The sequence below is a fragment of the Rhipicephalus sanguineus genome, chromosome 4 (assembly GCF_013339695.2).
Source record: "Rhipicephalus sanguineus isolate Rsan-2018 chromosome 4, BIME_Rsan_1.4, whole genome shotgun sequence".
NCBI classification, from domain to species: domain Eukaryota; kingdom Metazoa; phylum Arthropoda; class Arachnida; order Ixodida; family Ixodidae; genus Rhipicephalus; species Rhipicephalus sanguineus.
The window spans coordinates 65,066,627-65,209,734 of record NC_051179.1 but is presented as its reverse complement, the minus strand read 5'-3'; the positions used below and the strand labels follow the sequence as shown (position 1 = coordinate 65,209,734).

General features: G+C 46.7%; 2 protein-coding genes and 14 non-coding genes across 19 annotated transcripts; 11 read left to right on the top strand and 5 right to left on the bottom strand.

The window, feature by feature from the left end:
• The first annotated feature begins 477 nt into the window (after nucleotides 1-477).
• Nucleotides 478-550, top strand: Trnak-cuu (transfer RNA lysine (anticodon CUU)). Its single transcript has one exon. It is a non-coding gene; the product is annotated as a tRNA-Lys (tRNA).
• Nucleotides 551-4,922: 4,372 nt separating this feature from the next.
• Trnay-gua (transfer RNA tyrosine (anticodon GUA)) lies at nucleotides 4,923-5,013 on the bottom strand. Its single transcript is given in 2 exon segments — nucleotides 4,923-4,958; nucleotides 4,977-5,013. It is a non-coding gene; the product is annotated as a tRNA-Tyr (tRNA).
• A 24,803-nt stretch (nucleotides 5,014-29,816) lies between these two features.
• Trnay-gua (transfer RNA tyrosine (anticodon GUA)) lies at nucleotides 29,817-29,907 on the top strand. Its single transcript is given in 2 exon segments — nucleotides 29,817-29,853; nucleotides 29,872-29,907. It is a non-coding gene; the product is annotated as a tRNA-Tyr (tRNA).
• A 773-nt stretch (nucleotides 29,908-30,680) lies between these two features.
• Trnak-cuu (transfer RNA lysine (anticodon CUU)) lies at nucleotides 30,681-30,753 on the bottom strand. The gene has a single exon. It is a non-coding gene; the product is annotated as a tRNA-Lys (tRNA).
• Nucleotides 30,754-37,156: 6,403 nt separating this feature from the next.
• Trnay-gua (transfer RNA tyrosine (anticodon GUA)) lies at nucleotides 37,157-37,247 on the bottom strand. The gene is given in 2 exon segments: nucleotides 37,157-37,192; nucleotides 37,211-37,247. It is a non-coding gene; the product is annotated as a tRNA-Tyr (tRNA).
• A 15,325-nt stretch (nucleotides 37,248-52,572) lies between these two features.
• On the top strand, nucleotides 52,573-52,663 carry Trnay-gua (transfer RNA tyrosine (anticodon GUA)). Its single transcript is given in 2 exon segments — nucleotides 52,573-52,609; nucleotides 52,628-52,663. It is a non-coding gene; the product is annotated as a tRNA-Tyr (tRNA).
• Nucleotides 52,664-53,438: 775 nt separating this feature from the next.
• Nucleotides 53,439-53,511, bottom strand: Trnak-cuu (transfer RNA lysine (anticodon CUU)). Its single transcript has one exon. It is a non-coding gene; the product is annotated as a tRNA-Lys (tRNA).
• Nucleotides 53,512-56,804: 3,293 nt separating this feature from the next.
• On the top strand, nucleotides 56,805-56,895 carry Trnay-gua (transfer RNA tyrosine (anticodon GUA)). Its single transcript is given in 2 exon segments — nucleotides 56,805-56,841; nucleotides 56,860-56,895. It is a non-coding gene; the product is annotated as a tRNA-Tyr (tRNA).
• Nucleotides 56,896-61,219: 4,324 nt separating this feature from the next.
• Nucleotides 61,220-61,292, top strand: Trnak-cuu (transfer RNA lysine (anticodon CUU)). The gene has a single exon. It is a non-coding gene; the product is annotated as a tRNA-Lys (tRNA).
• A 5,239-nt stretch (nucleotides 61,293-66,531) lies between these two features.
• On the top strand, nucleotides 66,532-66,622 carry Trnay-gua (transfer RNA tyrosine (anticodon GUA)). Its single transcript is given in 2 exon segments — nucleotides 66,532-66,568; nucleotides 66,587-66,622. It is a non-coding gene; the product is annotated as a tRNA-Tyr (tRNA).
• Nucleotides 66,623-71,079: 4,457 nt separating this feature from the next.
• On the top strand, nucleotides 71,080-71,169 carry Trnay-gua (transfer RNA tyrosine (anticodon GUA)). The gene is given in 2 exon segments: nucleotides 71,080-71,116; nucleotides 71,134-71,169. It is a non-coding gene; the product is annotated as a tRNA-Tyr (tRNA).
• Nucleotides 71,170-72,389: 1,220 nt separating this feature from the next.
• Nucleotides 72,390-72,461, top strand: Trnak-cuu (transfer RNA lysine (anticodon CUU)). The gene has a single exon. It is a non-coding gene; the product is annotated as a tRNA-Lys (tRNA).
• Nucleotides 72,462-78,400: 5,939 nt separating this feature from the next.
• Trnay-gua (transfer RNA tyrosine (anticodon GUA)) lies at nucleotides 78,401-78,491 on the top strand. The gene is given in 2 exon segments: nucleotides 78,401-78,437; nucleotides 78,456-78,491. It is a non-coding gene; the product is annotated as a tRNA-Tyr (tRNA).
• Nucleotides 78,492-80,906: 2,415 nt separating this feature from the next.
• Trnak-cuu (transfer RNA lysine (anticodon CUU)) lies at nucleotides 80,907-80,979 on the bottom strand. The gene has a single exon. It is a non-coding gene; the product is annotated as a tRNA-Lys (tRNA).
• Nucleotides 80,980-81,580: 601 nt separating this feature from the next.
• Nucleotides 81,581-84,964, top strand: LOC119390144 (zinc finger protein ZFP2). 3 transcript variants are annotated; one of them, XM_037657705.2, is made up of 2 exons: nucleotides 81,581-81,701; nucleotides 82,874-84,964. In XM_037657705.2, the coding sequence occupies exon 2, from the start codon at nucleotides 82,880-82,882 to the stop codon at nucleotides 84,833-84,835; it is 1,956 nt and encodes a 651-aa protein (XP_037513633.1). In that variant the 5' UTR covers nucleotides 81,581-81,701; nucleotides 82,874-82,879; the 3' UTR covers nucleotides 84,836-84,964. The 3 variants fall into 3 exon arrangements, with proteins under 3 accessions (XP_037513633.1, XP_049270631.1, XP_037513632.2); XM_049414674.1 differs by lacking the exon at nucleotides 81,581-81,701 and adding an exon at nucleotides 82,040-82,136; XM_037657704.2 differs by lacking the exon at nucleotides 81,581-81,701 and adding an exon at nucleotides 82,652-82,696.
• Nucleotides 84,965-86,724: 1,760 nt separating this feature from the next.
• Nucleotides 86,725-122,632, top strand: LOC119390145 (peptidyl-prolyl cis-trans isomerase FKBP8). 2 transcript variants are annotated; one of them, XM_037657707.2, is made up of 12 exons: nucleotides 86,725-86,949; nucleotides 87,101-87,474; nucleotides 90,689-90,836; nucleotides 93,682-93,769; nucleotides 96,032-96,142; nucleotides 99,427-99,501; nucleotides 101,340-101,370; nucleotides 103,353-103,439; nucleotides 104,243-104,332; nucleotides 112,263-112,340; nucleotides 115,988-116,128; nucleotides 119,558-122,632. In XM_037657707.2, exons 2-12 carry the CDS (start codon nucleotides 87,121-87,123, stop codon nucleotides 119,645-119,647), a joined length of 1,293 nt encoding a protein of 430 aa, XP_037513635.1. In that variant the 5' UTR covers nucleotides 86,725-86,949; nucleotides 87,101-87,120; the 3' UTR covers nucleotides 119,648-122,632. The 2 variants fall into 2 exon arrangements, with proteins under 2 accessions (XP_037513635.1, XP_037513634.1); XM_037657706.2 differs by having other exon boundaries at nucleotides 86,726-86,949; nucleotides 87,098-87,474.
• The last annotated feature ends 20,476 nt before the right edge of the window (nucleotides 122,633-143,108 follow it).

Here is a 143,108-nt window from a genome sequence, read left to right as displayed (position 1 = left end):
GAGATGCTTCTACCACATTGGAGTCGACATTCACGCAAGCGATTTTAAGTTTATTGCATGTAACGCAGACAGGAATATGTCTCCGGAGAAAATCTTTAGTAAGAGGAAAAAAATTGGGAAATTGTGCCACGGGTAAATTTTCGTTGAACAAACGCTGTCCGAACGTTTGGTAAAATTATCGCGAACGGCGCTTCTCTCGTCCACTTCAGCGTTGCCATGCCAACCGCGAGAGTTGCTGAACACGGTACACGTTGGCGGTGCTCTTGGCACGCTGCCACGTTCTCTGTGTTGGCCTCGAACTACGTCATACGCTTGAACATCGGCGACTACTGCACGGGACAACGAACTTGAGCCACGTGGTCGAATAGTTTCAAGATTAGAGTACATAAATAGAAAACCCAGTGCCTTTTCACTTAAAACTTAGAGATGCATAACGCAAGCCCACAGAAGTGACATTCGGGTGTCGCGGCAACTGTCGCCCGGCTAGCTCAGTCGGTAGAGCATGAGACTCTTAATCTCAGGGTCGTGGGTTCGAGCCCCACGTTGGGCGAGTTTTTTGCTTCACTGTTTTATTCTTTATTTTTTTAAGAATAAAAAACAGAGACAAACACTTCGTTGTGTGTTCCGCTTGCAATGCATAGATCCACTTCCAGTAATCTTGTGCGTCTTTGTAAACCTTATATTGCATGGTCATTTAGGTCTCAGCGTCTCCAGACCTCATTTTCTGAAGATGTCATATCTCACAGAGAATTTTATTTCTTTCGTGATACTGTCAATTCTATCTGTGATTTTTACAGGGATATGTTGAAAGGGTCTACAGACATTGTGATACATGCTTTCACACAGGTGTACAATACGTAAAAAAAGGTTACATAACAAAATAATAATAAATGATAACAATAATATTGGAGCCATACTATGAAGCAGGGCAGAAAGATAACGCATAATCGCCTTTTATCAGTTACATATATGAATCATTGTAAAGAAAAAGAAAGCCAATCATATTTATTTCATATCATCACATAGAGCCTTATAAGTGTAATCAGCGATATTATCAGGGAAGCAGGGGACACTTGCATCAGCAAGGCATCTGTCTTACTCACTGATGCTGAGATTGAATGTATCAAAAGAATCTTTTTGTACAGGGCCTCAAACATGCGGCTCGCGGACCTTTCGCTAGTGGCCCGACCCGCACGTGACGGTCTTCGTCCCACATTTCCTTTACATTTTCTTAATAAGTATCCTCATGAGCTACAAAGATGGGACTGGTGTCAAGCATTTTTTTTTCGTGAGGAAGCTTTATGTGATAAACGATAAGCGTGGAACAAAAACAGTAAATAGCATAATCGGCGTCGAGCTTTCGGTCATTCCGGAGATCAGTTTCAATGTTTTTCTCGAAACTTGACATCAAATCCCCTTCAGGAATTATATGAGATATGGCAAGGGCCTTCTTTCAAATGAGAACTTTAACTGACTGACATTTCGCGCAAACCCCGCCCCCCCCCCCCCCCTCTTCCTATCTCCGCCCATCGGGAGACTAAATTTCGTGACTGCGGCCCGCTAGCTATGCTTAATAAGAGGCCCCTAATTTAGTACATTTCCTTGTTGGTCATTCCCTAATTTTATCGATTAACTTACATGCAATGTCGAAGTTGGGGTATCTCTTCTTCAAAATGAGTTTGCTGATTGTTAATCGTCTTCTTGATTATTTATATCTCTTCGTTAAAGGGGCGGTGCCATCAAATTTCGAGGCTATAACAAGCCTTCTGTGCGTTTCCTCTGTATGCAAGGACGCTCCACACGAAGGGTCGGACACAGCAAACGTTAAGAATATATTTTAATTCACTTCCAAAGTGTACCTAAATGCCCATTCTCCCGATAGAAACCCATCGCTAGCGCGCCAACTCTGACGTAACTGTATAGGAAAGGCAACGAAAGTTGTAGTGACGTCGCACCAGGTCTGCTGTAGTGACGTGAGTGACATCCGGACCTCCGCCACCTCCGCAACGTACGTACCGGCTGTAGTGAACTAGAATATATTCTACATCACTATAGTACCGGCAAAGCATCGGTTGCTACATCACTCGCCGAGTTTCGATCGCTTCCTGGCTAAGTGCATCACAGCATTGTGCGGTCACGTGACCAAGCCTCCTACACTTCTACGTCACTGCCCAATCTCGGCGCCCAGAAACCGAAACCGAAAGTTGTCCACATCAAAAGGCGATATTAAATTATTTAGCGAGAATACATGAATCTTAGTGCGTGCATCATGCTTCCTGGAGCTATAGGAAACGCTTACAGCAAAGAACGCGCAAGCCACAAACATGGTGGCACCACCCCTTTAAGTCCTTGTATCCGTTTCACTTTGTTGCCGTTTTCTTGAGCGTCGTGATTGCGCACGCATGGTGACATTCAAGTTTACATGTAAACGTGGGGTGATAACATAGATTTCTTTTCTGCAGCTTTTTCACGTGGCAGTTTCGTATGGAGATGTGGCACGTTGCTGTGCACTGTAAAAATGAGTGGTGGCTGCAATGAAAGTTCAGATGTAAGTTCAGCACTCTTCGAGTGTATTGTGTCTTCTTTTTCCTTGTCCTTTCTATGCAGCTTTTCCCTAGTTATCTATAAACCAACTAAACCAAGTCTTGTTTAATGCCCATGTCTCGTCAACAGAAAGCAAGGTATTCTCCACGAGCTTATAGGAGGTACGATTTTGAACTGGTCCATCGCAGTAGGTAAAGAGGGCGTCATCCGCGGCCTCTTATTCCTGGTTGTATAAGAAAGGTAGTATAAATAATGGCAACCTAACTACAAAATCCTGCCGACTCAATCAGTAGTCCTTCCTTCCTGTATGCAAGGGTCATTACTTGCGTTTTACGAACTCCTCATTGCAGCGTTGCAGCTCTTCTTCAACTGTCTGATAAGTTATACTTTTCCTGTTCCATTATAACTAATGAGGCACGCGGTAGTTTTGGTTCAAGCTCTACTAAACCGGAGTTCACAAAATGAGTGTTGTTTAAAGGGACACTAAAGGAAATATTAAGTCGACGTTGATTGTTGAAATAGCGGTCCAGAAACCTCGTACTGCTACTTTTGTGCAAAGTGCTTCTTTTGAAATAAGATCACGTTTTAGTGGTACGCATCGCGTTAGCGCACTTCAAATCACCCGCCTGAAAGCGATCTTTCTCACGTCACTGTTGCGGTGCCCAACGTTGCCCGCCTTCACTGCGCTGCGGCGTGCACTGGGGGCGAGCCCCATTCGGGCATCCGGCAATATCACATGCATGCGGCATTTTGTCCAACTTTCTGTCAGAGCGACTTTCACGAGTGTGCAAAACACACGCGGCAGTGCGCGATACCGAAACTACCACTGAGTCGCGACCGCGTGAGCGAAGCAGGGTGCCGGGCGAAGCGCAGTTCGGCGAAAACGGACCTTTGGACCACGCGTGCCGTTCCCCATGGCAATGCAAAGAGGTTCTTTTTTCCATGAATCAAACAGAAACCAACAAGCAGTATTTTTTACGCCTCTTGATGCACGGAAGGTTCTTTTTCTTTATTGCAGCTAGTTTGATTACTAGTGATTAATTGTAGTCGGTCTCTCACACGTCATCGGGAACACTTCCAAAATGTCCCACTCGTGGCGCTCATCGTGTGATACATTTAGCTTAATTTCTCGGTAAGTACAGCACTGCTGTTGATAATATTGCCGTTTTAGACGTTGTCATACATTGAGCTTTCACTCTGACATAAATTGTTATTTGCCCTTAGTGTCCCTTTAACTAAAAGTCGTTGCTATGGTGCCCATAGATGGTCAAGCAATCTCGATAGCATCGTTCAGGTTAACCGGCATTTTTTGTTCGGGGTTTATATGGTGTCTATCGTACAATCATTATCGGCTCCTCAATTCCTCCGTGGTACAGGAATGAAGATGGTGAACCGTGTGCGGGATTGACGCTGAGTGGATGGCACATTGCATGTCTTGCTCAAGTTGAAATTTACCCTCGCTTAGAGTGATCCCTCGTGTTTTTAGATGCATATCATATATGGCCTTGCATTTCCGGATATAGCATGACGGCACTCAGATTCTATGTCGCACTTGATGAATAATGCACTTGCCGACAGTTGCAGGCTACTTTTGCGAAGCTTCGGAAGACGACGTTCATCCCCCTTGTTTTCAACTGTTAGTCTTCATTCCGTGATGCATTCATACAGGGTTAATTGGGCTGCTCCTTTCCATTAACGACAGCAACTGCGCTTTTAACGGAGGGCTTCTCGTTCGCCAAAATGGCGCTACTCTGAGAGAATAGATTGAAATACGTGGCGCCATAATAATAGCATAAATAATAATTGCGGGGGTTTTCCGTGCCGAAACCACCATTTGATTATGCGACGCGCTGCAGTGGGGGACTGGGTTTAATTCCGACCACGTGGGCTTCGTTAACGTGCACCCAATTCGAAGCACACGAGTGTTCTTTGCATTTCGCCGCCTTACAAAGACGGCCACCGTGGCCCGCAATCGAAGCCGCGCCTTCAATGTGACGCCCTAATGAATAAATGTGCTGATGAGGTAATGGAATCGAACTTAAGGCAAGTTTTCTTTTCCTGATTTGCAGTAAAGTTCGTTTCTTTTTAATTGCGTGGTGTAAACTCTTTTTAAAAGAAATGCTGTACCTGCGTCAAACTACCTTCCGTTTATAAAGACGCTTTCAGATGATTAATGTAGCATCGGTATAACATCTTGTGGTCCTCTGAATTTACAACTGGAACCTCTTTGTGTTCCGCTTTTCATTCAGCAAGTTCCTCGCCATTAGAAATCTACTCCCACACCAGATACCATTTTTGTCTCTTTCTTTTCCACTTCTCCAGCTCCAATCAAAACGAAATCTTTTTTAGAAGGCTCACCTTCAATTAAAAAATATTACTCCGTCGAGCCGGATTCGAACCAGCGACCTATGGATGCCGATAGCACGAAACCTCTACAGTCCACCGCTCTACCAACTGAGCTATCGACGGGGCATGCGGTCGCCGATGCTTTCCTGCTACCGCTACGCCGGCAGAGCCCCCGCGTTGCATTGTATACGTACGCGGAAGCCTGCGGCGTTACGCAAGACAAGTTCGACTGGACAATGGCCTTGCTGCGGCTTGCGTCACAATTTCTCTGTGCGATTGACCCCGTTTCTCGTTTATTATTATTGCTACTTGCACCAATTCACAATATTCTGTGTCTATATACCCCTTTCTCATAATCGTTGATTTACAAACAATTCTAATTTTCTTAATTTTTATGTTCCATGAGTAAGGCTGACAGCTGCTCATGCGCAAAGGTTTTAGCTCTTTTACTTTATTTACCTGTTTTACCTTTGTGCTGGCCGAACGCAGACTCAAACAAATGCAAAGAGGCTGAAATAGAAGTCTATCAGTCAGAGTGTAATGCTGCAGGGCGAGTTGGTGCGTAGCTTAATGAAAGGCTTGTGGCGCAAATTGAGGGCGAGGAAAAAACGAGAGGAGACATGATAGTCGGCGCCTCAACCTGTCTTCTTTCGTTTTTTTTTCCTCGTTCTCAGTTTGCGCCACAAATATTTCGTTAGTCTATCACTCGCATCATGTTAATTCCTAAACCTCTGCAATACACACGTCTGTGCTGCTTTTTGCACTCTCCTCATGACATTTCTGGTGTTGCGGTTTCTATTCTAACTTCTATTCTAACCTAAAGCAAGGAGATAAACTGAGTTGCGCGCTTGAAGTAATTCTGCCGCCCTTCCCGCAGCTTTGTGAATGAGGTGTTCGCGCTAAGCTTGTAAAAGGGAGCGAGTGAGATGGAGAAAGGTCGACTAAATGAGCGCCGGTCTGCTACCCTGCACTGGAGGTAAAGGAATGCAGACAACTAAATAGAAAAAGAGGGAGAGAGTGAGAACTGTAGTCGCACAGCCTTCACGGCGGTGTACAGCCCGACTGCAACCAGTATCTTAAGGAACACATTTTTTTTAATGATTCTCCCCTCAGCCCCCGTCCTCCCCACAAAAAAAAAATGACGGAAATAATGTGTAAGTGGCGTACGAAAGGGCAGTCGGGCGGATCTCCGAGCACCGAGAAGAGAAGAGGAGCTCAACAGAATACGAAAAGGAACTAATAATAATATTGAAAATAATACGAATAATAATACTACTACTGCAATAAAAATAATAAGAAGGAGTAGGCTGGGGCGCCTAATAGTGCGAAAGACCTACCGAGCAAAATGTTAAGCGCTACTCCACAGCACTACCTGCTAAGAATGCAAGACAATGTCGTCAGTGCTACGGACGCATCGCAAAGAGAAGAAAAGAATGTCATCGGTATATACTACCCTATTCTTTATTGGTCGTTTTCCCTGGGCATTCCAAATTGTACACCCATCCTAATCGCAGAATTTTTAGCGGTAGTATTGGCGCTTCGTAAACTGACCACACAAACAAACTCCGCAGTAGTACTAACGGACACTTGATCCTTGTGCAGTGCGCTCAAGCCATCTTGTGACTCGAAAGTATTGAAAGTGTTCCGATCCCTAGTACCGGATCATTTAACCTATGTTCGCTTAGTATGGGTACCTGGCCATTGAGGCCCATAAGGCGGATGCACTGGCGAAGGTGTCGTTAGAAGGACCAGCTATTAATATTCTCCTACATCAGCTTTTATCGTATATGGCAGCTAAATTTCGGAGGCAAATGATGATGCGAGAATTCAGTATATCGTCTCTAAGAAATTCCGCGAATTTCAATCACTTATATACGCTCTGTAAAAGTACATTGTGTCATACTCGAGGCCTTGAAGTAATGATTGCTATTGCTTGGGTAACAAGTCGTTTTGGATTATAATTACTAGGCTACGCTGACGTATACCATCACTGAGATTTTATTTATACAAAGCTCGTTTCGCACTCTCCCCATTTTGTTCTTATTGTAGGGAAGATGAAACAATGCAACACTTTCTGATGTCTTGTCGAAGGTTTTCCACTTTAAGAATGAGATCTCTAGAAACGTCGTCGCGCACCATTGGATTACACTTAACCCCTTCGAACTTACTATACCTAGGTGCACTGCAACTTGGGAACAGCGACGGGAAAGTCTGCGAGGCTGTTCTAGATTTCATAGCACAGTCAGTGAGATTTACACAATAACCTCGAATTCAAAACTTCATAGTCAACCAAAATAGGCTCTGTTATATTTTCTTTTGTGGTATTAAAATAATTCCATTTCGCTAAGAATCGATTCGACCCACCTTTTCTTTTTTAAAAAAATAATTTTTAATAATCAAATCTTATTAAACAAAAAAAAAAAAGTATGCTCTTTTCTATATTTTAAATATTTTATCCAAACTACCCGATTCTTGGCGAATCCCCCAGGGTGGGTGTGAGCCAAACAATTTAGGATCTACATCGACATTCACTAAACAATAAATGTGGCGCAAGCTGGCACCGATACCACGCAATGTCCAGTCAAATGTAACTATACGAATTGCACGTATAACAGGCTTTATGCAGCGCACTAGCTGTGGCGGTGTAGCGGTAGCAAGAAGGCATTGCGGAGTTATCCCCGTCAATAGCTCGGTTGGCAGAGCGGGGGACTGTAGAGGTTGCCTGCTATGGACATCCATAGGTCGCTGGTTCGAATCCCTCTGCGTTTTGAATAGATAAGCTTTGTTTGAGGCTCAAAATTGGGCACAAACGTCCATAATAGAAGAGTGGCAAATGTATTGCCGAAAAATTGCTGCGTAAAAAAACAAAAAGAAGGGTGAATCCACAAATGCTGACGCCCACCAATCTCTATACAGAGACTAAACTGCCCCGCTTTTAAAGTTCATTTCCAAAAAAATGATCAATCAGTTGGTTAACGGTGTATTGTTTAGGGCCCTCTTAATTTAGGAGAAAGGATGCTGATTGTTACTTGAAACATCGAAATATTTTCAAACGTTGTAAAAAAAAAATACTCGAAGTCTGCGTCGAAACCGTAGAGCACTTGCACGTGAAGTGTGACGTCGCTGTACTTAATTGCATTGTTTTCACGGTATTGCCATTGCGGCGAAGGAGGAGCTATCCAGCTTGCTGCGCTGTCGTTGTCAGTAATGGAAAAGAATGGCGCAGCTGGCATTGTTTCATTCCAAGATGGAATGAAGACTGATTTAGTCCAAAACGATGAACGTTGCTTGCAGAAGCCTCACAAGAGGTATCGACAACTGCGCCGCCTGAGGGCCAATGAGGTGTATAATTGTCTGAAGCTCGCTAATACACATCTTGCACCACATCTAATATTACAATAGAATGGTTAAAATTCATTAGTTGTCTAACTAGAACGGAAACTTGGGCTAGTTGGTGATTCATCATTGTGAAGGAAAAAAACAGCGCTAAAAATGGACGATAACTAAGGAAGAGAACACGACGCAGCCCCTGTGTCGTGTTTTCTTCCTTAGTCCTCGTCCATTTTTAGCGCTGTTTTTTTCCTTCACTATTTATAAAATTTAGAGAATTTTATGTTACTTCTTCCAAGCTTTAACGAGCTGTTGGATCCGCGTGCAGAAAAAAAATGCCAGATGAACTTTTAAGTTCGGCCGTTTTCCGTGCCAGAACTGAAACAATTCGATTGAAGTTCAGGGGATGGATACGTGTAGTGATGAAAAATAGTAGAACGGGGAAGGTCACTGCTGCCAACGCTTTCACAATGGATTCGTCTTCGTCATGGCAGCAGCCCGACGAAGACAAGACCAATTGCAGAAAAGTCGGTTCCAGTGACGTTCTCTGCTCAACGATTTCTAATAGCAACCTGACTGTGAGACACAACATTGCTGTAAGGGGGCTCCCGAATAATTTTGAACAACCGGGTTCACTTAATGTGTCATAGTCCAGCCATAGTCGCAGCTTCGATGGCTTCTTTCTTCATAGTAGTGGAAGAGCTCTGAATTTCGTAAGCTGTAGCTACTTACAGGTAAATCTTTGGCATGAGAAGAGCTTGCGTATGCAGGAATATTGACTTCGCGTAATCGATCTTTGGATTAATTTCTGAGTTTTCGACAAAAACTTCCGTGCCTCATTAGATAAGTAGCCTTGTGATTGCTATGAATACAAATATATTCGAGGTTTAGATGGCTAGATCAAGAACAAGTTAGGGGAAAACCTTGTCCCACTTGCGTGTCTTAAAGAAGAGAGCTGTGTTAATGAATCCACATGAAATTGGCTCCAACAGCACTGCTGCCGTGGGTGCTTGTTTCATTACCCTCCCCCCCCCCCCCACCACTTGTACTCATGGTGCGCTAAATAGTCTCCGTTTTTTCTAAACACGCAACACCCCGAATCTGTGAAACTCCTGTCACGTGCGGCATGCTTCCCGCTATTGTTGCTGCTAGCGCTCTACAAGCTTAGTTTAACCGCGTTAAGCCATGGCATTTCATGCTTTGTGAAATATTCAGCGAACTGGCGTAGAGTTGCAAATGAAACGATGAAACGACAGTTTATATATATATATATATATATATATATATATATATATATATATATATATATATATATATATATATATATATATATATATATATATTGTCGTACGACGATTTATTGTGCGACGGCGACGTCTTAAACAGTCGAGGAATAGCACCGGCAGAAGCCGAAGGTAGATCGCGTGCACAGCAACAACAGACGCGGAAGCTCTTCTTTCTCTTCCTCACTACAATGGCCAGATGTCGTACGACGATTTATTGTGCGACGGCGACGTCTTAAACAGTCGAGGAATAGCACCGGCAGAAGCCGAAGGTAGATCGCGTGCACAGCAACAACAGACGCGGAAGCTCTTCTTTCTCTTCCTCACTACAATGGCCCCGGGACTGAAAAGGAGCCATCCTGGCGACTACGGCGCAGGTAGGATCAAAGGGTCGTAATATGGCTTGAGTCGGCTGACATGCACCGTGTCACGACCGCGATGTCTGAGGTCGTGGGATGGCGTCACAGGTTCAACGACGTAGTTAACAGAGGATGTGCGGTCGATTATGCGGTAAGGGCCATCATAACGAGGAAGAAACTTCGTTGAAAGTCCAGGACTGTGAGGTGGGACCGACAACCAAACGAGTGAACCGGTCGCAAAATCTTGTGTAGACAATTCGTTGTCATGCCGCAGCTTTTCGCGACCTTGAGCGGTGGTCGTAAGTGTACGCGCAAGCTGCCTACAGTCCTCTGCGTATTTGGCCGCTTCAGACACCGTTGTGCACTCGGAAGTGTCGGGTCGGTACGGAAGCAATGTATCCAATGTGCAGGAGGGCTCTCGTCCATATAGTAGAAAGAACGGCGAAAAGCCAGTGGTAGTTTGTGTGGCAGTGTTATACGCGTATGTTACGAACGGCAAAACAGTGTCCCAGTTGCTATGATCCGAGGCGACGTACATAGTCAACATGTCGCCGAGAGTACGGTTGAACCTCTCCGTCAAGCCGTTCGTTTGCGGATGGTAGGCTGTAGACTTGTGGTGGACGATGTTGCATGCAGCGAGAAGGGCTTGTATTACTTCGGAAAGGAACACGCGCCCTCTGTCACTGAGCAGTTCGCGTGGTGCTCCATGCCGAAGAACGAAGTTCCGCAAAATGAAGAATGCGACTTCGCGCGAAGTAGCGGCTGGAAGTGCTGCGGTCTCGGCGTAGCGCGTGAGGTGATCGACTCCTACAATTATCCATCGGTTACCCGAGGAGCTGCAGGGAAGAGGACCATATAGGTCTATGCCGACGCGATCAAAGGGACGAGCCGGACAGGGCAGCGGTTGTAACTCGCCAGTAGGCCGCTGGTGAACTTTTCGTCGTTGACATGCTGTACAAGCTCGAACGTACTGGCGGACGAAGCGATACATTCCGGCCCAGTAGAAACGTTGTCGTAGCCGAGTATACGTCTTCAGCTCACCGGCGTGCCCGTTATGAGGGGCAGCATGAAAATATTCGCATATTTCAGAACGCATGTGCCGGGGAATCACGAGTAGCCACTTGCGACCGTCGGTTAAATAGTTTCGCCGATAAAGGATGCGGTCATGCAGAGCAAAGTGAGCGGCTTGGCGACGAAGTGTTCGAGAAGAGGGTGTAGTGTTTGGGTCGTCGAGGAAGTTTATTATAGCTGAAAGGGATGGATCCTTTCGCTGCTCGACGGGCATGTTAGCGACGTTGATGGGGGACACGGATGCAAAAGACATCGATGCGGAGGCCACGTCGACAGGTATCGGCGATCGGGAAAGCGCATCGGCGTCAGAGTGCTTCCTTCCCGATCGGTAGACAACGCGGATGTCGTGTTCTTGTAAGCGAAGCGCCCAACGCCCGAGCCGTCCTGATGGATCTTTTAACGAGGACAGCCAGCAAAGGGCGTGGTGGTCGGTAACAACGTCGAAAGGGCGACCGTAGAGGTATGGACGAAATTTGACGAGAGCCCAAATGATGGCTAAACATTCCTTTTCTGTGACGGAGTAGTTTCTTTCCGCCTTCGTTAAAGTGCGACTGGCATACGCCACAACGTACTCGTCGTAGCCGTCTTTCCGTTGCGCTAGGACTGCACCAAGTCCGATGCCGCTGGCGTCCGTGTGTATTTCTGTAGGGGCTGTGGGATCGTAATGACGAAGGATCGGTGGAGAAATTAGTAGGCGACGTAGTTGCTCGAAGGCTTCGTCACACGAGGTTGACCACGCGGAGATGACGTTGCTTGCGGTAAGCAAATTGGTCAGTGGCGCGATGATGCTTGCAAAATTGCGCACAAAACGCCGAAAATAAGAGCAGAGCCCTATGAAGCTGCGGAGTGCCTTAAGAGTAGTGGGCTTGGGGAACTCTGCGACCGCACGAAGCTTGGCGGGATCAGGAAGAACACCATCCTTTGATACAACGTGCCCTAATATTGTTAACTGACGGGCAGCAAAACGGCACTTTTTGATGTTCAGTTGGAGGCCTGCAGAGGAGAGGCAGGTAAGTATCTCACCCAAGCGAATGAGGTGCGTTGGAAAATCGGCCGAAAACACGACGATGTCATCAAGATAACAGAGGCATGTTTTCCACTTGTAGTTGCGAAGGATTGTATCCATCATACGCTCGAAGGTTGCGGGCGCGTTGCACAGGCCGAAAGGCATGACGGTAAATTCGTACAAACCGTCAGGTGTGACGAAAGCTGTCTTTTCGCAGTCATTTTCAGCCATGGGCACTTGCCAATAGCCCGAGCGAAGATCCAGAGACGAGAAGTACTCCGCGCCTTGCAAACAGTCGAGGGCATCATCTATCCGAGGCAGCGGATAGACATCTTTGCGAGTGATCTTATTCAGCCGACGATAATCCACACAGAAGCGGATTGACCCGTCCTTCTTGCGTACTAGCACCACAGGAGACGCCCAAGGACTGTGGGAGGGGCGAATGACGCCACGCTGCAGCATATCGTCGACTTGCTCGCTAATTACCCGTCGTTCCGCTGCCGACACGCGGTATGGGCGCTGGCGTAATGGAGAGTGGGAACCAGTGTGGATGCTGTGAATGATGCTCGCCGCACGTCCCAAGGATGGTTGGTCGCAATCAAACGATGACCGAAACTTTTGAAGCAGGGCGAGGACTTGGCGGCGGTATGAATCCGGCAGATCGGCGTCCAAGGCGGCTTCAAGAACGTCTGACGACGGCGAAGACAGTGATGGTGAGGTGCAATGCTCGGAGGAAGTAAGGGCGTCGAGCTGATAACAGGGCGTGTCGTCAGAAGTCTCAAGGATGTGAATTGGGTCAATGGGCTGAACACGACCTAGTGATTCTCCGCGCAGTAAGGTTACTGGGTGCTTAAACGGATTGCAGACAAGCATAGATGATAATCCGGATTCAGTGGCAAGAACGGCAAACGGGAGAGGTAGAGCCTTCCGACGCAGAAAAATAGGCGACGGCGTAAAGAGTACGGTGGCGTCGGTCGCGGCGGAGCAAGATACGGGCACAAGGACCGACATTTCGGGCGGTACTTCCGTGTTGGATACAACAGTGAGCTTTGCGGCTTTAGTTGCAGAAGGGTCGGGCAGTACGGATCCAGAGAATGGGAAAAGCGCCACTTCGGCTCTGGCACAGTCTATGATGGCCCGATGTTGCGACAAGAAATCCCAACCGAGGATGAGTTCATGGGAGCATGAAGAGAGCACGAAAAGTTCGACAACGTATACAGCGCCGTCAATGACCACTCTCGCGGTGCACGCAGCATGCGGTGCTACATGCTGTGTACTTGCAGTGCGCAGTAGCATGCCAGATAGCGGCGTGGTGACCTTATGCAGTTTTCTACAAAGCTTCTCGTCGATGACAGAAACGGCAGCCCCAGTATCAATAAGCGCTATTGCGGCAGTTCCTTCAACTATAACGTCCAATAAATTGCGCGGCGACTGTGCAGGCCTTGTAGAAGTCGCGAAGCTTGCAGTTCGTGCCTGCGGAACTGCAGCAGCTAGTTTCCCTCGCTGGGCGACTGGCGACGACGTAAGGGCGAAGGCGAGCGACGACGTGGGGAGGGTGATCGATGGTTGGCGAAAGGACGTCGCGGTAGCGGCGAAAAGTCTGGGTTGGAACGCATGGCATTAGCGGTATCATCATTCGAGTAGCCGTATCCAGGTACTGCAACAGTTGGATGAGCAGAAGGCATGCGACGATTGCAGAAGCGTGCGACGTGGCCGGCGAAACCGCAAGCGAAGCATATGGGTCGGTTGTCCCGTGTGCGCCAGGGGTTCTGAAAATGGCTTCGAGGTGGAACTTGGGGCGACAAAGGAGGGGGAGATGTTCGTGGTCGCATCGCGGCAGGAAATGCGACGGTCTGATGCGCAGGTCGCGCTGCGACTGCAGCATAAGTCAGAGGTGCAGCTACGGGAGCGAATGGTTGAGCCAAAGGTAGAGACTCGGCAAGCTCCTCGCGAATGGCCCTTCTGATGGGATCAGCCAAAGGTGTGGCAGGCTGTACAGGGCGATCTCCTAGCGGAAGCATGGACAGTTGGCGCGCCACCTCTTCACGAATGAAGTCCTTAATCTTGTCGGAGAGGGATATATCGGACGCCGGGTTGGCGGCAAGCGTGAGACCCGAGAGCGAGTTGGCAGGTGCAACAGCGCTGCGCGCAAGGACCCTTTGTCGACGCAACTCATCGAAGCTCTGGCAAAGGGTGACGATGGCCGCGACAGAAGTAGGGTTTCGCGCAAGAAGCATCTGGAATGCGTCGTCTTCGATGCCTTTGAGGACATGCTTCACTTGGTCCTCTTCGCTCATCGAGGAATCGACGCGGGCACAAAGGTCCACGACATCCTCTATGTAGCTGGTGTACGTCTCACCAGGCAGTTGAGCGCGTTGGCGTAGACGTTGCTCAGCGCGGAGCTTTCTCAAGGTGGGGCGGCCGAAGACTTCCGTGAATGCTGTCTTGAAAGCGGACCAGGTCTGTAATTGACGCTCATGATTGTGGAACCAGAGGTTCGCAACGTCAGCGAGATAGAAGATGACCGCACGTAGTTTGGCCGGGTCATCCCATTTGTTGTGCTCGCTGACGCGCTCATAGATGGAAAGCCAGTCTTCTGCGTCAGTCTCACCTGCTGCGCTAAAGACTGGAGGGTCGCGTTGCCGCTGGACGGCGCCGCAGCTGGTGGGAGGGGCGGCGGCTTCAGGCTGATTATCAACAGCGTCGGTCATAGTGCTTGAAACAGCTGGCAACGTTCGGTTGCGAAGTTCCAGGTTGAGGCCAGGGATTCCAGCAACCTCCACCAGATGTCGTACGACGATTTATTGTGCGACGGCGACGTCTTAAACAGTCGAGGAATAGCACCGGCAGAAGCCGAAGGTAGATCGCGTGCACAGCAACAACAGACGCGGAAGCTCTTCTTTCTCTTCCTCACTACAATATATATATATACAGGGCTGGGCAAAGATACTTTGAAATTGTATCGCGATACGATACAAGATACTCAGGCAAAACGTATTTGAGATACAGATACAAGATACTGCCGCAATAATTGTGTCCGATACGATACTTGCCAATTGTATCTTAAGATACTTCGATACATTCGCAAATTCGTTATTATAGATCCATATAATGTAGCAGCAAACTGAATGCAGAAAAATGTCTGCTTGAAATGTATTAACTGTGACCAACCTTGTTCAATATGAATGAAATGTCTCTTAGTATCCTAAAAGTTTTGTCCTTCTTGCTCGATATTCGGACTCCGAAAACGAAGAGGAGCCAATACCACGAAAGTACTCCGACATGCTCGCGCACTACAGAAAGCAACGACGCCACTATCCAGCGGCTCATAAAAGGCTTACTAGAGAGGAAGCAGTGACTTGGAGAAGGCTACAGGCGGGTACCTACCCGCACGGTACACTACTCCACGCAATGTACCCCGGGAACTTTAACAGGCACTGTACATACTGCCCGGCCTCTGCTAACACCCTCTACCACATGGTATGGGGATGTCGCAACAACCCAAGTATCCCGCCCATAGATGAACTGAACGTGGACGAAAATCCGGAAGACCAGTGGGAGGCGCTGCTGACGTCCGCGAACCCTGAGGACCAGCTCCGGTTGGTGGACAGGGCTCGAGCGTCAGCTGCAAGCCATGGCTACCTGGAATGAGGAAGTCACCCACCTCTGGGCGAAGAGCATGCGCGCCTGGTCCCTCAATAAAGTTTAATTCTCTCTCTCTCTTCTTCCTCAAAGTACATTAGCTCAATTACGAAATAACTTACTGGGGTTTGTTTAAGCTGCTTAACAGGACACTACTTTATAAATTTCGCAGAGGGCGATTCTTGCTTGTTTTTTTTTTTTGTAATTGATGGGAGTCGCTGCTCAGCCTGCCGACCAGCTAGCGGGTTGCCATCTAATCACAAGAACTTCAATAAGAAGCCTTGTCACGATGGTACAAATACAGGCGTGGACGTATACCTTGTCCGTAAGCCACCGCTACGCAATACTGGATCCCCGGAGAGGTGTACAGCAGCAATAAAGCTGCTGTCTACATTTTTTTATGACACACACTGTATAAGAGGACATAAAACAGAAATGACTGTTCATGTTCTACGTATCTCCTAGTGTAAAGCGTTTGTTATCAATATGCTCATTAACGTGCAATTTTTGAACAGTTTTTCTTCAACGAAAGAACATGTGCAACAAGGAAACGTCGCAGACGTATTGTATTGTCACGTGGTATAGTGTCGATTATGAAGGCGGCAGTCAAATTGTAGAAACGAAACTCTTTACTGAGCTAACTTGAGCCAAGAAAACTAAATAACTGAAAGTAAAAGCAAAGCATGCTGCTCCACGGTGATAGCGGCGATCACATTCGTCGGTCGTCGGTAATCTTATCATCGGCGGAACGCATCGTCTTTCAAACATCAGGAATCAAAGCTTCGAGCGTTATCACAGGAGCTCGCGCAAGCTCCCGATTAAACTAGACTACTCTCGTCCTGCGCGTATTTTAACAGAAGAATTGGAAAAAATTGCGAAGCTTCCGAAACATTGCAGGCGCGGCTTGCGCTGAGTGGTGCTAACCGCTTTTTTTTTGCGGTTTAAACCCAATCACACCAAAATAAATAAATAAGAGCGCATGGCAATATAGTTGCACAAAGCGTCGCAGGACACCACCGCTATTTGCGCTATTGCCACTTACAGCTCCGATGATCTGGCGACTAGTAATAGTAACAAAAAACAGGGAGGCCTAAAAAAGGGGGAAAAAGAAATTATAAATAAAAAAGACAGGGAGTTCTGTATCAAACATTCAATGTGAATAAGTATAGAAACCCGATGCAGGCGGGACCACTATTAGCTATACCAATTAAGGATGAAGTATCGTCAGCTTACTTGTTAAGGTAAGACAATAGAAAATTACCTACCCATGCAAAATTGCCTGAAAATACTAGTTCGGACGCTCATGAGAAAAACGGTGCATTTGGTATAAATGTTTCTCGAATCCCTCATCTAACATCGATAAGATAGCTCCTAATAATTTCCATTATTATAATTCAAACTCAATTTCACTATTTTATTAAGCGGTAAAGTAGAATGGTTTGTACTGTATACTCAAAGCCCGTCGCGGTGGCCTAGTGGTTATGGCGTTCGACTACTGACCCGAACATCACAGGAACGAATTCTGGCCGCGGCGGACTAATTTTTGATGGAGGCAAAAATCCTTGAGGCCAGTGTATTTAGGTTTAAGTGCACGTTGAAAAACCCCAGGTGGTCGAAATTTCGGACGCCCTCCACCACGGCGTCTCTCATAATCATAACGTGGTTTGGGGACGTTAAACCTCAAATGTTATTATTACGGTATACTCAAGGCACGCCCACATGACTATGTTTGTTTTCAAAATCTCGTTGGCGGAACAGTAAATTCAAGTGAAGTATAAATGTGTAAACAGTAGCAAATATACGCAGACATTTAAAAGTAGCAGCAAGGCAGACAGCTTCTTTTGGCAGCCCTTTACAAAAGAGATATTGCAGCGACAAGACCGGAAAAAGCAATAGAGACCTAGGTAATGTATCATATCCAAAAGAAGCGCAGATAAGAAAGCGTTGTGCTAACAATCAAATTATGATTTCAAAAACTCTTTGAAAAAAAGATAGCAGGAAGAAAAAGATACGGTACACCGAGATATCTTTTGCTAGGTAAAGGCTTGTTCTCATAGATCGAACATCGATATCGGTGGAGCTATAGTTCTTAGAACATTATCTGCATGTAAACCAATGTCGTCGTATGTAAGGCAAACTTACATCCACAAAGTCCTTCAAGTCGCTGGTGTGTGAAAGCCATGAGACGCGAAGCAACTCCGTTCTTGCATTCTTCAGATTTCGTAACGAAGCACCACTCAAGAGAATCTTCAATAACGACACGAAAGTGGCATAAGGATTTCCGTGACAGACGCTGCGCTCATTAGAGTGCGCAGCGCAGGACCGTGGCTAAGAGAAAGTATCATGGAACTGACAAAAGTAAAACAAAAAAAATCGAGAATACAAGAACTACGTGGGCTGGGTGTAGACGTTCGCGCGCATGTTTGTGTCGAGACTGTGCGAGCGCTGCCACTTGACTCTTTTCCACCAATAGGGACGCGCAGGCCTCACCACCTGCCTTCACTAGAGGACTCTTGCAGAAAGATAAATTTATGTCGCTGCCCTTAGTTTTATTCAGGTGGCTTAGTGGCGCCAGTACAAGCTTCAGAAGCGGAGTTCAGCCAGCGATAATTGTTTCGCACGGTAGCGTTGCGATAGCAGTATCTTGTATCTTAAGATACACGATACATTATTGAATGTATCGGAAATACAGATACAGATACTCGTTTTGCGAGACGTATCGCGATACAGATACAAGATACCCAAAGAGTATCTAAGATAGTATCTAAGATACATGTATCTTCGATACTGCCCAGCACTGTATATATATATATATATATGGTAGAAAAACAGGTCGACAAACGTGCGAAACACAGGTTTTACTAACGTTTCGGCAGGAGGGCCTGCCTTCGTCAGAGTGATTCACTCTGACGAAGGCAGGCCCTCCTGCCGGAACGTTAGTAAAACCTGTGTTTCGCACGTTTGTCGACCTGTTTTTCTACCGCATTTTCCACCGAATCCATTGAATTTCGCCCCACCATATATCTATATATATATATATATATATATACATATATATAGTGTCCATATATATATATATATATATATATATATATATATATATATATATATATATATATATATATATATATATATATATATATATGGTACGTAGGTTCTGAAGAGTCTGTCTTCCGTTGCCGTAAAATAATTAGGAAACAGGTATACGCTTCTAAAAAACTATTTGTCGACGTTTCGATCGGTCTCCGATCGAAACGTCAAGACCGATCGAAACGTCGACAAATAAACAGTTTTTTAGAAGCGTATCTGCCTCGTGCGCTGCTGCTTTCAGTGGTACTGGTGGCGATGGGTGGATATGCGAGGCTCAGAGAAGCCGTGGGTAAAGCGCCTGTTACTCTCCGTTTTTCTATTCATGTTTCATTCTGGTTTGATATTTGTACTGCCGACGCTGCTCCACTAGACAACCATGCCGTCTGTTACGTCCATTGTTCTATATTATTTGTTTTAAAATGACAGGCCCGTTTTTTTATGCGTGCGCGCGATGCACTGCGTACGTTTCTTACGTGCATGTGTCCAAGTTGTTTGCGTGATCTGTTAACACAGATGAAATAAAAATTGTTGCAGTACAAAACAGCATTCTTGTTTTATTGAACACCCCAAACAGTACAACAATGACTATTACGGCTGTATGCCTGCTTAAGAAACGCACAAAAGACACGCGATTTTATCTTCGCCCAACACTCGTAGCACTCAACTAGGCCAAGAAAACCAAAATCTAACTTGCTGGACGTTTTAACAGCCGTCACACAGCTGCATAATAATGCGTGAAAGTACTGTAGCAAATGACCAACAAACATTCACACAGCGTTTTTTTTTTTGTTCACAGACCGTATTATCATATGAGGAAGTTCTAACTGCATTGCAATCACATATTTCGGAATATCTAATCACTTTCACCATTGAAGCCACAATCCTCTAACACATGCGCTTTAAATTGAGCATGGCATTACTCAGACTTATATAGGAAATGCGCACGCGTGGCATTACTCAGATTTATATAGGAAATGCGCACGCGTGCAATGTATCTCGTATGCTAGATTCTCCTCTCCTTTGGTACGTGCAGCTCAAAATAAAATGCGATTCTAGAAGTAATGTTCGTGGAGTAGCGAGCATATAGCAGAACAACTACTTACAGCTTCACTTACCTTTGCAAAAACGGTATTCCAATTGCAATTCAATATTAACCGACGCAACAACGATAACAAGACGCTTGTTGCACACAGGCGTACCAGGTTGACGCTCGAGGCCAAGCGAGGTATTTTAAGTGTAGCACAATCGTGCGCGTACAGTACGCTAGAATATTCTGGCACAATGTCGTCAAGCTTGCAGTCACTTCAGCGGTTCCCACGATGTAGCACCAGTTGACGTCCTCGCGTCATCAAACTTCTACGACGCCGAGAACTACGCACACAGCTGACTTGGAAAAACTACACTGTAGAAAAAACGCCAGGCCTGCGCTAAAACCGCAGCACAGTCACAGCGAAAGCTGGAAGAGTGGCGTTTCTAGAGCCCGTTAAGCTCTCTTGGGGCTACAATACAAGTACACTAGAAAGGTACCCACTACGCCATAAATCACAATTTTTGTGAAGTTTGGAAGCACCTACTAAGCCATTATTCGTCATTCTGCGGGAGAAGCGAGGCACCAGCTACACGTCTGTAAGGCATTATGTGCACTTTGTTCACGCGACGACTGATGACGATGAAGAATTATGGCTCAGCCCTTTGTAATGGGTTGGAATCTTTAAACGGCCCACCAGTTATGTAATTTGCATTGGGTGACGCCCGGTCGCTATTTCCCTCTCCCGTCATGCTGTATAACATACGTTGATGTGGGAAAGAGACGGGGGGGGGGGGAGGGGGAGCGAAGAACTTTACTGAGACCCCGAGGAAATGGATCATACGCTTATGGGCTTCCTTGGCAACCAATACAAGTGCCCTTGCGAGGAACCCACTACGCTATAAATCATTGTAATTTTACTGAGACCCACAGGAAGTGTATCATGCGCTTATGGGCTTCCTTGGCAACCAATCCAAGTGCACTTGCGAGGAACCCACTACGCTATAAATAATTGTAATTTTTGAGAAGTAGGCCAGCAGGCACTCTGCCATTTTTTGTCATTCTACGGAGAGCGTTGGTACCTGCTAAACCCATGTAAGGCATTATGCGCACTTTGTTGATGCTGTGCCTGATGATGAAGAATTATGGCAGGGTCCTTTGTAATGGGTTGGAAGCATTCAACAACCTGCTCGTTGCGCAATTCGCATTGTGTGACGCCTGGTTACAGAATTCGCGTTGTGCTACGCTCGGTGCTTATTTTACTCTTCTACCACGCTATATTGCATATGCTAATGTGGTTCCTTCCCGACATGTAGCCTGTGTAGGACCTTTTAGCAAAGCAGTTTCAAGCACCGGCATGGCTCAGAGGTTGAATACTGGGCTCCCACGCAGAGGACCCAGGTTCGAACCTCGCTCCATCCTGGGATTTTTTTCTTATTTAGTTTTTTTTCTTATTTCGAGCGATACTGGTTACGGACACCGGCGGCGGCGGCGGCGGCGGCGGCGGACAACTACGGCGCCAAAAACGGCCGGTGAAACGATCTCATAACAGCTTTCGCTGTAAAACGCGGTCTTGCAGGAGGCCATCTTGTCCCGCAACCAACGGACAAAAGTACACAACTGAGGCGTCTGAAACATTGCGGTTGATGAGATGGCAGCTGAACGAAATCAGGGCTCATCGTCCGGCGTGTGGCCACCGCCTTAACACAATATTAACGTTGCAACGTTCAAGGAAGACGCGACGAAAGCGACGAGCCCAGCCGGTCTTGTCGGGTGCGCTACAGCACAGTCGCACAGTGCACAGCGCGCGCTCTCACGGCCACCGAAAGAAATAAAAGAAAGTGGAGAGAGGAGTTAGCTTGGAGCATGGCCAGTCGGTGGAAGCAAGAGGACGTGTTGCGTCGTCGGTGTGGCGTATTGTCGAGAGATGGCGCTAGTTTGTTTTACAGCGAAAGCTGTTATGAGATCATTTCACCGGCCGTTTTTGGCGCCGTAGTTGTCCGCCGCCGCCGCCGCCGCCGCCGCCGGTGTCCGTAACCAGTATCGATGGAACGAGGTTCGAACCTGGGCCTTCTGCGTGGGAGCCCAGTATTCAACCTCTGAGCCATGCCGGTGCTTGAAACTGCTTTGCAAAAAGGTCCTATACAGGCTTCATGTCGGAAAGGAACCACATTAGCATATGCAATATAGCGTGGTAGAAGAGTAAAATAAGCACCACGCGTCGCACAACGCGAATTCTGTAACCAGGCGTCACACAATGCGAATTGCGCAACGAGTAGGTTGTTGAATGCTTCCAACCCATTACAAAGGACTCTGCCATAATTCTTCATCGTCGTCAGGCACAGCATCAACAAAGTGCGCATAATGCCTTACATGCGTATAGCAGGTACCAACGCTCTCCGTAGAATGACGAAAAATGGCACAGTGCCTGCTGCCCTACTTCTCAAAAATTACAATGATTTATAGCGTAGTGGGTTCCTCACAAGTGCACTTGTATTGGTTGCCAAGGAAGCCCATAAGCGCATGATGCACTTCCTCGGGGTCTTAGTAAAATTACACTGATTTATAGCGTAGTGGGTTCCTCGCAAGTGCACTTGTATTGGTTGCCAAGGAAGCCCATAAGCGCATGATCCATTTCCTCGGGGTCTCAGTAAAGTTCTTCGCCCCCCCCCCCCCGTCTCTATCCCACGTCAACGTATGTTATACAGCATGACGGGAGAGGGAAATAGTGACCGGGCGTCACCCAATGCAAATTACATACATGGTGGGCCGTTTAAAGATTCCAACCCATTACAAAGGGTTGAGCCATAATTCTTCATCGTCATCAGTCGTCGCGTCAACAAAGTGCACATGATGCCTTACTGACGTGTAGCTGGTGCCTCGCTTCTCCGCAGAATGACGAATAATAACTTAGTAGGTGCTTCCCAACTTCACAAAAAAATTGTGATTTATGGCGTAGTGGGTACCTTTCTAGTGTACTTGTTTTGTAGCCCCAAGAGAGCTTAACGGGCTCTAGAAACGCTGCTCTTCCAGCTTTCGCTGTGACTGTGCTGCGGTTTCAGCGCAGGCCTGGCGGTTTTTTGCGCAACGAAATCGCAAACTTGATTCAAAATGCATGGGATCCTATGGGGGGTTGGGAGAGCGTACAACCGCCGTAGCCGAGCGGTGGCGCCACCATACCGATGCACGAGGCGGATAGCGTTACAGTAAAGGAGAGAAGCGTCGCCTGTGTCAGTTTCAACAGACATTGGCATACTTTTCTCCGCGCAGTCTTATGCACACGTATGATCTGATTTCGAACCTCTATTTTGCTCTCTGAAACGAATTGGGGCAGCTACATATTAGTGGTGCGAAGAATGAGGCAACTGCGATGCTGGTTTCGTTCCCCTCCTCCCCTCCCTCCTCCTCACTCTTACTCCTCTTTCTCACCGCTTGCTATACTATTGGCCACGAGATCAACCTATAGGTGGCAGTACCGTAGCTGCGTTAGTGTGGATACGTCGCCCGTGCGCTGTGTGGAAGTGCACGGGATTGGTGTTTTATAGCGAAGCTTAAACCTCCTTGCTTCTACCCCGTAGCGGTTTCGTTTCCGTGTGCTAAAGACGAAAAGCCAGGCCCCTAAGCCGCCAACGGACACTCGTGCTTGCCTCCTCCTCTGCTAGCAGATGCTCGCGTTCCCTGTGTTTTCACCTCGGACGCTAAGGAGGGGCATTCGGATGAGTGGACAGGCCAGCCGACGAACGCGTGCGCGGTAGACTCGTGCACAACTGCAACGCCACAACTGAGTTTCGAACTCTGAGTGGTTTAGGGGGGCCTCTAAACCGTCCAATACGTCGAAATTTAGTTGTGGCGTCGCAGTTGTCCACGAGTCGACAGCGAACGCTAACAGAGTTACATGCGTTTGCTCGTTTCGCTCATTCCTTCACTCCGCTGCGTTCGAGGGCTCGTCTGTTCGCCGCTCCGAGTGCACTTCCTCAGTGTCCAAAGTGAAAACGCAAGGAGCGTGTGCACCTGCTAAGCGAAAACAGGCTCTTGTTCGCCAACTGACGGCGTCTGTTGCTCGCATCATCACCTAATCGAACAAGTGACGTGACGACGGCCGTTGTGGATAGCAGAAACGCATGGAGAGGAGCACGCGGGCGTCTGTGTGTGGTTTAGGGGCCCTTTAACAACTGAAGGCAGACGGCATATCTTTCTTTGCAATCAGGCATACAGTATATAGCTTAGTATTCGTTTCAATTAAGAAAACCACAAAACAAGCATCAAAACCGCATTCTGGATGAAAAGGCGCCTGTGAACAATGGGAGAACCCGTCCACGCGTTCCCGGAAAAGATTAGGTTGCAGCTGCTATGCACTTCACACGAGGGCTTCGAATGACGTCAAACGGCCCTTCCTTCTTACCGCACGTGTTTCCCGCTTGGATATATAAAAGGGAGATAAACTAAAGGAAGACCCGTCTGGCAACTCATTCAGGTCATCCTAAGACTGCCATGGGTAGAACACGGAAATGAAGGACACCAGAAGAACAGCGTGAATACAATGCTGTCCGAAAGGAACAAATTCGTCTTGCCGAAAACGGTCGCGGAACCAATCACGGTCTACCACAGCAACCACAAAGAGATTATCACTACCGTTATACTAAAGTAATAATAAAAAAACAGGGTTGATCCCTCCGTCATAGGAATCGGAATAACACGAAAGTAAAGCGTGCCCTTACAGAAGTAAATGAATGCTTACTGTACATTCATATAAGAGAGTTTGCACAATGTATATTGATGTCTGGCCGCTAATCGCGCCTTTTAACGTGTATGCACCCACTTTCATGATTGGTGGTACATCTCCATCCCGACGACTAACGTCCATGTTAAATGATTAAACAAACCCTTGTGGCAGCTGTAGTAGTTAACGGTGTAAGCGTAATCAGAGAACTAAGTTTGACAGCCATAACAGCGTCGCATTTTGGATGCAGAACTTGGTCGCCGTCCCGCGGCATGTTAAAATGTGATTGAATACCACGGCCGGACTAGAGGTAAACGCAAAGTGCGTCGTGCCGCTCCGGTAGCCCGGCCTCGATTTTTCTCGAGGCGAGCGCGTGAGCATGGAACGCGGTGTTACAGCCAGGTGAGGCAGGCGCGCGTCGCAGAGCTATTTTTGGTTTGTATTAGCGTGATGCTGAACGAGGCCGACGCTTTTACGACGCTTGGGCAAAGGTCGCCACCTCGCGGTGTGTTAAAGCATTGACAAAATTCAACTTCTGTTGAAAACGCACCGAATGGGACGGACGCGTAACGCGTTGCAGGCGCTAGTCGCGGGGCCACAGAAATGACGAATTACTTCACCTTACCACCCCCAGAAGTCAACGCCACCCAGCCGACCGGGAGAGTGGTAGATATAAAAGGCGCGTTCGTATACGGCCTCCAGAGTGTGACCGTGGCGCAGTGGATAGCGTGCCCGGCATCTGTTGTTGCGGACCGAGTGGTCGTGGGTTCGATGCCCGTTGCCGGGTACCTTTTTTTCTTTGCAATCTGATTGTGTATATTTTTTCGACGTCATTTCCGTGACGGAAATACGTCACTGAAGTCTTGGTGGACCCCGGCATAAAACACTTTCGTGTTAAAAATTACAGCATATCCACGGGCGAATGATGAAGAGCTTGGGCGAAGCTCCTGAAGCAGTCATGGTTACAACGTGAAATGTTCAGTGGGTTCGCGCAGCAGTAATCAAAGCGATACGCCGCTTTGATTTTCTTTCCCTTTTCCTTTTTTTCTTTTTTATTTTCCTTTATTTTCTTATTTTATTTTTTTTATTCTTTATTTTTTTATTTTTTTTCTATCTCCATGGGACAGCGCCATCTAGTATATCGTCACCCAACTGTAGTTTGCTTGCATATGGGACAGCGCCATCTATTGAATGATACGGGAGACGCGACGGCGGGGACACGCCGGATGGAGCGACGACCGACCAGGTGATGCTATAAGGAGCTCCGCTCCTAAAATTCCACGCATATCCACGAAGTGAATGATGATGAGTAGGCGAAGCACATGGGAGATCGTTCGGTAACCGTGAACCTCCCGTGGCATTGCCCACTCGCGCATGTAAATGAGTGGCAACGCGTGTGTACAGTTATACACAATGTGTTTTATTGGTCTTAACTCGTATGTCGTGTTCAGTTGTGGATTGCGTTTTGCCTTCATTATTACTGCTTTGTGGTCCGTGAAATGTAGCGCCAATGGTTCTTCCATCGGATCTAGCCTGAAGTTGGCAAAGACGAGGTCGCGCGGCGCCGCGTGCGAGAGCGGTCTATTTTGGGACCATGTGCGCGCTACGCGTGCTCTATACACGGTTTTGCCAATGTTGTCACTTGTTAATCGATGCGCTTGTTCTCGAGCAGCTTTCGAGCGACGCCGCGCCGAGTATGGTCTATATTTAAACCCTATGCGCGCTATGCTCGCTCTGTAGACGGTTTATGCACAGCTGTTTGCACCTGCGCTTCGACTGTAGACTACGGCGGACGGACGGAAATTGTCAGGTCTTACGGTGCTTTGCCCCTAAAAATTACCCCCCCCCCCCCAACAACACCCCATCAGCATGTGTTCTGTTTGATACAGCTTCGCCGGACATTGACGTTCGCTGGGCGAGATGGCGGACATTCTTTTTAGGCTGTAATCAGTTATAGGTAAATGCTCTGCGTGAAAATAGCATGCGTATTTAGGAATATTAACTTTGCGCATTTTGTTAACGTTACCATTTTCAACAAAAACTTGTCTTCCTGATTAGAAAAGTTACCTTGTGATTGACATGGATGCGAATGTATTCTTAATTTAGATAGCTCGATCAAAAAGAACTTCGAGAAAAACCTTGCCCCACTTCTGCGTCTTATACAAAAGACCACTGCTAAGGAATCCTCATATAATTGGCTCCGTTTGCAGCGCTGCGATGCATGCCGCTGCCTATCGTTTCGTTTCGTTACTCTCCACTGTTAAGTAGCGGGACGGCCTAGGGCTCTCCCATAGTAGAGTACACAGTACGCTAAATCGTCCACTATTTGTAATAACTTAGGTAATAACTTGTTTAGGGCCACCACGCCGCTCTCCTATAGTAGGAAGTCATAGGGCTCAAAATAGCCTCCATTTTTTCTAAACGCGCAACGCCACGAGCCTTTCAGGCAAATGACTTTTGTTGGGGGGTTAAGCGACCGTTTGCATACGGGTATCCGGTAAGTAAACAGGTCTCTCACGGTAAACATGCAGCCTGATATATATTTATCGCGGCGTCCTAACAGTGAAACCTCGCCCATTAGCTCAGCGCCTGTGTCTCGTCTTTCTGTTCTCTGTTCTTGTGAAGCGCGCGCTGTATTAGACTCCTCCCGGTACAATCCCATAAAACGACTAAATGCATGCATTTGACCTTCCAGCTCAGCCACGCTCGATTTCCTCCACTTGCTCCTCGCACTCGCGTCGTCTTGCAACGGACATGCGCAGTGTCGGTCTGCGCTCTTCTCCCGCGCATCCCTGTCCATCCAGGGTTGAGGTTGGTGGCTAGATTGAGCCAAATTGGCTACTTTTCGACCACGTTTGGCGGCAAAAGTTTCCGGTTCGCTCCGTGGCTACTTTGTGGCTACTTTTAAACTTCTAACTTGGCGCATTAAGTAACCATTTTTCTCATTATTTTCACCTTTCTCAGCATCAGAAAGGTAAAAAATTTCGCGAAAAGTGCGCCTGAAAAGAACAAATTTCAAAAAAGGACAGCCACATAACATATCGCAATTCCAAAATGCCAGAGTTAATAAAAATCGCAGCGCCTTTTAATGCACATACCGCGTCTAGAATCCAGCTCATATATAGGGAAATAAACCGCGCTGTACAGTCAAGGTATGACTGCCCGTGTGTTACCTATGTATGAGCAATACCAACAAGTCCGAATTTCTGTTTATGTGAAGAATGTTGCCCTTCATTCAATTCCTCTGGGCAGGAGTACAATTCTGCGAGGCATGTGACGTGGTCGAAAACCCCGGATTATGTTGCGCCACATCGTTATCTTAACGATGCAGGAAAATGAGCACTCAAGTGATTCTAAATCTCGATGAGATCATAATTTAACCAAAGCAATGACCTATAACATTACCCGCGTGGCGGGTAGGCGGGTAATGTCGAAGAATTAAGAGCCGACTGCCAATGATTTATTGCTATAGATGTGGTATCCTTATGGTTAGACCCACCCCGTTTACCACGAGCAGAAGTGATGTTACTGATATGCATGTAATCTCAACTGAATATTTGAGTTACACATATGACTTCAGGAGAGCACGACCTCCCATTCGTGAAATGTGCACCTCCACCAGTTATCGATTGCAGTGTTCGTGTGAGACAGGGTAAAACTATATCATTATGTTCCCGTTCTATATCCGCCAATAGCACTCCGCTTGAGTAGTTGAAATATTCCGGGTCGTGCCCACTGCGCCTGTCACACGACGCGAAGATTACCGCGAAAACTCTCCTTCGAATTGATGTACCTAACAGCGCGTTGATGAGCCGAGCAAAAGTGTCTTCGGAAGAGCTGGAGAGTGTACTGTCTGGAGTGGAGAGTGTCCCGTTCCGATTGTCCTGGCGCAAAACAAAATGAATAGGAGGAAGGGCGCAGAAAGGAAGAAGGCAGGGGGGTTAACAAGGAAGACTTCCGGTTGGCTACATTGCACTGAGGATCAGGGAATGCGAATATAAAGATGAGAAATAGAGAGGAGGAGGGAAAAAAGGAGAGAGGCAGTGAATTCATTGCATCGTGCAATGAATTCACTTCACCACAAGTCAGGGGCGTTCCCACAAGCCCGTCGACCTCAAGAAGCCCAAGCGTGCTTTCACTGCCTTGTGGGCAGTCTAGAGAAGGGGACGGTGCTCTAGTAGAATCTGCACGGTAAGTGGCTGATCATCCAGTCGCCGCAATGCGTTGGAAAGTACTTATCACTCCGAGGTTAATCGAGGACAGTGGCACAGCAAGTGTTCGATGTTTTCTTCGGTGCCGGAAACATCGCCTGCCGCACTGTCAATAATTCCGATTAATGTTGTATATGCCTTCGTGAAAGCAACTCCCAACCAAAGGCGATAGAGAAGCGTTAAACCGGCTCTGTGACATGTCCTTCCACTGGCGTACAATGCGTACAATCATTCTCTTTATCTTTTCATCTTTCCAGTCCGCATTTCCTCGTAAGCAGTGTTTGGTAACTAGCCGACGTTCATCAGGTTGGCTTTTTTACTACTTCCTTACTGCAGTATTCTCTCTCCCTTCAGCCTGGTAGGAGCGAGTGAAACAACTTCTCTAAACCACATGAAAGGCGTCAGTGTTGCACTGGTCAGTTTGCTACTTGTGTAAAAGTAGAATAGCTCATGAGATAATTTGTTGCCTGCAGTGAATTTACAGCTAAATTAAAGGTTGTTATCGAGATTGATAAACATAAAAAGCAGTTGAGACATACAGCAGAACAGTACGGCTTATCTCGAATAAGACAGGAATACAAGCACAAGACAGTGTGAATAGGGGCAAGAAATTAAGGTCTCATGATCCCTTATGCATTTGCCTAAGGAGAGTCGAAGACAATAGTCAATCTTTTTCTTCTCAGTCGAGCCACCCCCCCCCCCCGCTCCTTCCCCCCAGAGAGACATTTCTGCCCCCAACGTGGTTTTGCACTGGCTACGGAATCGGAGGCATCGGAGTCTTTCTGAATTTCACGTGGTTCTGCTGTGCTTCCGGGATCGGCCCACCTTTGACCAAGCGACGATGTGATGTGACGACGTCATCGTGTGGCTTTACGTTGTGACGTCACAGTGACAAATTTCGGCGACCTGTGAAGTCGTGATGACGTCACCGGGTGACGTGATCACGCCATGATATTTTTTTGCATCAGTCGTGTTTACGCCGACAGTCACTCTTCACGTTTCATGAGACATCTAAGGCTTTCGCCTTAATGGTGTAGTAATACTGAAGCAGAGTTAATCGTGTAGAAGTTGTAACGCCGACCACGCCGAGAACACTGTCCTGTCAAACGTGTCCAGCACAGCACAGGCTTCATGCAGTGCACGAACTGTCATCGTGTGGGGGTTGCAAAAACACGACAGCAGCGTGCCCGTCGATAGCTCAGTTGGTAGAGCGGTGGACTGTAGAGGTTGCTTGCTATTGACATCCATAGGTCGCTGGTTCGAATCCGGCTCGACGGAGTAACTTCTTTTAAAATTTTGTTCTCGCTCATGAGACACGAGAGAGAGAGCAGAGCAGAAAAGTGACCTTAGTGGGCATGTGGCAAATCTGCCACCAAGAGATTTGCTTGCTGAATAAAAAAGCAACAACAAGGATGAAAAAAATTAAGCATGAGCTTGATGAATTGTTTTAGCAAGCCGCTTATTGAATAAAGAACACATTGTTATTTCGTGTAGTTTTCATTATTAACTTTCTTATATTTTCAGGAAAGCTCGAAGATTCCTCAAGTTCTGGTTCAATGTTGTAAAGGAATTTTACTTAAGGAAAAGATGCTGAGCAATTACAACGTGATCAAAAATGCGAGGTGGAAAGGAGTGAGGGGAAAGGCATGCAAAATTTGCGAACACTTTATTTTGAAGACATTAGTAAAAGTATCTTTTTTCTTTATGCTATGCACTTTTTCAAGCTATTTTGACCTAACCGGTTCGTTGCAGAACAAAAAAGAAAGGCTAAACTGTTTTTTAGTTAAATTTTGTTGTTGCACATGCCAAAACGACAACCTTGCGTCATACACAACGTGATGGATAGGGTGGTCTGGATTATTTCGGTTTACTTAACGTGCACCCTAAGAAGTACAAGCGCGTTCCTTTCTGTCATTTCCCACTTAGTTTTCTTCAAAATGAGCCATCCGCCGCCGACATGGAACCCGCTACTTCCAGCTCGACAAGGCGATTAAGCTGCAATTCCGCATTCCAGCTATTTATTATAAGAAAATAAATAGAAAAAAATTCGACGCCCAACGTGGGGCTCGAACCCATGATCCTGAGATTAAGAGTCTCATGCTCTACCGACTGAGCTAGCCGGGCGACAGTTGCTCATCCGTTTTTTTTTTCTTTATTACCTGTTTTCAGACACGAATTCCATCACAATAATATAACAATTCCATCACATCATAAATAACAACAAATGGTGTCCGTCCTACTGGACAGACATCAATTTTTAAATTCCCTGAGCACTGTCAAGGGTTTCACCCTCGACAACCACTCAGGTACCGACTCCTGCGTTTTCTGCAATTCAACAAATTTCGACATGCACTCTCGAAAGTACATTATTGCGGGCCTTGCATCTGAATCGCGGTGAAATCCCGCCATACGGACCCGCCATGGACAGTGGAGGCCGGTTAACATTATTAGGTCTAACGGCGATCCATCCTCATTACCTACTGGGAGAAACCTGATACCGTATGGATCTAACGGGAATTCCTTCTTGATTGTCCTCTGTAGTACATCCCAAAAGTACACGCCCTCCCAGCAATGTAAAAAAACATGGTCAATAGTTGCTGGCTTATTACAGATAAGGCAGTCGAGCCCCAAGGTAAGAAAAAAGCACGCTCCTCAATGAATACCTTGGCATGGAATGTGCCTGTGTGAAGCTTAAAAAAGAAGGACTTCGTGGAAGGTGCCACTTGCATTCTTTTAACCCTATTTAGCACGTCCTGCCCTTGGCCTCTACTGTGCATGGCCCTGTACAGAGGGACGGGTAAAATTGCATCACACACATCTTTGTACAGCTTCTTAGGTGTCACTGAGAACAGATACTCATTAGAAAATCTAACAGACAAAAAGCGAATACTTATAACCACCTCCTTGAGACATCCGCAGACTGCGTCATTCATGTGATCTGTACCAACTACATATCCAGGTAGAGCCCTCATCAGCCTCAGTTAGCACACCGTGCGCAGAAAAGGGTCACTCACATTACAGAAGAAGAAGAAGAACCTGTTTATGATTTGCCGAATGAAAAGATGTGGCAGTCCCAGACCTCCTTTCTTTACTCGTCTAAACAGATTGGTTCGACTGCATCGTTCCTAACTAGAGGCCCACACGAAAACTGCGAAGACAGGTTGAAATTTCTGTATATTTGCCCGTGAACAATGCAATACCTGCATCTCGTGCCACAGTTTCGACGCGAAGAATAAATTGCAAACCGTAGCTCTTGAGAACATTGATAGGTGATTACCCTTCGTCCTATTCGCTTTCAACTGAATCGCTCTTGCCTGTTCTTGCCAATAGTTATCATTGTCTTTGTATAGTATTCGAGCAGTACACATTTGGCAGGTATCCGTACGAACAACATCTAATCTCTAGGCATGTGTTATGCTTTCCTGCTTCAGCTGTAAATGAAACGAGCCTTCGCATTGTATTTTTCACACTATTTCTCTTGTAGATTTTCCACCACGTGGCTAAAACTCATTGTGTCGCACCATTATAGGCGAGCTTCGAAAGCGCATCGTACCTCAAAGCAAACGTCGAGAGCATGGCATCGTGCTAGCAGCACCGACTGCTTATCCCCAGTGCGCTAACACTAGCAGTAAGTATCAGTGCGTTCAAGCCAACGAGAAAACCACCGTTAGGGTAATTTCAAGGCGTATTGCCATGGTTTTGTTTGTTTCTTTCCTCAAAATTATGACACATACTGCTGTGGGGTATTGGCCAAGACTTCGTTTCGTAACTTCTCTCTGATAATTTCAGGAATGCATATTAGCGGAGTCCTTCAATGCTCTGAAACTTACAAAAGCGTTGAAGGACTCTGGTATTAGTTTAAAAAAAACTAAATATAAGAAAAAAAGATTCAAAGAAAAATAGAGGAAATGACAGGTAATGTATTGAAAACTTGTGCAATTTCGAGCAGACCGGACAGCTGTATTCCTCTGAGCAGAACAATTTGGAATTGATTTCAATTTAGACTGTTAGGTGCCATGGTTTCCTTAGCGAAATCGTCCACCTTCTTGTTCCACGATGGGTCATACCCCCTACGTGGAATGGTCGAAAAAGCAGCTTGCTTTACAGTTGTTCTTCGCGAGTTCGTAGTCGCAATATTCTACATTGTAAAATCTTATTCTCGACTTCTTTTTCGGAAGCGAGGCTGAGGTGTGCGTTATATTAATTTACAGTAGCTACAGCACCCGCGGAATCATCATTTTAAAAAAATTGGGGGGGAGGGCGCACTGTATTGTTCAAAATACAGAGTATGCGTACGCACCTAAAACACTACTTGGCAAGGGTCTTGTACAAAGAGCAGCGCAGCAGGGACGGGAACACAAAGCGTATAAAGTACACAGCACATGCTCTGAACAACTGACATTTTTATCGCCATTAGGAAAGATTACGTGCATGAAAGCTAGTCTATGCATCTGAAGTAGGAAACAGATTTCGCCTGAATTTTCGATGATGTGCGAATACATATATATGTCACTTTTGTGCTTATTGCAATTGAAACTCAGCGCTCGTCCTGCTTTCATGTGTATCTCGTTCTTGTCTTGTTCGCAATGCAGAATTTCTTTTCTATAAACCGACTAGCCAATTCCAAGATCCTTCCATACTGCATCGTCTACTTTGAACGTACTGTCTTACGTCAACGTCCAGCAGTTACGTTTTTATGGAAGGCAGATCAATAAGATCTGACCTCGTCAATGCTAGACGGTGTAACGATGTTCTTCTGTATATACACAGTCCAGTCCGTATAATTTTAACATTATTGGTCCGGTCTCTCAATGGGCAGATCGAAAATACAACCTGTACTTACTGTTTTGTTTTTTATAAGTTTAGTTTTGTATGCCATTTTGTCATTTATATAAATACATGTTTTATTTTAATTATATCAAAATCACAAACGTGCTTTGAAATAAAATAAAAAAGAAACAAGCATGGGCCACGGTGCCTGGTCAGGGAGCCTAGCCAAACAGCACTGAGCAGCCAATAGCAGAAATGTACGCTGGCAATGTTGCTTTCTAAGACTTGCTCGTAGGTAGGCTCTAGCATATTTCGAGCTAATGTATCATTCGGGCTAAACCACCAAACGAAGATGCTAACACATATTTGTTATAAGTACATCTTTTCTTTAACTGCAGCTCCATCTCCCATCGTGTATACCCGTTCCAGCGATTTACTCCTGGAACCTTTCTTGTAAAACAACTTTATGTTCACTGGTGATTTCTTTTTTAAGAATACAATCATAGTCGAACAATCACGCACATATTTCATTGTCAACGGCTTCCACCAGATTTTCTACATAAATAAATAATGTGAAATGATGGAGGATTCTTTATATACTTTGCATTTTAAAGCCCAGCATAACAAGCATTTGCGGCATGTCAGAAGCAACCATCAGGGTTCCAGAAACCTTGTGCTCTGCAGTGGCTTTTGAAACGAAAAACAGCTTTCACTTTTGCACTTGGTTTCTGCTCGTTGGAAGGGTTTGAGATTTCAGAGTTGGTTCTACGGATAGCGCGCAATACCTGTCAAGCAATTCAAATATGTATATCTCAAGGGGAGGCACTTGCAAGGGGTGTTTGCCCGCAGCCTGAACCCAAGTTGGGTCAGGACTCCCATGACCCGCCATTATTTACGCCACTGGTAAGATTATACTTTTGCCACAACAACCACGTATTCTTATTGTATTCCGTTAGAAGAAGAGCTGAAACTGCTGAAACCACTACATACGTTGCCACCAAAAGTCCCATCTAAAAAAATTTTTTTAAGGAATCATGTACAAAAAAACAGCATAAACGTTCGAAAGACCTAAATTCAGCGAGACAGCAAAATAGACACAAAACAATGTGGACACCAGAGAGATAATGGTAATTCTAAGACGAGTGCCATTGTAGAGAAATTGTGATGCAAGCCGCACGGAGTCCATTGTTAATTCAAAAGCACAGCGCCTACTTCAGCGTACAACGCAACGCACGGCCTGTGCCGGTGTAGCGGTAGGAAAAAAACGTGCTCGGATTCATCACCGTCGATAGCTCAGTTGGTAGAGCGGTGGACATATATAGGTCGCTGGTTCGAATACGGCTCGACGGAGAAACTATTTTTTTTATTTCTGTCTTGCCCATCTAGCCTTATCAAAACGTAGGCTTTTGTCGTAGCACTAAGAGGGGAAGAATGGAAATGTTCTTAAAGGGCGAGCGATAAATGCATGGCGAAGAAATTTGCTGCGTAAGAGAAACGGTAAATAGAAAAAAAAAACACAATCTCCCGCTAAAGGGGACCATGAGGCGATGCGAAGCGGTGTTTCGGCATGTAGAACCCGCGTTTCAGAGGTGGAGTGGTGAGGGGGAAAGGGGAGAGGGCAGTGGACAAGGGCGATGGGAAAGCGAAAGGGAAGGGGGAAGGGGGAGGAGAGGAGAGAGGGGAGTGGAGAGGAGGTAATGAGAGGGGGATGGGAAAGGGAAAGAGGAGGGGGAAAGGGGAGGGGAGGAGAGGAGAGACGGAAGTGGAGAGGGATTGCGCATGCGCAGTAAGGGTGGTCACGCCGCACACCACCACCACCACCACCACCACCGGATTGAACTCCGCTATAAGATGCTTCACATCTAAAATCGTACTGTAAATGTGAAGAGTCGTTGACTTCTGAAACCGTCCCTCTGAAACTTGAAAAGCATTCCTTTGAATGAGCACATTTAATTTGTTCACGCTGGCGTTCCTTGAAACTCCGGTCACATTAGTTTGGTGAAGAAGTACTGGTGAACAATGAAAAAAAGAACAAAGGAAATCTTGAAAAGAAAGCTTTCCCTTTTTTTTCCAAATTGCGGCCCCGAAGCTTCAGCATCTACACCAAATACGACGTCACGTGTTTTGTTTGCTTCTTTGCGCCTTTGATACGTCGTGCCATTTTGGGCCCCCCACACGCGGTAGTACGCGATACCGAAACTACCACTGAGTCGCGACCGCGTGAGCGAAGCAGTGCGCCGGGCGAAGCGCAGTTCGGCGAAAACGGAACTTTTGAACCACACGCGCCGTTCCCCATTGCAACGCCAAAGAGGTTCTTTTTTCCATGAATCAAACAGAAACCAACAAGCAGCATTTTTTACGCCTCTTGATGCACGGAAGGTTCTTTTTCTTTATTGGAGCTAGTTTGATTACTAGTGATTAATTGTAGTCGGACTCTCACACGTCATCGGGATCACTTCCAAAATGTCCCACTCGTGGCGCTCATCGTGTGATACATTTAGCTTAATTTCTCGCTAAGTAGGGCACTGCTGTTGATAATATTGCCGTTTTAGACGTTGTCATACATTGAGCTTTCACTATGACATAAATTGTTATTTGCCTTTAGTGTCCCTTTAACTAAAAGTCGTTGCTATGGTGCCTATAGACGGTCAAGCAATCTCGATGGCATCGTTCAGGTTAACCGGCATTTTTTGTTCGGGGTTTATATGGTGTCTATTGTACAAACATTATCGGCTTCTCAGTTCCTCCGTGGTACAGGAATGGACGTGGTCAACCGTGTGTGGGATTGACGCTGAGTGGGTGGCAAGTTGTACGTCTTGCTTAAGTTGAAATTTATCCTCGCCTATAGTGCTCCCTCGTGTTTTTAGATGCATATCATATATGGCCTTGCATTTTTGGATATAGCATGACGGCATTCAGATTCTATGTCGCACTTGATGAGTAATGCACTTGCCGACAGTTGCAGGCCACTTTTGCGAAGCTTCGGAAAACGACGTTCATCCCCCTTGTTTTCAAACGTTATTCTCCATTCCGTGATGCTTCATGCAGGGTTAATTGCGCTGCTCCTTTACATTAACGACAGCAACTGCGCTTCCAACGGAGTGCTTCTCGTTCGCCAGAATGGCGCAACTCTGAGAGGATATATTGAAATACGTGGCGTCATAATAATAGCATTAATAATAATTGCGGAGGTTTTACGTGCCAAAACCACCATTTGATTATGCGACGCGCTGCAATGGGGGACTCGGTTTAATTCCGACCACCTGGGCTTCGTTAACGTGCACCCAAATCAAAGCACACGAGTGTTTTTTGCATTTCGCCGCCTTACAAGGACGGCCACCGTGACCCGCAATCGGAGCCGCGCCCTCAATGTGACGCCATAATTAAATAAATGGGCTGACGAGGTATTGGAATGGAATTCAAGGGAAGTTTTCTCTTATGATTTGAAGTAAAATTTGTTTTTTTGAATCGCGCTAGTGTAAACATTTTTTAAAAGAAATGTTGTACCTGCGTTGAACTACCTTTCGTTTATAAGGATGCTTTCAGATGAACAATCTAGCATCTGTATAAAATTTTGTGGTCCTCTGAATTAAACAACTGGAACCTTTTTGTGTTCCGCTTTTCATTCAGCAAGTTCCTCGCCATTAGAAATCTACTCGCACAAAGAGACCATTTCTGTCTATCTGTTTTCCAATTTTCCAGCTCCGAGCAAAACAAAATCTTTTTAGAAGGCTCACATTCAATTTAAAAAAATTACTCCGTCGAGCCGGATTCGAACCAGCGACCTATGGATGCCCATAGCACGAAACCTCTACAGTCCACCGCTCTACCAACTGAGCTATCGACGGGGGATGCGATTGTCGATGCTTTCCTGTTAGCGCTACGCCAGCACAGGCCCTCCGTCGCATTGTATACGCAGGTACGCGGAAGTATGCGGCGTTACGCATAACAAGTTCGACTGGAGAACGACCTCGTTGCGGCTTGCGTCACAATTTCTATGTACGATTGAACCCGTTTCATGTTTGCCATTGTCATTACTTTCTCCAATTCACATTATTGTCTCTGTACCCTTGTCTCATAATCGTTCATTTACTATTTTAATATTACTTAATTTTTGTGTTTATGAGTAAGGCTGACAGTCGCTCAGGCGCAAAAGTTTTACCTTTTTTATTTTATTTATCGGTTTCACCTTTGTGCTCGCCTATCACTCCGCTGAACGCAGACTCAAGCAAATGCAAAGAGGCTGAAACAGAAGTCTATCAGTCAGAGTGTAACGCTGCGGGGCGAGTTGGGGCGAAGTTTAATGAAAGACTTGAAACGCAAGCTCAGAACGAGGAAAAAACGAGAGAAGACATGATAGTCGGCGCCCTATCCTGTCTTCTTTCGGCTTTTTTCCTCGTTCTCAGCTTGCGCCGAAAATCTTTCGTTAGTGTATCACTCACATCAGATGAATTCCTAAAACTCTTTAGTGCGCGCGTCTCTGCTGCTTTTTGCACTTTCTTCTTGACATTTCTTGTGTTCCAGTTTCGCTGGGAAGGCGTGTTCATTTTCTAGCAGCTTCTATTCAAACGTAAAGGAAAGAGATAGTCTGAGTTGCGCGCTCGAAGTAATTCTGCCGTCCTTCCAGCAGCTTAGTGAAATCAGGTGATCGCGCTAAGCTTGTAAGAAAGAGCGAGTGAGCTGGAGAAAGGTCGACTAGATTAGCGGCGATCTGCTACCCTCCATTGGAGGCAAGGGAATGCTGACAACTAAATAGAAAAAGAGGGAGAGAGCGAGGACTGCAGTCGCACAGGCTTCACGGCGGTGTACAGCCCGACTACAGCCAGTCTCTTAAGGAACACATTTTTTTAATGATTCTTCCCTCACCCCCCCCCCCCCCCCCCGCAAGAAAAAAAAAAAACTTACGGAAAACTTACCTAGAAAGAGAAGCTCAAAACGATACGAAAAGGAACTGTAATAATAATAATAACAACAATAATAATAATAATAATAAGAAGAAGAAGAAGAAGCAGAAGAACAAAAAGAAGAATTAGGCAGGTGCACCTAGTAATGCCAAAGGCCTACCGAGCAAAATGTTAAGCGCTACATTACAGGACTACCTGCGAAGAATGCAAGACAATGTCGTCAGTGCTACGGACGCATCGCAGAGAGAAGAAAAGAATGGCATCGGTATATACTACCCTATTCTCGACTGGTCGTTTTCCCTCCGCATTCCAGATTTTACACTCATCCTTATTGCAGAATTCTTAGCTGTAGTATTGGCGCTTCGTCAACTGACCACATCAATAAACTCCGCAGTAGTACTAACGGACACTTGATCCTTGTGTAGTGCGCTCAAGGCACCTTGTGCTTCGAATGTATTGAAAGAGTTCCAATCCCTAGTACCGGATCACTTAACCTATGTTCGCTTAGTATAGGAACCTGGTCATAGAGGCCTATCTCTAAGTGAAAAGGCTGATGCACTGGCGAAGGCCTCGTTAGAAGGATCAGCTATTAATATTCTCTCTACATCAGCTTTTATCGTATATAGCGGCTAAATTTCGGAGGCAAATGATGATGATGCGAGAATTATGGATATCGTCTCTAAGAAATTCCGCGAATTTTAGTCACCTATACATTCTGTCATCCTCGAGGCCTTGAAGTTATAATTACTAGGCTGCGCTGTCGCATACCATCAATGAGTTTTTATTTATACAGAGCTGGTTTGGCAGCATCCGTGTTTTGTTCTTATTGTAGGGAAGATGAAACAATACAACACTTTCTGATCTCTTGTCGAAGATTTTCCGCATCAAGAAAGAGATCTCTAGAAACACCGGTGCGCATCATTGGATTAGACTTAACACCTTCAAATTTACTATCCCTAGGTGCACTGACCCTTGGGCACAGCGACGGGAAAGTGTGCGAAGCTGTTCAAGATTTCGTACCACAGTCAGTGAGATTTACAAAATAACCACGGATCCGAAACTTCTTAGTGAACCAAAGTAGGCTCTGTTATATTTCCTTTTGTGTTATTAAAATAATTCCATTTCGCTTAGAATCGATTCGACCCACCTTTTCTTTTTAAAAAAATAATTCTGATTATTCAAATCTTATTAAACAAAAAGAAAAAGTATGCTCTTTTCTATATTTTAAATATTTTATCCAAGCAACCTCCGAAAAGGTCGGACCAAGCCCGTCGCCGGTCCCACCCGGCACATCGGCTTCCCAGTGCCCCGGCGCAGCCGGCAAGACCTCTTTCGGAGGCTGACCCACCCCGCTTCAGGGACATTCTCTCCACCTTTAACGAGATAACTAGCCACTACCAGATGAGCCGCAGGGCTTTCCTTTTGCCACATCGAAATCTCACGAGGCCCCAGGCCGCGACTCTCACGCTTCTGCGGACAAAGTCGTATCCCACACTCTCCGTCTTCAGTAGGTACACAGAGGTCTCCGCTCTGTGCCCCGACTGTGGGGCGGTTCGCGACTTTAAGCACATGCTCTGGGCGTGCCCCTCTTTGCAGCGCCACACAGATCACGGCTTGACGGAGGAAGCCCTTTCTACTTTCCTCACGAGCCACGACTGGTTTGATCAACTCCGGGCTGTCCAGAAGGCCCACGATGCGGCGGTGAGGCTTGGACTCCCTGTCCCAACGTGGGAGCGGCCCGCAGTCTTGCCCCTATAAAAACGGGGTGAATATTCTTCCGGACCCGAATAAAGTTATCTATCTATCTATCTATCTATCTATCTATCTATCTATCTATCTATCTATCTATCTATCTATCTATCTATCTATCTATCTATCTATCTATCTATCTATCTATCTATCTATCTATCTATCTATCTATCTATCTATCTATCTATCTATCTATCTATCTATCTACCAAGCAACCCGATTCTTGGCCAATCCCCCAGGGTGGGTGTGAGCCAAGAATTTTAGGATCTACATCGACTTTCACTAAACAATAAATGTGGCGCAAGCTCGCACCGATACCACGCAATGTCCAGTCAAATGTAACTATACGTATTGCACGTATAACAGGCTTTATGCAGCGCACTAGCTGTGGCGGTGTAGCGGTAGCAAGAAGGCATTGCAGAGTTATCCCCGTCGATAGCTCGGTTGGCAGAGAGGGGAACTGTAGAGGTTGCTTGCTATGGACATCCATAGGTCGCTGATTCGAATCCGGCTCGACGGAGTGTCCTCTTTTTTTTTTTATTTGCCCCTCCGCCTTTTGAATAGATAAGCTTTGTTCGAGACACGAAATCAGGGAGAGGTTAGAAATGTCCTTAATACAAAAGCGGCAAATGTGTTTCCGAAAAATTACTGCGTAAAAAAACTAAAATAAGGATGAATTCACAAATGCAGAGGCCCACCAACCTCTAGACAGGCACTAAACTGCCGCGCTTTTAAAGTTCATTTCCAACAAAATGATCAATCAGCTGGTTAACGGTGTATTATTTAGGCCCTCTTAATTTGGAAAAGGGATGCTGATTGTTACTTGAAACGTTGAAATATTTCCAAACGTTGTAAAAAAAATACTCGAAGTCGTGCGTCGAAACCGTAGAGCACTTGCACGTGAAGTGTGACGTCGCTGTACTTAATTGCATTGTTTTCACGGTATTGCGGTTGCGGCGAAGGAGGAGCTCTCCAGCTTGCTGCGCTGCTGTTGTCAGTAATGGAAAAGAATGGCGCAGCTAACACTGTTTCAATCCAACACGGAATGAAGACTGATTTAGTCCAAAACGATGAACGTTCCTTGCAGAAGCCTCACGAGAGGTATCGACAACTGCGCCGCCTGAGGGCCATTGAGGTCTATAAGCGTCTGAAGCTCGCTAATACACATCTGGCACCACATAATAATACGATAGAATACTATAAATTCATTATATATCTAATTAGAACGGAAACTTGGGCTAATTGGTGATTCATCATTGTGAAGGAAAAAACAGCGCTAAAAATGGACGAGGACTAAGGAAGACAACACGACGCAGCCCCTGTGTCGTGTTTTCTTCCTTAGTCCTCGTCCATTTTTAGCGCTGTTTTTTTCCTTCACTATTTATGTAAATTTAGAGAATTTTACGTCACTACTTCCAAGCTCTAACGAGCTGTTGGAATCGCGTGCAGAAAAAAAAATGCCACCTGAAGTTTTAAGTTCTGCTGTTTTCCGTGCCAGAACTGAAACAATTCGATTGAAGTTCAGGGGATGGATACGTGTAGTGATGAAAAATAGTAGAACAGGGAAGGTCACTGTTGCCAACGCTTCCACAATGGACTCGTCTTCGTCATGGCAGCAACCCGACGAAGACAAGTCCAATTGCAGAAAAGTCGGTTCCAGCGACGTTCCCTGCTCAACTATTTCTCATAGCAACCTGACTGTGAGACACAACATTGCTGTAAGGGGGCTCCCGAATAATTTTGAACAACCGGGTTCACTTAATGTGTCATAGTCCAGCCATAGTCGCAGCTTCGATGGCTTCTTTCTTGTTAGTAGTGGAAGAGCTCTGAATTTCTTAGTTTGTAACTACTTACAGGTAAATGTTTGGCGTGAGAAGAGCTTGCGTATGTAGGAATATTGACTTCGCGTAATCGATCTTTTGATTAATTTTACATTTTTCGACAAAAACATCCGTGCCTCATTAGATAAGTAGCCTTGTGATTGCTATGAATACACATATATTCGAGGTTTAGATGGCTAGATCAGAAACAAGTTAGGGTAAAATCTTGTCCCACTTGCGTGTCTTAAAGAAGAGAGCTGTGCTAAAGAATCCACATGGAATTGGCTCCAACAGCAGTGCTGCATTCGCTGCCTGGGTCATTACCCCCCACTGAACTCATGGTGCGCTAAATAGTCTCCGTTGTTAGATGTGAAGCATCTTATAGCGGAGTTCAATCCGGTGGTGGTGGTGGTGTGCGGCGTGACCACCCTTAATGTGCAAGCCCTCTCCACACACCTCCTCCCCCTCTCCACTTCCCATCTCCCCTTTCCCCTCATTTCCCTCTCCACTTTTCCTTTCCCCTCCTCTCCACATCACCTCTCCCTCCCCCTCTCTTCTCCCTTTCCCCCCTCCCTCCCCACTCTCCCCTTCCCCTCTCCACTATCCCTCTGAAACGCGGGCTCTACCGCTCTACATGCCGAAACGCGGCTTCGCATCGCCTCATGGTCCCCTTTATTTCTAAACACGCAACACCCCGAATTTGTGAAACTCCTGTCACGTGCGGCATGCTTCCCGCTATAGTTGCTGCTAGCACTCTACAAGCTTAGTTTAACCGCGTGAAACCATGGCATTTCATGCTTTGTGAAATATTCAGCGAACTGGCGTAGAGTTGCAAATGAAACGATGAAATTCCATTTGATGACTGCCGAACACATGTCTAAAGATCGTAGTCCTGCATATTCTTCGTAGCTTCGTAGCTCACAACAGACGAAGAGGTTCTGGCATCGTGCCAGCAGCTCTCACCGTCGAGAATCTCGCGTTTCGTAGCATTCGTCCTGGCGTTACAGCAAAGGAGAGAAGCGTCGCCCGTGGCAGTTTCAACAGACATTGGCATACTTTCCTCCGCGCAGTCTTATGCACGGTATGATCTTATTTCGAACCTCTATTTTCCTCTCTGAAACGAATTGGGGCAGCTACGCATCAGTGGTGCGAAGACTGAGGCAACTGCGTTGCTGGTTTCGTTCCCCCCCTCCCTCACTCTTACTTCTCTTTTTCACCGCTTGCTATACTATTGGCCACGAGATCAACCTATAGGTGGCAGTACCGTAGCTGCGTTAGTGTGGATACGTCGCCCGTGCGCTGTGTGGAAGTGCACGGGATACCTCCTTGTTTCTACCCCGTAGCGGTTTCGTTTCCGTGTGCTAAAGACGAAAAGCCAGGCCCCTAAGCCACCAACGGACACTCGTGCTTGCGTTCTCCTCTGCTAGCAGATGCTCGCGTTCCCTGTGTTTTCACCTCGCACGCTAAGGAAGGGCATTCGGATAAGTGGACAGGCCAGCCGACGAGCGCGTTCGCCGTAGGCGCGTGCACAACTGCAACGCCACAACTAAGTTTCGACCTCTGAGTGGTTTAGGGGCCCATGAAGGGCCTCTAAACTATCCAATACGTCGAAATATAGTTGTGGCGTCGCAGTTGTCCACGAGCCTACAGCGAACGCTAACAGAGTTACACGCGTTTGCTCGTTTCGCTCTTTTCTTCACTCCGCTGCGTTCGAAGGCTCGTCTGTCCACCTCTCCGAATGCCCTTCCTCAGCGCCCAAAGTGAAAACGCAAGGAGCTCGCGCATCTGCTAAGAGAAAACAGGCTCTTTTTCACCCACTGACGGCGTCTGTGTCTCGCGACGTCACCTAATCGAACAGGTGACGTCACGACGGCCGTTGTGGATAGCAGAAAGGCACGGAGACGAGCACGCAAGCGTCTGTGTGTGGTTTAGGGGCCCTTTAACAACTGAAGGCAGATGGCATATCTTTCTTTGCAATCAGGCATACAGCATATAGCTCAGTATTCGTTTTAATTAAGAAAACCACAAAACAAACATCAAAACCGCATGCTGGATGATACAATGGGAGCACCCTTCCACGCGTTCCCGGAAAAGGTTAGGTTGCAGCTGCTATGCACTTCACACGAGGGCTTCGAATGACATCAAACGGCCCTTCCTTCTGCCCGCGTGTGTTTTCCGCTTTGATATATAAAAGGGAGATAAGCTAAAAGAAGACTCGTCTAGCAACTCATTCAGTTCATTCTAAGACTGTCATGGGTATAACACGGAAATTAAGGACACCAGAAGTGCAGCGTGAATACAATGCCTTGCGAAAGGAACACATTCGTCTTGCTGAAATCGGTCGCGGAACGAATCACGGCCTACTACAGCGACCACAGAGAGAGTATCACTACCGTTACACTAAAGTAAATAAGAAATGTTCCACGCATATCCACGAAGTGAATGATGATGAGTGGGCGAACCACTAGAGATCGTTCGGTAACCGTGAATCTCCTGTGACATTGCCCACTCGCGCATGCAAATGAGTGACAACGTGTGTGTACAGTTATATACAATGCGTTTTAGTGATCGTAACTCGCATGTCGTTTTCAGTTATGGACTCCGTTTTTCCTTCATTATTACTGCTTTGTCGTCCGTGAAATGCAGATCCAATGGTTCTTCGATTGGGTTTAGCATGAAGTTGTCAAAGACGAGGTCGCGCGGCGCCGCGCCCGAGAACGGTATATTTTGGGACCATGTGCGCGCTACGCGCGCTCTATACACGGTTTTGCGCATGTTGTCACCTGTTAATCGATGCGCTTGTTCTCGAGCAGCTTTCGAGCGAGGCTGCGCCGAGTGCGGTCTATATTTAAACCCTATGCGCGCTACGCTCGCTCTGTAGACGGTTTATGCACAGCTGTTTTGCACCTGCGCTTCGACTGTAGACTACGGCGGACGAACGGAAATTGTCAGGTCTTACGGTGCTTCGCCCCTAAAAATTACCCCCCCCCCCCGACACCACCCCATCAGCATGTGTTCTGTTTGATACAGCTTCGCTGGACATTCACGTTCGCTGGGCGGGATGGCGGACATTTTTTTAGGCTGTAATCAGTTATACGTAATAGGCGTGAGAAGTTATAAGAAGTTATAGGCGTGAAAATAGCATGCGTATTTAGGAATATTAACTTTGCGCATTTTGTTAACGTTACCATTTTCGACAAAAACTTGCGTGCCTGATTAGAAAAGTTACCTTGTGATTGACATGGATGCGAATGTATTCTTAATTTAGATAGCTCGATATAAAATATGAAGTAGCGCCAACTGCGTCCCTTCGCCTCTGCCTCCTCTCCAGCAGCTGCAGCAACGCCTCTAGGGTGTCCTCCGGGAAGCTACAGATTTTACCCGCTGTAGTGAAAACCTCTTCTTTCTGCTCTTTTACCGGTGGTTGGTGCCACTGGCACAGCAGGTCGGCATCCTGAAGCATCCAGAACCACCGTACGAACGGACTCAAGCGCGGTCGACCGGCACTTATCGCGCACTTATCTAACTGCAGTAGACAAAAACAGCTGGCAAGTTTCATAGCGTTACATCTCTTCCTTCAGAAGTTATGATACTGTACTTTAGAAAGTACGCTGGGCTCTTGCGATAGCAATGCAAGGTGGCTCGGCACACGAATAGCCAGCATTCTTGGGCCTTGCCATACTAATACAAAAATTGTTTTGGCACATGCAACTTGTCCAAGCAGCGACGCATCATGCAAAGCGTTGCACCATACTTTTCGCAGCATCATTTCTATTTATCACAGACAGTGCACTTCAACCGTTTTTCAATCTTCTTGTGAAATGCCCATATGGATGGAGTATTAATGAGAACTAACAGACAATAATGCCAAGGAAAGTATAGGGGATGTTTTTAGTAGTAAATGTAAGGTAAATGTGAAGAAAGAAAAGTGGACGAAAAGATAGCTTGCCGCGGGCAGGGACCGAACCTGCGACCTTCGAATAACGCGTCCGATGCTCTACCAACTGAGCTACCGCGGCGGCCATCCCCCCGTCCACTTTATAGGGTATATATGTACATTTAAACGTGGGAGCGTCAGTCAGCGCCGCCAGTAGCCATGACGGCGAGTGTGGAACACTCTTTTTCTGCCTGTTGGCGTCACGTAGCACGTGAACTTATTACGAGCTGGCAGCTGACCTATAGTCCCTCGCATACTACCTGAAAGCATCAAGTCTGCCAGAGCAGGTTCGGTCCCTGCCCGCGGCAAGCTATCTTTTCGTCCACTTTTCTTTCTTCACATTTACCTTACATTTACTACTAAAAACATCCCCTATACTTTCCTTGGCATTATTGTCTGTTAGTTCTCATTAATATTGTGTATAACAAAGAAAACGAGCCCTTGAAATTAACACTTCTTTCCTTCATTCATAGCGAGGGCCTCGTTCTGGCAGACTTGATGCTTTCAGGTAGTATGCGAGGGACTATAGGTCAGCTGCCAGCTCGTAATAAGTTCACGTGCTACGTGACGCCAACAGGCAGAAAAAGAGTGTTCCACACTCGCCGTCATGGCTACTGGCGGCGCTGACTGACGCTCCCACGTTTAAATGTACATATATACCCTATAAAGTGGACGGGGGGATGGCCGCCGCGGTAGCTCAGTTGGTAGAGCATCGGACGCGTTATTCGAAGGTCGCAGGTTCGGTCCCTGCCCGCGGCAAGCTATCTTTTCGTCCACTTTTCTTTCTTCACATTTACCTTACATTTACTACTAAAAACATCCCCTATACTTTCCTTGGCATTATTGTCTGTTAGTTCTCATTAATATTGTGTATAACAAAGAAAACGAGCCCTTGAAATTAACACTTCTTTCCTTCATTCATAGCGAGGGCCTCGTTCTGGCAGACTTGATGCTTTCAGGTAGTATGCGAGAGACTATAGGTCAGCTGCCAGCTCGTAATAAGTTCACGTGCTACGTGACGCCAACAGGCAGAAAAAGAGTGTTCCACACTCGCCGTCATGGCTACTGGCGGCGCTGACTGACGCTCCCACGTTTAAATGTACATATATACCCTATAAAGTGGACGGGGGGATGGCCGCCGCGGTAGCTCAGTTGGTAGAGCATCGGACGCGTTATTCGAAGGTCGCAGGTTCGGTCCCTGCCCGCGGCAAGCTATCTTTTCGTCCACTTTTCTTTCTTCACATTTACCTTACATTTACTACTAAAAACATCCCCTATACTTTCCTTGGCATTATTGTCCGTTAGTTCTCATTAATATTGTGTATAACAAAGAAAACGAGCCCTTGAAATTAACACTTCTTTCCTTCATATGGATGGAGGGGACTGGCAGGCACACTGGACACGGAAGACCTATTGATAGTTCTATTGTGTACACGGCACAGGTAGGGTCTTGCAAGTGTGCAGGTGAATGACAGCAGTCGACTCATAGAGGGTCTGCTAACCTCCAGTAGGTTGGCAGATCCTCTATGCATTCAGTGCAGCAATGTTGATGATCTGTGTAAATAGGTGCTTCCATCTCATTTTCCCACGAATGAAAATTCTGAAGTTATACGCAGCTTGATTGTGGAGGTGAATCTCTCCCATGCCAATATTCCTCTAGCTGCTGACGATGTTTCGTGATGGCGCTACGTTTTTCTTTTGAGTTGATGATCATCTGCCTACAGAGCGTAGTGGCTCGACTGTGTCATAGTTCATCGCCATAGCAACTATGCTATTGTCTTTGCCCTTTACGAAAAGAAACTCGTTTCCCGGATCGAAACAGAAGCAGTCTTCCCGATTTCTTTCGTTCCATCAGGCAGAAGGCATTCATTTGCGCAGCCGTCTTCCCCCTCCTCCTCAGCCGTTTGGGAGTGACAATTACTTCCCCAAGAGGCTCTCGTATATCTCTGCCGGCATCTGTTGCAGTCTCCCGAGTCTCAAATGACCGTAAAAACGGCATTCTTCTGAAGAAAATACCTGGTTTGATCTCTGAGGCAACCTACAACGCAATGCACATGTAAGATCTCACAAAGGCCCAGTGTACTATAAAAAGTACACCAACATTTGATTACCCCTCAGAGCAAAACAGTGCACTACAGCTGATTCTTGCGCTTCGCCGTGATTATATTGCTCCTTTTGAAGCACAACCAATCTGTTTTTTTAATATATACAGTGTGAAACCTTAAATTATTTAAGAAAGTGTAGTAGTCGTCACATGCGTTCGACTGGCGCTCGTTTTTCAAAAGTTTAACAACTCGTAGCACAGAAAAAATTGACCTGAGTCAATATGTTCCATTAGGAGTGTCTTGCTGCAACCTTTAGCATCAAAAATGCTAATCAGAAAAATTAGAATATTGGATAGTGTATTTTCTATTCCAAAAAAACGAAGTGTACATTGTAAAGTACGCTGGGCGCTAATGGGTTAATAGGCAGAGAGATGGACCGTGAATTTATATATTTTTTGTATAATAACATAGATTTAATCAGTGTGGATAAGGTATTAAGCCAACGTGAAACAAGGAAGTTTTTTTTTTCTTTTTTTTCTTCGAGCCTAGTGGCAGACATGTCACCGCCCCGTTATAAAGGGGACGCTCATAGCATCCATCCATCCCCCCATCCAGCACTTTTGCGTACTAAAAGATCATGTACCGTAAAATGTTATGCTGTCGGACACCATGAAAAGACGCCACTTGCTTCGGTATACATTACATTGCCGTATTTATCGCTATTAGGTGCTAGCTCGCCAGGTTCTTAACCTGGGGCGAATTTCCGCGCCGTAACCTGCATCCATCCATTCAAAGCGTCGTGGAACGCGAAGAGGAACGCTACCCGACTCGTGTGTTCCCTTTAGCTTGGCCATTAATTCTCACAGGGCGAGCGGGCAACGCGGTCGACAGCCAGGTGAGCGTCGGACAGCTTATATTTAGGGTCACTTTGTCGTACGCGTCTAGTGAGCGGTTTTCAAATTAAAAGAACATTAGGAGCGTTGCGCCTGCAAGTGTCGACAATGGAGAATCAGACGCTCTTAGATTTTTCTTGTACATAGACTTCATCAATATGTATATATAATTGTAAATTGTGTGTATAGTTCATCAAGATTGTAAATTAATCAAACCTTTTGTATATATGTATATATAACAACGTGTGTCACGTGTTCGTATGATGGTACAGGACTTGTACGGAAGATTCACGGGTTTTTCCGATCTTCTCCGAGCCAGCTCCTCAATCATCATTCACTTCATGGATATGGCGTGATTTTTTTTTTATACCCTTTATTTCGCGGACTTTTCCAACAGCGTCACTAAGAACTCCAGCGCCCTCGAGCGCTCTAGCGGAAGAATTGCACAAGCCTCTCTTTCCGGCCAAGAGCCATGCTCTGCGAGCTTCTCAGCTCACTTAACTTCAACTGCAATCTACAAAGCGCACGAGTGAGGAGGTGCCTGTACACTGACATGAATGGCGCTACTTTAGTTATTTTTCAGGGACTTTATGCCACTACCGGATACTTTCCACTGTTAGCGGGACGGCGTAGGGCTCTCCCATAGTAGAGTACACAGTACGCTAAATCGTCCACCGTTTGTAATAACTTACGTAATAACTTGTTTAGGGACACCACGCCGCTCTCCCATAGTAGGAAGTCATAGGGCGCAATATAGTCTCCATTTTTTCTAAACGCGCAACGCCACGAATCTCTAAGGCAGATGTCTTTTGTTGAGGGGTTAAGCGACCGTTTGCATACGGGTATGCGGTAAGTAAACAGGTCTCTCACGGTAAACATGCAGCCTGATACATATTTATCGCGGTGTCGGAGCAGTGATACCTCACCCATTAGCTCAGAGTCTGTGCCTCATCTTTCTGTTCTCTGTCCTTGTGAAGTGCGCGCTGTATTAGAGTTTTCCCGGTACAATCCCAGAAAACGACTAAATGCATGCATTTGACCTTCCACCTCAGCCTAGCTCAATTTCCTCCACTTTATCCTCGCACTTGCGTCTCCGTTGCAACGGACATGCGCAGTGTTGGTTTCTTCTCCTCCCCCGCTCATCCCTGTCCATCCAGGGTTGCGGATGGGGTCTAGTTTGCGCCAAATTGACTACTGTTTGACCAGCTTTGGCGGCGAAAATTTCTGGTTGGCTGCGAGGCTACTTTATGGCTACTTTTAAACTTCTAAGCTGACGCATTAAGTAACCATTTTTTCTCATTATATTCACCTTTCTCAGAATCAGAAAGGTGAAAAATTTCGCGAAAAGCGCGCCTCAAAAGGAACAAATTTTCAAAAAAGGACAGCCACATAACATATCGCAATGCCAAAATGCCACAGTTAATAAAAATCGCAGCGCCTTTTAACGCGCACACCGCGTCTAGAATTCAGCTCATATATAGGGAAATAAACCGCGCAGTGCAGCCAAGGTATGACTGCCCGTGTGTTACCTATGTATAAGCAATACCAACAAGTCCGAATTTCTGTTTACGTGAAGAATGTTGCCCTTCATTCGATTCTTCCGGGCAGGAGTACAAGTCTGCGAGGCATGTGACGTGGTCGAAAACCCCGGATTGTGTTGCGCCACATCGTTGTCTTAACGACGGAGGAAAATGAGCACTCGAGTGATTCTAAATCTGGATGAGATCATAATACAACCAAAGCACTGACCTATAACATTACCGCGTGGCGGGTAGGCTTTTGAAGAATTAAGAGCTGACTGCCAATAATTTATTGCTATAGATGTGGTATCCTTATGGTTAGACCCACCCCGTTTACCCCGAGCGGAAGTGATGTTACCGATATATACGTAATCTCAACTGAATATTTGAGTTACACATATGACTTCAGGAGAGCACGACATCTCATTCGTGAAATGTGCACCTCCACCAGTCATCGATTGCAGTGTTTGTGTGCAACAGGGTAAAACTATATCATTATGTTCCCGTGCTATATCCGCCAATAGCACTCCGCTTGACTGGTTGAAATATTCCGGGTCGTGCCCACTGCGCCTGTTACACGACGCGAAGATTACCGCAAAAACTCTCCTTCGAGTTGATGTACCTAACAGTGCGTTGATGAGCCGAGCAAAAGTGTCTTCGGAAGAGCTGGACAGTGTACCGCCTGGAGTGGAGTGTCCCGTTCCGATTGTCCTGGCGCGACCAGTCCAATCACTACGAGAGGGCTCAAGGCGAATTCGGAATAAAACAAAATGGATAGGAGGAAGGGCGGAGAAAGGGAGAAGGCAGGGAGGTTAACAAGGAAGACTTCCGGTTGGCTACCCTACACTGGGGATCAGGGAATCGGAGAAGAAAAATTAGTAATAGAGAGGATGAAAGAAAAACAAGGAGAGGGGCAGTGAATTCACTGCAGCGTGCGGGTGTGCACCGCAAGTCAGAGGCATTCGCACAAGCCCGTCGTCCTCAAAAAGCCCAAGCGTGCTTTCAATCCCTTGTGGGCCGTCTAGAGAAGGGGAATTTCGCGACTGAAACTTTCTGTTCTAGGTGGAAACGTTAATTTCAATGTCCATGGTTTCTCCTTTAAGTGGCCGATCATCCACTCGCCGCAGTGCGTTGGGAAGTACTTGTCTCTCCGAGGCGAATCGAGGACAGTGGCACAGCAAGTGTTCGATGTTTTCTTCGGTGCCGCAAACATCACCTGCCGCACTGCCAATCATTCAGATTAATGTTGTATATGCCTTCGTGAAAGTAGCTCCCAACCAAAGGCGATAGAGTAGCGTTATACCGGCTCTGTGGCATGTCCTTGTATTTGCCTACAATGCGTACAATCATTCTCTTTATCTTTTCATCTTTCTAGTCCGCATTTCCTCATACGCAGTGTTTGGTAACTAGCCGACGCTCTTCAAGTTGGCTTTTTTACTACTTCCTTACTACAGTATTCTCTCTCTCTTCAGCCTGGTAGGAGCGAGTGAAACAACTTCCCTAAGCCACATGAAAGACGTCAGTGTTGCACCGGTCAGTTTGCTCCTTGTGTAAAAGTAGAATAGCTCATGAGATAATCAGTTGTCTGCAGTGAATATACAGCTAAATAAAGTGTGGTTATCGAGAATGATAGACATAAAAAGCAGTTGAGACATACGGCAGAACAGTACGGCTTATCTCGAATAAGACGACAGGAATACAAGCACAAGACAGCGTGAATAGGGGCAAAAAATTAAGGTCACACGATCCCCTATGCACTTGCCCAAGAAGACTCGAGCACGACAGTCATCTTCTTTTTCTTCTCAGTCGAGCCCCCCCCCCCCTTCCTTCCCCCCAGAGAGAGCTTTCTTCACCCAACGTGGTTTTGCACTGGCTACGGAATCGGAGGCATCGGAGTCTTTCTGAATTTCACGTGGTTCTGCTGTGCTTCCGGGATCGGCCCACCTTTGACCAAACGACGATGTGATGTGATGACGTCATCGTGTGGCTTTACGTTGTGACGTCACAGTGACAAATCTCGGCGACCTGTGAGTCGTGATGACGTCACAGGGTGACGTCATCACGCCATGATTATTTTTTGCATCAGTCGTGTTTACGCCGACAGTCACTCTTCACGTTTCATGAGACATCTAAGGCTTTCGCCTTAATGGTGTAGTAATACTGAAGCAGAGTCAATCGTGTAGAAGTTGTAACGCAGATCACGCCGAGAACACTGTCCTGTCAAACGTGTCCAGCACAGCACAGGCTTCATGCAGTGCACGAACTGTCATCGTTTGGGGGTTGCAAAAACACGACAGCAGCATGCCCGTCGATAGCTCAGTTGGTAGAGCGGTGGACTGTAGAGGTTGCTTGCTATTGACATCCATAGGTCGCTGGTTCGAATCCGGCTCGACGGAGTGTCCTTTTTTTAATTTTTTCTTGCTCATGAGACGCGACAAAGATCAGAGCAGAAAAATGACCTTAGTGGGCATGTGTCAAATCTGCCGCCAAGGGATTTGCTTGCTGAATAAAAAAGCAAAAGAAGGACGAAAAACAATGTTTTAGCATTGAATTGTTTAGCATGGTGAATTGTTTTAGCAAGCCGCTTATTCAATAAAGAACGCATTGTTATTTGTATAGTTTGCTTTTTTAACTTTCTTATATTTTCAGGAAAGCTCGCAGATTCCGGCAAGTTCCGGTTCAATGTTGCAAAGGCATTTTACTTAAGGAAAAGTTGCTGAGCAATTACAACGTGATCAACAATGCGAGGTGGAAAGCAGGGAGGGGGAAGGGCAAGGAAAGTTAGCGAACACCTTATTTCAAATACATTAGTCAAAGTATTTTTTATCTTATGCAATTTTTCAAGCTATTTTGACCTAACCAGTACGTTGCAAAAATAAAAAGAAAGGCTAAACCGTTTTTTAGTTAAATTGTGTTGTTGCACATGCCAAAAGGACAACCTTGCGTCATACACAAGGGGATGGGCAGGGTGATCTGGATTATTTCGGTTTATTTAATGTGCACCCTAAGAAGTACAAGCGCGTTCCTTTCTATCATTTCACATTTAGTTTTCTTCAAAATGAGCCATCCGCTGCCGTTATGGAACCCGCTGGTTCCACCTCGACAAGGCGATTAAGCTGCAATTCCACTTTCCAGCTTTTTATTATAAGAAAATAAATAGAAAAAAATTGACGCCCAACGTGGGGCTCGAACCCACGACCCTGAGATTAAGAGTCTCATGCTCTACCGACTGAGCTAGCCGGGCGACGGTTGCTCAGCCGTACGAACAACATCTAATCTCTAGGCTTGTGTTATGCTTTTTCGACTTGAGCTTAAATTAAACGAGCCTTCGCACTGTATTTCTCACACCGTTTCTCTGGTAGATTTTGCACCACGTGGCTAAAATTCATTGTGTCGCACCATTATAGGCGAGCTTCGAAAGCGCATGGTACCTCAAAGCATACGTCGAGAGCATGGCCTCGTGCCAGGAGCACCGACTATGTATCCCCATTGCGCTGACACTAGCAGTAAGTATCAGTGCGTTCATGCCAACGAGAAGACCACCGTTCGGGTGATTATACGGCGTATTTCCATGGGTCTGTTTGTTTGTTTCCTCAAAATTATGACACATACCACTCTTGGGGATTGGTCAAGACTTCGTCTCGTAACTTTCCTCTCTGATAATTTCAACAATGAATATTAGCAGAGTCCTTCAATGCCGTGAAACTTACAAAAGCATTGAAGGGCTCTGGTATTAGTAAAAAAACTAAATATAAAAAAAAAGATTGAGAGAAAGAAAAGGAAATGACAGCTAATGTACGAAAAATTGCGCAATTTCGAGCAGACCGGACAGCTGTATTCCTCTGGCCAGAACAATTTGAAATTGATTTCAATTTAGACTGTCAGATGCCACGGTTTCCTTAGCGAAATCATCCACCTTCTTGTTTCACGATGGGTCATAACTGCTACGTGGAATAGCCGAAAAAGCAGCTTGCTTTACAGTTGTTCTTCGCGAGTTCGTAGCCGCAATTTCTTAACGCGATAGCGTTAAAGAGCTCGTATCGCAGAAATTCCGCCGTCGGCGTCGGCACCGTTGGTTGTGAGCGAAAAATCATCATCTTGTACGTGATCGAAAAATCGAAAGAGCTGCAAATAAAATAAATAATAAAAATGTTGGGTCCGAGTGAGAATCGAAGCCAGGCCGTCTGCGTGGCAAGCAGGCGTTCTACCACACAGCCACGCCTCTGCTTGGAGCCGCACTGAAAGTAACTTTGATGCTTCACAAAAATACGCGTCTAGTATACAGCTGTCACAGTCCGAGATGTAATATGGAAGTAATATTGCGTGGTACAAGCGTACATTGCCATCGGGCGTCACACCACGTCAACATCATAAAGACTTGGTGGTTTAAAGACAGCCACCCATTACAAAAGGCACACACATTACTGCGCGTATTCCCTTAAGACCACGTGGGTGCATCGCAGCTTCGAAAAAGGTTCTCGCGCATAATTGCTCCTGGTTTAAAGCATGCTACCCATTACATGAAGCACACACCTTATTGCGCGCATTCTGTTAAACACTCGTAGCGTTCGAAGTGCGCTATCGCGTTCAACTCTTAAAGCCGAAGCTTAAGCGTCCCCCAAATTTTTGCATTGTAAAATCTTATTCTCGACTTCTTTTTCGGAAGCCAGGCTGACGTGTGCGTGATATTAATTTATAGTAGCTACAGCACCCGCGGAATAATTATTTAAAAAAAAGGGGGGGGGGGGGATGGGCACTATATTGTTCAAAATACAGAGGATGCGTACGCACATAAACACTAATTGGCAAGGGTCTAGAAGAAAGAGCAGCGCAACATGGACGGGAACACAAGGCGTAAGAGTACACATGACATGCGCGGAACAACTGAGATTTTTATCGCCATCAGGAAAGATTATACGATGACAGCTAGTCCATGCATCTGAAGTACGAAACAGATTTCTTCTGAATTTGCGATGATGTGGGAATACATGTATGCATGTCACTCTTGTGATTATTTCAATTCAAAGTACGCGCTCGTCCTCCTTGTCTTGTTCGCCTGCAAAATTTCTTTTCTATGAACCAACTAGCTAATTCCAAGATCCTTCCGCCCTGCATCGTCCACTCCGTACGTACTGTCTGACGTCAACGTCCAGCGATTACGTTTTCATGGAAATCAGATCAATAAGTTTCGACCTCGTCAATGCGAGGTGGGGTAACGAGCTTCTTCTGTATGCACGATGTTCAGTCTGTATACATTTAACATTACTGGCCCGGTCTGTGCATTGGCAGATCGAAAATCCAACTGGTACTTGCTGTTTTTTTTTTATCAGTTTAGTTTTGTATGTCATTTTGTTCTTTATATAAATACATGTTTTATTTTATTTATATAAAAATCACAATGGTGCTTTGAAATAAAATAAAAAAGAAACAAGCATGGGCCACGGCGCCCTGTAAGGGAGCCTAACCAAATAGCACTGAGCAGCCAATAGCAGAAACGTACGCTGGCAATGTTGCTTTCTATGTCTAGCTCGTAGGTCGGCTCTAGCATATATTTAGCTAATTTATCATTCGGGTTAAACCACCAAACGGAAATGCTAACACATATTTGTTATAAGTACAGTTTTTCTTTAACTCCAGCTCCATTCCCCATCGTGTATACCCGTTCCAGCGATTTACTCCTGGCACCTTTCTTGTAAAACATCTTCATGTTCACTGGGGATTTTTTTTAAGAACACAATCAGAGTCGAACAATTCCGTTCGTACTTCATGGTCGACGGCTTACACCAGATTGTCGACATAAAGAAATAACGGCAAATGATCGAGGATTCTTTATACACTTTACATTTTAAAGCCCAGCCTAACAAGCATTTGCGGAATGTGAGAAGCAACCCTTAGGGTTCCAGAAAGCTCGTGCTCTACAGTGCCTTTTGAAACGAAAAACAGCTTTCACTTTTGCACCCGGTTTCTGCTCTTTGGAAGGGTTTGAGATTTCAGGGTTGGTTCTACGGAGATCGCACTATACCTAACTGTCAAGCAATTCAATTATGAAGTTTCAAAGATATATCTCAAGGGGAGGCACTTGCAAGGGGCGTTCCCCCCACCCTGAACACAAGGGGGGGGGGTCACAATTTTCATGGCCTGCCCCCATGATTTACGCCACTAGTAAGTACTTTTTCCACACCAGCCAGTTATTCTTATGGTATCCTGTTCGAATAAGACCTGAAACCGCTGAAACTCCTACTTACGTTCCCACCAAAAGTCCCATCTAAAAAATTTTTTTTTCAGGAATCATGTACAAAAAACAGCGCAAACGTTCGAAATATCTAAAATCAGCGAGACAGGAAAATAGACATAAAACAATGTGGACACCAGAGAGATAATGGTAATTCTAAGACGAGTGCCATTGTGGAGAAATTGTGACGCAAGCCGCACGGAGGCCATTGTTAATTCAAAATCGCAGCGCTTACTACAGCGTACAATGCAACGCACAGCCTGTGCCGGTGTAGGGGTAGCAAAAAAACATGCTCGGATTCGTCCCCGTCGATAGCTCAGTTGGTAGAGCGGTGGACTGTAGAGGTTTCGTGCTATGGACATCCATAGGTCGCTGGTTCGAATCCGGCTCGACGGAGAAATATTTTTTTTTATTTCTGTCTTGCCCATCTATCCTTCTCAAAACGTAGGTTTTTGTCGTAGCACGAAGAGGGGAAGGATGGAAATGTTCTTAAGGGGCGATCGGTAAATGCAATGCGAAGAAATCTGCGGCGTAAAAGAAACGGTAATAGAAATGAATCGTACTATGAAAGAAATACTGGTGAACAATGGAAAAAAAGAACAAAGAAAATGTTGAAAAGAAATGTAGATAGCTGGGCAGTTGGTATGGTTGAAAAGAAAGCTTACTTTTTTTGTTTTTTTTTTACATTTCGACCCGAAGCTTCAAAGTCTACGCCAAGTACGACCTCACGTGTTTTGTTTGTTTGTTTGTTTCGCCTTTGATGCGATCGTGCCATTTTGGGCACAGAATTAATTACCGGTTTGATTTCCTAACCCAGCCGAATTTGGTACTCCTTTTTCAAAGTGCAAGCTACGTCTCTGTCACTGTTGTGCTACCTCTTTCAAGAAAAAATAAAGCAAGGAAGCAAAAGACGAGCGCTCAACGTGGGACTCGAACCCACGACCCTGGGATTAATAATATCATCCTCCACATACTTAGCTACACGACCTTTTTTCTCTTTATCGCGTTTTTGACATGTCAAGAACAAATGGTCAAACATTATTTGCAACACATTCATTGATCGCATCAGAAACACCAGCCTAACTGGGACCAATGAGTACATTCCAAAAAGCGTTTCATGTGTAAGAGGAGCTCTGCACGAGCTAACCAATCTGGAACACTTTCAGCAAGTTCTCGTTCTTCAACAAAACGGGTTATACAGGCTGTCTGACGTATTGACGCGCCGGGCGTGAGTCCAAATCGGCGTGCCGAACGGCCGCCCTTTACTTCAATAAGCTATGGAGTGCAATCGACATATTTAAGTAGAACGGTGTCCCGAGCTAGATGGGCGACGGCTGAAGCATTGTGTGAAAAGCATCTCTTGGCATGCGTTTATTCGTTGCTGCAAGTTTCAAGTGAAACGAAACTTGATTTCCTTTTTCTTTACTCTACTCCGCCTAGAAATTTTTCGACCACGTGGCTAAAGTTTGTTGTCGCCACGCAATAATAGCTGAGCTTCAAGTGTCATGTTAGCTCGAGGCGAACGCTACGAAATCGTGGCAGCATGCCAAGAACACCGCCAACTTGTCTCAAAAGCATCTCAAGTTCAGGAGCACTAACAGCATAATATCAGTACGCTGAACTGGATGAGAGAAGCTACGTCCGTGATAATTTTAGCAGGCATTAACACCGTTTCCTCAGCGAAGTTTAATACATGGGGCAACATCCCGGTATTTTTTTTCTTTGTGCAGACTTTTACGAAGCCACGCCGCTGTGTGTTAAATACGGGATAATGGTATTAGACATTAATGCTCTTGCGTTAATGTCTAACTTCATAGCGGCAACTGAGAACGGCATAGTAGAAGATGGAGAGAGCGTGAGACAAGCTTTATATTGAGTATAGTAGCTTTCAGAGTCAAGCTGAATCCTTGGTCCTGGTGATCAGTCCTTTTGTGTTAAAGGGGTACTGACACAAAATTTCGCGGCCGAGATAGCCTGCTGGATCGATTCCCGTGTAAGTGCGTGTACCATCTGCAAAATATCGACAGCGAATAAAGCTTGGAAGGTATTTTATATGAATTTTGAAGTTCGCGGGCGCGATCCAGCATTATAGGCCGTACCTGGTGCATTGACATCCTCGGAGGTGACCCGAGGTGACCCCCCTACTTCCCCTACGTAATCGTTTCAGCCGGTACAAGTTATGATGACGTCGTAGCTGCCATTTCTGTTTTGATGCGCTTCCCGACGAATCGCTCCTCGCCAGCGGGACAAACCTGAAGTGATTCGCCACGTCGAAAATTCCTTCCATCCCCGCCGCAAGAAGATCGTCGCCATCAGACGACAATGAGCCCGACGACGACAGACCGCGCGGAAATGCGTCATTGTTCTGTGTGCTCACGTGACCGAGCGTTTCACTCGCTAGGTGGTGATAGTTGCACCCGGCGGCTTGTCGTTTTTGGAGCTCTGTCAAACCGAAACTGAGGCTGTGTCGGTAATGAGGAGCTTGTAATTAATTATCTGTCGCGCGCTACAGCAAACGATGTGCCGTGTTATGACTAACAGGCCCCCAGCAACACATTGCTGCAAAAAAACGCGGGGCGAAAATTTTTGTGTCAGGACTCCTTTAACCTATCAAGGGTGCAAGGGCATATGTGGTATCAGTACCTTACATATTTGAAGGTTTTGATATGACCTAATATGGGCTCGAGGCCCACCACTGGAGACGCGGGCGCTGCAGTCGCTGTGACGTGTGGTGCTGGATCACGTGGTCTCACCTCTCTCTGGTGAAGGGAAGCGGTCGGTTGAGTGCGTTGTTTTTAACCGCGATTTCGTGGCGTTTTTTTTTTTTCTCTCTTTCTGCAGCGTTGTTTTGCTCTCACTTCATGTGTGCGGACCCCTAGAGACTACACAATATGGAAGAGTGCTGTAAAAGTTATCGACGTAACCATACTTTTCTGCTCCGTGCCACGGTGCGCTACATACGTGCGCAAAGGAGACAGGCGTGAGGTTTCACTTTTCCCCGTACCCTACTTTGCAAGAACATGATGCCGCTATCACCAGTCTTTCTTTTATTGATATTTCAAGCCCACGGTGTTAAAACGGACACCGACCACGAATATTCGCATAAATGCAAGACGTTACGGCTCCCACACAGGAGCCTTGTTCACAACGAAAAATGAATGCGCAAACAGTCTGGTTATGTGTGTTTTAAATTATGACTTAGACAACGTGCGTACATGCGCGGAAAGTTGCCGTCATGACGGTTAAGCATGTGCGCCTTTGTCTGTATTGTCATAGATTCAAGATAAAGCCGAGAAGCCCAGCTCTTTTCTCCTCCCGTTATCTTTGCCATATCCCAGTCTATTTCATGGCCAGTTGCTTCTGCGTGTTCGGCAACCGCGTTCGATGAAACCTTCTTTCTTACGCCATGCATGCACTGCTTGAGTCTTTGCTGAAAGTTACTTGTCCCGCCGACGTAACTTCTACCACAGCCCGTAGCCAGTGTCATTTGCTCTTCTCTATGTTGTTTTACGCAGGCGAAAACGTGGCCAGCCGCGAAGTGCTTATCAATGAAGCTGTAAAGGCTGGGCGCTGATTTTTTCACTGAAACATAATATTGTCATTTAGGCCACGGTAAGCCACACCTTGCAGCATGATAATTCAAGTGCGCAAAGTAATACGGCCGGCTGGCACACGGTGCATTTGCTGTCGCAATCGAGCCCGATGGGGGCCGTATTTTTCGGTCACGATTGACACCTTTGTGCAACCTGGAGAACGGAGTTAATCGTCGAAAATTTTCATCCTGATGTGGATCGGTGGCGATCAAAAATGCATCGTGTGAGAATCTTAGAAAATTCGCGCAATGAGAAGCAACAGATAGATATTAATATCGCACCGCAGACAAACTCACGTGAAATGTTATCTATAGTTACAACTCTGAATGAGCAGCGCGCGTGCATATGGCTGTTATGGGTTTGACTCCAATCATATGAGAAAGGTTGCGGCTGCATGAAGCTCTAAGCATGCTAGATTGCTTCCCACAAAGCGGAGAAACCGCTTGCGTCGTGCGTCATAGGGCTATGTGTACTAAACAGGAATGTAAATTTGCCCATGCTTGTCGTGTCAATCGCTGCCCATTTTTTGATGCAAACCTACAATGAATGAAGTTGCACGGTTGCACGCATTTCTTGCAGCAAAAATATGTTTCTTTGCGGTAAGCATGCGCTAAAGTCCATTTGATGCTTAGTTTTAATTGGACGCAAAATGATTCGTTACCTTTTACAAAAGCAGCGTGCTTGGCCCATGTGGCTTCCATATCAGTTTCCATAGCAGACGACGCCAGCAGTCAGGGCGTTGTCTAACGCATTATGAGTTACGTAACATTTTTTCTCAGCAGTTATTTAGCATCTCGTGCAGTCAGTGACCGAGCTGCAGCACTATTTAACTGCCTTCGTTAAAGTGAAGTACAACAATAATAATAATCAAGGAGACGCGAAAGCGGCTGCGGGCTGAGCGGTAGAGGGCTGGCGGAGCAATCCAACCTAGCACGTCACAGGGATGCCTCCGCATGGCGGCGCCACGGTATGTCCTTGCGACCATGCCATTGGCCACGACATTGAAGCAGCACGAGTGGTTCTCGGGCAGGGCAGAGACGAAGATGACGATGTTGTCTATCCCACGTCGTTGCAATATATAGCACTTCGCACGTGCTTAGACGTTGGCACCTGAAGTGCCAACCACTGCCCGGCTAGATCAGTCGGTAGAGCATGAGACTCTTAATCTCAGGTTCCTGGGTTCGAGCCCCACGTTGGGCGTGCGTTTTTTTTTTTTTTTGCTTGTTTGTTTCTCAGTTATTCTTAGACAGGTCTCCCCTGTATTCAACCTGTTTTGCAGAATGGTAAAGAATCTCCTGTGTGAAGACAGCGTCGCGTCGATATTTCACGGCGTGTATGGAAATATTCCTGGAATAAAAAGATGGAAACATAAACCTTCGGCGTAATGCGTGCCTGGTTATGGGCAACCGTATTGTAAAGAAAGAAAGCCTGTTGAACAAATGTGCCAATATCTAAAATATTCATCTTCGCATGGGCTTGTCCTCGATGTTACATCGTACGTACAGTCGCGAGCAAAACTTTAGAGATCAACTGGTTCCACAAATAATTTCTTTTTTCTCTGCAGCCTGTGTATGTTGGTTGAAAACGAATGGCGCAGCCTAGGTGCACATGTTCTGCCAATGCAATGCGTTAAAGCAATCCTACGCTGTGAATCTGTGCTAGGAGAAACTTTTACTTTTTGCTGGTGTCGTGGTCTCTAAACATTTGCTGGCGACTGTACGTTTTTTTCGTTCTTCACGTTTTTGTTAATGCTAGCTTGAGACAAATTTTGTGTTCATGTTGAGCATTTGACAATTAGAGAACAAAATACCAAACACTATTTACTACAGAATCATTGATCGCATAAAAATACCAGCCTAACTGCGACAAATACGTACATTCTAAATGTGTTTCACGCGTAAGAGGAGCTCATGCACGAGCTAACCGATCTGGAACACGTTCAACAAGTTATTGTTCATTAAAAAAAAAAAGTGTTATACTCTCTCTGATGTATTGACGCGCCGCACGGGAGTCCACATCGGCGTACCCAACGGCCATTCTGCACTTCCATATGTTATGGAGTGCAATCAACACTATTAAAGTCGAACGGTGTCCCCAGCTAGCCGGGTGACGGTTGAAGCATTATGCGAAAGCATCTAATCTCGAGACGTCCGTTTATTCCTTGCTGCAAGAGTTTCAAGAGAAACGAGACTTGGTTTTCTATCTCTTTTTTTACTCTATTCGCAATGCCCATAGACTGTCGCGCCGCCAAGCGGAATTCAGGAGCGTCCTCTCGAGGAGGGTTAGTAGACGATAAAATGGCAGCACTACGCAGTCGGTCCCTTGTTCGGCTGTGCTAACCTCAGTGTTAACGCATTGGCAAGGAAGGAACACTACGACTTTGCATGTTCCCTGCATCAGTGAACAAACCGGGCCCTCCGTGACATGAGAAATCTGATTCGTTCTTGCGAGACGCGAAGTTTTCGTGAAAATACGTGGCAACTTGCGCTTTCAATGCTATCCCACAGCGTACGCATACTATCAGCTTCGCGAGGCTTTCTGTAGCCACGCAGGTTAGTTAAATGTTATCGTCTGACATATTCAGTTGAAGCTCACCCTATTTTACTTGTATATAGCATTGGTCAGTCTTTCTTGTAGAGCATGAATCCCATAACACTGTACGCGGGAGGTCGCGCGGGCTCACGATGTGCTCTTGTAAAACTCGGCGATCTCAAGTTGTCGCTACATTAAAATAGGGCCTCTATCCTTTTGTCAGCAAAGCGCTGTTACTAATCGTGCGAGCGACGTTTCAATCATTTGAGGACGCGTCTGCTCCACGCCTTTCGTGAAGCGAACGCTTTCCACACCGTCCTTCGCCAGTTTGTTGGTGTTGGTTTCACAGCCAGCGCTGCGCCGCTTGTTTTTGTACGTTTGTTGATAGGTGGCAGCACACTGCAAGCGATTTGCTCGTTGACCGATCCGAGGGTAAAGGGTAATGTTCTTCGCGCCCAGACCAGCCCAGACGCCGCAGACGTCTCTCTAATTGTAAACGTGGTGACGCGGAGTGGTCGAAGTCGTTCGCCGAAGGAATTTCTTCGGATTGCTTTCAGCAGTGATGTTGAAAGAAACCATCTTGACGACGAGGATTTTTCACTGGACGTAGAAGACTGTGAAGGCACCGAGAATGTAAGCTGTGACAGCGACGATGAACGATCAGCTGAACTCACGAGGAGCGAGTTGCACTTCACGTCCCCTCGTGCGTTAATGTTCTTTCACGCTTGTAAGTCACTTTGATTGTATTTAACGTATAATATCCTTGAGCGAGATCACAATAAAAGCATAGTTCCTCTTGTGCATTGCATGTATCACAATTATTGTGGATATTATGGAGCGCCGCATCGCAAACACGCTCGAGCTTGACCAGCGAAGCGAAATGGTTAGAGCGATGGAACGTGCAGTCACGGCCACAATCCACGCCTCTCGGCTAACTTCTTCGACGTTGCGAAAAGCATACGTGTGCATTCTTTTCGATATTCATGTTTGGATCGTGCTGATCGAATCTGCAACATGCGAGTGAAGTGAATTGCACGCGGCTAGAGTCTCAGCATGGCTGTGACACAAGCGCTACTGAATGGGATGTTAAATGCTCGTGTTTCGTTGGAGACGTAATACCGCGTTCCCCACTGCGCAAGTAATGACGACGGCGTATTATGTTTGCAAACCATCACCACGTTAAACGTGCGGTCCCGTGCAGCAGCGATGACGCTACTCGCTGGCGGCCTACTACTGCGGCAAATCCGTCAGGCAGGCTCGGTACGTACTACCTCGCAGTGCCGTTCAGCTCATACGTCAATTTTAGTTCATGCAGTTTTATGTAGCACGCACAGGATTTCGCAAAGCATCGTTATGCACGGTAACGGAGCTGAAATATAACCTTTCACACCACAGCAAATAATTAGGTGGCGAGTACTTTGCACTTTCCATGGTTTGGGAAAGTATTTTAGTCTCATATCCAATTCAGCGCGGCTCATGACTTCATCCGGTGAAAGTGGCACGGGCCGTACGTCCGCACGTACTATCTGTTCCTATGCTAACAAACGGGTTGACCCTCCTCCCGGCGCCATCTTGAAAAGCACGGCGCGCCACCTATAGTTCGTGGGCATTGCGAATATACTACGCCTCGAAATATTTCGACCACGTTACTAAAGGTCGTTGTCGCCGCGCAGTAAAGCTTCAAGCCTAATGTTAGCAAGAGGCGAGCGTTGCAAAATCGTGGCAGCATGCCAACAGCACCGCCAACGTGTCTCAAGTCTCTCAAGTTCGTCAGCACGAGCAGCGCGATATCAGTACCCTGAATTAGAACAAACAAGCTTAGTCTGTGATAATCTTAGGAGGCATTGACACCGTTTCCTCAGCGACGTTCTATACATGGCAGTGGCGTAGCCAGGGAGTGGTAGTCAGGGCCCGTGTCCCCTCCCTCCGAATTTTTTTGCTGTCATGAGATACAGAGCACAAAGTGACACACGACCACACTTAACTGCCCGGGCCCCACGTCGGATCAGGGATATGCACAAAACAACAACATGCACAAAACCGTGTACAGAGCGAGCGCGTATAATATATATATATATATATATATATATATATATATATATATATATATATATATATATATATATATATATATATATATATATATATATATATATGTATATATATATATATGTATATATATGTATATATATATGTATATATATATATATATATATATATATATATATATATATATATATATATATATATATATATATATATATATATATATATATATATATATATATATATATATATATATATATATATATATATATATATATATATATATATATATATATATATACACGCGTGCTCTGTACGTAGCGCGCACATGGGCCCAAAATAGACAGTTCTCGCGAACTCTTCTTTGCCAACTTCAGGCTAGATCCGATCGACATTGTGTATAACTGTACACACGCTTTGTCACTCATTTACGTGCGCGAGTGGGCAATGCCACGGGAAATTCACGGTTACCGAACGATCTGCTGTGCTTCGCCCACTCATCGTCATTCATTTCGTCTATATGCGTGGATTTTTATTATTACTTTAAAATAACGGCAGTGATAATCACTTCTCGGTTGCTGTGGTAGACCTTGACTGGTTCCGCAACCATTTTCAGCAAGACGAATTTGTTCCTTTCATACAGCATTGTATTCACGCTGTTCTTCTGGTGTCCTTAATTTCCGTGGTCTACCCATGGCAGTCTTAGAATGAACTGAACGAGTTAGACGGATCCTCCTTTAGCTTATCTCTATTTTATATATCAAAGCGGGAAACACACGCGGGGAGATAGGAAGTAGGAAGGGCCGTTTGACGTCATTCGAAGCCCTCGTGTGAAATGCATAGCAGCTGCAACCTAATCTTTTCCGGGAACGCGTGGAAGGGTGCTCCCATTGTTCACATGCGCCCTATCATCCAGCATGCAGTTTTGGTGCTTGTATTGTGGTTTTCTTAAATGACGCAATTGGGACAAGATTTTCCGTCTGCCTTTCCCACAGCACTGCCGCCATTACCTGCCCGAGTTTATTTTTGCAAAATGTAACACATTGTATGTCTTGCGATTAACATACATGGTTAGCATTTTTGTATAATTTGTATGAATGTTCGTGCGTGCGTTTGTATGTGTGCGTGCCTATATACGCAAGCAAAACTGAAAAATTTCGGGGGGGGGTTTGAACCCCCCCAACCCCCCCCCCTTGGCTACGCCCCTGGTACATCATCACCGACGTGAGATCGGGCGCGTTTATACTAAAGGTTCGATGAGTTATGATGACTTGCAGCTCACTTTAATTTTACATGTACGCTGTGAATTTTCATTGTTTAGAAAACCATTGCTTTAGAAAACATCTGGCGTCTTTCATTAAGCAGCTGGCGTCTTTTCGTTTTGCTTTAGAAACATCTGGCGTTCTTTCGTTTTGCTTTTACAAAACATCAGGCGTCTTTCGTTGGTTTATTTCATCAATCAACGGCGTTTTGAACAAAATTTTTATTGTTTAATCACGCACAGGAGAAAATCTCACCAGGCACTACCTTGGAGGTAAACAATGGCTGCTAATGGGAATGAGAGACAGAAGAAGTCGGCTTTTAGCTAACACTTACACTTCTACTTCTACTAACGTTTCCTACTGGAACATGCCAATGGCTGCTAATGGGAATGAGAGACAGAAGAATTCGGCTTTTAGTTAACGCGCACGCTGCGAATCTTTTATTGTTCAACAACGCACAGGAAAAATCTCCCACCGGCACCACCTTGGAGTTCAAAGCGTAAGACTGGTTACGCACTACGACTACAACGACTACGACGAGGGACGAACGGGTGCCGCCTTAAGGAGCTTCGCCCCTAAAAAGTAGGCGATTTCCACCCCCGTCGATAGCTCAGTTGGTAGAGCGGTGGACTGTAGAGGTCACGTGCTATGGACATCCATAGGTCGCTGGTTCGAATCCGGCTCGACGGAGTGAATTTTTTTCTGTTGCTCGTGTGTTCCTCTCTCTCTCTCTCTCTCTCTCTCTATATATATATATATATATATATATATATATATATATATATATATATCCTTTTGTACGGTACAGGAAGAGGCGAGAGTATGTATGTAGGCTGCCAATTTGCAGCAAGTTTAATTCATAGATAGTCCACGAAGAAGCGAACACAACAATAATAAAAAAAAACTTGCAGATGCGGGACTTGTAAGCAGAAACTCTAGCGTTCTTCTGAACGTTAAAAAGCGTTTTTTTTTTAATAATGTGAACAATTTTTTAACGATGGTAGGCTCCTCTAAAATGCTGGTTACGTTTATTTGGAGAGAAAATACTCATTACAATGCTAGAAAAATGCTGAAAACCAATCTTCTCTTTTCGCGAGTTCCGTGTGGATACTTCCGCATCTGTGCAAAATACCATCGTCATTAACACCCTAATTTTTGGTCCACTGCAGGTCGAAGGCGTCTCCCAATGATCTCCAATTTTCCCCCCAAGTATGGCGTCACATATTTCTTTGCATTCTTTACCATCTGCGCCGTTTTCGTGAGTCGATCGCTACGTGGTCCCTTATTTGTGAAGCACGTAATTTCTTATATGCTGATAGACAAGGAACTACAGAATGGCATTTGCACTGTGAAAATCCATTGGGTTACAAGGTATAGTTTGAAAAATCTATATATTAAGTACATAAGCTGTATATTTTCGAAAAATTGGCCAGATAATGTTCATGCAAAAATTGGCACACGGAAAAAGTGTGCCAATTTCAATAAAATCGGCTGGAGGGCTGGCTGGTACTCAATATCTTGAGGTTTAGCGCAAAGAAATAAACACGATAACGCAAAAAAGACACGTGTCCTCGTGTCTTATTTTGTGCTAAACCTAAAGATGCGCCAAGTAATCAGGTGCAGAACCCATCAAGCCTATCTGTCGTGCTTTTTGTCGGTGTTGCTGACAACTGTTTCGTTTTCTTTTTTGTTCAGTTGTCCTTCACATTCAAAACAAAAACTTTAAACGCTGACCTTTCGTTGACCCACAAGATAAATGCAACCGGATTCTTTGAAACAGTGTGACGAAGCCTGAGTGTGACGACAACATCTATACTACAAAACAACACTGTCCTTGCCGACGTTAAGTGCGAATGCACTTTATAAGCGACCCTGAATCCGCCGTCCCATAGCAACGGCGCGAGGAGCGGAGAGGAGCGTCTGTAGCAACGGCGCAGCGACGTCACGCCCCACGTGACTGCGCGCGCTCCGCCCTCCGCTCCGTGGCTGCGCGCGCCCCGCGCATTGCCTGTGGTGATGAAGGCCGGCGGCGAGACGCCGAACGAAAGCGTGCGAAGCGAGCCGAGCACCCCGAAGCCGATCTGGCGCGGGGACGCGCGATGCGTGAGCGAGCGCGGGCCCTCGAATTCGATCGGCCGGACGCGAACTTCAAGCGAGACTTCCTGGACCGCAGCTTCGGATATAGCTGCGCGGTGTGCGATCGACTGTGGTTCGACAACAACCCCATCTCGGGCGTGCGCAACGCCGCCAACAAGTTGAACGCGTTGCGGGTTCTTTGGAACGAGTTCGGAAGACAGATCATCATCATCAGTAAAAGTGCTTTGACCTTAAAAACGGCCAGACCTTCGTGGGTCGGCTGGCGCGTGCTCTTTCGCTGCCGTCTCCTTCGCTCTGCTCTGCAGTTTAGTCGCGCGCCCCCTCATAGCATCACCCCGTGCTTCGCACTTCCTCATACTCCCCTTCGGGGAAATGCGGGGTTTTTTTTGTTTTGTTTTTCTCTTAGAGATGCCTAAAGAAAAGCAAAGGCAGCAAAAGAACTCACGCTCAACGTGGTGCTCGAAAACACGACCGTGACAGTGGGAGTCTCACGCCGACTTTACGAGCCGTGCGACGGCTGACTCGACTTACGAGCAACATTTAATCTGCCTGCGTTATGGTTTTTCTGCTGGAGTTGCAAGCGAAACGAGACTTCGCGTTCTCTTTTTCACCCCGTTTCTCGTGTAGATATCGCACCACGTGGCTACAGATTCGTTGTGTCGTACAGAAATAGGCCAGCTTCAAGGGCATCCTACCTCGAGGCCAACGTCCCCAAACCGTGGAAGAACAGCACCGCCGATGTTTCTAGAGTTAACACGCGAGGTGGGATCAGATGCGGTGAAGTGAAGGAGAGAAGCGTCGTCCGCGAAAAACTTCAGCAGACATTCGTTTCCACAGCGAAATTTAATGCAAATTTATATCACTTGTTAGATATTTTTGTTCGCGATACGTCAAAAACACGCGCTGAAGACAGAGAAAGGCCGGCTAGCTCCCTCGCTAGAGCAAGAGAGGCTTATTCTCAGGGTCGTGGGTTCAGCCCCGCGATGAGCATGGACTTCTTGTTTCATTACCTTTCCTTTCATTCTTTTTTTGGTCTTCGCACATATTTCAGCAGCTTTTTTTTTTTCTATATTCGCCCTCTTTTGTACACTAATGAACGCATTGTGTCAAGTCAGCGTCGTGTAAATATCTCACTGAATACATCTGCAGGAATTCACCTTCGAGAAAAAAATTGCCATTTCTCCGGCGTCGTACATCAATTCGGTGTGAACCCGTTGTTCTAATTTTGTCGTGCCTTTTTCTTCTTTCTTTCTTTCTTTCTTGTAATGTACGCTCGTTTCAGAGAACTTATCGCGGCATTGCTGTGCACGTTTTGTATTCGTAGTCGACGCAGTCTTTGTCTTTCAGGCTAGATATTTTTCTGTTTTGTATGTTATGACGTCAAATTAAGAGCGTCTTAAAGCACGGAATTCGTCCGTACAGCCATTTGCATGCGTGGAAGTAAATCGTACAGTACCGTTCACTTGATCGCTACAGGCGTAAAACGGCAACGTTAACAGCCCAAGATGGCGGCACTTAGAGGCACACGTAAAATAGTCTACAAGACCATGCAATATTATGCAACCAGACCCGCGACTGTGCAAAATACAACCAGTTAGACTTGCGACCTTGTCGGGGACGCAAGAGTTGTCAGAAGATGTGAGTGACAGACGAGTTGTACGCGATTTATTCCAGGGGCGTAGCCAGGGGGCGGGGGGGGGGGGGTTCAACCCTTCTCCCTCCCCCCGAAATTTTTCAGTTTTGCTGGTGTATATATACACGCACACATACAAACACACACACGAACATACATAGAGACCCCCCCCCCCCGAAATAAATGTCTGGCTACGCCCCTGGTTCATTGCATTAGATGTAGTGTCATATATATCTTTGGACCGTTCGGTATAGCTCTAGAGAGAGCCTTTATCTCTAGGGGAAGCCGCGTATCGATATCTACTAAACCTTAAATGAGTAGTCATGCTTAGTAACACATGCTTTTAGCGACGTACTTAACATCTTCGAACTTGTGTAGCGCCATCTTCCAACGCGGTGGGCGCTGTCGAAAAACTTCGACAAGCAATATGAAAGACGTCAAAAATAGTTCTGGTGCACCAGTCAGTTATTGTTTTCGTTTTCTGTTAGAATAGTAACGGAAAAACATGCGTGTTCATGTGCAACTCCCACTTTTCAACAAGAAAAAAAAATATCCCATTAATAACGCACAGAAAACAGCAGAGGCGTATGAAAGAACAGTCGTACAGATGTTTAAAGGAGTACTGACACGATTTTGAAGTGCAGCAAAACGGACGTTTTTGGTTTCCTTGACATGTAGTGTTAACGCTCTCCCCACACCGCATCCGGGAAACACGCATAGATATTTAAGTTTGATTTTAAAGTTTTCATCTCCCAGCATCTGCAAGGCAGCTTCACCGCATGAAGAGCCCTATGACGTTTCAAGTCAGCTCACTTGGTTTGCGAAATCTGGGTTCTGCATGCAGCCTAAATCACAGAAATCGCTGTCGGAGGCACTGGACGACAGTTCACTCATCATGAACCACGTTCGGCTGACAGCAAAGGACAGCAGGTGCATATTTCGTGGGTTGCAGTCTGCCCGTGACGTCACGAGCAGACTTGACACGTCACTATGAAGCCGCCCTCTCGAAACCGAAACCGAAACTGCTGGTTAAAAGAAGGGGCATTAAAAATATATGCAATGCATCTCCAGGCACCACGACACTCTTTTTAGGGTTGTCGACACCCGTGCTTTCATTTAGAGCAACAACCCGATTTTTTTTAAATTCATGTCAGTACTCCTTTAAGACAAGAAGTGAGGGACAAAACAATGAACAGAAGTGAAAAGTATATTACAATAACGATACTGGGGAACTCAATGAAAAACTGTGACGCACGCCGCATTGAGACCATTGTCCAGTCAAGCAGGTCCAGCGACGCGCAGCCTTCGTTTTTATGCTTCGCAAGGCCTGTGGTACTGTAGCGGTACTGTAGCGGTAGCGAAAACACACAATAAAGAAAAAAAAAAAGGTAGCGAAAACACACAAGCAGCGCCATCCCCGTCGATAGCTCAGTTGGTAGAGCGGTGGACTGTAGAGGTTTCGTGCTAGGGCATCCATAGGTCGCTGGTTCGAATCCGGCTCGACGGAGTGATATTTTTTTTTCTTGCCTACATGTGTCTTTAAAGGATAAATTTTGTTTGGCAACCGGAAAAGGGACGAAGAAGTGGTCTTAGTAAGTATATCGCCACGAAATATGCTCCATGCATAGGCGTGCGCAGGGTTCCCGAATAGGGAGGGGGGGGGGCGAAGGTTCATCGCAGCGCCCCCCCCCCCACCTATGGGGCAGATTTTGCGCCCCCCCCCCTCTTAGGTGATAGGGAGCCCCCCCCCCCCCCCCCACTAATCACCCTCACGTGGAATTCTTGCTAACTGCAAGAATTGCACGTGAAGCGATACTCCAAGTTTCAAGTTTATTCTCACAATCGCTATATGCAATATTCATATGGGATGGTGCAATATTTTCAGAAGGAGGCTCAAAAGTAAGAACTGTGGGAGAGCCTCACATCAGAATCGGACAAAGCAACTTTAGTAAGCACAAGCACGGCCGTGGCACAAGGTTGCTTATACAGGTTTCGATTGGCTAGGTTCATGGGCGCCGCCATCTTGGTCTGAGAAGCGATTGTTTTGTCGGTTTTCTACGTCGTAATATGAAATGTTGATGGTCATGAAACGTTGAATACACCTGCCCGAGCATTTTTGTGGGTACTAGTTCGCCGTAGCACTGTTCGTTTTTTTTATACGGATGCAAAACTGCAACGTTATCTGTCCAAGATGGCGGCGCTTGAGCGCCTCCGAGAAATGGTGTATACAAACAACAATTAATAAAAAATACATAGAACATCAATAAAGACAACGCAAAAGCTGAATAATAGGCGATGTAATGTGACGAAAGCAGGTTTGTTTCCAAAGACGGTTTAAAACAATTCTTTTGGTTATAAACTTGGTTTGCTTTCTTTTTTTTTCACCTTTCTCCCCTTGATGATTTCCGACAACGTGGCCGAGTTCGTTGTCCCCGCCCCAGTAATATAGGCTAGTTTCAAAAGCGTCTTACTTACCCGGAGGGCAAACGTCGCGAAATCGTGGCAGCGCGCCAACAGCACCGCGTATGCATGACCGGAGTTGCATAATGCGATACTATCATTCGCTCTCGTAACCGCTATTTTTATAGTCCGAGTCGTCGCTGTGGGAGTCCAACTGATTCCATGGTCTGGGCACGAGTCTGTTTGTCTGGAACGATCAAGTATGGCATTGATAGACTCCTAATTAGGGAGCCAATGCTTGCATATTGGCAGGGTTTGTCGATCACCGCCCGGCTAGCTCAGTCGGTAGAGCATGAGACTCTTAATCTCAGGGTCGTGGGTTCGAGCCCACGTTGGGCGCAAGCTTCTTGCTTCGCCGCTCATTTTTTCTTTTTTTATTACTGCACCTCTTTTGTAGTGACTAAAAAACAAGTCATTGCGCCAAGCCACGTCGAGTGGATATTTGGCGCCGGGATGTGCGTGAACCTCCCTGAACGAATGCTCGTTGTCGCTGCACGGCCCTGGTGTTCGTGCTCTTCTTCTTCTTTATTATTATTATTATTTATTATTATTATTATTATTATTATTATTATTATTATTATTATTATTATTATTATTATTATTATTATTATTATTATTACTATTATGTTTGGGTCGTACATGGGTCGTACCCACATCGGGGATTGATCAATAATTGGACAGTTGAACTTTTAGTTACTACACAATGATATATTACATAATAATAAAAAAATTAAAATAAAAACGAAACATGTAACGGAGAATCTATATTGTGTAATTGCGCAATCAGAACAGAGAGATCGACAGTTAACCTGAAAGCGAACAATTTAAGACAGTAATGCTAAAGGTTTAACAATTTTCTGTCGTGCCCTTTATTTTATTTTTTTCTTTTGATGGACTCTCATATCTGGCAACCTTCTTTTTTTTTTGTGCTCCGCATCCCCCGCTTTTTCTGTCGTCAGTAGAGCTCCTATGTAACGCTTCAGTCTCGCGCAGACCGTAAGTTGTAGCTACCTCCGTAAATATACAGTCCAGTCTATATATCTTTATCACCATCTGTCCGCGGTTTCTCAATTATTAGATCCAAAACGACGAACCTGCACTTTGTTCAACAACGAATTACAGCAAATTAATGTCCAACTCAGGCGCAAATGTAAAATTTAACTTAGTCCAGCGTGGCGCGCTATTTTGGCAAGATGCCGCCGTAGTGGTCTAGTTGTTATGGTGTTCGACTGCTGACCCGAAGGTCGCGGGATCGAATCCCTGCCGTGGCGGCCGCATTTTCGATGGAAGCGGACATGCTGGAGGCCCGTGTACTTTTAAAGAACGGTGGTCAGAACTGCTGGAGCCCTCCACTATACGCCTTCCCTCATAATCATATCGTGGTTTTGGGACGCAAAACCCCAACAATTATCGTATTCATATTTTCGCATGATGTCTGTACTTAGGCGCCATCTTACAGGAAAATTTGAATGACTGGAATCGAACATCCGATCTCGATCAACAGCGCAACGCCACCAAGAACTGCGCTATATATCCGCGGATCTGGTATGGGCCTTACATCAACAGGGCGAAGGACTTGGCCGCTGATGTGGCCGAGTGCGAGAAGCTTATGAAAAACAGCAACATCGTACAAACCGACAAAAGCAATACGATAACGAACAATAGATTTCAATCGCGCCGTGTGGTATATCTGCTGTATGCACTGTACCTTGATCCGCGAGGTGGCGATAGCATCGCCGGGCAGCGACGCCATTTTGGCGGTCCGGCCGTTCGTGAGCGCAGTGGCAGGTAGCAGTACCGGCAGTATCGGGCTACGTTCTGTATGCGTTCTGCTTAGCCCACGCACAGCAGTGTCTTGTGCGCGGTGCGTATTTATTACGTGAAAATCTTTGAACGAATTTATTTGTGTGTGCGGAGAGACGGTACGTGCCGTGGTTGCACGTCAGCCAGCTGCGACAATGGTGAACTGCGCCGTGTTTGGTTGTAACAACCACACGAAAAAGAAGCCTGTGGATCAGAATGCTGCCTCGGTTGGTTTCTTTTTCATACCAAAGGCCAGCTTTGCAGGTGCAGTGAGCAGCTTGTACCTCACCGTCTTCTTTGATGAGAACTCACGGCGTAAGGAGCTTTTCAATAAATGACTGTGAATGACGAACCTGGGAGTACAAACAGACAACCTGAGTGATGTGACCTAAACATTTGAAATAAATTAGAAAGCTATCGTAGCTGCAAAGTTGGAACACTAAGAAATGTCTTAATAAAGCAACGTCAACGCTGATTTGCACGACGTATGTGATCGACGCAACGCGGCTTCTTAAATTCTGGCGATCGCGTTTAACGCGGAATGGAGTTAGATCATACTTAATCTTTCAGAAAGCTGCGCGTCGCCCTAGCTAGAACTGTCGCTTAACGCTTGCGATAACTCAGCTACACACGAGCAAGGCAATCAGCGGTTGTTGAAATGCGAAAACCATTTAGAAACAGCCACTGGCAAGTACTGTAATCCCTTCCTGCCCTGACGTCCCGTTACCGTGTTTACGGGTTTCACACGGCGCTAGCACGACAGAACAAACGCGATTAGAAATAAACGGGGAAGTCGGCTTACTTTTCTGACAACAGCGATTGTGCTGTATGGCAGAACTTTGACGCCTGCACTAAAAAGCTGCGATAAATCGGCTACACATTAGCACCGCACGCCAGGGCCGTAGCCAGAAATTTTTTTCTGGGTGGGAGGGGGGGGGGGGGTTCAACCATACTTCATGTATGTTCGTGCGTGCGTTTGTATGTGTGCGTGTATATATACGCAAGCAAAACTGAAAAATTTCGGGGGGGGGTTGCACCCCCCCGCCCCTTGGCTACGCCCCTGCCGCACGCAGCGGTTGTTGAGAAGCAAAAACCATTTGAAAACAGCACTGCAGCAATTGCTGTGATCTCTTGTCTGCCATTACATCCCGTTACTGGTTTTACAGTATCGGCAAAGCGCTCGCACGGCGCAATAAACGCGATTACAAGTGGACGAGGGAAGTATGTTTACCTTTCCAACTACAACTATCGTGCTGTCTTGGAGAACCTTGACACCCGGCTGCTGCACCCATCCGCTCGTGAGATAGTTGTGACCGTGCATGGATTTATAAGCTTTCAGTTGCTCACGCGACACAAAACTTGTCTCGTGAACAAGGTAGTCCTTCATGTCGGTGAAGTCGACCCGCGGCAGCATGCAGTGCAACATCGGGTTGAAGTTCAGCGTCTTCGAGTTCGAGTGGGTCTGCGCCGCCGCGCAGACGCACTTTCTCCAGGTAGCGCAATCGCGCAGGTTTATCTAACCCACGTGCGTATGCGCTTAAGTCCATTGCAGTCCACAGATGCACCAAGAAAAGCGAAAAAACAGATAGTTCCACACACGACCTCCTCTGTATATCCTATATCCTCTGTTCCACAGTGCCACCATGAGCGCCGCGAACCATAGAGTTTCTGTAGGAAACTCTATGCCGCGAACCACCGAGACCGCCAAAATGGCGGCATCCTGGAACGACGCTAGCGCTCCTTGCGGATGACGTCAGGTGCATAAGGCTAAGCCACGACCTCCTCTATAAACTTACGACCTGCTCACCGGCGCCATCCCTACCAACGTTGGTCCCTACGGAGGCGTGTGGAGCTAAAATTGGCGTGTAGGGACCGGAGGTACCGCCAGGTGCCGCCACAACTTTCCCCCATAGCAGACGACGCACGACCGTTGTGGTGCACTCGTGTGTGCGCGTTTCTCTCATTGTTTTTCTAGTCTCTAACGCGTGGATCGAGCAATCCACTGATTTAACGTCTCGAAGGAACATTCTGGCTGTGAGACGCACCGTGGTGGATGGCTCCGGGAAGTTCGTTACCGGATCTCAATCTCTGCGCGAGCGCTTTTGCGCCCCAACTAAGTGCAGGCAAACGAAAGCAATATGCGACACATAACCCAGAGAACGTAAGCCTTATTGATCCTCACTTTATTTTGTGCAGCGGCGCCTTACCTAACCGCTGTCTAGCAGCCGCAAAAATAATTCGTTCGTGGGCGAGACGGTGCGATCTTGTAACAAGTTGAAACCGAAGTTTCTACGACGCAAATGAAGACGACATACGGTACGAACGACGCATGCGATGACCCGTGTAAGTTTTCATGACCTGCCCGTCGCCCTTAAAGTATATCGTTGTCATACTGTGCACGGATGACGACAGAAGGGCGCAGTTGTGCTATCGTCTGGGTGCTTTGGGTCTAGCGAACGTCTAACGATGGAAGCGTGCGACAAAACCGGCGGATTATCATAACGTTGTTGCAGCAATTTCTCGCACATACAAATATTATCAAACACAGTTTATTGCAGTTACGGCCTCTGTTCGAGCGTCGCTGGCATTGCCGCGTCTCACACCGGCGATGCGACCACGCTTTTACTGCTGGAGCATTCACATACAACGCGTTACGAGACAACAGCTCTTGCGTGCTCTATTTCCATCATAGGAATAACGATGTATAGAAACGCGAGTTTCATTTATAATCTAAAGCATGCTTTTTAACTGGCTAAATCACTTTGCACTGTCCCTAGTTATATTCCACGAACTTTTAGCATTAACCCACATGGTATTTCCCACCAATAATGTACTATTCCTGATGCAGGTAGTGGGCTAAGCTACATGAAAGACGACAGAATTACTTCTAGTGCGTAAGAATGAAGGAAGGGCAATTGTTCGAGGGGCTCGTTTCTTTGTTAGGCATCCAACATTATGTTAGTCTAGATCTTTGTTTTCTGTTGGAATAAAAGAAGCTGAAACAACTATTTTCTCACAGTGAAACCGCCACACACACACACACACACACACACACACACACACACACACACACACACACACACACACACACACACACACACACACACACGTTCCTTGGATCCGGTGATGAATAAGTAATATGAAGTGCAGGCGGACGTCACGTACGAAAAAAAGAAATCCATTTATTCGACGTTTCGACCGGGGACCGGTTTTCAAAAGACGTAAGCGATAGTGAATTGAGAGAGAAAACAACGTAAGTATAGGAGCATGAAAATAATACAATAATGAGACAGGGGCAGTCATTGAGAAAGTGCGACGCAAGCAGCACCAAGATCATTGTTTATTCAAACATCTGGTGTAGCAAAGGCGTTTAATTCAGTGCGTGGCCGCCTACGGCGGTGTAGCGGTAGCAGAAAGACGCTGCATGCTCCGTCGCCGTCGACAAAATATACACAGAGTATTTGCAGTCTTCATTTGGAGTTCTGTCTGGGAAAAATCGAGCCGTACAAACCTCTTCAGAAAAGTACGAGATGGTGGACTTGGATTGGTTCATTTGTACATAAGACAACTAGTCAATCGTTTTCTTTTCCTTCGTGATGTAAATGAGCCTTTTTTGAGAACTGTAATACAACTACGGCTGTCTAGAGTGCTGCCGGAATTTATAATATCGTCAGAAAATGTGCAAGGGCCAATTCAGGGGTATCTAAAGGAAGTTGTTTCTTCTTTTCGCTTCCTGTCAGTGCGATTTTCGTTAGAATATCGTACTGAAGTCTCACGTAAGAAATTGTATAAAGACCTCGTCTGTATTTTATTGCCAGTGCCACTGTACCGTCAACTATACTGTGAAGGCCCAGGACAGGATGTTCTGAAACGTGTTAAAAGGATGCTTGTAGCACCAGGGGTTAAAACCTTTTTCTTTAAATTACACACTGGTACTTTACCAGTTAAAACATGGTTGGTAGATAGAGGATTATTTGTACCTTGGGGCACACATTGTTTCTTATGCAATAAACCGGAAACAATTGAACACGTGTTTATAGACTGCTGGAGCGGGGTGTTCTTCTGGGACATATTACAGAGAACTTTGAAAAAAGTGTTACCGTTAAGTCCACACGGCATCCGTTTTCTTTCTGTTAAAAATGATGATGGAGTACCTTTCGACCTAGTCATGCTCCTGGGCCTGCATAGTATATGGCAAACTCGAACTGCCTTTGACAATGCTGATGTACAAGTGAGATCTGTACGGGAATATTTCTGCGAATCAGTGTGCCGTTTTCTTGAAGTGCTGAAAGGGCAGGAGGATGTACCGTAGATTTTACGAGTGGAACTATTGTTGCGCATGCCAAAGTTTTGATTGTAGTCAGCTCAGTGCTGACGGTTCATAATTTCACTTTGTAATTGTATAGCTCTACCTTTTTTTTTTTTTTTTGTGAGTACGTAAATAGTCTTGGTATGCAAGGCAATAAAGAAAAAAGCCGTCGATAGCTCAGGTGGTAGAGCGGTGGACTGTAGAGGTTTCATACTATGGATATCCATAGGTCGCTGGTTCGAATCCGGCTCGACGGAGCGAATTTTTTTTTTGTGTGTGTGTGTCGAAAGCTTTCTTTTTTTGTCAAGAGAGGGGCTGCGTGAAACACAACAAAAAATTTGCAGTGGCTTAGCTCGGTTATGCCAGGATATACGTAGCGTTAGCAAAGGTTCAGCTGATTATTCTTAGCTTCTGATTGTCTAGGATTATTAGCTTTCTTCTGTTCAGTCTTCGTATGCTGAACCGCTAATTGCCAGGCAACTACCTCGGGTTAAATGTAAACATTTCGACAGAAGTCTGTCTGGCTGGGTGGAAGAATTAAGAAGTTGAAATACCTCCAGCCACAAATTCTCGGAGGAAACCCACGACTCGAGTCGTGGCACATAACACACCTGCGAATGTGAACCGGTCCCTCGGAACAATGCCTCCGATCTACGTGCACGGCAGGGGCGTAGCCAAGGGGGGGGTTGGGGGGGTTCAAACCCTCCCCGAAATTTTTGAGTTTTGCTTGCGTATATATACACGCACACATACAAACGCACGCACGAACATACATGAAGTATGGTTGAACCCCCCCCGAAAAAAATTTCTGGCTACGCCCCTGGTGCACGGCCTCCGGAACGTGGGGGAAAGAGAAAGGCGGAGCCAAAAACAAGCTGCGACGAAGCCTCCCTGACCAGCACAGTCACCCCTGAAGAAGAGACCAAGCCGGTCTCGAAACGTCGGCTCCAAGAATTTGTGGCTGGAGGTATTTCAACTTCTTAACTACCTCGGGATCCGATGAGATAAGCTTCTCGGCTCTTCTGCGCCGTTGAGCAGCATTTGCGTTCTCTTTCTCCATGGCGTTACCCACCTGCAAACGTCAGTCAGAGGCGCTATCAAGCGGCTCCAGCGCAGTGTCAGACGGCGACTGCACAACGAAGGCGAATAGATGCGTGCGCGCCGGCGCCAGTGTGTGTGCCATGGCTACGACGTCACTCCTCTCGAATGCGCAGACCAGCAGCGGCGAGTCGCGCGCGGCGGTGGCAGAGAGCGCGTGAGATGCCGGCTCCGGTGAGCCAGCTGTGTGACATTACTGATCCTCGTGCATGCGCAGCACGGCTCATGAGGATCCACGCGAAATCGGCTCCGGCTAGGCAAGTGTAGCTAGCTCTACAAAAAAGATCAACAACGCCTTGGCCCACGTACCTGGGATACCCTATACAGACTGGAGTGCGTGTCTCCATAGGCGTGCACAGGGTTCCCCATCAGGGGGGGGGGGGCAAAGTTTCATCGCAGCGCCTCCCCACCCTACTAACGTCTTAGATGACTAGAAGGGGGCAGATTTTGCGCGCCCCCCTCTTAGGTGATTTGGGGGGGGGGGGGGGGAGCCTGTGCGCACGCCTATGCATGCGTGTCTCTTTTATTTTTAATGTATTCATACAAAAACACGTACCCTCTCTCCCCATTCTCCACTGTCCTCAGTTCTGGATTCACCGCGTGGCTATTAATTAATGGATTACACGCTTCAAGCATAAGCTCAATCTTCTCTTTCAATTGAAAAAAAAAAGAATGTTAATCTTATCTGTAACGATTACGATTATATGCTCGTTTGTAATCGCTACTTCATCTCATTGTAAAAGTGAACCACTTCAGGATCTAATTTTCCATGCATACTTTCAAATATCACAAGAATTTTTTAAATATATGCTGCAATGTTGGCGCCTATCATACAACTGTTTCCTCCCAATTCGTCTTTATGTGAACCGTACGCGTGAAGCTCTACGCAAAGGTAGTGCAGAACGCACTGTAACCGCTACTCAAGAAAGCGATGCCCGGATCTCGTGTCCAGCTGATATAAAAGTTATCGTAAATTATGTAGGTGCTATTTGCATGGTCTTTAAAAAGGCAAGCAAGAAAGTTTTGGGGAGTACGTGATTCGAACCCCATTCCATTCAAGAGCAATGTCTCCAAACATACATTTGAAGGGATTTCAGCTTCTTTTTTTAATCGTTCCTTTTTTCTTTCTTTCTCTCTCTTACACGAAAGAATCCGTCGCGGGCATTCAGACACAGATATCTGCGAATGTGTTTGTGTTCGCTGGGCTACCCTACCTAACTTCTACAAGTCAATATCACTTGTAAAATGGCCATGACTGCTGACCGGAATACGATCTTGAACTGCCAGTGTGTGCTCAGTAATTTTGTTGTTGCTAGGTCCTTACATTACATCAAACACAATTTTTTTCTATACAGTGAAGTATGAAATGCCAGACCTTCGTCTGAAAACAATAGTCATTACTGAAGTCCCCTATCCCCCCCCCCTTTTTTTTTCTGTTGGCGTCATCAGTCTGCACTAACCTCGCGGTGGTTGATGGGCGCACGCAAACAATTAAGCAGCTAAAAAAAAACAAGGCGATTCCAATAAGTGCACATAAAAGAATTAAAAAAAAAAACTTGGGGAAAAAAGAAAGACGCCCAACGTGGGGCTCGAACCCACGACCCTGAGATTAAGAGTCTCATGCTCTACCGACTGAGCTAGCCGGGCGATGGTCACTGGGCCATTAATACTCCTTAAGTAGCGTTAGATGGTCTAACTTGCTATCGTTTGCTGTTGGCATCAGTTTTTATATGTTTATGAACTAAACGTCGAAGTCAAATGATGAAGCGATTGGCCTAGCGTTCGTGTTATCTTTATGATAGCATACTGCGGTAGAGTACATTGAGAAAACGCGAATACACCGCAGAAGGGCACCAGTATCGCGTGTACGCGGTAGTTCTCGCTGTCCATCTAGCGTGGCTAGTTCAGCTTTCAGTAATATGGCCAGCTCCTGTGCAGAACACTGACCTGGAGATCAGTGGTGCAGAATGGTTGTGCGTCACCACGTCTTGCCTGGCTTGCACAACGTTTCTTCGGAAGCAGCATACCAGCATAGCGACTTACCACTCGTTTTGACAGGGACAAACGCAACCCCTGATACCGTTTTATTAAAAACATAACTTCGTTTCGATGTGAGCATTCGTTTCGATCATCGTCCAAACCACGACAGTGTTCGAACAATTCGTGAAGTGGTATGAAATCCTTTCAACAGATGGCGTAGACGGTTACGCCTCTCGCAGCCATCACGTGAGGGGCAAGGAAAAAGAAAAAAAGACCTAGCCAGCGCTATGGTACCAGCGCCGAGAATTAGGCTTATCCCCTGTTGTCGACGTTGCTGACACGTTCGGCATGCCAAAATACGTTTAGCTAGTCATCTCGATTACGCCGAGGTAAGAAAATACCATTTTTTCTCACTGTCCAAAGGTCCTCAGCAGGAACGTTACACCGCTAACTGCGAACTGCGCGTGCCATGTTCCGAAATGGGGCGATGGCAATGCGCTTGCTGAAATCAAATCGGCATTGCCCTTACGCGGGCAGTCGTGCGGGCGTACACAAATTATACCGTTTTCGCTCAGTATGCCCATGCTGGAAAATTATTGACGCGCTTACTTGGCTTTGGAAGCCGTTCCGTGCGTTTTCATGAAGCGACACTTAAACATTTAGTTCACTGTAGGTGAAATCGTCGTCTTTGCCGGCGCGTAAAGCCATGCAAGGCGGCAGCGCTGGTCACGAAAAAAGTGTTAAGTATTCTCTGCATGCCTGCGTCAATTTCTCGTCTCTTAAGGAGAGCTATACGAGCTGTCACGTCGTGCTTACAGCAGCGAGTAATCGTTCCGTGCTGCAACGGCGTGGCCAAGTCGCTGAAAAATTCATCGACACCACGAGATCGGTAGCAGCAGTGGCGATTCGTGCCGGGCGGTCGAATTGACATCGAGGCAGGCTTGTGGCGGTCTGCAGAAACCTCACGGCCGCCCGAGCACCCTTTTAGTTCAACTGCAACGTATACGTACTCGTTTGCGAAGCTTCGCGTTCAACTTTGTCGTTTTAGGCGAACTCATTGTTGCCGAGTGCTTTCAGCGCCATGTGTCGTTTCGACAAGCGATATGAATTTGACTTTCCGCCGATTAAGCGCGCAGCGAAACGAAACTGTCGAACGAAAGTCGGATGTCGGCGATGTTTTGATCCCAGACACGTAATGACGCTTGGTGCATAAAATTGTGCCTCTTGTGCAGATATTGATCAGTTTCAGTTCCAGCACACACCCCTGCTTGCGTTTTTCTCTCGTCTGCACTTATGTGCGCGTGCTGTGCGACGCAACATGATTACGGTTACGGCACTTCGGGCAGCGGACTTGATGGATGGGCATTGCAGTGCAATATTGCAAGTGAGTTCTGTAAATGTGGTTGCAGTTTTCGCCATCTCACTGCAACCACATAAATGTTTCACGATAATAAGGCTACGTGCAGCATTTCTTTTAGAAGTTAAATTCGTAGGGCTTTTGAGCATTTGTGCAATGTTCCTTACAAAGATTTATACCATGTGTACCCATATCCTTCTTCAGGTCGCCATGGAAGAAGAGCAGCTAGATTATGACACTGTTGTCTACCAGTGCGGCGCCTGTGACGAGCAGTTTTCCTCTCTGGAAGAGATAGAGCAGCACCACAGTGCAGATGGAGGAAATATGTGTCCATTTATGGTGGCAGCCGCCATACAGCCTCAGGTCGATGGCAGCAAGTCTGAAGTTGTGGTCGTGTCTGAAGAGGTTGCACTTCCTGGGAGTGTGGTCGTCTCCGGAGACATTATAGTTCCGGACGACGTCGCTCTCTCCGAAGATGTCGACGATCCCGAGCCCATGGTGGTCGAAGCGCTCCCGGCTACCAGTCACGGGCACACCTGCACCATATGCGGGTGCAGCTTCAGCTCGAAGTTTCTCTTGGCAGCACACGAGCAGTCGCACCAAAAGAACGAGATGAAAGTCTATCCCTGCGAGCTGTGCAAGCAGGAGTTCTGCGACTCGAGCGAGTACGTCACACACCTTGTGTCGAGCCACGCCAAGAAGGACCACTGCTGCACCATCTGCAACAAGTGGTACACGTCGCGCAGCAACCTGAAGACCCACATGATGATTCACGCTGGACGCAAGCCACACCAGTGCGACATCTGCGGTCGCCAGTTCACCGTGTCTAGCAACCTGAAGGCTCACCGGCGCATCCACACTGGCGAACGCAAGTACGTCTGTCAAGTGTGCAACAAAGGATTCATCACCTCTACTCACCTCAAGACGCACATGGCGGTGCACACTGGCGAGAAGCCTTACCAGTGCGAGATATGCTTTCGCGAATTTGCCGTCAACAGCAACATGCGTGCCCACATGCTCACGCATACGGGCGAGAAGCGGCACGAGTGCCAGATCTGCGGAAAGCAGTTTGCCACCTCGAGCCACGTCAAGACGCACTTGCTGTCCCACACGGGCCAGCGGGATCACAAGTGCCCGACGTGCAACAAGAGCTTCACGGTGGCCTCCAACCTCAAGGCGCACATGAAGATACACCTGGGCCAGCGGGACCACGCGTGCGACCTCTGCCACAAGCGCTTCTACACCAACAGCGACCTCCGGTCGCACAAGATGATCCACACGGGCGAAAGGCCATATCAGTGCGACGTGTGCCTTGAACGCTTCACCAAGATGTCCAACCTCAACTCCCACCGCACGACCCACACGGGTGAACGGCCCTACCAGTGCGAAGTCTGCCTCAAACGTTTTCGGAAGTCTGTCAATCTGCGGACGCACCTGCAGACGCACCAGTCGGACCGCGCTCATCCGTGCACGCTGTGTGAGGAGGCCTTCCCGAACATCACGCGACTCAAGGCGCACACGAAAAAGTGCCACCAGGAGGTTTTCGGCTGCGAGCAATGCAGTCGTAGGTTTCAGTCTCGCTCGGCATTGGAGGCACACCAAAAGCTCCACTCGGACGCGTACTCCTTCTTTTGCAACGTGTGCGAGCGGTCGTTCGCCAAGGAGCAGCATCTGGTGAAACACATGGAGGGACATGCTACGAAGAAGAACGAATGTCCCACCTGCAACCTGCGGTGCACATCGACGAATCAGCTCGAGATTCACATGCGGACACACACAGGGGAACGGCCGTACCCGTGCAACTTGTGTCCACGCCGCTTCACAAAACAGGTCAACCTCAAACGCCACATGCAAGTCCACACGAAAGTAAAGTTTGAGTGCCAAGTCTGCCTGAAAAACTACATTTCAGAGAAAACTCTGCAGTCGCACTATCGAAACTCTCACCCGGACTTTACTACCAATGCAAATTGCGCAAGTGCCACGAAGGAAATCCACATTGTTGTCAAGCAGGAACCTGGTGAGGACTTCGTTGTGGAGTATGAAGGTGAAGTGGAAAGTTTGGAAGAGGACGACGAAGAGGAAGCCAAAAGTGATGCTGAGACTGAAACACAGCAACTTCAGAATGAGACAGAAGCACAAGAGAATAAAACTGTTGAGTCAGCGTAACTGGCAACATAGAGCCTCCTTGAAAGCACAGATTTTACGAAAAAACCAAAGGTTTCTTGTGGACTTCATTCTGGGAAGTGTTAGGTAGTAAATATTTAAAAATTCAATAATAAAAGGCTACAACTGCTACTATTGCATAGCTTAATATTTGTGCATTACAGCTTGCACCCGAGCTTTAGTGAAGCACAGTGTTGTATCATATTTCATACATCAAGTCGTGCTTGTTTAGTCCTTTTCCAGTACATGACAGTCGATCTGCACACGCTCCTAGGCACCTTTACACAGCACTTTGTTGATGCACACTTTTCATATCACTTTGGATTGAGTGTGTGTAGCTGACTGCATGCTGTACAAGTTATAAAAATAAATTGAGATGCAAATTTCAGTGAAGCATTAGTGCAGCCGCTGCTTGCAGGTTACCTGCCGAGCCATTGCCTTTAAAAAAACTTTTATAATATAGCCTCTGCAATTATGCGTATCGTTCCCTTTTTTTCTTGAGATATACTCCCACAACCTAAGCACACCCAATTCATTTACATTTGCCCTTCTCATATGCTGTTTAAGCGCTCGTGCGTTATCTAAATGCACGCAACATTCTTGGGTTAGCGTATTGAGTGACTGGGAAACAGTGCAATAATGGCATGCACTATAGTGGCTGATGCAGCCGTGTATTGAGGGAAGTACACAAAACAAATCATTTCAATCAAAATTAAAGTTTACTTACGGAATTAGGGCTTATTTCATCTGTATGCTGCTTATCCAGAAATAATTCAGCCGGTGTTCGGGTATGTTTCTCGGCATAAGTGGATAGCTGTGTGCGAACGTATATTAAATAGGCCATAGTGGAATGCTCAGCTGTGCACGTCATTCTTCATTACTTATCCCACAACCTTGAATTGCGGATTGATGCACTCGTTATCTTTGTTTTTCTTGCCTTCGCACGTCCCCACAGAAGCACCTCCAGGTAGAGAATAGGCGAAGAAATGCCCTCATTGGTTTGCTGATATGGCCAGTGATGCACTCAGTCTACCAAAACTCCACAAATCCAGGATTGCAGTTTCACAAATAAAAATTAAGGAGCCATTTCACTCTGTGAAGGTGGATAACTAGCTAAGCACACGACACGGGGGTGACACAGAACTTCAAACCATAGTCGAGCACACAACCTGCAACTAAATCCGAAATGTCTGTCCAGAAAACCCCTTTGAAATGGAGCCTTTAAAGTTTTTAATTTGAGCAGCATGCGTCGTTTTGTCCTTTGTGTGGCACATGCCTTGGTGTTTGATGCCCGTGTGTTCCCTTCAGTTTTAGTAGATCAGTGGCGAGTAGTGGGACTTGGCCAATTTCTGTGGCACGTACGTTTCTGCTCGCTAGCAAACGGAGTGCCCTAACCACATACAGCTTCGCTGTAATTTGGGGTTGCCGCATAAACCCACAGAATTATCACCAGCCGATTTTGCTCCCATTGCAGAAGGAAGGCCTCGCTCAGCATTGTTTCTCGCACTTGCGTCAAGAATGGTCTAGGCGCACCAGGGGCGTAGCCAGAAATTTTTTTCGGGGGGGGGGGTTCAACCATACTTTATGTATGTTCGTGTGTGCGTTTGTATGTGTGCATGTATACATACGCAAGCAAAACTGAAAATTTTCGGGGGGGGGTTGAACCCCCCCCCCCAGCCCCCCCCTTGGCTACGCCCCTGAGGCGCACGTTGGCCTTCAAATTTCCTGGTTTTACCGCCGCCCTCTTAGCACTCGCTTTAACTTGGACCCTACGCATTACATTTCCTCAAACAAGCCATTGACTACACTGCAGAGGACACCTACAAGGGACTAACGGTACAGTAAAAAGGATCAAAGCTGAGATAGGTGCCAATCATCCCAGTACAGGAACACCATCATCATCAGCAGCAGCAAGCGTACGGTCATTGGCCCTTGCTTTGGCTGCGTGCGCTCCGTGCGGCGAAACAGGCCGGTGTCCGCAGCTGCTGCAGGCGACGAAGAAAACGGTGCGAGTTTCGGACGGTCCGCTTGGGCCCCGTCACATCCCTCGTTTTTGTGTCGCACCCGTAACCACAGGACGTCCGAAGGTCCTGTTTACCTTTTGTTGCCATAGGACTGTAAGTGCATCGCTTATGGGTTGTTTCTAGCGGCGCTTTCAGAAATCCAAAGTTTCGAAAAGTTCTAGAACCCCGATCCCGTGCCGCGTGGGGAGTTTGTCGCGAAACTCCGTATGAGCGGTCTTCCTTGACGCTTTTTCTCTTTCAGAAGACAGTAAACGTAAGCAAGCTATGCCTGTGATCACGGAGGTTGATGAAGACGTCCCACCACGAGTGGGTCCAAAGGGAGACGGCCCGGACGAGTCCGCAGCTACTGAGGTCGGCAAAGGCGACGGTAGTGAAGAGACTTCGCAGTTGCCGCCTTCGCGACCGGTGAAAATCGACGGCTCAGGGGATGACGACGACGACGACTCGTCGAGCTCGGACATGCCGCCGCTGGAGAGCTTTGACGCCGCCGACGAAGAGCCCGACAAGGCGACCAAGAAGAAGGAAAAGAAAATCGTCATCGAAGACGAGGAACCCGAGAAGGAAGTCGACGAGGACGGCTGGCTAGACGTCCTCGGAAGCGGCGAACTCAAGAAGAAGGTTAGTTTGCATACACTAACACGAGAGCTTACGCGTGAGGTCATCGCGAGACAGCACTCTGCCGTAAGGTGATTTGCTTCAAAAAGCCTGCTGCAGAACGATAACTTTTGGAATCGGCTGTTTCTCGGAATTCTTGTTAATCCTGCAAAAAAACAGTTTCGCGATTATGCAGTCGAGGCCGCATGTGACAAGCTAGCCTTTTGTTCTGTTTGTGTGAAATACCCACAACATTTGCCAATAGACATAGCAGTGTTTCAAGGGAAACACATTTAGGTACCCAGTTTGTTCTGGAGCAATGAGATGCTGTGTTTAAGAAAAGTGTAATGCTTGGTCATGTGCACAAGATCAAAACTACACTTATTTAGTTTACATGGCTGCCACTTAATCGCAAGTATTACAAAATGTAATAGTGTTTTGCGACAGAGCGATAGCACGAAATGAGGACATGGACAGAAGCGAGATAGCACAAGCACTTGTGTTGTCTCGCTTCTTTTATCTGTGTTGTAGTTTTGCATTATTGCTTGTCCACTATGTACCAACAACCCAAAGATACTCTTGTAATGTTTTTGTCGTAAATCACTGTGTTTAAGCCAATGAACTTGAACACAGCTTGTAGCTTTGTGCTGTTTGGATGCTGTACCTGGATAGCCATGTTTTTGCACCCTGCACATAGATTTTTCTGATGCATAGATTTGTTCTCTTTTTTCAAAAACAGTATGAGACACTGGCGAAATACCGATAACTCAACCATATGTTGCTGTTGTCGGAGTTACGAAGCAAGGAAGTTATTGAGAGAGAGTCTGAAAATCAGGCAACTTGTCTTTTTTTGTGTCCTACATTACTTGCTTTTGTAACAGTGTCGAAAAACAGCTCATGAGCTGCATAAGTTGTTTGCCTTGCATCGTTTAGTCCATAAAGTTTGGAACTGTTAATGACATGCACAGCCCTTGTCACCTTTTTTGGTTTCTTTACGCTCATTTTTTTCTGGCTTTTATACACTCTAAGAAAAAATTGAGTATTTGGGGAGCATTTTTTCCACGCAACAATAATCGTCATCTGGCTTGCTCGTGTTTCCTTTCTTGAAAACCCGGCTCTCGTCACTTTCCGATCGAGAATGCTATGTCACACTGACAACGCGCACGCCGTTCGTGACCGGGAAGTGCCGCGACTGCGGCAATAACGCGAGGAAAGTACGCGAGATGGATGACGATTATAGTTGCGTGGCAGAAATACTCCCCAAATACTCTATTTTTTCTTAGAGTGTAGATCATAATCATTTTTACGGGAGTAACTGTTGAACTGAAGTACGTCACAAAAGGAGTAACTGTTGAAGTGAACTGCGTCACAAAAGCAGCGAGTCAACTCTGAGCTTTCTGAGCCAATTCATTTCGTAGGTACATTTCGCAGGTTAAGTGTTGCACAACTCGTTAATGCGAGATAGTAAAGCCAGCACCTATACTGATGACACAGCATAGGTTGCAATTACATACCTCCAAGTCACCTGAGTATATGTTTTACTAGTGGCATGTCTGTTGTACAAAATTTTATCTCACTGGCATTCATATGCTCATGGCATCTTCAGCTGTTGTAGACGACTTGATGGTGCTTAACAACAACAAAGAGGTGTGTATTGGTTTAAGTCCTCATCACGATTAAAGGACCCCCCCCCGACAGTGAAATTTTTGTTTGTGACTTTTTTGCTGTTATTTGTAGCTTTTTGTATGGTAATCCCAAAATTGAATCGTAGATGTTCTGACATATCGCATAATTGATTAGCGTCATTAATTGTGACCACTTTTAGCGTCTCGGTGAAACATCCACTTAAAATCATAAACCAGCGCCTTACCACAGGGTAGTGCCTAAGATCACGCGCACTCAAGCTTTCGTGACGTTGAGAGAGAAGTTTTCAAATCGGGGGCACCACGCGTGGTAAAAAATGAAACGATGTGGGAGCTTCAGTGTGAGTTAAGCCTGTTAAGAATGTGTCCCCTCGGGAAAAAGAAAAGCATTCCTGTCGTAAGCAGCCAAAACCACCTTGGGAGTGGCCCAACAACACAGTGAGACGCAGGATCGAATCCTGGCCGCGGCGGCCGCATTTTCGATGGAGGTGGAAATGCTTGAGGCCCATGTGCTTAGATTTCGGTGCACTTTAAAAAACCCCAGGTGGTTGAAATTTCCGGAGCCCTCCACTACGGCGTTCCTCATAACCATATCATGGTTTTGGGACGTTAAACCTCTACAGTTAAAAAAAAACACAGTGAGAGGGGCGAGGAACGGTAGCCCTCGTCGAGTGCCAGTCGTGGTATCGTGTGTGCCCCGCGAATTTTCTGCGATGTCGACAATACCAGCTTTATGTGTGAAACGTCACACGGGGTCCCGACCTACGCCATACGAGTGGCAATGTCGCAAGGTGCTGCAAACTGAGATGAGCACTCACGTTTACTTTAACACAAAATTAAAATATCTTAAAGGCAACGTTTGCTGCTAATAATTGGTTAGAAGTGCCCACGTACACAGGACTATCAAACAACACAAACACCTCGAGGTCTCAGTTTTTATGTCAGGGGTCCTTGAACTAATGTGCACATAAGCAGTCAATCAACTACAGACTTTAACCAATTTCCAAGATGCTTCCAAGATTTTGTTCTCACTGGACAGGTTATTGCCATTGAATTCAAACAGCAATCTGTGCAACGAAGTGTGATTCGACCCATGCCAGTGCCACACGCGATAACGTAATTCGGTTGTGATATTAGCGGCAATCATTAAAAAAAGAACTGGTTACCAATGTCGGTGTAACTTGTTCAACAAAGCAAATAGTTTATTTAGACACAGAACTGAAGCATCAGTTCCCTGAAAGCAGTTGTATTAAAACTGCACAGGCATCAAGTGTTCAAAATACGACCAATTGGTAAAGCGGCTGTGGCGAGACGCGGCTGATTGAGGGAATAACAGTATTTTGTGACAGTTTGCTGTGCAGGCTCCTTTTTCTTTGCTAAATTTTTAAAAAATGCATTAGAACATGTAAGAGTAATCCAGAAAAATCATTTCTATTCGTGTATGCATCTCAAGCTGCAAACATTCAAATCTTTCTTTGCCTGTGGAAATTAGAGTATACATTTGGCTCAGTGGCGAAGTGAAATGATTTCAAAGAACTCATTTGGCTGACAGTTGTTGAAATTGCAGTTTTAAAAGAAGCTTCTTTCAACTGCAGGTGATCAGGGCAGGCCTGGGCAAAGACTCCAGGCCGCAGCGGTCCAACTGGGTTGTGCTGAACGTGAAAGGCACCCTAGAAGATGGCACTGTCTTCGAGGAACACAAAGACTGGCGCATCATTTTGGGCGACATGGAAACTGTCTGTGGTGAGTGATGTGAGCGTGTTTTTACCCAACACTGACTTGCAGCTCAATGATGTATCCATGATGTACTAGAATGAACTTCAAAGCGACTAAAACAAAGCGTTAGACCACACAAGAAATCTACTTTAATATAGTCTACTCATGAAAAAGGAGCCCCTGTGAAAAATTTTGTATTTGAAATATGAGTGAATGCATTGATGAAAAGCTTGCAAAAATAGCTTTTTATATACAGAAACCGAGAGAAAAGCACAGTCATTACCATTCACCAGTTGGGATTCATAACCTAGAATGCACGGCTCCTCAGCTTTCTTGAACCTATATTGTAGTATCAACAAACACTATGTAGACACATCGTCAGGTGAGTTGCTGTTTGAAGGCTGCTAACAAGAAAGCCACACCATTACTAGTCGTGTGGCTTAGCCAAGATTGATTTGACGATATGTACTGTTCAGAGTAGAATTGCAAACTGGGCAAGTTGGTAATGATTCATAGCTGGTAGAGGCAAAACAGTGCAAAAGAACAGGGACTAAGAAAAGGGTAAACACGACACGAGCGCTAACTTTCAACTGGAAATTTTTAATGAAGAAACATCATAATGGTACTCTCACTGTACATGCTCTTACGAGGCAACAAAACTGCACACCCCCGATTTCTGTACGTAGACACCCCACGCGAAGTTGGGGGTGTGCATCGGGTCAAAAGTGGCACCGGTTCTTAGCAATATCTTCCTGGGCATGGTCAACAGAGCAATTGAAGATAACCTGAACGGGCTCGCGAGAAGAGTTTATAGGTACATCAACGACTACGTCATTTTCGTAAATAAAAGCAACTTCACGAACAATGCAATCAATATTCTGAAAATCTTTAGGGAGAAAGCTCTTGGTTTAAAATTCACATGTGAAATGCCATCACAAGGAGTGCTGCAGTTCTTAGAATTAAGCTTGACATTGTGTGATAAACAAGTATGTTGGGAATACCACCCTCGTAGTTCAAAGCCCCTGCTTTTTCGCTTCTGCCCAATTCTAAAATCACAAAAAACGGTATCGCCTTTGACACCCTAAGGTCTGCAATAACCAAGTCTTGTGACCGTAAGATGCCAGAGTGTTCGGTCACAAATATTGAGGCTAAAAGAAGCCAGTTCTCCGGACAGTGCGGTTTTGCTGGCTTGCGAGAAGCTTATGCAAGAGTTGAAGTGTAACTTGAAAGGTAAAGACGCGGCACCACCAAAAGAAAAGGAAAAGAAAAAACTTGCCGTTTTACCATATGTTCACTAACTCTCGCATAGGCTAAAGAAGGTGGGTTCGCATCATGGCATTGAAGTTGTTTTCGCAGCCAAGAATAAGGTTGACAATGTGTGCGCATCAGTGCAGAAACATGCAGAAAAAGGCCCATTGGTGAAGGATTCATGTTACATTAAGCACACGAATGTTTTTGCGGCATGTGCCATTGGCGTTGTGTACAGCATAGCGAACCTTCATGTGTGGAAGTGTATACATTGGTCAATCGGGGCGATGCGTAAACTCTTGACGGAGGAAATGCCCTGAGAGGCAATGTTTGCTCCACGTACCTGGCAATACACTGCCGAGATTGCGGGTGCACCATGGAATTTTCTAGAACGAGGATTCTTTTCCGCCACCACGATTAGTTGACGCGCGAAATCTTCGAGGCCCACCGAATACAGAAGGCAGGGCGTAACTGTGTCAGTCAGCCTTCAAAAGGCCTCCAGGAAAAGGAAATTTCCTTTTTAAGTTATTATAATCGTTAACAGTGTTAAGATTAGTTGCCTTGTATCTAGCCAGTAGTGTTGCCATGAGTTTTGTTGCCTTGTAAGAGCATGTGCAGTAAGAGGATATTATGATGTTTCTTCAATAAAAATTTCAGTTGAAAGTCAGCGCTAGTGTCGTGTCTACCCTTTTCTTAGTCCCCGTACTTCTGCACTGTTTTGCCTCTACCAGCTATGTATATACTGTTCACTCTTAGTGAATTTAAGTAAAATGAATAAGCTGAATGAAGCCTGCATAAGTGTGAACGAAGTCATTACATGGCCACATCGTGTTGTGTAGCCACTTTGTAGAGGAAGGAAAGAAGATGACTTTTAAGGGCTCATTTTTATTTGTTAGACGCAATATTAATGAGAACTAACAGACAATAATGAGTTCTCACTTTGTAAAGGAGGATTTTGTCATTGCATCTTTTTGCTGCAACGGTTGTGTGTATTGCCATTTTTGTTCTACTGAGAATGGGACGCGCAAAATGTCTACCATGTTGCTGTTTAACTGCTGCAGGTTTCTTGCCAAGTATGGCATACCTGTAGGTTCATTCCTTATCTGCTGTGGTGGCTTAATGGCTGTGATGTTGCGCTGCTAAGCACAAAGACTCGGGTTCGATTCCCAAACACAGTGGCTGCATTTCTATGATGCAAAATGCCAGAATGCTCCTCTACTGGGATTCAGGTGCATGTTAAAGAACCTCAGCTGGTCACAGCTAATCTCGAGGTGTCCCCTACGGGGTGCCTCATAATCATATCATGGTTATGGCACGGGCAACCGTAGAATTTAATATTTTACATCCAGTTCTTGATATGTTTCTCTATTTCTCAAAATAGGTAACGTGCTAGAGTGTCTGTGCACAGTTCCTCTGGTAGATTGCAATAACCGAGGCAGCTGGCAATGAAAGTCGTTTTAAATTAATAGCAGTCTTGAATAGCTCTGTTCTAAAGAAGTCTTGGCCCAGGAAAGGTTAATGGCAGGTTCTGCAGCATATGTTACTCACATAAGTGATATCCAGTCTGGCCTCGTCTTGTGTTGTGGAGGCGTGCTCTCAAGCTCTGTGATACGTTTTTGTGCAGGTTTGGACATCACGCTTGCCCTCATGGAGAAAGGAGAAATCGCCGAAATTGTGGTCCCTGCCAGGCTGGGTTACGGAGACCAGGGAAGGTGAGATGACAGTACGCAAGCATTCGTACTGATTAGATATGTGTTCTTGTTGCCACCTTGCGAAAAAAAAAATTTGATTGTGATTGGGATATTGAACAGCTCTCTTCCACGAGCTTACACTGAGGTTCACTGTGCTCACTTTGCTAATAAAGTTGTGGCAGCATTTACACAGGCTTCGGTACTGCTAGTAGAACATCTTGCGTGAGTATGACGACATAACAGTGACACTTGGTGAAAGGCGTCATGGTCCAAAAGTAATACCATGGCCGCTCAATGAAAAACACACGATGGGCCTGCCGCGTGGAGCGAATACTGCGTCGTGCACCTAGTGCTCCTTGGCTGCCGCCGCGGCGCCACTAGTAGGGGAGCCTCTGGGGAGACCGAAAGCGAGAGCGCCGGAATTATTGCGGCGGATCGCGGCTTGACAGCGCAGCTGCTATGCGCTTGTTAGTTTTTAAAGGGTTACAATAAACTTGCTCTAGCGTTAACTATATTGGTAATCGTCCTACTGAATGTGCGCCGGCGATGCTTCAACCTAAATATAGCGAGTGTTAGTTTTATCTGAAGTGGTTGCTCGTGCGAGTTGCAATTTTTCGCGTCATGTTTTCTCTCTTTTGTTGCCGTTGCGCTGTTCACCCTCGATAATGTATGTTTGTGCTACAGTTATTTTATCAACAGGAGAGTCACTCATTGACAGGTGCGGTTGTATTTCCGGAATGACTGTTGCTCACACCTTAGAAACAAAAGCATTGTGAACATCAGGGGAGTCATAATTGCTTTATTGCACGTGCGTGAAAAAAGGATCACTGTGTTATTGGAATCACAGGCGCAGCACCTTCCTGGTCAGAGGTTTTTGCGCCAAGCGTACGAGACGCTCAACAGACATATTAACATTTCCTGCCCAGTTGGCAAGAAGCGTTCGTAAGAGCTTTCTGATACATTGCAGACTTCCATGGCGTGGTCGTCCGCCCCGCAAGTCCACTTTCAGCACCTCCATGGTCATAGAGAACAGCGGGTCACCTTTCAGACATCTCGTGAAAAAATATCCAACAGGAATAATATATGTTGTTGACAAGCCTCTTATTACAAAACATAGTAATCGGTTTGCCACTTGGGGTACCGCTGTTGAGTGCTCTTCTTCACCAAATTACACATTCCCTTAGAATGACATCACCGTAGTGGTGCTTCTTCGTCGAGAAACTGCGAACTTGGTTTCTAACGAACTCTGCAGTCTTGTCACCTTGCACAGCACGATTGAGCACCTTCATAAAACAGGCAATGTCCGTGTTATTTTCATAGAACTGCGCGCGCTCCTCAGCCTCATCCACTTTTTTTTGAAGGGCCTGCAGTGCTCCTTTCATACAAGCGATCTTTGCTTGGAAGCAGCGCGTTTTTTTTTAGCTTCTTCTGCCAGTTAACAAGGTCGAATGTAGTTTGACATGATGCATCTGAAAATGATGCCATTTCCACACACGTTTCATTCCCTAGTTCGCATTGTGGCTTCAGTGCTGTCACTTGACGAGCTGTTTTGGCTAATGACAAAACGGCTATTTTGAAGCAGCATTGCCCGAGCACTCGGCACGCCACTGCGCATTATCGGCTTCTATTTCGGAGCATGGCCGCTTCTTCCTCGGAGCAGGCGTGCTCCTCGTGCTCATGTAGCTTGGATAACCGGGGAACACTGTCGGCACAGCCGTTGGCAAAAGTATCCTCAACTTCTCGGTCTTCTTGTAGTCCTGCTCCGTAAAATGCAAGGCGCACATCAGGGACCTGTCATTAGGCTCGTGGTAGCGTATTTGCGGGTCCTTCAATGCATTTGTGGATTCACAACGGCACACAACAGTTAAGCGGCATTTTGCCTAACGTATAAAATATCACACATGCACAAACTGTCTTGAGTAACACTCAGTGCGAGTGATTCATGTGGAGAAAAACAACCACTACCTCTGGCGCCCTCCTAGCGAAATGCGGCGACAACTGTCAACTCCGCTTCCCCGCTCTCGCCCATTGCCCGCGCCTCGACGCGGCAGGCCGCACCGTGTGTTTTTCATCGAGCGGCCGTGGTAATACAATTCGCACATGACTGTATGTCAGCTTTGCCGTTGTCTTTCGAGCACACTCATGTGCTAAGATTGCAAGCTTTTCTTTCCTGCCTTATTGTACGTAAGTATATACGTTCTGCACGTGTATTAGACATTGCCAGCTTTGAGTAAATGAGGATCAGTTAGGTAGATGCTCAAGGAGTCTTGCTTGCCATTTCAGGGAGCCAGATGTGCCCCCCAAGGCAAAGCTGCACTTCCACGTGGAACTGCTGGACACCTATCCTGCCAAAGATGAGACTGACTTGCCTTTCCAAGAACGCCTCTCCATTGGGTACGTTTGTGTGTTGCAGGACGGCCAAGTTTCACTCATGAATTATGTCATGTTATTGACTCTATAGTCTACCAGCTTGTTTTGTGTTCATGCCATGTCTGACAATGCCTGAGTGAAATCTCGGTATAACGAACTTCAGGGGACCGCGGAAAAATGTTCGTTATTCTGAAAGGTCGTTCTAGTGAAAGCCCAAAAATTTTCCATAACAATAGAATTTCAGTAACGCAAACGACCTACCTTTGCAACGGTACGTCCTTGAACTCGTTTCTCACAACAATGCACACGTGAACGTCAGACAAGGCACGTTTATTTGAAATAGTCCGTGATCGTTTTTTTTTGACGGGTGCAGCACAAACTCTGCGTCACGAACGATTCTAGATCGTCCGCATTTTTATCCGCCGCTTCGGTCGCTGTTCCGCTTTTTTCTATGAATATGCGGAGTTTCCTCAAGTAGTCCAACGCATCTGTGCTTCGGGTGCTACCGTGACATCGTCGTCCATGTCATCGCTGCAATCCTTTAAGGCCCAACTGCATGCACGCGAGTTTTGAGCGACGGCCGACAGGATTTGCTGTCGCGGAGGGCCATCCATCGCCGTCGCTTGTCGCAGGGGTGCAATCGCGAAACGATGCTATTTCCGATTCCACACGGCTGGCTGATCGCGCTGATAACGCGGACGGACCGTCGTTCTGACCACTGGCCAAGCGCGAAAAGCACGAAAGGCATTGGAATCTGAAATAGAATCGTTCCGCGATAGCATCCCAGGTTTCTGGAAAGCCAGAAAACATCGCTTGTCGCCCGGAAGTGAGCATGACGATATCCAACAACATGGCAGCATCTCTGACCCTTGCTTCGGTTGCAATTTGCTCGTGATGCTTCCAATCGGCGCGTACTTCAAGGAATGAAAGTTATAGACTACCTTATTTACAGCCCCATCTCACGCGGAGAGCGAGGCAGCGGCCGTATTTTGTCGTCATTTATGATCGACGGTTCGTTTTTATGTTTCGGTGGTAGCTTGCTGCATTGGTGGTAGCTTGCTGCAATGTCAACAACGTCGTGACGTCGTCGCGTGAGGTAGCCCTTCTCCCTGCGAAGCAACGATGTGAGGCGCTGCGGCTTTTCTTAAACGTTCTATGACAGCAAGAGGAAACGTTGTCGAGATGCGCCTCGTGGACTAACCCCAACATAACGCAGTTTGCAAAGTGCGACGTAGCGTAGGCAGCGTACGCTTCCGGGCGCCCCATGGGATCACAGCAGATACTACTGCCGCGGTTAAACATAAGGTTGCGAAAAAAGGAAGTCCCGAAACGCTTTTATGGCATCTGTATCTCAAACAAGACAATATTAAATTTGACATGTTGTCATTCATCTACTCTGTAATTCTTTTTCCTAATTTGCCTGCGTGCGCGCAATAGTTTTCAATCGAGCAGCGCGACGGAGCCCGTTTGTCGCAGTCGCCTTCGCTCGAAAGTCGCGTGGTAGTCGCGTGCTATGCATGCGGTTGGGCCTTTACGAAACCTGATGCGTTGTCGCCTCCGCAACGAAGGGGAAAAAAAAAAAGTTCGCCTCCGTCGCCATCTCAGGTTTTAGCGGGAGGGTGTCCGCTCTTCGCGCTGCGTCGTCTGCTACCTTACAGCTCCGACTGCCATGACCGATACACTGAAATCTAAGAATCCTCGCATTTCGGGATATAAGTTCGTAGTACTGAGGTGTTGTTAAGATTACACGGGAATTAAATAACGATCGTTATTCTGAAATGTTCGTTATTCTGAAGTTCGTAGTAGTGAAATATTTTTACATTGAAACTATAAGCAGTCGGTACGGGATTTCTTAAAAGTTCGTTAATTTGAAATGTTCGTTAATGTGGTGTTCGTTGTAACGAGATTTGACTGTATTGCTCATCGAGCTAGTTGTAGGTAACATCCATAACTGTTTGAAATATGGCAGTTAATACAGATATTAATCAACATACTACAGTAAAAGCTCATTAATTCGGATTTCACGGGACCGGAAAAAATGTCTGAATTAACCGAATGCTGAATTAACGAATGACCAGAAGAAACAACATTAAAATCAAGTTGGAGAAGCATACCTTTATTTGCTGAAGTATTTTGTAATGGTCGTCTGCGTTTTCGCGCAGATTCCGGCTGACATTACAATTTTTATTAACTCTTCCAAATGGCCAACAGTACGCAAACTGTCGGAAGTGCTCAGGCAAACGTCCTCTAATATCAAAAGTGCCTCCGAGACTTCCTGTGAGGTGCGATGAGGTCACGACATGATTAATAATTTCTTGATCGGGCAGGAGACCAGTCGTGGCGACACAATCATCAATCGCGATGTAGTCCTGAAGGGTTATATCTGTGGGAAGGACGACATCGAAGGTCGGGCAGTCATCGTCGGCGGACTCGGCTGACACCTCGTTGATGCCATCGTCAGCTACTGCCGCATGCTCGGGCCTCACATGTAAACACGGTCACAACGGGGAAAAAAAGAGAACTCCGCAAGAAGAGACGGTGCCGACACAACACAAGGGAAAATGGCGTCGGAGGCGCAGTGGAGCGAAGAAAGAAGACGCCGACGTTCGGTGACGCTGCGATCGCCCCCTCTAGTTGATGACGATGGCGATGTCACTCAGGTTTCGGTTTCGCTCCAGTGGTGCCAGCGCTGCTTTACCACACTTTTGTGTAGCGGCAGCCATCAGCATTTGTCCGAATGAAGCGGTTCGGAGCCCAATTCTGATGAATTAACGAAGGTTTGGTCCCATAGATTGACATTAACTTTGGCCGGGACCAATAGAGCCATCCGAATTATCCGAATTTCCAAATTAACGAGTGTCCAATTAACGAGCTCTTACTGTATACCAAGTGTCTTTAAGACAACAGTTTGTATGCAAGAGAGAAAGAAGGCGTGACAATATGGCAACTTTTTGCTGATAACAGCATCAGAATTTGTTTGATAATCACTTTTGTGATTATGGACGATATTTTTTCTAAGCAAACTTATCTCAGTTAATTGCTTTGAGGGTTGTGTAATTGCACCATGGAAGTTGTTTAGTACATGGAGCTTCTAAGTTTTCAATCAGTTCCTAAAACCATTCTGCTTAAAGCTGGTTTCGAGAAATTTGAACTCACTGCCAGTGCCGTGAAATGATATGCTGTCATCACAAGAGTTCCTGTTCTATGCATTCCAAATGTTATATGAGTTTCTCACGCGCCACGCTCTGAACAAAGTGTATTGCTAATCTGTCAAGTTTTCACTGACGCTATCCTTCAATTGTTTGCAGTGACGCGAAACGTGAGAGGGGAAACTTTTGGTACAGCCGTGGCGATTACTCTAATGCAGCCCACTGTTACAGGAGGTAAGAGATCTGTTATATGTGTGTTGATATCTTTGTGGTGGTGGTATTTATAAGACACCGTGTTGGGAAGGCGATATAATTGCTGTGATAGTATAGTATACTACCAATCTTTCCCAACTTTACCATAGAGTGGCTGACATGGCTTTGACGCCATATCGCAGAAACAGCCACAAAAAAAAAGGAGCAGTTTGCACTAAGTCGCGTGAAGCTGGCACAGCGAAGCTGGTTGATCCTCAGCTCGTCGTGCTGCAGCACAGAAATCACAACGCCGGCAGTGATTGAATCCAGCGTGCTTGGCCGAAGAAGCGGCAGCCAAGGGACGGTGACAGGCGGATCCGGAATATGTGCTAAGCTTGCCACTCTGAATATGTTCAAATTGCTGTCCCTGAGCCCACCGTCTTTCTCTCCCTCTCCCCTCTCTTAGCTCTGCACATTCGCGGTTATGTGAGGCCAGCTGCGGCGTTACCGGGTGCTAAGCAACACTAGGCGTGCTGAAACCCGGTTCTGCGCATGTGCGATCTGCGTCAGACCAGCTGCGGCGTAGCAGAACTCCATTGCACGTGGTGTTTCCGTCGATAGGTGTGACTTGGCTCCGCGCATGCATGGCTATGCCAGGTGTTGCCCAGCTGCAGCGCAGCTGGTTGCTAGGCAACGCGCGAGGCGAGGTTTTTGGGTCGCGACAGGCATTTTACACCGAGCTAGAACAGCTTCCTTGTTAAAAGCTCTCACTGCATTGTTTGAGGACCATAGCTGAACATTGAAACTTGAGGTGGTGATGCCATAGGGTACCTTTTGGCTATTTGTTTTGTCTACTAACAAACACTGGTCTATGTTTGGAGGATGGTACATTGATTTGTGAAAACTGCAGAGTTAGGCTGTACCTAGGACAGTTGACATTAATAAACTTAAGCTTGTCAAGGGTGGATGAGATTGGCTGAAATGACCTGTCTATATCTGGCAGTACATTTAGAAGAATGAGTACCCAAATGTAATACGCACCCAAGTTAATAGAAGACAAAATGCTGTGTGCCTTCCGTTCTTGCGATTTTAAAAAGTTACGGAGCGTACAGAGTTTACATCATGGGAACCTTGTTAGACTCGCTCTCACTCTTGGGCAGCTCTTGTTGCAGGTCACATAGTCCATCCTGCACACTGCATTTGATATCCGCATTTTCTGGACTACTATGCAGCCACTGCATTCAAAATCGTTGCCATACCTACATCATTATTATTTTCACCCACCATGGTAGCTTAATATTGGCTAGGGTGTTGCCCTGCTGAGCTCGAGAATGGGGGTTCCATTCTTGGACACAGTGGCCGCATTTTGATGGGTGCAATATGCAAAAATTCCTATGTACCTACTGACATTTAATGCATGTTAAAGAACCTTACTTAGTATCATAACCAAACAGCATCCCTTAGAATCATACCTGGTGTGACATCATAGTCATACCCAAAATTAATGTTTGGAGGGATTGTGAGGTGGAAATAAGTGGAGTCAAATTTGTGGATGTTTAGCATACTTATAGTACTCAAGAACTTGAGTTAAAGGCATCATTGATAATCTTAGTGTGGAAATGGGAGGGTTGAAATGTTTTGAAATATTTGATTTGTGCTCTTCTGATTCCTCCAAACACGTACCGGTTCATGAAGTTGAGCTTTTGATGGAAACCCGTCTGGTCAGGAAGCATTATGATCAAAACTAAAAGAGGAACACGTGTTTGGTGTTCCTTTTTTATTTTTATCACATACGGATTCACGCTGCACTGGGCATTGTGTTTGTACTCTTACCTCTACCTCTTTAATCAAATTTTCTTAACCTCTTTTTTTTGTTGCAGGGCATTGGATTTTCTTGACGACATGGGTCTGGTAAGGAAGAACTTGGCTAACTTGCCGGAGCGATAACTAGTAGCCATAAGTATTAGTAATCATGCCATTCTATGGGGCACAGACATTTGTTATCGATGGGGTCCATTATAAAAGTAATGCGCATTTTCTGGGGAAAATAGGTTTATTGATCGGACATGTACAAATGCTTAAAATTCTTCAAAATACTCTCCCCCTGCATCAATACACTTGCGGAGACGTGTCTGCCACGTCTAGAAGGCACGCTGGGGTGCAATCGCGGAACGATGCTATTTCCGATTCCAATGCCTTTCGTGCTTTTCGCGCTTGGCCAGTGGTCAGAATGACGGTCCGTCCGTGTTATCAACGCGATCAGCCAGCCGTGAGTGGTGGATGATAAGAATAGCATAGAATATGGCATTGGAATTGGAAATAGCAGCATTCCGCGTTTGCACCCCTGAAAGTCCTTGACAAGAATGTCGCTCAGGAACGTTGTAACATGCTTTTAGATGTTTTCCACAGTCTCCCACTGCTTTCCTTTCAGCTCTCTCTTCAGTCGGGGAAACAAAAAAAAGTTGCAGGAGCCAAGTTGGGTCTGTAAGGGGGATGGAGGACTACCGGGGTGTCGCTCCGGGCCAGGAAGTCTGTAACCATGAAGGACGTGTGGCTGGGGGCATAATGGAGCTTGATGTCAGCCCTCACACATGCGACCCGGCGTTTCAATCTCTTGAGCACCTCCAGGTAAAAGGCTAGGTTCACAGTTTCTCCCTGTGGTACAAACTCAAAACGGACGATTCCTCGGGCATCAAAGAAGACAGTGAGCACCGTTTTGATGCGAGACTTGCTCATTCGCGCTTTCTTGGGGTGGGGGATGATTTTGTGTGCCACTTACTGCTCTGTCTTTTCGATTCTGGATCGTACTCGAACGTCCAGGATTCGTCTCCGGTTACGACAGAGTTAAGAAAGTTGGGCTCATTTTGAATCAAATTCAACAGTTCTTGACAGCGCAAAGCTTGAAGCTCTTTCTGATCTTTCATCAACACTGTCAGCTCAAGCTTCGCACAGACCTTGCACATCTGCAGATCCTCGGTCGCTCTCCCGTGTACCGCAAATGTGTACGTGTGTAGGATGTCAGCAATTTTCTGGACGCTCAGTCAGTGGTCGGGACGCAAAACTTCACGCACACAATCCACGTTTTCCTCGGTTCTGGTCACTTTTGGGCGTCCAGAATGGGGCTTGTTGGCAACCTCCTCCCGGCTCTCCTTGAACACCTTGTGCCACCTCCTGGACTGTAACCTTGAAATGCAGTCCTTGAAGGTCTCTTGAAGCATCTGGAATGTTTCGGTTGTATTCTTTCCAAGCTTTACGGAAAACTTGATAGTGTATCGCTGTTCAAGCGAATGCTCCATTGCACCGTGTTACAAACATGAAAGGAAAAACATTTTACGCGGAGGCATGTCTTTCCGCTCACTCTGCTCAGAGTAAACTGGCGACCATCTACGTTGGAAGGGCATACCCCCCAACATTGCTCGACTGGTTTTACCACACTGCCTTGGATAGTCGCGTCACAATACAATTATGCTCTTTACTTTCATAATGGACCCTGTAAGTGAATGCTCACAGCCTGTATCAATGAAATAAAAACAAAAGGGTGAGAAGTAGACAGACTGCGTAGCTCTTATGGAATAACAAAGAGAAAGGTTTTCAAAAGTGGGCATAAACAAGTTAAATCAGAAAGATTGGTGACAGCTCTAATTTCACGTTGCTAGTAACCTCGGTATTAGTTCAGCAGCCCAATTTTCAGCATGGTGATGTTCCCTGGTTGTTTTGCATTTTTCTTCTGTGCATTTGTTTGCATTCATGTTAAGGAAATTATCACCTTGTGTGGACACATGCATGCGTGCAGGAACACAGGCATATGTGCATGTTAGGATAGTTAGTTGTAGAAATGCTACAGCATTGCAAGTTCATGACGCATTCGTCGACACTGAAATTGTGTTTTGCAGAACCTATCAGAGTCGCCCGCTGACCTCCAGCTGCTGCTGGATACACGGTTAAAAGTCTACAACAACCTAACAGCAACGCAGATGAAGGTATGGTGAATGCATTCCACGAATTTATTGTTCCAGTGCTTTCATCGCTTTACTGCTCTGTTTCTTTTTGATTGCCATGTGTACTATGGTGGCAGCCGTTCCTCCATTAACTTTCGTGCGTGTTTATAACTGGTATCACTGGGTCTGTTAGCCAAAGCCAATCATGGCCATAGCCATGATTGGGGAGAGAGAGTGAGCGTGAATGAAGGAAAGACGAGGAGGTTAATTAGACATTGTGCAGCTTGCTACCATACACATGAGGATAGGAAAGGGGGAGTAAAACAGAGAGCTATAGAAGGCCTGAGTCTTGACGATCCACAAGTACGTATTAGTGCAGCGTGGGTACAGTATGGCACTTCAGTGAGTCGTCTTTCTTGTATTGCAAAAGGAGCTGCGCGAGTTTCGTTTTTCTCTCCCTGCAGCAAGGAGCATTTGCCGCAGCCAAACAAATTTAGATAACTCAATGTTACGCACGCTTTTTGTGAAGACAACGTGAAAAGTGTTACATTTTAGTTTCATAAGCAACATACACGGGGCAGTTCCTTAGTAAAAGACTCAGTTTGTTTTGCTCCAAGGAATTGACAAAGGAAGCCTCGTGCTTGAGCAATAAAAAAAAAAAAAGTAGCTTGTGCCTTTGACAAATCAAGAGCTTGGCAAAAAGAAGTCTCATTGTCAAAATGTGTGTTGGAAATGAAGTAAATTGTCACAGAATTTTTATGTGTTTAATTTATTTATTTACTCATTTTGTGCTGTTTTGCTCTCCTAACAATTTTTTACATTCGCTATCCTTCCATTCTGACCAGATGAAGGCCTATGAAGCAGCGCTTAAGTCGGTGGACTTTGTTCTGAAAGTTCAGCCTAACAACGTCAAGGCATTGTACCGGAAGGGAAAGGTCAGTGTTGCTGTGTGTCTGTGTTTGTTATCTTTTTTTCTTCTTTTATTCGTTGTTGTTGCTGGTGTTTGGGATAGTGTTCCAACATCTTTTAAAACAGAGTTTTGACGCAACTCAAACTTGTCTGCCCAGTTAGTCCACGAACTGCAGCTAGGCCAGGGTGTCTGTAATATTTAAAGCTGTGGCATGTTGTTACATGTACACAGTAATGCAAAAGTTCATGAAAAAGTGCATAATGTACTGTTCAAAATCTTCTTTCAAAGCTTCCTGCCCTCTTGCATTACTTTTTGCATGGAGAAATGGTACTACTACTACATGACTCGCAGTGTATGAAATAGTGTGGTTCACCAAAACTACAAGTTGAAAAAGAAATTCATGATAAGAACTTGTGCAATCCAGATACAACAGATAAAATAAAAATTCCGTGCTTCAGGCAGCACAGACAGTAGAATGCAGTTGTCGCGTATCCATATTCACGTTCACCTTGCAATTGAGGATGTCTCTATTAGGCTTGCGCAAATAGTGTTATTTTGGTTCGAAGTGAGTTCGAAGCGAATAGTCCTCAAGGTCGAATACTTTTGAAACGAATTTGAATAGTTGTCAGTTGTCCGAAGAACGAAACTGAACAGTTCAAAGATTTTCTGTGCAAAAAGCGTTTATTTCTGGGGTTACAACAAACGCATCTCGGAGAATCCTGTGACAACATATCTTAACCAGTAAAAGAAACTTGTGTCCATGGACTAGCTATAAATGAAAGTGCTCTTCATTGACACAGATAACTGGGAACACACACATGCATAGAACACCACTGAAAATCCTCTGCTAATATATTTCGAGTAAAAAAATAATGGCATAAGGACTAGCAGCTCCAAATGCACTGGAGAAGGTGCTTCCTTCTACTAGTTGAAGGGGTCATGAAGCACCCCTTGGGCTTGTTGAAAAAACACATCCTGCGGAAAGCTGACACGGCTATGAACTGCTCTGCCAAATATTACAGTCGTGCACGCCGCGTAAAGGCCACAAGCGGAGCGCGAAGTTGCCATTTCCTCAGGCGCCCTCTTTTCAAACAGAGGCCGGTTCTCACTCTCGTCGGTGGGCGGGGCGTCTGCCCATTGACGTTGCGGATCTGCCTGTTTACGTCGCAAGGGACATAGCATGCTTATTGGCCGATAGCCGACGTAAATCGAGAGCGGCGTTTGGATCAGATGCGCTTCTTGCCCCGGGTTGCCGCCACTTGCCGGCGCCGCACTCCTCAGTACACGGTAGCCGCACTCGCACACGCGAATCACAGCGGGAGAGCGATCGCGTTTCATGACGTGCGCTGACGTAACTTCTTTCCCCCATGCCATCCCTGCCTGTGTAGCTTCCAGAGAGCTCGTCGGCACGAGAAAAGAGAGAAAGCGCTGAAAGCGTGCGCCAAACCCCCGTAACTTTGCTCATTTTTGACGGATTCGAGAAATTTTTGCGGCAATCGATTCGGGAGGCAGTAAACTCCGATACTGAGGTCATTAGATTGTGATGAAGAAGAAGTGCACCCTGAAGAGCTAGACAGTCGGATCGTCAGCGCTAAGCAGAAAGTGCTCGTGCTGAACGTTGTTGCTGTTCGCGCTGGCTAGGCCTACTGTCTGATATTACAGTTTCTCTTGTCGAGGCCGTGTCTCACCTCTTTATTATAATTGGTGGAGGTTGCTAGGTCTCCTAGACATCCTGGAGTTGCGCAGCCGGACTCTACCTGCCGCCATGACCACCGAATCCAACACAAGCCCGCCGCTTCCTGCTCCCCAGGCCACCGCATGCTCCGGCGCGGTCCGTCAGCGGGACCCTCCAATATTCAGCGGCACTAATGACCACGACGTTGACGACTGGCTTTCTACATATGAACTCGTGAGTGTCCTTAACAAATGGGACAACACCATGAAACTGGCCACCGTCAGCATTTACCTAACCGGCATTGCTCACTTGTGGCTTCGGAACCACCAAACCGACGTTCCGACCTGGGCAGCTTTCAAGACTAAGTTCAGCGAAGTCTTCGGCCGTCCTGCTGTTCGAAAGCTTCGCGCGGAACAGCGCCTACAGTCACGATCTCAACAACCTGGCGAGAACTTCACCAGTTATATTGAGGATGTAATCGACCTATGCAAACGCGTCGATACCACCATGGCCGAAGCGGACAGAATCAAGCGTATCTTGAAGGGAATCGACGAGGACGCATTCCAGATGCTGATTTCCAAAAGCCCGGGTACTGTCGCCCAAGTTACTGAGCTGTGTCAAAGCTATGACGAGCTCCGCCGTCAACGCCTCGTCACCCGCCGCCCTGTCCCGCACCAGGAATCGTTGTCCGGCTTAACTCCCTCGCCAGATCCCGTCCTTCTCTCGCAGATCAAAGCTTTTGTGCGCGAAGAAGTTGCTCGCCAGCTCTCGCTCATCCCCAGCCTGCCGGAACGAAGTACATTGCTCAGTCCCTCTCTACAACACATCATACAAGATCAAGTGTCTGAGGTCCTTCCATCAGAGCTGGCACCACCAGTCACCGCTCCATTGACGTACGCCGAAGCAGCAGCACGACCACGACCACGACCACCGACTTTGCGCGCGCCGCCTCCGTTGTCTACTCCTCCTTACGTCACTACGCCGCCCCGACCTCCAGTCCATCGAGTGGCCAACCCCTGGCGCACAGCTGACAACCGGCCAATCTGCTTTTCGTGTGGCCTACCCGGACACGTCGCACGCCCGCCGACCACCACATTTACGTGACGACCTAAGCGCATCTGAGTACGGCCCCACGTTCCCCTACGCTTCAGACCGCGAGTTGCAACTTCCGCGACCAAGCCTTCGACCAGCTCCTGACCGCCGTTCTCCTTCTCCCCGTCGTCGCTCGCTCTCTCCGATGCGTCGACGTCCATCTGCACCCGACACGGAAAACTAAATGGCGCAGTTCCCGAGGCAAGAACTGCGTCATCGTCGCAAAGTACAAGCCCCTCTTCTTTCGCCGCCAAATGTTATTAATGCCATTCTTGAAGGTGTATCTGTTCTTGCTCTCATCGATACGGGTGCCGCAATCTCTGTCATCGCCGAAAAACTGTGCCGCTCAATCCGAAAAGTGACGACCCCCTTCTTTGGTCCGTTTCTTCACACTGCCACAGCACAGCCCGTCCAGCCTGTCGCAGCGTGCACTGCCAGACTCCTAATTCAAGGAATGCCCTACACAGTCGAGTTCGTCGTACTTCCGCACTGCTCTCACGAGATTATTTTAGGTTGGGATTTTCTGTCTCGTCACTAAGCCGTCATTGATTGCGCCCGTGCAGAAGTCGCCTTTTCATCACTTGACGATGCTCTACCTGCCGACGGTCCTCTTTCCTGCAGGAAGGTGATTATCACTAGCGACACCGAGATCCCTCCGCACGCTACTGTCTTGGCCCATGTATCATGTTCTGCTGCCTCCGACGCTACCGCCCTCTTCACGCCTTCCGCTACATTTGTTCATCGCCACCTCTCACCACTCCCAACCGCTCTTCTTACCCTTCAAGGTGGTGTGACCGACGTACCTGTGGGCAATCCATTCCCGATTACCTTGCTTCGCGGTGAATGTATCGGCACAATCGAACCTTGCGAAACCATCACTCCGTTGGCCGTTCCTGATGGTTCATCAGAGGTCAACGCCCTCTTCTGTAGTCCCCTGAATGGCACATCCGCTGGCGACATTTTCAACCATGTAATCGACGACGGTCTCAACTCACAGCAACGCCGTGACCTTGTAAGCCTCCTTGACAAATTTCGCCCAGCTTTCGATAGCCAGAGCACTTGTCTAGGCCGAACATCGACTGTATGCCACCAGATCGACACAGGTACTCACCCACCACTACGGCAGCGACCATACCGTGTATCGTCGACTGAACGCCGCGTCATTGATGAACAAGTAGGTGACATGCTCAAGCGCGGCGTCGTTCAACCCTCAAATAGCCCGTGGGCATCACCAGTTGTTTTAGTTAAAAAGAAGGATGGCACTATACGCTTTTGCGTAGATTATCGTCGTCTCAACAAGATAACGCGAAAGGATGTTTATCCTTTGCCCCGGATCGACGACGCTCTAGACTGCTTACAAGGTGCAGAGTTCTTTTCCTCCCTCGATTTACGCTCTGGCTATTGGCAAGTGCCTATGGATACCGATGATAGACCAAAAACTGCATTTATCACACCGGATGGCTTATACGAATTTAATGTGATGCCATTCGGCCTTTGTAATGCGCCCGCGACATTTGAGCGCATGATGGACACTATTCTACGAGGTCCCAAATGGAACACATGCTTGTGCTACTTGGATGATGTAGTGGTATTTGCGCCAGACTTCCCCACGCATCTTCGTCGCTTGGAGCAGGTTTTACGATGCCTCGCTGAAGCTGGCCTCCAACTAAACTTAAAGAAATGCCACTTTGGGGCACGCAAGCTGACCATTCTCGGACATGTCGTGTCGAAAGATGGCGTGCTCCCTGATCCCGCTAAGCTATGTGCTGTTAAAGAGTTCCCGAGGCCCACGTGTTTGAAAGAGTTGCGTAGTTTCATTGGGCTTTGCTCATACTTCCGCCGCTTCATTCGCAATTTCGCCTCGATCATGGCACCTTTGACAGACCTGCTTCAGGGAGACTCCAATCTATCTGCGTGGTCCCCGGCTTGCGATCATGCGTTTGCGACGCTGCGTCAGCTACTCACAACACCACCCATACTGCGCCATTTCGATCCAAGTGCTCCTACAGAAATCCACACGGATGCTAGCGGTGTCGGTCTTGGAGCAGTCCTCGCACAACGAAAGCCCGGCTACCAAGACTATGTTGTTGCGTACGCGAGTCGCACACTCACAAGAGCGGAAGCAAACTATTCCGTAACTGAGAAAGAATGCCTAGCGATCATCTGGGCGATTACAAAATTTCGGCCTTACCTCTACGGTCGACCCTTCGATGTCGTTACCGATCATCACGCACTTTGCTGGTTGTCTTCCCTCAAAGATCCCTCCGGCCGCTTGGCACGATGGGCTCTCCGGCTCCAAGAGTACGACATCCGGGTTCTATACCGCTCAGGCCAGAAGCATGCCGATGCAGATGCTCTTTCGCGTTCGCCTGTTCCCACTGACATTGCGAGTGTTTCCATTCTAGACAACTTATTTTCACCATTAGGATCCGTCAACATGGCTTTGGAGTAACGCAAAGATTCGTGGATCGCGTCTTTGATGGATTACCTCTCTGGTGCACTCCCCCGCCCGCCATCTCGAGCGCTACGCCGACAAGCCTCTCACTTCGCCGTCCGTGATGGCATCCTTTATCGCCGCAACTACCACTCTGACGGCCGCAAATGGCTACTTGTCATACCTAGGCAACTCCGCGCTAGCATATGTGCTGCTTTCCATGCCGATCCACAGTGTGCACACGCTGGTCTGTTTAAAACCTACGCCAGACTACGTCTTCGGTTTTATTGGCGCGGCATGTACACATTTGTGCAAAAGTACATTCGATCTTGTACAGAATGCCAACGCCGCAAGCCCGATCATTGCCACTCTTCTGGACCAATGCAGCCGTTGCCGTGCCGAATGCGACCATTTGACCGGGTTGGACTCGACCTTTACGGTCCTCTGCCATACACATCTGCCGGAAATCGCTGGGTTATTGTGGCGATTGACCACCTCACGAGATATGCAGAAACGGCCGCTCTGCCAGCCGCGACGGCACGTGACGTTGCGTCTTTCCTGCTTCAACGCTTTGTTCTACGTCATGGTGCTCTTCGTGAACTCCTGAGCGATCGAGGCCGCGTCTTTCTCGCGGATGTAATTCAAGAACTTCTCGCTGAATGCCATGTGATTCACCGCTGTACTTCCGCATATCACCCGCAAACAAACGGCTTGACCGAACGCTTCAACCGAACTCTTGGCGACATGCTTTCTATGTATGTCGCCTCTAACCACACGAACTGGGACCTTATTCTTCCCTACGTAACATACGCCTACAATACGGCACCCCAGGCGACGACAGGCTTTTCTCCCTTCTTTTTACTCTATGGCCGAGAACCATCGTCTCCGATCGACACCATTCTTCCTTACCGACTCGACTCGTCTGAGGGCACACCACTTTCCGAAGCTGCTCGCTATGCAGAAGAATGTCGGCAACTAGCTCGCTCCCTTACAACTGAAGAACAGGGGCTACAGAAATCTCGACATGACGACCAACGGCCCCCCAACCAGTTTTCGCCCAACTCTCTTGTTTGGCTGTGGGTGCCTCCCACCTCTGCGCCAGGTATCTCCTCGAAGTTTGTCAGCAGGTACCATGGACCCTACCGCGTCCTACAGCAAACTTCTCCCGTCAACTACCTCATCGAACCCCTCACGCCCACTGCGGACCTGCGTCGCCGAGGCCGCGAAACTGTTCATGTGGATCGCCTCAAACCCTACCACGAACCCGTTGTTCTTACGACACCTTAGTACACCCAACTGGCTCCGTCTTCAGCGAGGGGGAAAGATGTGATGAAGAAGAAGTGCACCCTGAAGAGCTAGACAGTCGGATCGTCAGCGCTAAGCAGAAAGTGCTCGTGCTGAACGTTGTTGCTGTTCGCGCTGGCTAGGCCTACTGTCTGATATTACAGTTTCTCTTGTCGAGGCCGTGTCTCACCTCTTTATTATAAGATCATTACTTGGAAAAGTGGTTCATGACCCCTTTAAAAGGCTACATCTTGCACAGCAAGAAAAAGAAAAAAAAATCGCAGAAACTCATTGATAGCATGGTTCAAATGAAAAAAAAAAAGAACAACATCACAGGTAAAGACAACTTGCTATTTACACCATAAAAGGTGCCCCTTTCTACAATTAACAAAACAAAAATAAAAAATTCTCAATGAATCCGGCAATAGCCTTTGTCATCCGCTGTGCCTTTGGCGCCATATGTTGAAGTTTTGGCTTGAAACTGTCAGCTACTGAAGGCTGTTGCATGCCGGGCTTAGCGACAGCAGAACACTGCGCACTGTTCCGTGCACAACGTTCCTTTTCGAATGCCGCAAATACATCCGGGTGCTTCTTTAAATGTATCGCCAGAGTTGTTATATTCCTCGTTGGCATCTTCAGAATAGCGTGGCACCTGAGACACTGAGCTTCTTGGTCTGGCGGGGTATTTAGAAAAAAAGTTCCATATCGGGTTGGCACTCTTGAATGCATTGGCCATGTCACTTGCCTGAAGTCAAGAGGTAGGCGTGATGTCAATAGCACTGCGGCTAGCCTAATGGGACTGAAAGCCTTGGTATAGTACTTGCATGCAATTTTGATATTATTTCGCCCCGAATACATCAAAATATCAGAAATTTAAAATCTGGGTCGAACCGAATTCGAATACCGTAATATTCGTTCGAATATACAGAGCACTCGAACATTCGTGCGAGCCTAGTCTCTGTATATGTATAGGCATGCTGTTTAGAAAACGAGCTCATTTGCATGTCAAATAGTTTAGCATTTGGTTGATGTGTAGCATTCAAAGTGGCTTTCCGTCACGTTGTTCTTTGTGGCATCTATCGTTGTATCAGGAGCAAAAACAGGCAGCTGCAGACTAGGCACCACCCATTGCCCACAACGGTCGATGGACTCGCTGTTGACCATGGTGTATTTCTTTTCTTTTTTATGAAGGGTACTAGATCATTTATTGAAATGGGTCCTTGAAAAGCAATGTTTTGGGGCCTTGAAAGTCCTTAAAAATTCTTGAACTTCTGCCTTCAGGGCCTGTATAAACCCTGTGAACAAACAGTGAAATTCCACGCATGTACCCAACGCGAGAAGCAGCTAGTTTTGTGGTACACTCTGGGAATTTCTCGTCACATTCACAAACGGCTACTACTGCAAATAACTAGTTCTTCCTATTCCAAGGCCGAGGAATGCAACATGAACGCTTTCTTCATTTCTTTACAGATACTGGCGGACCAAGGCAATTATTCCGAAGCCGTTTCTGTATTGAAGAAAGCCTTGAAGCTGGAGCCTGATACTAAGGTTTGTGCAACTTCCTCATACTTGAGAACAACTCCGAGACTTAACTGCTTTTCAAGCAAGTCCTTACGAATGATTAGCTTGTTAAGAATGAAAGAAAATAGTACTATCTTAAAGTGAAGAACCTTCTTTATGGTGAGCAACTCTCTGATTGAAATTGTCATTGCCACTGGCGTCATCCGTTTCCTTGAGTAGAAGTTGAGCATGCGCTGTAGCCGCGAACATCTCGCACAGCAGGTAGGTAAAAGCTTTATTTTTCCTTTTGAAAGGAAAGGGGCAAAGGCACAGTGTCATCTGCACTTCTGCTAATGAGAGAGCTGAGTTCGTTGCCCCGCCATGGTGGTCTAGTGGTTATGGTGCTCGACTGCTGACCTGAAGGTTGCGGGATTGAATCCTGGCTGCAGCGGCTACATTTTCGATGGAGGCGAAAATGTTTGAGGCCCGTGTACTTAGATTTAGGTGCACGTCAAAGAACCCCAGGTGGTAAAAATTTCAGGAGCCCTCCACTACGGCGTCTTTCATAATCGTATCGTGGTTTTGGGACGTTAAACCCTAGAAATTATTATATTGTTAGAGCTGAGTTCGTTGACGTGAGTGAAAGCTTAAGTTCTGCAGGGAACCGCACTCGGTGAACAGAGCTGCAGATTGCATGCGTGATATTGTAGGCAAACGCACATATATTGTTCAATCCTAAAGTTACATCTTTCACTCATTTAAAGGGTCATGAAGCACCCCTTGGGCTTGTTGAAAAAACACATCCTGCGGAAAGCTGACACGGCTCTGAACTGCTCTGCAAAATATCACAGTCGTGCGCGCCGCGTACAGGCCACAAGCGGAGCGCGAAGTTGCCGTTTCTTCAGGCGCCCTCTTTTCAAACAGAGGCCGGTTCTCACTCTCGTCGGTGGGCGGGGGGCGCCTGCACGTTGACGTCGCGGATCTGCCAGTTTACGTCGCAAGAGATATAGCATGCTTATCGGCCGATAGCCGGATGAGATGAGCTTCTTGCCACGGAGTGCCGCCACTTGCCCGCGCCGCACTCCTCTGTCTGCTAAATTTACACGGTAGCCGCACTCGTGCATGTGAATCACAGCGGGAGAGCGATCGCGTTTCATGACGTGCGCTGACGTAACTTCTTACCCCAGTGCCATTCCTCCCTGTCTAGCTTCCAGTGCGCTCGTTGGCACGAGAAAAGAGAGAAAGCGCTGAGAGCGTGCGCCAAACCCCCGTAACTCTGCTCATTCTTGACGGATTCGAGAAATTTTTGCGGCAATCGATTCGAGAGGCAGTAAACTCCGATATTGAGGTCATTAGATCATTACTTGGAAAAGTGGTTCATGACCCCTTTAAGCACTGTACTTGCAGTGTGGGGCACATTAAAGGGACACTAAAGATCAATGAAAAATTCGTGAACATAGGGTGTCGCTGAAGGCAATGTTTCGACAAGCGCACTTTTCTTCCTCAAGTATGCAACAGCTACAGCCTTGAAGAAAAGTCTGCTTGTCAAAAACGTCAACTCCAGCGACACCTCGTGTTCACGAATTTTTCATCTCTTCAAGCTTCCATCTTCCCCTGAATTTCTGCTTAATAAGAGAAGCGATTTTTCTTGTGTTACTAAATATAACAATTTTGCAGTACCGAAAGCACCACTCTTACAGCGAGAGGGCGCTTGGTAAGTGAGAAAACATGCAAAAAGATAATACAGGTGGCAACACCATCTTGAGCATGACGCCGTGACGTCATAGATTTTGACGGCATCTGCTAAAGCTTACATAAACGTTTATCAGTAAAAATTGCTTGCATTATGTGCTGAGGGACCCAACGTTTTCACATGGGAAGTTTCAAAAAGTTTGTTGAACCAATGTGGCCGAAATAAACGAAAACTCTTTGAAATTCGCGACGTCACACTGACATTCACATGATGAAATTTTCGCACAAAATTCAGAAATGAAACTTCGAAATCGATTTAATCTTTTAATAAGTATCCTATAATGGCAAAATTAATGGCACTGGAGTTCTGAAAGAACAATTGATTGCTCTAAACTGATGTTAATGTTTCACTTTGTCGTCCTTTTAAAGAGACACAAAAAGTGAGTAGTGATTTCTCTTTTGTTAGTAAATTATCCTTCCGCGATACTGGCCGTAACTGGCCAGTGGCTGCCACGTGCGGCCCTAACCATGGTAACCACAGCCAGATCTTTAGGTGAAAGAAGGGGTGGGGTCGGTTTAGATTTGTATGAAAATATGCCTTAGCGCAGAGCACTCTGTGGATCCAGTACCCCATTCCAGTACACTCTAGCGATGCCGCATCGTGGTTCCCACACCAACTCACCGCGATCTCATAGATTTTGACGGAATCTGCTAAGGCCTACAGAATTATTTATCTTTGAAAATTAGGGGTGTGCGAATATTCGAGTTTCAAATTCGAATCGAATAGTTCCTAATCGAATAATTCGATTTGACTTTCGAATAGCTAGTATTCGAAGTTTCGAATAATTCGGCAGGACGAATATCTAAAACGCGATAAAGGCCAATCAATGGTGCAACTTGGTTAGGGTAGGGTGGCAGAAACTAATGCTAACGTCGTCACAGTAGGCCTTTCGTTAAAGCTTTCACCGACATCCTGGTTCAAAAGTGAAAGTGAGCCCATGCTGATCTTAAACGAGATTATGTCATTTTCGCACGTAGAAAAACACGAGAAAACTGTCGAGCCCTTCACAACTTCGGTCCCTAAACGAAGGCACGGACTTCTTGCGTAGTTCGGTCGCTCATGCCGCAAGCGTAGTAAAATGTCCTGACTTTAGCCTGCGAAACCCTCGGTCATTGGACTTGCATGTAAAAGTTTGTTCACGCTGGGCAGTCGCCACTGCCGCACCGAACCACTCGTTCAGAAACTCCAATCGTTCCAGCACTCAGTTAAAACGCTGCTGTGAACGGGCGCCCGAAGATTTTTGGGTCCGGAGCATCCATGGCGATGAAGCACATTACCATTGTCAAATGAGCCGTATTGAGTGACCATGGGGGAAAAAACTAGCTACCGTACCCCCCTCTGTTAGCTGTTAGGAGGTTAGAAGTGGCGCTGCTGACTGGAATGGCGGATCTTCTATCAACATGTCTGCGCACCCATAAAAGCTGAAACAAAAGCCACTGTCGAACAAGTGCATAACAAAACTTTCGGCACAACGTAGCATCCCTGATTTTTCCTCTGTCTTGCCGTAACTGACGGTACACATTCCCTGTAAATATATTATTCGATATTCGATTCGATATTTGGTATTTTTGGCAACTATTCGGCACTATTCGATTCAAATTCGATTCGAGCTGAAATTTCACTATTCGCACACCCCTATAGAAAATTGTTTGCATTACGTTCTAAGGCAGCTTGAGGATATTTCACTTAGCAAGCATTAGAAAAATTTGTTCATCTAATGCGGCTAAGTTACGAAGAGTGAAGTCCATGACGTCATGCCGACACTGAGATGCTGACATTTGGGCTTGAAATTCAAAGAAAGAAATCTCGACTTTTGTTTTTTTCCGTATTGGTGAACCTTCTACCTTAATATTGCAACAGAGTTCTCAATTATCGGTATTAAACTGGCTTAGTGTTTTCTTCTGTGTCTATTTAACGAGCCCACTTCTCGTCTTGTCCACAGATCATCCAGCAGGAACTCTCGCGACTCATGTGGCACAAAGAAAGGGAAGACCGCGTCGAGAGAGCCATGTACAAGCGCATGTTCGGCGGAAGTGACAGCTGCGACACCAAGGAATCAAGCAAAGGCTCTCGCTTCGGCAAGGTATCTAATCCGGCACCATAGCTGAACAAGTGCTGCTTTATCCTTTTACTCTTTGAATGCACAAGTACGATAGTAAAAGGCCAGTGGTGTTTGTCCAGCCTAGGTTAGGCTGATTGACCATCGGTAGGAGGAATGGGTAGTGAAAAAGTTAGTTGTGTGCATGAAGGGTCCAGTACTTGGTAACAGAGCTTGGGTTCGGGATAATAGTTTGGCAGCTAGTAATTCTCAAAACCACCTTGTTTATACAGTTGAACCTCGTTGTAACAAACACTGATATAGCGAATTATCAGTTCAGGCGAACTAAGTACAAAACTTGGTTGGCCACGCTTCGTTTCAGAGACATTTATTCTTCTTATAAGGAAACTGAAAACGCGAGAGCCACCACGATATTGGCTGTAACAAAGACATGTTCACTTTGCGCGAAGCTCAAAACTCGAAAGATACATCATAAAAAGCATCAAGTGAATAATTCCTCCTATGTAGGAACCGTTCGTAACACGAAAGTGAAGCTTGCCTCCTTAGTAGTTGCAACTGTGTTCGATGTTAAGAAATACAGTTCATGCAGTGTGTGTTGCTATCGGGCCGGCATCTCAGCCTTCTATGTGGATTTACATCCGATTCCGTAGTGTCTATGGCAGCCTGGCAACTTGCGTCATGCTCAGATTCTTGAATGCGAGAGGCTCAGTTTCTAGTGTGCGCCTAGAATGCGTGAGAACGTTGCCCTCTGGAGCATACCTTGCCGGCCTGGTGTAGCCATGACAACCTCTGTCCACACGATGTTCACCGTTCGAAACTTTCCCGGGGCACCTACTGCAAATGCAGTTGCAAAGTACCCACTGCGCATCTCTAAGGCAATACACGCGCTGCACCTACGTAGCTGTAGACTTTGTTCATGCTGTGGGTATTGATGGTCTTGAATTATGGCTGAGCCTCTTTTGAAAGAGGTGGACCACACACTTGTTGAGCATCTGACATGGTGTAACACCTGGTGCAATTCTGCGCTTCTGCCACATGGTACTACATCTGTTAACGTGACTCCTTGGCCGATATGACGCCTCTGTAGGGTATTTTTCTGAAGATGTTCCAAGCAGTGGCATGGCCCTGTGATAGAATACTTGTCGGCCATAGAGAATTCCTCGGTTCGATTCGCAGTTTGGGTAGCTCTTTAAAGTTTCTTTCAGAATTCTTTCAGAGCTACCCGCGTGCCCTTCTACTGATGTCGCATCCATGACGGAAAGGATGTGCTTATATCGTTGGCTGACTCCGGTGTAAAACACTTTAGTGTTAATATATTTTGTTGTCCTATTGGTTCCTCTCTCACCAGTAACGTTGACAGGAGTGTCGTGGGAGGCAGTGAGATTAAGAAACCCTGAGTTCACGTTTATTGAGCTCTTCAAGCAACAGCACTCTGTCTACAAGGTGTCCCTTATAAACCAGTTGTCTTTTGCATCAATGTCTCTTATAAAGGGATTCAGTTGTATACAGATACACCAAAAAACAGCAGTTTCGTTTGGCTTGGTACATGTATGCCGCATGCTTATTTCAATTTATTTCCTTGGTCTTCCTTTGTGGTGGCAGGGAGACTGCGTTAGATTGAAGTCGTGGATAAACTTGCTTTCTTATAGTGTTAGCATTAAAAGTGGTTCTTGTTCTGTGGACATGAACTGAATATATATCAAGTTTCAATACTTTGTTACAAGAATTTCTTTGTACATTAGACTTCTGTTAGTCGTCACTGCATTGTCACTTTGATTTGGTGATGCTCTGATAATTTTGGGGCACAGGTTCTTGCAGCACAGAGTTTGGCATTCGAACTTCTGGTGCTATGTAAATTATTAATCATCGCAGCAGTGAGATAATAAGGTTATGTTGATTAGGGAAGCGTTAGCCCCTTTAGTTACTTGAGTAGGCCAGTGATAGCACTATCACTCTTTTTCGTGACAACCACGTGCTTGCTGACAGTCCATCACAATGTGCTATGACCTTTGTCAGGCAAATTTATTGCCTTTAGCCGCGCCACCTGACGCTTTCTACAAGTCTCAAGGACGAGCAAACATTTTAAAGAATGGCACCTAAGGCATTACTTTTAGTGGCTTTGAGCACTTCATTTGGCCTACCTGTGTTTCGTTTCCATGTAATGACGCCTTCTTTTGATAGCAGTGATGGTTCTTGCGTTTTGCTAATGCGCTTTTGCTTTCTGCTTTCTTGTTGCAAAAGCACTGTGCAGTTGGCAAAAACAGCGATGTTCGTGGCATGATTTTGTAGCACAATGCACTAAAGTGTGGAAAGAAAAGAAAAAGTATGGCGGATTAGTGAAAGGAGGACAAATGTGGGCTCCTGTTTGTCGTTCTTTTGCTAATCCTTCATATTTCTTCTCTTCTTTCCGCATTTTAGCGCGTTGTACTGTGAAATTTCACCGTGCACTGCGTGAGTTCATTGCAGTTTCCCTTGAAACTAATTGTTTGCATGTGCTGCAATATGCTCGAGTTTTGCTATTGTGCCAGCGTTTATGCACTTGTTGGTTGTGTTATGTTTGGTTTGCATGGGACAGAGATGATGCTGTGGCCACTTTACGTGTTGCCTGCACTTTTTGCAACATAATTTAGTACAGTCGAACCCGCATATATCAAACTCGCAAAAGAACGAAAATTAGTTCAATATATCGAATAATTCGATATACAACTTTTAATGGAATTGTTGTATTTTCGGTGCGAATTTCTGTGTGCAAGTTATAACGATAACGTGAGGAAGACGCCTTTACGGCTATACGCAGGGTTTCTTTTCTTTTTTAGATAGGGATGCAGGGTTATATGCAGGGGCGAGTTTTACGCGAGAAAATATGGAATCAACATAAATAGCACCTCGAAATTTTCATATGCAGCTGTGCGTACTCTACGGGCGCCGGAAGCGTCTCGTCTGCCTTGGACATAGAATTTTCTATACATTTACGTTGAGACATTGCCGTGTTCGAAAATAGTTTGATATAAAGGATAATTCGATTTACCTGAATTCGATATAGTCGGGTTCAGCTGTATTGCGAAATTGAGCTCTTTTGACCGCTTGTGTAAGCAGCTTTGGATAGACACAGGTTCTCCTTGGCCACTTCCTGACGCTGTGATCTTATTTATCACAGTAGCGACATAATTGGCAGTGTACTGTGCTCTGTAGCAATGCACAAATTTAAAGCCTCACAATAAATTGTACACCTTATGCAGAGTGCCTAAATCAGTCTGCTAATGATCCGAACACCCCAGGCTAGAGGCTCAATTGGCTTGTAAAAAAAATTGTGAGAACTATTTCAAGGTCACTTTAATGTACAAGGGTACTTGCAGATCTAACGAAGGTAGGCGGAAAGCTTCGTGTGCTTCCTAGGCTGTACAATATTATGCAGCCCTTAAAGAACTGTGGGTGGCTGTTCTGCTCGTGCAGATTCGTAACTGGACGTTGGTCGTGGGCAGTGCGGTGGTGGCAGCTGCGGCTGTTGGCGTTGCCGCCTATCGCCACCTGGGTGCCATATGACAGCTGCCTCCTTGGGGAACGCCCCGCACGTGAAAAGAGCAGCACACCCACCTTGACGCATGCGTCTCCTCTCCGTGCACTGCATGCAGTTGGACTGCGGTATTTTTGTGTGAGTGTGTCCAACGGCACCGGCATGACGATCAGGATGATGAGACCACTGGCCTCTTCTGCCTGCCGTCACGGCACAACTTGTGATGGCAACTGGTGCTTGTTGTCGGATTTATTCTTTTGAGTCTTCTTAGGTTTTTATTCTGTAGATTTCCCGCCTGTTGCTGTCTGGTCTTGAGGTCATGAATTTTTTTTTTACTGTTAAATGCTTTTGTCTTGTTTTGCACCATTGTTACTGCTTCACCATGCCTGAGGTCTGATGTACTGGTTGAGTTTTCTTATTTTTTTTTGTTTATGCAAGAGGTTAGCTCCTTCTTATTGAGGTAAATCCTAGTTAGTGCACCATTGTTCAAGCCCATAGTATTCGCATTAGTGAAACCTGTTTTTTCTCATATTTTTCTGCTTCTCAACCTGTTGTAACAGCAATACCCCGCCATTGTTATGTTGAGTGTGAAAGGTTGTTTAATAAAGTGTTGAAGAAGCACCTTTAAGCAACTTCGGCAGCTTTAGCTGTATTGCTTATGAACCACACACTGGCTGTCACATGACACCGTTATCGTCACGTGATTCCATCTGAAGTAGTGTTCCTGTAGATGCCCCCCCCCCCCCGCAGGGAGCAGAGTTGCACCTGTCTTTTTTTTGTGCAGCTCGCGCCGCTACTGGGAAAGTACTATAACATGGGAAAAAACGACATCAAATATTCCACTGTGCCATTCAGAAGCTAACTACAGATGCAACATCTGCATTCCACCGTGGGTATCTATATATCGCGCATGGAATTGTGGAGGCTGCAGTTCCACTCTGCTAGTTGCCGTGTGTAGCAGAGTGGTGGCGCCACCATACCAACGCACAAGGCAGACACGCACTCTTGCATCAGTGTGCTAAACTTGGCTCCTGCGCAAGGAAGGAGTGACACTACTGCATAGCTTTCGAGCAAACATGGTGGATCTATGTGCAACTGATCCCTGCAGGAGCATATACAGGGACACTAATCTCAATCACTATTGCAAGGGCTGTTCGCATCATGGGCCATCAGCGTAAATTCAAACGCGAACCAACTGGAAGCAACTAGGCTGTGTTATTCCATGTTCTGGTTCACCTGCTGCAATAACACACGCTTAATACAAGCTCTGCTGTGAGCATTTGGACCAATGCCCTGTTAAATAAGCTGGCCACAGAACAATTTGATGCAGTGCTCGATTGTGGTTAGAAAGGGTGAACGCTTCTGTTAGTCTTGTTCGTATTTGGAGTTGCAATGATCATACGTAATGCGTGTCGGTGTATAAGTTAAATTGTGAGTTGAGTGATCTCATATTTTTTTCTGCATCTGAAATACTGCTAGCTCTTGACAAGCTTACAGCTCTTTCTTCCCCGTTGAAGTGCCCAGATTTCCTATACACTCTGAGGTGGCCTTTCACGCACATTTCCTGTGCTTCTTACGTAAACTGCACTTTTTTATATCATTGTGAGTGAACATGTTGAGATGCCAAAGCATTTAGATCCCTAGCATTGCACGCCGTTCGATTGAAGTGAAGAGTTGTTTTGTGTGACCATTTGCGGTATCCACCACTTGGTGCATAGTTCGCCTACTCGTATGACAATTATTGTCAAATCTACTTTTGACTTGGTTACTGTACTGCAAGGAACTTGTTTTTTGTGCTTGGTTGGACTTCGAACACAGGAGTGCCTTCAGAGGCTTTAGTCTTGTAAAAGATTGTAATTAAGAGGCTGATTTTGTTCAAAGCTCGCGTGTAACTTCGGTACATTTATCACCGTGAATGTCGTTGCATGCAAGCCACAAAATTATTGTGAGCCTTTTTCTGTTCGCATTCGATGAGTTATTGCGAGCAATTGTGCTCACCTGCTGAGGCAGAATTGTCGATAATTGGTGGAGAGCTTATGCTAATGTTTGCTGAGGTTACTCAGTTAGTCCTGTCATTGTCAGCTTTGGGTAGTAAGCACGTACTTAAGAAAATGCTCTCCTCTAGTACTTGCGGTTTCAGCACTAACTATAGCTCCAACAAAGAAACCCTTGCAGGGTGCTCACAATTTTGCGGCAATTTGCCTGCAGCTTAGCTTATGAAACTGAAGGCAGTGTCTTCTTTTGCCCTTCTAAACCACATTCTGTACTCTGGTATGACAATTTAAGACTGAAAATATGGGCCAATCACGAAGGCACTGCAATATAACAGACCCTAGGTCATGTGACTTCAACTACATTTACTTGCGTACTATTAGAACTCATTAGCACTAGGCTAAATTATTGCCCAATATTGGCCAAATAGTGGCTAATATTTGCTATTGCTAGCTATCTACTGTTATAACACCTATATTTTTTTCATTCTATCTCGATCCAGTGATTCAGGTATCTACTTTTTTTTTTCTTTGCTTTCCTCGTGCTTTCCTGCAAGCACTGTAAGTTTTCTTGTCATTGTGCGATACAGCTAATTTCTTTTGTCTGTCACTGTGATGTCAATTTGGAACAATTTGTTATTACAAAGCATCTAAGAATGTATCTTTTGCACAAGTGCCTCTGTGTTTAAAACAAAGAAAGCTGTCATCGCTAAATGTTCAACATTAGGCTATCACCATACATTTATAAGCATTCCAACGGATGTTAGTGTGTATGTACATGAACGATCATGGTGTTGCTTTGTTATCCTCTCACTTCATTTTTTTTTGTGTGAAAAGGGGTTGAATGTGAAATCTTATTATAGTGTTAATATATGTACAGTGGCGTATTACCACACGTTGGACTTGGTGGAAAGGGCTCGAACAAAGCTCTTGCCCAGGCATCCTCTATGACTTGTTCATAAAGCTTCTTGTTCATAAAGTTTGTTTGCCAAAACTGTTCAAATAAAACGTTTCATTTCTGCATTGGCTGTGGTGGTGCTCTGCTGGGTCAAAGGTTGGGGGTTTGTTTCTGTCCATGGAGGCCGCATTACGATGTGAACAGAATGCAAAAACGCTTGTTTACCACGGGGTGCTGGACACATTTATAGAGCGGCATGTACAATGTGGATAAATTAATATCGAGTACCCTGCCACAGTGTTACCCTTCGCCAGATCTATCATTGTTCTGGCGCTCAAAACTACAAAACTAAAGCTTAAGATGTGTCAGCACCTATGAGGGATCACTGCTTTGACCACAGTTGATCGCTTAATTCAACTTTTCATCTGTTTATCTTTGTCTAAAAGTCAGAAAAATGTTTTACTCTACTCTCCTTGCCTTCCCTGACAAATGTCCTCATGGTGTAAGTATTCTAGAGCGATGGATACTTGCTTTGAGCAATTTCACTCGCAAGTCGGTCAAGAAGGTGCTGCAGTCTAAAACACCAAGGCCACTCTGCCCTGCGATGATGGATGACGGTCGAAGCTGTAAACATTGTGGTAAGACAAATTGTGGTCACTTTGGTATTAGGATGCTGAAGTGTTCACCACCTTGTGCGAGATGGCGGATGCACATGAACAGCAACTGGGGCGAGACCATCCGTAGCTCCGGAATCCGCCATTTTTCACAGTGCTATGGCACATGTGCCTGTTCTCTAGTGGTAAAGGTGCGAAACATTTTCGTATGGTCATGTACGACAGGTCTCAAGGCGCGCGCTTGCTTGTTCGTCTCGTCTGGATGTCGGATGCAGCAGGTAGGTACACATACGGCTTCTAGATGTCAGGTGCAGCAGGTAGGTGCGTATCATATCTGTGTAGTCAACAGCAATGGAACAAGGATGATCCCAGTCATTACCATAATCAGGCTTGAACAAAGCTCTTGCCCAGCTCTGTTTACAGCACGTGTAAAAATATTCGGAAGCAGTATGGGTGGCACGTGCACCAGAGCCGCATAACTCTACACGGATGAAAGGATCGTATCAGGACGTCGATGTGTGCAAAGACAGCTCGGTACATGTATACACATTTGCCATAATAAATGTAATGTTACGCAGTGCCCGTAAGTACATTACGTTTCAAAGGGATATGGCCGCAGCTATCATCATCATCGCCCTACATGTTCTGGCAGTGTGCCAGGAGGTGCTAGCGGTGATCACGTGGCCTCGCAGTGTGGCGAGAGTGAGGCTCGGTAGGAAGGGGAGGGCTGTGAGAGGCGAGGGCTTGTTCGAGAGGTGAGGCCAGAGGATGTCGAGGGGTGAACTTTCGGGAAACGCGCCTAGATGGGGTGACGGTGAGGCGCAGTGGAGTGTAAAATAGCGTGTCGGTGGCAGTGTTCAGGTGGTTCAGGAGTTTGCGCTTTCAAGATGGCGAACATTTCTCATTCTCCTTATGGAGAAGCCGCCCGACGTTGGGCGGCTTCTTCATAGGGAGTATGAGAAAACGTGAAAACGGGCATGTTGTCGCCGAAACAACCGCGACATTCGCGCAAGAGAGGCCCAAGCTAAGCGCCAACGTATGGAAGAGTTGAAAAACATAGAAGTACGATATAGATTGATGAATGACGGGCATACGCTTCGCTGTTTCGACAGTGTTCACGAAGAGCTGCTGGCTGAATTTTTTAGATGCGAAGCATCTTATGGCGGAGTTCAATCCGGTGGTGGAGTGCGGCGTGACCACCCCTACTGCGCATGCGCGAACCCTCTCCACACACCTCTCCCGCGTTCCCCATCTCCCACTTTCCCTTTCTCGCCTCTCCCACTTTCGCCCTACCCTTCTCCGCTTCCCCTCTCTCCTCCCCTTCACTACCCCTCTGAAACGCGCGCTCGACATGCCGAAACGCTGCTTCGCATCGCCTCATGGTCCCCTTTAGCGGAGATGGTGTGATTTTTTAAATGCGAAGCATTTCTTAGCGAACTTCTGCGACTTTGAGCGTATCTATCTATCTATCTATCTATCTATCTAGCCGCCTACGACTTTGTGCTCTCCTGGTCGCTTGGTTCATCGAATGTGCACCAAAATTGGCATGGCGTAACATGACTGTATGACGAACATAAATGACAAGTCATAACATGAAAATCATGACACGCATGTCATGTACAGCATGATTTACATGCTACGCTCATGGTGCGCTGGCGGCCGTTTTGCTAGTTTGATATACACCAAAATTGGTATCTTGCGACGTGACAGTGTGACGAACATAAATAACACGAGTTAACATGAAAATCATGACACGCATGTCATGCACAGCATGACTTACGTGCCACGCTCATGGTGCGCTGGCGGCCGTTTCGCTAGCTTTATATACACCAAATTGGTATCTTGCGACGTGACCGTGTAACGAACATAAATAACTCGAGATAACATGAAAATCATGACACGCATGTCATGTACATCATGAATTACGTGGCACGCTCATGGGGCGCTGGTGGCAGTTTCGCTCGCTTGATCTACCCCGAAATTGGTATTGCGCGGCGTGACTGTATGACGAACATAAAAACTTGAGTTAACATGAAAATCATGACACGCATGTCATGTACAGCATGACTTACGTGCCACGCTCATGGAGCGCTGGCGGCAGTTTCGCTAGCTTGATATACACCAAAATTGGTATCTTGTGACGTGACTGTATGACGAACATAAATGACACGAGTTAACATGAAAATCATGACACGCATGTCATGTACAGCATGACTTACGTGCCACGCCCATGGGGCGCTGGCGGCGGTTTCGCTAGATTTATATACACCAAAATTGGTATCTTGTGACGTGACTGTATGACGAACATAAAAACACGAGTTAACATGAGAATCATGACACGCATGTCATGTACATTATGACTTATGTGCCACGCTCATGGGGCACTGGCGGCGGTTTCGCTAGATTTATATACACCAAAATTGGTATCCTGTGACGTGACTGTGTGACGAACATAAAAACGCGAGTTAACATGAAAATCATGACACGCATGTCATGTACAGCATGACTTACGTGCCACGCTCATGGGGCGCTGGCGGCCGTTTCGCTAGCTTGATCTACCCCGAAATTGGTATTGCGCTACGTGACTATGTGACGAACATAATAACACGAGTTAACATGAAAATAGTGACACGCATGTCATGTACAGCATGACTTACGTGCCACGATCATGGCGCGCTGGCGGCCGTTTCGCTAGCTTGATCTACCCGGGAATTGGTGTTGCGCGACGTGACTGTGTGACGAACATAAAAACACAAGTTAACATGAAAATCATGACACGCATGTCATGTACAGCATGACTTACGTGCCACGCTCATGGGGTGCTGGCGGCCGTTTCGCTAGCTTTATATACACCAAAATTGGTATCTTGCGACGTGACCGTGTGAGGAACATAAATAACACGAGTTAACATGAAAGTCATTACACGTATGTCATGTACAGCATGACTTGCGTGCCACGCTCATGGGGCGCTGGCGGCCGTTTCTCTAGCTTGATCGACCCCGAAGTTGGTATTGCGTGACGTTACTGTGTGACGAACATAAATAATAGGAGTTAACATGAAAACCATGTCACGCATTTTCCTCAATGGCATACTAGACGATGTATGCAGCTCTTTGCTGGCTGCTTCGCATTACATCGATTCCCACAATGCGTGGGATCTGCCGGCTTTTTTTTCTTTCTCTTCACTCTCCTCACCTTTCCCATCTCCGCGTGGTGAGGGAGTTGGCTCCGCCGTCCGTCGCAGAGCGCCGCGATGGACGGCGTAGCGACCGCCACCACTAAGTCCGCGAGTTCGGCGAGCTGAGAGAGGTCCTTGTCGGTGGCTGAGGCGAGGACCATGCGCACGTTGGTAGGAAGTCGCTGCGGGAAAAGCTCGCGAAGCAGTCTGCTGTCAGCGTCGGTGGTGGCAGCGTTGGCCGTATGCAGTAGCTGTCTCATGTGGCGCAATAATTCACTGGGGGTCCGGTCGCCGAGCTTACAGGCGTGTAGCTGTTGCAGTCGCTGAGGCTGGCTGAGACGGCTGATGAGCAGGTGCTTGAGTGTTGTGTACGCGTTCTCTGCAGGTGAAGCGACCAGTATATCTGGTATTTCGCTCGCTGTTGTCGGTGGGAGGCTAGCGACCACGTGGTGATATTTTGTTAGGTCGGTATTAATGCGACGAGCGGCGAATTGGGACTCCGCCTGCAAGAACCAAAGCTTCGTATCCACTGTCCAAAATGGCGGGAGCTTGATGTAGAAGGCGGAAATGGCTAGTGCGCCAGTTGCGGTGTGCATGGCGTCGATCTGTTTAAATGACGGTAAGCCTCGTCCGGATCACCACTGTTGGGACGCGAGCACGCGCGTTAAAGAAAAGCAACCGGACGGTGTGAATCCCAACTACAGTGAAACCTCGGTGATACGATCACGGCTCATACGAATTTCGGGGTGATACTAATTTTTCTTTGGTCCCGGCCATGGCCCATTGGCCTGCAATGTAATGGAGTACGGTTGTTGCGAACAGATTTTCACCCCGCGACGTTTGATACGAACGTACGATACCGCGCATGTACGAAGAGGTGCTGTCCGCGCTGTCGCGGAAGACGCGCCAAGCACGTGCGGGCGCAGAAACGCAAGCGCGTGCATGCGCGCCGCGCCGGAATTCGTCAGAATCACGGTGTAAAAAAAAATACTTTTCTTACACAATGATCAGAATAAACATTCAGTGACGCGTCGTAGCCTCCGAGATTGTGTGCGCGAATCTTGGAGGCCCTAATGTACCTCCGTGTGTCTTCGCGTTTAGATTACAAGCCTTGTCATACAAGCGATGTCCTCGTGCATCAGACATCCTATGAAAGGCGGACGAGGACTGAAAGGAAGATCTCGCGAAAAACATCCGAAAAACATCCCCAACACCACCGCGATAAGACAATAATAACATATAGGACCGCAGCTCCGAAATTTTCTGGCCTTCATCTTACACGGACGCTTTTGAACCGGACTGTCCCGATTGTAGCGCGCGAAGCAGTTTAGATCACATGCTCTGGCGGTGTCCCTCCTTACGGGGCCCTCAACGCCGCACTGAAGAAGAGTGGTGCTCCGAGTTATAGGGAGCTCGAATCTACTACACCACCAAAGTGGTAAAGTGGGCATGTCGGTATTCCATGCTTAAGAAGGGTAGAAGCGCACTGAAGACGAGCACACAATGAAGACACACACACGCACACACATGGCGCTACATTCAACAGTTTATTTTGTGATCTCAACTCTACTTATAGGGCAAAACCATGAGCACATCTGCTGCGCAGAAGTAGCAGCAACATTACTGAGCATCAAAAACGGACACCAAGAGAATCAAATTCCTTTTTCGTCAGCGCGATAGAAGGCATACTAACACACCTTTCGCCCAACTTTTCAATCTCTCCTGCTTCAATTATCTCACGTGTAAGCTGATTTCTATTAAATGCGAAGCATTTCTTAGCGAACTTCTGCGACTTTGAGCGTATCTCTACCTATCTATCTATCTATCTAGCCGCCTACGACTTTGTGCTCTCCTGGTCGCTTGGTTCATCGAATGTGCACCAAAATTGGCATGGCGTAACATGACTGTATGACGAACATAAATGACAAGTCATAACATGAAAATCATGACACGCATGTCATGTACAGCATGATTTACATGCTACGCTCATGGTGCGCTGGCGGCCGTTTTGCTAGTTTGATATACACCAAAATTGGTATCTTGCGACGTGACAGTGTGACGAACATAAATAACACGAGTTAACATGAAAATCATGACACGCATGTCATGCACAGCATGACTTACGTGCCACGCTCATGGTGCGCTGGCGGCCGTTTCGCTAGCTTTATATACACCAAAATTGGTATCTTGCGACGTGACCGTGTAACGAACATAAATAACTCGAGATAACATGAAAATCATGACACGCATGTCATGTACATCATGAATTACGTGGCACGCTCATGGGGCGCTGGTGGCAGTTTCGCTCGCTTGATCTACCCCGAAATTGGTATTGCGCGGCGTGACTGTATGACGAACATAAAAACTTGAGTTAACATGAAAATCATGACACGCATGTCATGTACAGCATGACTTACGTGCCACGCTCATGGAGCGCTGGCGGCAGTTTCGCTAGCTTGATATACACCAAAATTGGTATCTTGTGACGTGACTGTATGACGAACATAAATGACACGAGTTAACATGAAAATCATGACACGCATGTCATGTACAGCATGACTTACGTGCCACGCCCATGGGGCGCTGGCGGCGGTTTCGCTAGATTTATATACACCAAAATTGGTATCTTGTGACGTGACTGTATGACGAACATAAAAACACGAGTTAACATGAGAATCATGACACGCATGTCATGTACATTATGACTTATGTGCCACGCTCATGGGGCACTGGCGGCGGTTTCGCTAGATTTATATACACCAAAATTGGTATCCTGTGACGTGACTGTGTGACGAACATAAAAACGCGAGTTAACATGAAAATCATGACACGCATGTCATGTACAGCATGACTTACGTGCCACGCTCATGGGGCGCTGGCGGCCGTTTCGCTAGCTTGATCTACCCCGAAATTGGTATTGCGCTACGTGACTATGTGACGAACATAATAACACGAGTTAACATGAAAATAGTGACACGCATGTCATGTACAGCATGACTTACGTGCCACGATCATGGCGCGCTGGCGGCCGTTTCGCTAGCTTGATCTACCCGGGAATTGGTGTTGCGCGACGTGACTGTGTGACGAACATAAAAACACAAGTTAACATGAAAATCATGACACGCATGTCATGTACAGCATGACTTACGTGCCACGCTCATGGGGTGCTGGCGGCCGTTTCGCTAGCTTTATATACACCAAAATTGGTATCTTGCGACGTGACCGTGTGAGGAACATAAATAACACGAGTTAACATGAAAGTCATTACACGTATGTCATGTACAGCATGACTTGCGTGCCACGCTCATGGGGCGCTGGCGGCCGTTTCTCTAGCTTGATCGACCCCGAAGTTGGTATTGCGTGACGTTACTGTGTGACGAACATAAATAATAGGAGTTAACATGAAAACCATGTCACGCATTTTCCTCAATGGCATACTAGACGATGTATGCAGCTCTTTGCTGGCTGCTTCGCATTACATCGATTCCCACAATGCGTGGGATCTGCCGGCTTTTTTTTCTTTCTCTTCACTCTCCTCACCTTTCCCATCTCCGCGTGGTGAGGGAGTTGGCTCCGCCGTCCGTCGCAGAGCGCCGCGATGGACGGCGTAGCGACCGCCACCACTAAGTCCGCGAGTTCGGCGAGCTGAGAGAGGTCCTTGTCGGTGGCTGAGGCGAGGACCATGCGCACGTTGGTAGGAAGTCGCTGCGGGAAAAGCTCGCGAAGCAGTCTGCTGTCAGCGTCGGTGGTGGCAGCGTTGGCCGTATGCAGTAGCTGTCTCATGTGGCGCAATAATTCACTGGGGGTCCGGTCGCCGAGCTTACAGGCGTGTAGCTGTTGCAGTCGCTGAGGCTGGCTGAGACGGCTGATGAGCAGGTGCTTGAGTGTTGTGTACGCGTTCTCTGCAGGTGAAGCGACCAGTATATCTGGTATTTCGCTCGCTGTTGTCGGTGGGAGGCTAGCGACCACGTGGTGATATTTTGTTAGGTCGGTATTAATGCGACGAGCGGCGAATTGGGACTCCGCCTGCAAGAACCAAAGCTTCGTATCCACTGTCCAAAATGGCGGGAGCTTGATGTAGAAGGCGGAAATGGCTAGTGCGCCAGTTGCGGTGTGCATGGCGTCGATCTGTTTAAATGACGGTAAGCCTCGTCCGGATCACCACTGTTGGGACGCGAGCACGCGCGTTAAAGAAAAGCAACCGGACGGTGTGAATCCCAACTACAGTGAAACCTCGGTGATACGATCACGGCTCATACGAATTTCGGGGTGATACTAATTTTTCTTTGGTCCCGGCCATGGCCCATTTGCCTGCACTGTAATGGAGTACGGTTGTTGCGAACAGATTTTCACCCCGCGACGTTTGATACGAACGTACGATACCGCGCATGTACGAAGAGGTGCTGTCCGCGCTGTCGCGGAAGACGCGCCAAGCACGTGCGGGCGCAGAAACGCAAGCGCGTGCATGCGCGCCGCGCCGGAATTCGTCAAAATCACGGTGTAAAAAAAAATACTTTTCTTACACAATGATCAGAATAAACATTCAGTGACGCGTCGTAGCCTCCGAGATTGTGTGCGCGAATCTTGGAGGCCCTAATGTACCTCCGTGTGTCTTCGCGTTTAGATTACAAGCCTTGTCATACAAGCGATGTCCTCGTGCATCAGACATCCTATGAAAGGCGGACGAGGACTGAAAGGAAGATCTCGCGAAAAACATCCGAAAAACATCCCCAACACCACCGCGATAAGACAATAATAACATAAAGGACCGCAGCTCCGAAATTTTCTGGCCTTCATCTTACACGGACGCTTTTGAACCGGACTGTCCCGATTGTAGCGCGCGAAGCAGTTTAGATCACATGCTCTGGCGGTGTCCCTCCTTACGGGGCCCTCAACGCCGCACTGAAGAAGAGTGGTGCTCCGAGTTATAGGGAGCTCGAATCTACTACACCACCAAAGTGGTAAAGTGGGCATGTCGGTATTCCATGCTTAAGAAGGGTAGAAGCGCACTGAAGACGAGCACACAATGAAGACACACACACGCACACACATGGCGCTACATTCAACAGTTTATTTTGTGATCTCAACTCTACTTATAGGGCAAAACCATGAGCACATCTGCTGCGCAGAAGTAGCAGCAACATTACTGAGCATCAAAAACGGACACCAAGAGAATCAAATTCCTTTTTCGTCAGCGCGATAGAAGGCATACTAACACACCTTTCGCCCAACTTTTCAATCTCTCCTGCTTCAATTATCTCACGTGTAAGCTGATTTCTATTAAATGCGAAGCATTTCTTAGCGAACTTCTGCGACTTTGAGCGTATCTCTATCTATCTATCTATCTATCTAGCCGCCTACGACTTTGTGCTCTCCTGGTCGCTTGGTTCATCGAATGTGCACCAAAATTGGCATGGCGTAACATGACTGTATGACGAACATAAATGACAAGTCATAACATGAAAATCATGACACGCATGTCATGTACAGCATGATTTACATGCTACGCTCATGGTGCGCTGGCGGCCGTTTTGCTAGTTTGATATACACCAAAATTGGTATCTTGCGACGTGACAGTGTGACGAACATAAATAACACGAGTTAACATGAAAATCATGACACGCATGTCATGCACAGCATGACTTACGTGCCACGCTCATGGTGCGCTGGCGGCCGTTTCGCTAGCTTTATATACACCAAAATTGGTATCTTGCGACGTGACCGTGTAACGAACATAAATAACTCGAGATAACATGAAAATCATGACACGCATGTCATGTACATCATGAATTACGTGGCACGCTCATGGGGCGCTGGTGGCAGTTTCGCTCGCTTGATCTACCCCGAAATTGGTATTGCGCGGCGTGACTGTATGACGAACATAAAAACTTGAGTTAACATGAAAATCATGACACGCATGTCATGTACAGCATGACTTACGTGCCACGCTCATGGAGCGCTGGCGGCAGTTTCGCTAGCTTGATATACACCAAAATTGGTATCTTGTGACGTGACTGTATGACGAACATAAATGACACGAGTTAACATGAAAATCATGACACGCATGTCATGTACAGCATGACTTACGTGCCACGCCCATGGGGCGCTGGCGGCGGTTTCGCTAGATTTATATACACCAAAATTGGTATCTTGTGACGTGACTGTATGACGAACATAAAAACACGAGTTAACATGAGAATCATGACACGCATGTCATGTACATTATGACTTATGTGCCACGCTCATGGGGCACTGGCGGCGGTTTCGCTAGATTTATATACACCAAAATTGGTATCCTGTGACGTGACTGTGTGACGAACATAAAAACGCGAGTTAACATGAAAATCATGACACGCATGTCATGTACAGCATGACTTACGTGCCACGCTCATGGGGCGCTGGCGGCCGTTTCGCTAGCTTGATCTACCCCGAAATTGGTATTGCGCTACGTGACTATGTGACGAACATAATAACACGAGTTAACATGAAAATAGTGACACGCATGTCATGTACAGCATGACTTACGTGCCACGATCATGGCGCGCTGGCGGCCGTTTCGCTAGCTTGATCTACCCGGGAATTGGTGTTGCGCGACGTGACTGTGTGACGAACATAAAAACACAAGTTAACATGAAAATCATGACACGCATGTCATGTACAGCATGACTTACGTGCCACGCTCATGGGGTGCTGGCGGCCGTTTCGCTAGCTTTATATACACCAAAATTGGTATCTTGCGACGTGACCGTGTGAGGAACATAAATAACACGAGTTAACATGAAAGTCATTACACGTATGTCATGTACAGCATGACTTGCGTGCCACGCTCATGGGGCGCTGGCGGCCGTTTCTCTAGCTTGATCGACCCCGAAGTTGGTATTGCGTGACGTTACTGTGTGACGAACATAAATAATAGGAGTTAACATGAAAACCATGTCACGCATTTTCCTCAATGGCATACTAGACGATGTATGCAGCTCTTTGCTGGCTGCTTCGCATTACATCGATTCCCACAATGCGTGGGATCTGCCGGCTTTTTTTTCTTTCTCTTCACTCTCCTCACCTTTCCCATCTCCGCGTGGTGAGGGAGTTGGCTCCGCCGTCCGTCGCAGAGCGCCGTCCGCGAGTTCGGCGAGCTGAGAGAGGTCCTTGTCGGTGGCTGAGGCGAGGACCATGCGCACGTTGGTAGGAAGTCGCTGCGGGAAAAGCTCGCGAAGCAGTCTGCTGTCAGCGTCGGTGGTGGCAGCGTTGGCCGTATGCAGTAGCTGTCTCATGTGGCGCAATAATTCACTGGGGGTCCGGTCGCCGAGCTTACAGGCGTGTAGCTGTTGCAGTCGCTGAGGCTGGCTGAGACGGCTGATGAGCAGGTGCTTGAGTGTTGTGTACGCGTTCTCTGCAGGTGAAGCGACCAGTATATCTGGTATTTCGCTCGCTGTTGTCGGTGGGAGGCTAGCGACCACGTGGTGATATTTTGTTAGGTCGGTATTAATGCGACGAGCGGCGAATTGGGACTCCGCCTGCAAGAACCAAAGCTTCGTATCCACTGTCCAAAATGGCGGGAGCTTGATGTAGAAGGCGGAAATGGCTAGTGCGCCAGTTGCGGTGTGCATGGCGTCGATCTGTTTAAATGACGGTAAGCCTCGTCCGGATCACCACTGTTGGGACGCGAGCACGCGCGGTAAAGAAAAGCAACCGGACGGTGTGAATCCCAACTACAGTGAAACCTCGGTGATACGATCACGGCTCATACGAATTTCGGGGTGATACTAATTTTTCTTTGGTCCCGGCCATGGCCCATTTGCCTGCACTGTAATGGAGTACGGTTGTTGCGAACAGATTTTCACCCCGCGACGTTTGATACGAACGTACGATACCGCGCATGTACGAAGAGGTGCTGTCCGCGCTGTCGCGGAAGACGCGCCAAGCACGTGCGGGCGCAGAAACGCAAGCGCGTGCATGCGCGCCGCGCCGGAATTCGTCAGAATCACGGTGTAAAAAAAAATACTTTTCTTACACAATGATCAGAATAAACATTCAGTGACGCGTCGTAGCCTCCGAGATTGTGTGCGCGAATCTTGGAGGCCCTAATGTACCTCCGTGTGTCTTCGCGTTTAGATTACAAGCCTTGTCATACAAGCGATGTCCTCGTGCATCAGACATCCTATGAAAGGCGGACGAGGACTGAAAGGAAGATCTCGCGAAAAACATCCGAAAAACATCCCCAACACCACCGCGATAAGACAATAATAACATATAGGACCGCAGCTCCGAAATTTTCTGGCCTTCATCTTACACGGACGCTTTTGAACCGGACTGTCCCGATTGTAGCGCGCGAAGCAGTTTAGATCACATGCTCTGGCGGTGTCCCTCCTTACGGGGCCCTCAACGCCGCACTGAAGAAGAGTGGTGCTCCGAGCTATATAGGAGCTCGAATCTACTACACCAGTTAAGGGCCGTCCAGAGGGCCCACGACGCGGCGGTGAGGCTTGGCCTCCCCGTCCCCACGTGGCAGCGGCCCGCGGCGCTGCCGCCCTGAACGGCTACGGTGCTCCTCAGGACTATCTTAATAAAGCTTATTGTCTGTCTGTCATCTGTCGTGTCAAAGCGCTCCTTAAGTCACTTTCGCCGCACTACTTTTGTGTCACGCGGAAAAGCATACTGAGATTTAGAAGGGCAACTAACTGTTGCGGGTCACAGCACACCTGGTTAAATAAATACACACGCGCTCAAGGGCCGTATATTTACGAGTTCAGGTATGATCGTTGACGTCTAAAAACTTCAGTGGCAATCATTCGGAGCTGTTCGTGACTTTACTGCGGCCCTGAAAAACAATAACTGAAAATGTACGGCAGCTTTCTTTTGTCGCATGCTAATTTACTATACTTTCTGGTGATACGAATTTCGGATGATACGAATATTTTTGGTGATCCTGCGAGATTCGTATCACCGAGGTTTTACTTATGTTACTTAAGCCATATGGGCGCCGCCATATGGCTGTTAAACGAATGTTTTCTTATTTTTGTATCCCGTGACGCGAACTGATTAAGCCAGGAAACGCCGAATGCACCAACCCAACAGTTTTCATGTGTATACGCCCACCGTAGCGCTGTTCGCTTAGTTGTTCAAGATAAAACACGGCAAGCTTAACAGTCCAGCATGACGGCACCGAAACCCGTCCGTAAAATAGTGTAAGTGGTTGTTGAGGGAAGAGGCACTTCTTTCTGTCTCCCAGTTGGGGACACGGCTCAGCGCTGGAAGAGGGAGGTAAACATGATAGGGAGGAGCAACTACTCTTTCTCCTCACTGTCCTCACCCTTCCTTTCTCCGCGTGGGGAGGGAGTTGACTAGGCGAGGATGGAACTGGTTAGGAGAAAACTGCCGCTCCCTCTTCTCCTGGCCTGTTCGCCGCCACCACAAAGACACCTTGCCAACCTTGCCGCGCCCTCGCCTGCTGCGCCTTCACCCCTTTCCTCTTTTTCTCCCTCTCTTCCTTTTCTCCCCCCATCCCCCCCCCCCTACCGCTACAGGGCGCATAGCCGTGTCGCCAATGGGCAGACAGAAATTAGCGTCCTTTTCCTTTTCCCCAAGAACCACTACTACTACTACACCCTATGCAGCCGCATTGGAAAGCTCCGCCGCACGGGTCTGAACAAAACTTTTGCCGCCTATATTTTTAGCCGAAATAAAAGCTTTGGTGCAGGAACTGGTTGACACAACCTCGTTTTCTTCAGACAGAAACCAGTGAAAAATAATGAATTTAATCCGTTTCTCACAGTGCACAGTGACTTTGTACGCGCCGGAAACGGTGCTCCCGGCTGCCCGCTTCTGGTGCTGCCATGAAGGAGGGGAAACTACTAGAAGGGAGTGCCACATGATTCCGCAGGCCTCGACAAGTCAACCTACTCTGTAACCACCCCTCCGGACAAGTGCACAGTGGATTCTAGGAAGGATTCGCAGCGCCCGCGGCAGACGCAACCGAAGCGAGCCGACCAGTAGTAACTATCTAGTACACTCTACCAGTAGTAGCGTTTGCATGTCATGTGACCAGGACTTATTTCCGCCTTAAATTTTCACATGACGCTCCATTCTAGTGTTTCCTTCCTCCACGGTTGCTGCTGCCGCTACCGCCGCCGAACATCACGTTTTACGCAACGTAAGCACGCAGGCAGCCGCCGCCCGCCCACAATCCTCTAAATATATATAGCCATCCCTTTAAATATGTGGGAAATGAACTGCGTGAAAAGATGTGTGAGAAAAACTTGGAGGAGGCTTGAGCTTCGCCTTCAACAGTAGAACGCGACATCGTAATCGGGACCCGTTCGCATCGTCTTGTCAATCGCTAGCCGGGCTTCGCTACACGGCGGGCACATCAACCGTGCCGTAAGCGAACGAATGTCTGTGCGCTTAACATTGGTCGTTTTAAACTATTCTAGAATGCCTACTGCAAGTTCAGTTGCGAAGTGCCCACTACGCCATAATTCTTCCTTTTGCGAATCGGCGAAGTACCCGCTACGCGTCCGTAGGGCGCCACGCGCACCTGCGCAGCTGCACACTTTGTGATGCTTTTGCAGCTGATGATGATTAATTATGCATGAGCGCTTTGTAATGGGTGGGCAATTAAAACTGCCACTTGCTGGGCAATTCGCATCTTTTAACGCCTGGCGCGCTTCGACAATTCTACGCTTCTGCCAAGCAATGTTAAATGCGTCGAGACGACTCGTCCTACGACATGACATTCATATAGTGTTTTCATATGGCGTAGCTCTGTGGCAGAACACCTGCTTGCCACGCAGAAGACCTGGGTTCGATTCTCACCCGAGACGAAGGTTTCTTATTTCGCCTTTCTAGATTTTTTGCCATAACGACGCCGACACCGCAATTTCTATATAGTGATGACCGTGTTACGTGACGGAAGGACGGGCGTAGACTAGAAGAGTTCTCGGCGCAGAAAGTGTTATCCTTTTAAGTTTTTAAGTTGATTCGGCATAGAAACGCTTGTGCATTTAAAAAGTGATCTCTTTATAATTTGTTTGCATCGCCAACACAACACATTCATATTGTTTAGATATACTCACCTCCTGCAGGCGCCGGTATTTGTCCAGGAGACAGGATGCCCTGTTTCTGAGCATAAGTAGGTTGAAACCCGGTACCAAGGTGAATTTTTCTTTTACACATTTATTTCTTTTTTTGTGTGTGTTTAGTCTTACATGACGGAGGCTCAACGGAAGCCCACGATAAGGCTCAACTTTTGTCTGACGTCACACTCTGCAGCGATGGGCCTACTATGCGTTCCTTCCGAGCTAAATAGTTCCCCTGATGCGTTGCCTTCACGGCAATAGATGGCCAAAAGCAGTCGAAAAAGTTGAGGCCCTTATCACCCACGATAAGGCTCAACTTTTGTCTGACGTCACACCTGCAGCGATGGGCCTACTACGCTTTCCTTCCGAGCTAAATAGTTCCCCTGATGCGTTGCCTTCACGGCAATAGATGGCCAAAAGCAGTCGAAAAAGTTGAGGCCCTTATCACCCACGATAAGGCTCAACTTTTGTCTGACGTCACACCTTGCAGCGATGGGCCTACTACGGTTTCCTTCCGAGCTAAAGAGTTCCCCTGATGTGTTGCCTTCACGGCAATAGATGGCCAAAAGCAGTCGAAAACGTTGAGGCCCTTATCACCCACGATAAGGCTAAACTTTTGTCTGACGTCACACCTTGCAGCGATGGGCCTACTACGCTTTCCTTCCGAGCTAAATAGTTCCCCTGATGCGTTGCCTTCACGGCAATAGATGGCCAAAAGCAGTCGAAAAAGTTGAGGCCCTTATCACCCACGATAAGGCTCAACTTTTGTCTGACGTCACACCTTGCAGCGATGGGCCTACTACGCTTTCCTTCCGAGCTAAACAGTTCCTCTGATGCGTTGCCTTCACGGCAATAGATGGCCAAAAGCAGTCGAAAAAGTTGAGGCCCTTATCACCCACGATAAGGCTCAACTTTTGTCTGACGTCACAACTTGTAGCGATGGGCCTACTACGCTTTCCTTCCGAGCTAAATAGTTCCCCTGATGCGTTGCCTTCACGGCAATAGATGGCCAAAAGCAGTCGAAAAAGTTGAGGCCCTTATCACCCACGATAAGGCTCAACTTTTGTCTGACGTCACACCTTGCAGCGATGGGCCTATTACGCTTTCCTTCCGAGCTAAATAGTTCCCCTGATGCGTTGCCTTCACGGCAATAGATGGCCAAAAGCAGTCGAAAAAGTTGAGGCCCTAATCACCCACGATAAGGCTCAACTTTTGTCTGACGTCACACCTTGCAGCGATGGGCCTACTACGCTTTCCTTCCGAGCTAAATAGTTCCCCTGATGCGTTGCCTTCACGGCAATAGATGGCCAAAAGCAGTCGAAAAAGTTGAGGCCCTTATCACCCACGATAAGGCTCAACTTTTGTCTGACGTCACACCTTGCAGCGATGGGCCTACTACGCTTTCCTTCCGAGCTAAATAGTTCCCCTGATGCGTTGCCTTCACGGCAATAGATGGCCAAAAGCAGTCGAAAAAGTTGAGGCCCTTATCACCCACGATAAGGCTCAACTTTTGTCTGACGTCACACCTTGCAGCGATGGGCCTACTACGCTTTCCTTCCGAGCTAAATAGTTCCCCTGATGCGTTGCCTTCACGGCAATAGATGGCCAAAAGCAGTCGAAAAAGTTGAGGCCCTTATCACCCACGATACGGCTCAACTTTTGTCTGACGTCACACCTTGCAGCGATGGGCCTACTACGCTTTCCTTCCGAGCTAAATAGTTCCCCTGATGCGTTGCCTTCACGGCAATAGATGGCCAAAAGCAGTCGAAAAAGTTGAGGCCCTTATCACCCACGATAAGGCTCAACTTTTGTCTGACGTCACACCTTGTAGCGATGGGCCTACTACGCTTTCCTTCCGAGCTAAATAGTTCCCCTGATGCGTTGCCTTCACGGCAATAGATGGCCAAAAGCAGTCGAAAAAGTTGAGGCCCTAATCACCCACGATAAGGCTCAACTTTTGTCTGACGTCACACCTTGCAGCGATGGGCCTACTACGCTTTCCTTCCGAGCTAAATAGTTCCCCTGATGCGTTGCCTTCACGGCAATAGATGGCCAAAAGCAGTCGAAAAAGTTGAGGCCCTTATCACCCACGATAAGGCTCAACTTTTGTCTGACGTCACATCTTGTAGCGATGGGCCTACTACGCTTTCCTTCCGAGCTAAATAGTTCCCCTGATGCGGTGCCTTCACGGCAATAGATGCCCAAAAGCAGTAAAAAAAGTTGTGGCCCTTATCACCTACGATAAGGCTCAACTTTTGTCTGACGTCACTTTGCAGCGATGGGCCTACTATGCGTTCCTTCCAAGCTAAAAAGTTCCCCTGATGCGTTGGCTTCCCCGCAAAAGACGTCCAAAAGCAGTCGAAAAAGTTGAGGCCCTCACGGGCCGTAACTAGGGGGCGGGGGAGCTGAGGGGGTTCTGACGACCCCCCCCCCCCCTCCGCGGAATAATTTCATGCTTTAACTTTTCGCGTGATACTAAAATATTTACACGCCTTCACAGCGCCAACCAGTTACAAAAGTTAGCCGTTGTACACACAACACCCCCCTCCCCCTGGGAAAAAATTCCTGGGTACGGCTCTCGGCTCAACGTAGAAACAGAAAGACTTTCATCAGAGCACTCGGATTCGAACCTAGCCACTATAGCACGCAGCCACGCTTTCTTGGCCCGAATGCATCGGAACCATATGAATGCGTCCTACCGAAGAAGAAAAAAAAGCTTTGATCACGGCACTGGGATTCGAACCTAGTTACAGTAGCTACGAAGGCGAGCGCCTTAACCATTGAGCTAGCACCAACGCTTTTTACTAAACCCCAGTGAGTCTGAACCACATGAATGCGTCCTACCAACAAAGAAAAAAACCGTACATCGCAGCACTGGCATTCGAAGAGTCCCTCACGCTCTGAAGGCGAGCGCCTTAACCATTGAGCTAGCAACCACCAACGCTTTTTGTTAAGCCCAGTGAATCTAAACCACATGAATCCGTCCTACCGACAAAGAAAAACCGTACATCGCAGCACTGGGATTCGAACAGTCCCTCACGCTCTGAAGGCGAGCGCTTTAACCGTTCAGCTAGCAAGCACCAACGCTTTTTGTTAAGCCCAGTGAATCTAAACCACATGAATCCGTCCTACTGACAAAAAAAACCGTACATCGCAGCACTGGGATTCGAACAGTCCCTCACGCTCTGAAGGCGAGCGCCTTAACCATTGACCTAGCAAGCACCAACGCTTTTTGTTAAGTGAATCTAAACCACATGAATCCCTCCTACCGACAAAAAAAAAAACGTACATCGCAGCACTGGGATTCGAACAGTCCCTCACGCTTTGAAGGCGAGCGCCTTAACCATTGAGCTAGCAAGCACCAACGTTTTTGTTAAGCCCAGTGAATCTAAACCACATGAATCCGTCCTACCGACAAAAAAAACCGTACATCGCAGCACTGGGATTCGAACAGTCCCTCACGCTCTGAAGGCGAGCGCCTTAACCATTGAGCTGGCAAGCACCAACGCTTTTTATTAAGCCCAGTGAATCTAAACCACATGAATCCGTCCTACCGACAAAAAGAAAACGTACATCGCAGCACTGGGATTCGAACAGTCCATCACGCTCTGAAGGCGAGCGCCTTAACCATTGAGCTAGCAAGCACCAACGCTTTTTGTTAAGCCCAGTGAATCTAAACCACATGAATCCGTCCTACCGACAAAAAAACCGTACATCGCAGCACTGGGATTCGAACAGTCCCTCACGCTCTGAAGGCGAGCGCCTTAACCATTGAGCTAGCACCAACGCTTTTTGTTAAGCCCAGTGAATCTAAACCACATGAATCCGTCCTACCGACAAAAAAAAAAAAACCGTACATCGCAGCACTGGGATTCGAACAGTCCCTCACGCTCTGAAGGCGAGCGCCTTAACCATTGAGCTAGCAAGCACCAACGCTTTTTGTTAAGCCCAGTGAATCTAAACCACATGAATCCTTCCTACCGACAAAAAAACCGTACATCGCAGCACTGGGATTCGAACAGTCCCTCACGCTCTGAAGGCGAGCGCTTTAACCGTTGAGCTAGCAAGCACCAACGCTTTTTATTAAGCCCAGTGAATCTAAACCACATGAATCCGTCCTACCGACAAAAAGAAAACGTACATCGCAGCACTGGGATTCGAACAGTCCATCACGCTCTGAAGGCGAGCGCCTTAACCATTGAGCTAGCAAGCACCAACGCTTTTTGTTAAGCCCAGTGAATCTAAACCACATGAATCCGTCCTACCGACAAAAAAACCGTACATCGCAGCACTGGGATTCGAACAGTCCCTCACGCTCTGAAGGCGAGCGCCTTAACCATTGAGCTAGCACCAACGCTTTTTGTTAAGCCCAGTGAATCTAAACCACATGAATCCGTCTTACCGACAAAAAAAAACCGTACATCGCAGCACTGGGATTCGAACAGTCCCTCACGCTCCGAAGGCGAGCGCCTTAACCATTGAGCTAGCAAGCACCAACGCTTTTTGTTAAGCCCAGTGAATCTAAACCACATGAATCCTTCCTACCGACAAAGAAAAAAACCGTAAATCGCAGCACTGGGATTCGAACCTAGTACCTCACGCTCTGAAGGCGAGCGCCTTAACCATTGATGCAAGCACCGCTTCCTTGGCTCGAATGCATCTGAACGATATGAATGCATCCTACCGACGAAGAAAAAAAAAAGCTTCCATCACAGCACTAGGATTCGAACCTAGTCCCTCACGCACCAAAGGCGAGCGCTTTAACCATTGAGCTAGCACCAACGCTTTCTTAGCCCCAATGAATACGTTCTACGGACAAAGAAAAAGAAGAAAGAAACCGTACATCGCAGCACTGGAATTCGAACCTAGTCCCTGACGCTCCGAAGGCGAGTGGAAGCACCAATTTTTTTGTTGCTTTATTACCTTTTTCAACAAACAGGGTTACACAGACTGAGTACAAAAGGGTAAAATACAACAGCTTGTCTCAAACATGGTGTTGGTTTAAAAGGGCTTCAGTGAAGCTAACTCATCCAACATATATCTTGTGTATCTTCTTGTGCACCTATTTTGCTACCTGACGTCATGACAACTAGCCAGACAGCTGCGAGAAGTCACCGGAATTCGTACTGTAGGCTGACGTCGATGTCGTTAGGTGCGCCATGGAAAAATTGACTTCAATATCAAAATAAAATATCTAATAAGCATTTGCTGAGCTTCAAACTTGCTCAGAGACATCTCTGCATCCAGGGGATTTGTATAGCAGAGTAAACTCGCCTTCGAAAAAAGGTGTCAGTACCCCTTTAAGACGTTCTCAGCTGCGCCCTTCGTCGTCACTTCAAATGACATAAATGAGCTTTCATATCGTGCTTGCATAATAAGAAAAGTTTCGAGACCGAAACTTCATCCCCGTAAGCGTATATACGTGCCTTGCAAACTCGTCGGCTAAAAGGTGAGCAGTGAAAGTTTGTTAATTAGGTGCTTATTAACGCGATCTTAACCTTATGGACGACGCTCACCTGACAGTTTACATTTTAATAAGAATTCTTTTTTTGCTTCTACCTCTATCGTTTCCCCGCTCTTTCATTAATTCCTCGCTCCCTGGCCAGTGCCCAACAGTATTAGTGTGTTCCACTCGTGGAAATCATCATCGTCAAGTTTATTCTAAGTTTTCTCACCCTCCAGATTGGTAGCAATGTCAGTTTAATTTCACGACATCGATATGGCTTCATTG

What these genes read in the sequence shown, in the direction of transcription:
- LOC119390145 (XM_037657707.2), top strand. Translation starts at nt 87,121, where the DNA reads ATGCCTGTGATCACGGAGGTTGATGAAGACGTCCCACCACGAGTGGGT. An exon ending in CAAGAACGCCTCTCCATTGG is followed by an intron (nt 96,143 to 99,426) that starts GTACGTTTGTGT and finishes AATTGTTTGCAG; the next exon opens with TGACGCGAAACGTGAGAGGG. An exon ending in AAGGCTCTCGCTTCGGCAAG is followed by an intron (nt 116,129 to 119,557) that starts GTATCTAATCCG and finishes CTGCTCGTGCAG; the next exon opens with ATTCGTAACTGGACGTTGGT.
- LOC119390144 (XM_049414674.1), top strand. Translation starts at nt 82,068, where the DNA reads ATGCCTGCGTCAATTTCTCGTCTCTTAAGGAGAGCTATACGAGCTGTC. An exon ending in CGTCGTGCTTACAGCAGCGA is followed by an intron (nt 82,137 to 82,873) that starts GTAATCGTTCCG and finishes ATCCTTCTTCAG; the next exon opens with GTCGCCATGGAAGAAGAGCA.